At 45.4% G+C, this 144,179-nt stretch overlaps 1 protein-coding gene across 1 annotated transcript; it reads left to right on the forward strand.

The window, feature by feature from the left end:
- The first annotated feature begins 5,953 nt into the window (after window positions 1-5,953).
- On the forward strand, window positions 5,954-107,253 carry PRDM6 (PR/SET domain 6). The gene is made up of 8 exons (XM_064595583.1): window positions 5,954-6,482; window positions 6,976-7,570; window positions 16,584-16,891; window positions 74,363-74,490; window positions 78,017-78,141; window positions 89,972-90,314; window positions 99,011-99,187; window positions 106,080-107,253. Exons 2-8 carry the CDS (start codon window positions 6,991-6,993, stop codon window positions 106,192-106,194), a joined length of 1,776 nt encoding a protein of 591 aa, XP_064451653.1. The 5' UTR covers window positions 5,954-6,482; window positions 6,976-6,990; the 3' UTR covers window positions 106,195-107,253.
- Window positions 107,254-144,179: the final 36,926 nt, after the last annotated feature.

The following is a 144,179-nucleotide window of genomic DNA, read 5'->3' on the forward strand; positions in this document are numbered from 1 at the left end:
CCCCCGCTCACGCTCATGCTCTCTCTCTCAAATAAAAAAAATCTTTTAAAAATTAAAAAAAAAATCAAAGAATAAAAACACATTTCAGTGTCATCCTTGAGCCCCTAAGTCAGAGGAGGGTGAGAGCACGACTCCAGCTAGCAGAGCATATGATGAGGAGGCAGACGGGTTTCCCAGGGCTCCCACAAGCATATTGTAAGAGCGCCTGTGGGAGTGGGGGCCCTATTCCCGCGGGCTGCCCTGGGACGAAGCCCTCAGGGCCCCCTCATTCGTGGGGCTAACCAGAAGCCATGCCAGCTCCTAGACGGTGGCCAGGCATTCAGGAGAACCCACCATGCGCTAGGAACCAACACCCCTCAGGATGTGAATCAACTGTAGCGTATTTCCTAATTTCAAACAGATGCACTGCAATATGCATGCCTCATCCTGATTAGAACATAAGGCCTACAGGCTGCAACTAATTTAGGCAACAATCTAGTGACCCAAAGCAGACTGTGTTAGAACCAGGTAGCATTTGCTAGAAGAACGTCAGAGGAGATTGTCCCGGAGACGCCCGTCGGTAGTCTCTCGCACACAGTAGAGGTCCGTTACGTGTTAGGTATGACTTAACTGCCAACTCCACTCTATCTTGTCTCTTCTTACAGATTCTGGGGAAAATGGAAGAGCAATTTGGGGGAAATTGCGGGGGGAAGGGGTAGTAGCTAAGAAGGAGATCGTGAAGGAACTATATGAGTTTCTGAAGGGACAGTTGTCCATGTCTAATTATTTCTCTTTTCTTTTACTTGTCAAGACGAAAAAAGAGCAGCCGGTTTTCACTCCATGGCTATTCATGAAATCTTTACAGGACTGAACTTCCTCGATACGTTTCAAAGTCACGAGGCCTTTCCAAATCACGATAGCTGACTTCCCTGCACACGGAAGGGATGTATTTCAAGGCTTTCCTGGGAGAATGAACCAGCCCCAGGGATCGGCAATGGACGGGAGAGCCTTTCACCTCGAGGTCAGCAGGTCAAACCCAAAGCAGGCCTGGGGTGGCTGAGAGGCTTTGTTTGAGTGACAGGTGTTGGGGGACCCAGGAGAAAGGCGCTGGTGGGTTGGGCTGCGTTTCAAGTGAAGGGAACAGGTGCTGTCCTGGGTGATGCTGGCAGAGGATGAAAGAGGGCGGTCAGAAATAGGCCCAGCGTGGGCTCCCGGCCCCAGACGGCATCTCTGACCGGGTGAAGTGAGGCGCTTGCCTTCCCAATCCAGTCGTGACAGGAGGCAGGCAGAGGAGACGCCGGGTCTGAACTGCCAAGGCCTCAGAACAGAGAGCCTCCTGCTGCAGCCTCTGAGCAGAGAGCTAACTTCGTCATCGTGGGGAGCCTTCCAGCACCTTCCATCCCCTCCCACCCCAGCCCCAGGTCTTACCCCTCACCGGCTTTCTTTCCCACACCCTGCCTTCTGTTACTGAGTGAGGAGAAAGCAGGGAAGATGCCAAGGGGTAGTGGGAAGATGGCAGTGATTAGCATAAGTGGCCTGGGTTTCCTTGGTTTCAGTTTCGTAGTGCATTTTACACACCACATGTCTGAGACTCACTGAGGTAGGGCATAAAGTGGGTAGGAGAGAGGGAGGTCAGACTTTGGTAGCTCCTTCATAAAAACCTTAGGATGGAAAGCCACATTAGTCCCATCCTTCCGTTTGAAGGTTGAAGGAAACGGAGGCCCTGGGCCCTGAGTCGGAGGCAGGTCACTGGATAAGGCGCCAAGTCACCAGCAACAGAGGGGACTTCTGCTGATGTCAACAATGAGCAGATGTCTTTGCAAGGACCCGGAGGAGCTCCCAGCATCTTTCTGGAGCCAGGGGGACAGGCGGGAGTCGAGGGAGCCCAGTAGGGCCAGAAGCTGACAAGGCAGAATCCTTCCCAGGGCTTTGGGGCTTCTTCAGAGGAGGCCCCTTTTATTAAGGGAGCCCCGGGGCCAGGAGGGTAGGGCAGAGAAGGCCCCACACCAGGCACAAGTCTCTATTCCAGTTTCACCTGAGAAGAGGGGCCTTCCCTGACTGCGGTAATTCAAATACTAACATCCACCGCCCACAGCACCTTCTTTTCCCCTCGCCCTTTCTTCAGTGCTCTCCAGAGCATTATGAGCATCTGACAACTACTTATTCATTGTTTCGTTTTTTCCTCCACCCCCCACCCCTTCAGGGTAGACTTCTTTCGGATCTGGACTCGGTGGTTTGGTTTTGTTTGCATGCCCCCATAGTGCCTTCCTGAGGGGACAGTGGCCACCAGAACCCATCTGTGCCCTTTGGCATGCAATGTGGGGGCAAGTTGCAAAGCTCCTCCTTTGGGGACTTCGTGGAGGGGGGGTAGGATAGTCTCTTTCCAGAGATTTCCCCCTTTTGCCTGCATTCCAGGATCCTCAGATGGCTCTTCCAGATCTTAAAGCTGGAGGAACGGGGTTTTGTGAGTAAGGCTGAGTGAACCAATGTGGACAGATGCTGGAGGCCGGAGTCCCTGGGCTGTTTCGATGCCACGTTTTCTACCAAGTTTTTGTCAGCAGGCTAGAGGGACCAGTCCACGAATCTGGCTAAACAAAGATTCCTCCTAGCTGGGTCCAGCTCTCTCTTCATTTCCCTTTTTCTCTTTCTCCCTCCTTTCACCTGCCTCCCGAGACCCTCCCCCTTCCCCCCTCCCCTCCATTTCCCAGGAAAATAAATCTCTGGGAGGAGGCGGGAGAGCGGGTCTCAGAGAACCCTTCTGAATAAATGTCTATATTAATGAATTATTAACTCAGCCATCCATGACCTTAAACCTAGAAGCGAGAGCGCCGAGGGCAGACAGGAGAGCTGCTGAATCCTTTATTGGAGTCCTGTCAAAGGCAGCCGACCATTTGCTCCTCTACTCCATCAGGAAAAAAATAATTAATATGAAAGGCAAACTTTAAAATTGTATGTCAAACGAAATCAGATAGAGGGTCTCCCTGACCAAATCCTCTTCTTGTTTTCCTGCCCCTTCCTGCTCCTCCCGCCTGGCTCCGGCCTCCAGCTCCCTTCTTCCCCTCCCAGCTCAGGGTGCAATGGGCTTCCCAAGGATAATTTTCAGGGAAAAAAAAATTGCTCGAGAAAATGATGAATTTGGGTAGTTAATTTATCGATCCCGGCTCCTCTTCCCACTTGTTTTATTTTAGAGGTCATTAATCAATGAAGAAAAACACCACCGTGTCCCCCCGTTTGCATTTAATACACTCACCCTCCTTATTTATTCCTCTGGAACAAATTCCCAGCAAATATTCGCCCATCGATTTGGGAGCGATGGATTTTTATAAAGGTTTGATCGCTTCCTAAGTGGTGCAAGTGATTTGTTTCCGCGGTCTTCTTCTAAATAATGAAGAGGAGGGGAGCGGGTTTGAGGGGTGCCGGTGGGCTCGCTTTCTAAGACCCCGGAGACGAGACGCGCCCGGGAGGCGGCGAGCCCCGCGGGGCCCGGGGTCAGCTGGGTGGGTGGGCGGCGGCCTCCGCCGGCACTGAGCGCCCCGGGGGCCGCGGGTGGCGGGACCACGCGGACCTCGGCCCCAGCCCAGCCCCTCCGGCCCAGCGTCGTGGGCCCCCCGGGGAGGCGCTGGCGAACGCTCGGACTCCCGCCGCACTCCCCGCCAGACCTGGTCTTGCGCTCCTGCACTCCGGGGCCTTCTGAGCGCCGGCTCTTTTAACCACCTCCTTCACGCAAGTTCTCTAAGGCCTTTGGACCCTAGGGTCCGGTAGCCCAGAGAGCCGTGTCCGCCCGGGGCCGCTGTGGGGGGAGGAGGGGAGGAAGGGGCTCGAACCTGATGAGTCAGGGACACCACACTCTGGCATAGTGACGGACTGAGGCTCCGCTGCAGTCTCTGCTTCTCCCCCATGACCCCCCACGGCAAGGGGAGCCAAATCTCCCTCCAGGAACCCCGACACCCTTCTGGCATCAGTCTGGAAGGTGAGGGGAGAGGTTGGACTAGGGTGGGCAGGAGAGTACACGTGGCGCCTCCTTGCCTGGGTTTCTAGCACTCAACAACGGCGTGACCTTAGGCAACCTATTTTCTGAGCCTCAGTGTCCCCATCTGTAACGTGGGGTTAATGATAATGCTTTCTCCGCAGGGCTGCTGGGCGGAATAAACGTAGTGGAGGCGCCTAGCCGCGCCTGGCCAATCCGAAGCTCTCACGGACAGATCAGCTAATCTTACTGGGAAGGCAAATCCCCGGCTTCCCAGGGTGCGGGCGCCAGGAGGCCTTGGGAGCAGTTGCTGCAACCAGCGTCTGAAAATCTCGAGATTTTCGAGTGTGTTTGGGGGGGCGGTACGGGGAGGAGTCCTCTGAGAAGGCCAGTCCCGGGGACCAAAGGCTCGTGCGCAGCCGGCTTGGCCCTAAACAAGAAGGCGGTGGGGACGCTGCCCGCAGCGTCCGGGCTCCCTCCCCTCGTGCTCCCAGTCTCTCCCAGAGAACCAGCAAGGAACCAGGAGAGTGTGAGAAAGAGAGCTTGCCCCTTCTGCCGAGGCCCGACCGCGCCTCTTCGGCAGTTCTTCCAGCAAATTAACTGAAACGGGCCTGGAACTTCCTACTCTCCTGCCGATGGAATTGTTCAAAGCCCGCGCAGACTGCTCGGTTAGCCTCGGGGCCCACAACACGTGGGTTTTCCCTCGTGGTGTTGGCCTTAAACTTGGGTACTATCAATCTATCCAAGAATGACGGATGACCTTGTCACAACGACGCCAGTCAAAACATTGTCGGTCCAACTCTTTTCCAACCAGCGTCGAGGCAATCCTGCGTGAGACCCGGACAAAGTCTAAACAGCGCGGTTCCCAGGCTCAGACGAAACGAGCGGTGGGAAGACAAAAAGAAACAAGCAGAAATCAGGAGAGAGTGGCTATCAATTGTTCGGAGTGGCGGGTGCTAAATAAGTTGGCTTGTTCGGGGAAAGACCAACGTCATTTCTTCTGAGTGTGGACAGAACTCCGGCGTTGGGAAAGCGCCTGAGCCGGGCAATTTCACACCCCCGGTCCGTGCCGCACCCCCACCGAGCTCGGCCAGTGTCTTGGAGGAGCTGGGGGCCGGGGCCCAATGCGTGGATGTGAGACCGCGCAGGGAAGGGCAGCCGCGCGGCCCAAGGCACCTGGAGCGGGCAAGGTGGAGGTGGGGCTGCTCTCGCAGCCTGCACCTCGGACGCCTGGCTTGGGGCAAGAGCCTCCTACACGACCCCCCGGGGCAGCCCCTCGCAGTCCAAGGCACACAAGCTTCGCCAGCGTTCGGGAGCAGTTTCACACAGCGTTACAGAGCTCGGGATACTTGCCTCCGGTGCCCACAAGGAGAAGGAGCGAGGCCCCCAGGGAGACAACTCCAGAGTGGGTGGGCTTAGCGCTCGGCCGCGTGAGACTCCGCTGCGGCCGCCTCCCCAGCTCCGCGGCCAGACTTGAGTCCCGCCGGGACTGGGCGCCCTTTAGAGACCCTCGGTCTCACGCCTCGCAGCTCACCAAAGCCTGCCTCCTCCGCTGCAGACTGAGGCTTTCCTCCCCGTGCGCAACCCGCCCCGCGCCCGCCTCCCCACGCCAGGATTGCTGTGGGAAGCTGCGTGGCGGGCTAGCGGACTCTGGCACCCAGCAGTACTCCCGGAAAAAACTGAGCCGGGCAAAAGCGCAAACCCGGTACTGGGACTTGGTCCGCTGGCCGGTTGGGCGCGCCGGCTCCGATGCGGGCCCCCGAGCGCGTGCGGAGATGCATTCCGGTTTCCGCGTTTCCACCGCTTTCAGGATCAGGGCCGTGAGCTGGCACCTAGAAAAGACTTATCATGGGCAGAAAGAGACAACAGGCGAGCGGGAGACGTCACGCCAAAAACGGGCGGGGGGCGGGGTGGGGGGGGAGGGCCGAGGAAGTATCTGTGCGGGCGAGGCGCACCAGCCGGGTGTGGACCCAGCCGAGTTAGAACTTCCTTCTTCCCCTCTCCCCTCCCCTTCGTTCTTCTGGCCTGCCTCCCGCCTCCCCCCACTCCCCACCTCTCTCTCTCTCTCCCCCTCTTCCTCTCTCTTTCTGTCTCTCGCCCTTCTCCTCCCTTCCCTCCCTTTTTCCCTCTCTCCCTCTGTCTCTGTGTCTCTCTCTCTCTCTCACACACACACACGCACACACACTTGTATTTTGTGCTGTCGTAAAACCCACGTGTCCAGCCGGGAGGCTGCCAGAGCGTGGAGCTGAGGAAGCGGGACGCGGCGGCGGCCGAGCGCAGCAACCCACCGCGGCTCCGATCCGCGCCCGGGCCGGCCCGCGCTCCCGCGCGCTCGGCCGGACTGCTCTAGCGCGCTCCGCCGGCCTCGGCGCCCAGCGCTCGCGGCCCCGAGGGTTCCGGGCGGCCCGACCACCTCTAGGGCTTTCCCCCCCCGCCGCGCAGGGGCATGTAGCGCACCCGGGACGCACACTCTCCCGCACGCTCACCGACACGCACGCACGCACGCACGCACCCGCCGGCGGCTCTGAGTTTCCAGGTAGGGCGAGGCTCGTCTAGGGCTGGGGGTCCGGGGCCCCGGGGACGGGAGGCTGGAGGTCCCGGGCTGGGGGCGGGGGGCCGAGACTGTCCCGCCTCCTGGCGCCGGAGGCCAGCGCGGCTCGGGCGCTGCGCCACTCCGGCTCGGGTCGGCTCCGGGCTCCGGCTGAGGGCGGGGGCTGCCTCCTGCCGCCGAGTTCTGCGGGCGGGCGCCCTCGCGCCGGGCTTCGACTGTGCGGGGCGGGAGCTGGGGCGCCCCGGGCTGGAGGCAAAGCGGGGTGCACAGAGCTCCCTTCGCGCGGCGCCGCGGCTTCAGAGTAAACTTTGCGCCCCAGCGGAGTTGGAAAGAGGGAGCCGCGGCACCGGGCTGCCACAGGCGGAGCCCGGGGCTCAGCTCTGGCTCCGGGGTCGGGGCGGCCAGCCTCCCCGCCCCTCTCGCACCCGGCCCTGGGGCCCGGCTCACGCGCCCCCTCCTCTCTGCCCTCTGCCCCCAGCTTGAGAGGTCGGACATGCTGAAGCCCGGAGAGCCCGGCGGCTCGGCCTTCCTCAAAGTGGACCCAGCCTATCTGCAGCACTGGCAGCAACTCTTCCCGCACGGCGGCAGCGGCGGCCCGCTCAAGGGCGGCGGCGCCGCGGGTCCCCTGGGCGCGCCGCAGCCTCTCCAGCCGCCGCCGCCGCCGCCGCCGCCGCAGCGCGCAGAGCCTCCGCCGGACAGCTTGCGCCCGCGGCCCGCCTCGCTCTCCTCCGCCTCCTCCACGCCGGCGTCCTCCTCCACCTCGGCCTCCTCTGCCTCCTCCTGCGCCGCCGCGGCCGCCGCCGCCGCCGCGCTGGCGGGTCTCTCGGCCCTGCCCGTGGCGCAGCTGCCGGTGTTCGCGCCTCTGGCCGTCGCCGCGGAGCCGCTGCCTCCCAAGGACCTGTGCCTCGGCGCCGCGTCGGGCCCGGGGCCTTCCAAGTGCGGCGGCAGCGGCGGGGACGTGCGGGGCGGCCCGCGCTTCCGCTGCAGCGCGGAGGAGCTGGACTATTACCTGTACGGCCAGCAGCGCATGGAGATCATCCCGCTCAACCAGCACACCAGCGACCCCAACAACCGTACGTAGCCGCGGCCCGCGCGCGCTCTCCAGGGGCGCTGGCGCCGTCGAGCGCGGGCGCCCAGCCGGCAAGCGGGGCGGGTGAGCGGGACTCCGGGTGATGGGCTGGTCCAGGCCGCGGCTCCGCACCTCCCCGACCATTGTGGCACAATTTTGCCAACGCTAGAGAAGGCGAGAGAACGGAGGGGAGGCCGGGTGGCACCTCACGGTTTCCTTTTTCTACTCCCCTCGGTCCCTGCTTCGCAGCCCGGAGTGTTTAGAACCGCGCTGCTCGAGGACCGGGCACACAGATCTCCGCCCTCCCGCGCGACTGCGCCCCGAGGCCGGGCGGGTACTAGCCGCGCACGCTGGGGGCTTGGCCTGGCCTCAGTGGACTCGGGAGGGACCCTCAGCGTTTCTGGGGAGCGTGAGTTCCAGGGCTTGTGTCTCCTTCTCCCTACCTGATCTCTGGAGTTAACTACATAGGCTCCTTTTCGGGCCGCGCGGTTGTCGGGACCGGCCGAGAGCTGCGGGCTGGCCGGGCCTCGCTGGAGTAGGAATTTTGGATGACACTGGGTCTGTCTCTCCCTGCAGGCAGGCGTTATTCTTAGGTCTTCTATTTATTTAGAAAAGGAGGAAAAGGAAAATTGCCAACTGCTTAATGAGAAAACGTTTCCCACTGCAGGGTAGGGTCGTTCCCTGCGGATCCCGCGTTCTCCGTGCACCCTTGATCGAGTAAAACGTTCGCAGTCCTACCGTAGGCACGCTTGTTGCTTTACTTATTTGTTTTTTAATGATTGTGACAGTAGTTTTTTAAGTATTAGCAGGGTACTCTCCTTGTTGCCGAGTAAATGGCAAATACCTAATTTAAAAATTAGGCAAATGCCTACTTAGAGCTAGAAGGTCTCTTCTAGCTTCGATTCCTCTATTCAGAGTTTCAAACGCTTCTCACAAGTACAAGCTTCGTTTTGAGGTCTTGCAACAAAAGGCTAAATGAAGACCAAGAAAGTGTATTGCTGTGTACCCAGTTCTTTTGGGTAGTATCAGAAGTTATGATATGTTTACACCTAAGGCATTGGTGTAAGTGCTCCATATACTTCCAGAGATCTCTGGAGAGAATATTAAAGGTGAAGAGAGTCAGGTTGAAAGCAATAGAGGATCTGAAAGATCAGCGCTCACTTGGCTCTTTTCGTCTCATTCCTTCGTTTAGTTTCTGCAGGAGTCAAAGTTGATGATAAACATGTATAATCATTCTATTTTGAATAAGCCCCTTCTTGCAGAATGTCTACCGCTCCATGAACTTCTTAATTCGTTGTAAAAGCAAAATAACTACAGGTTTTAGCTAAAGGACTCCCAGTGTCATTACTTTGACACAAGCCTAATGATGGCGGTATTTCAGTCTTTTCGTAAGGGATGGGGATCATTTTTCTGATGGAGATAATTATTACTAACAAAAAAAGAGCAGTTGTATTTACTTTTTTCCTCTCCAGAATTTGAGGGTAAAGTACTGGTTTAAAATGAGGGTTTCACCTCGAATTTGCCCTGCTGTTAAGAAGAGGCTTGTATTTTGGAGTTTTAGAAAATTTGATAAAATTATATTGTCCTAATGGATTTTTAAAAAAAATACTTCTCTTCCTCCTGAATTTCTTGCATGTGTTGTTTTCAAAACAGTTCTTTAAAAAATGTGAATTAAAAAGGCAAGAAATGCTTTGGAAAAGACAGTTCTCACTGCTAAGTGATATATAGTCGTTGTGGGCTGAGAGTGCCTCATCAAACTTGCAGTTTCTCTTCTGAATTAAATGAGTGTTGGAAAAGTTGCCAGCAGCAGCACCCCAAAGCCCTGGCTGTGGCCTGAGCTCCTGTATTGTTCACAATGCAATCTTGAGGTTCAGTGCATTTTCACCAGAGGAAAACCTAGATTAATCTGAGAAAGAATTGGGATAGATTGCTAATTAATATGTGGCTCTCGAGCCAGTTTATCATCCAGGTAACATTTTCCTCTGGCCGGAGGAAATGAATTATGATTTATTTAAATTATTCCCATTGTGTTAATCTTCTGGTATCTCCTTTTGAGTCAACTGGACTGCTTCCCTGTGCAAAGTGCAGGGGAAACCACAGAAGGCAAAGAAAGGCAGATTGTCTTATTAGAGGTTGCACTTCACGTCGTTGCCTAATTAAAGGGCCTTTGAGAAAGAAAATGGAAAGCTGAGGTAGCTTTGTGTAATGCTGGCCAGCCGGGCCTGCCATCCTTCCAGAAACTTCTCTGGGCCAGAGCACACACTCATTGGAAACCTTGGGATGTGTTTTGCAACGATGGAGTGAGATGTGATTGGGTTTAATCTAACGAGGGGGTCAAAACAAAACAAATGCAAAGGGTGGGAAACTTTTGGTCCCCCCTTGGTGGGGGAAGTCGGTCTGTTACTTGAAAGGTGGTGGACACCAGAGCTGCTCCCCATTCCCAGGTTGTCTGCCAGTAGGGGTGACGTGGGGTGGGGTGGGAGGCTGCCCAGAAGGGAGCATCTATTAATCCTCCCCCCACCCCCGTACACATTTTCCTACTTTTTCCTTTTAGATTCTTGCCACCTCCCTGTAAAAGCATTCTGTGAAGTGACCACTCAGCATTGCTTCATTTTATTACTTTGTATTTAAAAGGGTGTTGAGTCATTTTCTCTTTCTCTTACAAGGCAAAGAAAGGGATCCCCTTACTTGTCTTCCCTTTAGAAGAGTCCCTCTTTGCTTGGGAGCAACAACCCAATAACACGTGTGAATCATTAACACTCGCTTCACCTTGAAACTTTTTCGGCACCCTTTGGCAAAGGCCACACTGAAGGCCTAGCGGAGGGTCCTGTAGCTTTCTTTCACACCTAGAAGACTTAAAAACAGCAAACGCTGTATAAGCAGGGCAGGGTGACCCTTCCAATATATTTCTCTTATCTGTGTGGGTTAATTTCTTCCACCATTGAAGTACACTTTCCTCTGACTCTCTGAATGCTTATTTGCCTCTTCTCACCTCCCTAACACCGGTGGGAGGTTTGTAACAGAAACGGAGGATGGGGCTTTTCTTCCGCGTCTTGTATTACTGCCCGCACGCATTTGCTGCTGGTTGCCTGAAGCCATAGATTACGTCAGGCTCCTCCGCGGTGGCCTCTTCTCGGCCTCTGGGAGCTGGTGCCTTGCTTGAGACCCTGTCACTCTTCTTGGAAGGTAGCGAAAGGCGGCCACAGGGCGCCCCTGGTGTTTGTACGAATGATACCAGGCAGTGTCTCGGGGCCGGCTGGATTACCTTTTAAGACCTTTCAGGGAAGGTGTTCGTTTTGCACATCTGGGAGGGGGTTGGCAGCTAAGTCCTCGTGGGGGGGGGGGGGTCTCTCCACGTGGAATCCGGACGCTTTGCAACTTCCCCTGCGGGAGGTCTCTGCCTCCTTCCATTTTGGGGGAACCCTGCCGTGCAAGGAACAGTGCTGGGAACAGCACTGGCAGGTGCTCAGGTGTGGGAGTAGGGCGCGGGGCTTTTCTTTTGGTAGCGCCACCCTTTTGAAGACTGGGGAGAAGGACTGTGGGAGAGCAGGAGATCTGGGGTTTGTCCAGTTGAGCAGTTAGAGCGAGCGCTAAAAAGAGGGTGAGTGTTTTCTGACCTTCCCCAATCTCTTCCCACCCCGTTGGGAAACGCACGTCCTGTTTGGGGGAGCTCCCGAGCCCAGTAACCCGGCAGTGGGGTCTTCCTGCCACCAAGGCCCAGGCTCCGCTGCTCCCGCCCAGCGTCCCCGCTGTCAGCCGCCAGCGACTTAGATTTCAGACCTGGTCCCTGGTGGGAGGGAGGCTCTCGGAGTCAGTGTGTGGGCTTTTGTGTTGTTCTATTTTTCTTTTTCTCTTTTCTCTCTTTGTGTGTGCAGGCCCAGCCCCATCCCGTAACACACATGATTTAGCTATTTTACATCATTCGTTATCTAGCGCCCTGAAACTGAACATAGAGCCATATATTAGATTGAGGTTAGAAGAGGTGGCGACTGTTTATTTAAGGTGATAAAATGGTCCATCAGCAGTAATCTCCATCGATATGTGCCACCAGGAGATGAAGGATGAGGGGACAAGCCACAATTAATTGCCCTATAGTTTTGTATGAGAGAGTGGAGCCAGCCCAGGCCCGCTTCGATCTCCTCGCCCCCCTATTCATCATCTCCGCATTGTATATGGCGGCCTCGCAGGGGCAGGGGCCGGCCAGGTTGATCTCGGCGCAATATTCTCTCGCCCGCACACCCTGGCGCTCCCATTTAATTTATTAATACAGTCATCGGAAGACAAATAAAATCCACATTGCGCCCCCCCCCTTCTTTCCCTCCCCTTTTGTCTCCCGCTCCTGGTCCCTGGGCCAAGCCGGCAGCCGGGAGGAGCGGGGGAAGCCCAGCGCGTGTGCGATTCGCAGGGAGCTTTGAACTCCCCTAAGAGCGCGTCCTCCAGAAGGTTCCGCGCGCCCACGGTCGGCTCCCCTTCCCGGTGGCCGGGCCAGCCTTCCTCGCCTTCTGGACGTGCCTCCGGGGCCTCTCCGGGGAGCCTGAAAGACCCCGGCGGCGGGGGGGGGGGGGGGGGGGGCGGGGGGGGGGAGGCCGTGCAGCGGTAGGGGCGGTGGCGCGGCCACTTTTGGGGAGCCCTCGGCCGGCAGGCGGGGACTTGGGTGCGGGGCCTCCGGTGGGCCCGGGCCTGGGCCTGGCGGTCCGCCCCGTGCCGTCTAGCGGCTGGCTCGCGAGGGCTGAGTGTCGGCTGGAGGCCGGGAGGCGTGCACCCCGGTGTGGGAGGCTCGGGCCGCGGCGCTCTGCCTGCTCCCCCCACCCCGACCCCGTCTCGGGACCCCGGCGACCCCGCGCCCGGAACGCGCACGCCGTTGCCAGCAGGCGGCACTCCCGGGGCGCCTCGCCGGCCGGGATCGATGGGCGCCCGCCCCGCCGGGCTCGGCCTGCGGGACTGGGGGCCGCGACCTCCTGGCGGTCGGGGAGGATTTATAGCTTAGCTGTTACTGCCGCCCCGGCGGAGAGGCGGGCTTCTCAGCTGCTCCTCGGGTTCCCTTCCAGAGGATGAGTGAGGGCGGGCGGAGGAGGCCGCGAGGCGTCGGGGAGCCCAGGCCTAGTGTGCTGGGGGGCTTCCCGCGGGCCCTGGCTCCGCCGGGGGCCACACGCGTCCGTCAGCCTCCCCAGACAGCAAAAAAGGCCTGAAACGTTTTAAATTTCACCTTTCCTAGAAGGCGAAATGCAACACCAGAAAAGAAAACCATGGCCTGCTTTGCCCCCCTTTACCTTCAAATAGGTCCGTTTTCAATTGCAAACGTAGCGCATGTACTTGGAAAAATATTCAATCAGCACACAAGGATATGACACGAAGAGTGAAAATCTGCTCTTCGTTACACTTGGCCTGGCCTTCGGAAGTCAGTAGGTGAATAAGTCTGTAACCTAGTGATACCTCCTTCTCTTAGTCAGGGACGCATAAACGGGAGCACGGACAGATCTACTCAGGATAGAGGAGGGACCAGGATCTCTCATACTGCCTCATGCTAAAATGGCATTCCAGAGTATCTGACTTGGAGAATCTGATGATATTTCTCACAGATACAGAAAACACTTTACAAATAGTAATCATGGATTTAGAGAAAATTACCCGGATTTTAGGATAACCTAAGAATATTTATTTGCTTACTCTTTATGCATACAAATAGACTTGTGTTATGTACTGCTTGGCATGGAATGCTGTATGTAATTTTTGTGTTAAATACATTTTGGAGGGGTGCAGTTCGGGCATCTAGCCAGCTGCTCCCTTGGACCTTCTCTTGGAGGTGTTTATGGCCCCTCTCTAGAAAACACTCTGTTAGGATGTTTGTCTAACTGTGCCACTTCTCTCAACCCCTAAGTAATAACTTATTTGTTATAAGCATCTTCAAGCTCCTCTGGGACCCTGAGACATACAGTCAGAGGCCAGTTATTTTCAATGGCAGAGGTTTCATGTGTTAAAAAACATCAAGATAGAACATGGATTTGGATGTAATTGGTCAACTTCTCCAGCAGAATATTTTGCTGGAGGCACGAGGTGGTTTATCAGTTAAGACTCATGTAATTAAAGAGTACCTGTACCAGGCACAGGTACTCTTCTACATTGTGGGAGAAATTCAGCTTTTTCTTCGGCAAAATGCCACTATTCAGTTTTTCAACACTGCTGGAGACAACTGAAACTTAGCAGGCAGGGGAGAGTTTTAGAGGACTTCTTAGAGAAAGTGCTAGCCATAGTTTCATCCAGCGAACAAATATGGTTTGCTGTCTGGGGGGGGGTGGGGGCGGTGGCTGGAGTTGGTACTTTTCCTCCTTATTTTATTACTGATGTAGTTGGGCTGATAGTACATGGTGTGGAGATGTGGCAAGTTGACAGGATCTCTGGTGTGGACGGGTAGGGAGTGAATACCCAAGGCTCTTGCTTCTTGCCCTAGGCCTCGTGGAGCCAACCAGAAAGGGAAAGTGGGTTAAGCAGCTCCTTGGAGTGATGTGATTTTTATTTTTACAGGGCATATTGCCTTTGCTTACTGTCGTTTGTTTTAAGCTGTTTTTGCTAAGGTGCCCTGAAAGGTCATCTCTGAGGTCAGACGCTAACATTCAGAATTACGGACATCATCTGTTCACTTTCCAATACATTTAACGGCCCCAAACTCAAGATTATGGGGGAGAGATACAGGAAGCTCTGTAATTCACTGACGCTAGAGCAATTTTTGTGGCCCCTGAATAGTGCTTTCAGTGAAATACTGCAATGCTGTTGATTATGAGTGTGGGTATAAAACTCTCCCAGCTTTCATTAGTCTCCCTAGATCTTTAGATTTGGAGGCTTTGAAGTCAGGCAAACCTGACTGTGAATCTTTCTCTACCACTTTATAGTTTCTGATCCTTGGGCTAGTTACATTGCCCGTGAAGCCTCAAATTGCCTCATCTGCAAAATGGGGATCATGATGTGGTGATTATTTGATTCAGGAGAGGTGTCTGGAACAGTGGAGGCACTGGGTGACTGTGAGTTTCTATCATCTTTCTTTCCCTTCCCCCTTTGTCTTGAACTTGTCATTTTCACAGTCAGAAGCTTGAGAGGATGTGTGAAGCGGATCCAGAAGGGGTGACATACGGTAAGGGTAGGAATACTTTCCATCTAGGCCCTACAGTCAAAAGCAGAGCCTGACACAGTATTTACATTAGTTGGTGTTACTGGGAGAGAGGGCTTTTTTTGTGTGATGGAGGTCCAGAGACTTGGGCACTTCCCCACCTGTAGAAACAGGTTGTCGCTTTTAACTAGGGGGGCCTGGGGACCCCTCCAAGAAGCTGCAGTCAGAGGGTCCTGTCATTTCCTGGGCTCTCTTGGGAGGAGTGCGGGGAGTAGCAGACTGAGGGGAAGGCACGGCCAGCTGGAGCCCTCCTCCACTGAGCTAGGATGAAACAAATGGTGAAACCATGGTTCCCCCACCAGGGCTGGGTTGCCCTTAGGAGTTCCTTCCTTGAAGATTCCTCGGTGACTCCCTTTGCCAAAAGTTACCTGGACTTTCCTCTGTCTTAGCAAGGATGGGGCACCCTTAGAGTGAGCCCCCAGGCCTGGCAGCAACCAAAGCCAGGCGCAGGTGCTAGGAGGGTCCGAGGGCTGCCCAGCGCTGGCGCATCCACCGGTACCCCAGCTCCTGCCGTCCGTCCGTCCGTAGCTGCCTGCCGTCACACTCGGTGCCACAGGGCTCCATTGCGTTGGCGTGGGGAGCGTCTGCTGCGGCTCCCCTGGGAGGCTGGGCCGGGGAAGCCGGGTTGTGCGGGCGGGCGGGCGCCGAGGCTGCCTCCCTGAGGCAGGTCGGCAGGGCTGGGGCGCAGACACCGCGGCTCCGCCAGGCCCATTAATAACCCGGAGGGCGCTGCGATCCGACAGCGCGGTCGCCGCAGACCCTGCTTCCCGCGGCCGCCTGGCCTTTTCCCATCCAGTTCGAGGCGAGGGACCCGGGTCGTCCACAGCCACCCGACCCAGAGGGAGGGTGAGGATCCCCTTGCGCTGCGGGCTGCTCTGGGGAACGTCGGAGCGGGAGCCTTGTTCGAGACACTTCTCCGAGAATCGCATGCAATCTTGGGGATCACCGTCTGGGCAGGAGTTGGGGCCTCTCCACTGAAGCATTACCCCATCCTTAAATTGGCGATTTATTCCCTTTCGGCTTCTGGGAAGAGCTTGCAGTCCAGCACAGGCACTCCACACCTGCCAGAACAGTCCCCCTTTCTCCACCTGAACCCCTCTGGCTGGAGTGGCCAGAGCAGGCGCCGTCAGGGACCCCAGCACCAGGGCGCCCTCAGAGGCCGGTGTCTGGGGTTCCGGTGCCACGGGGTGGGGGGGCAGGGGGGCAAGGCCGGCGCCGCGCTCTGGTCTGGGCATCGGGGGTCGGTGGGTCCGTCCCTGCGGGTAGGGAGGGCTCTCTGTGCTGGACGGGTCGCCCGCCTGCCCCGGTGATTTTTGAAGGATCTTCTAGAATTGCAGAAACAGGTAAACCAAGTATACCCAGGCGACCAAAGTAGAATCTCTTGAGACAGCAGGTGGAGCAAGAGCTGGGGCCTCTTTTCCCGGCACAGTGAACAACACACCTGCAAACAGCTGGTAGCTGAGGACTCCTGGGAACAGGGGAGAGTGGCAGAGGGAACTAGAGAAAGAAGGGAAGAGGGAGAGAGAGACGCACACCTCGAGGAGTGGAAGCCAGGCGGGGCTTCTTCAGAGACAGCCACGCCGGCCACCCCCAGCGCGCCAGGCTTGTGGGGCGCCCGGGGCTCGACCCTTCTGGGCCGATTTGGGTGCGGCGATTTCCAAGGGAGAGGCGCAGATTTGCCTCTCCCCGCTATTCCCAGTGGCCTCGGTGGCCTGAAGGTGTCCCCTCCCCGGCAGGTGGCTTACGCGGGAGGGGACGGGGTTGTCTCGGGGCTTTTCCGTACCGAGGATGGGCCGCCCTGGGCGGCACGTTAACCGTCTTCCTTCCTTCCCTCCCTCCCGCCTGTCTCCGGCAGGTTGCGACATGTGCGCGGACAACCGCAACGGCGAGTGTCCCATGCACGGGCCCCTGCACTCACTGCGCCGGCTCGTGGGCACCAGCAGCACCGCGGCCGCCGCGCCCCCGCCCGAGCTGCCCGAGTGGCTCCGGGACCTGCCGCGGGAGGTGTGCCTGTGCACCAGCACTGTGCCCGGCCTGGCCTATGGCATCTGTGCGGCGCAGAGGATCCAGCAGGGCACCTGGATCGGGCCCTTCCAGGGCGTCCTCCTGCCCCCGGAGAAGGTGCAGGCCGGCGCCGTGAGGAACACGCAGCATCTCTGGGAGGTAAGTCCCTCGCGGCCCAGCACCTTGCCAACCATTTGGAGCTTTGGCCGGCAAAGAGCCTGGCCCTTGGTGGGGTGGGGGGTCAGCTCTGGGGAGAGGCTCCCTTGTTCTCCGGAGGGGAGTGGAGGAGAGATTTCTCTGGTCATGCAAATGCCAGGTGTCTGCAGCACCTGCAGTAAAGAGGTGCAGGCTTTGGCGGGGCCCAGCAGCAACCCAGCTGGGCAGACAGGCCCTACAGGTTTCTGAAGATGGGATGCCCTTAGCAAGCCTCTGTTCCAGCCGGGATGGATTTGACTGTTGGTCTCCCTGGGTCTTGAAGAAAGAAAAGCCAGCCGAGGTGATAGAGCCGAGGAGGCCGGGGCATTGGGGTGTAAGCTAGATGAATTTTGTGTCCCATTCTGAGCTCTTCCAGGATGGTTTTGGGCACTGGGCAAGAAGGAACATAAGCGTAAACTGGAGGAAGAGAGTCAGGCCCCTTTTCTCAGATGAAAACAATTTTCTTAACGCTGAACTTGAGAGACTGGGGCATGTTTCTTAACTTTCAAAGTGTCCCAAGTAAGCAGATTACATCGTGAATCAAAAATCACAAATTCTGCTTCTTCTCTGACAAAGTACAATCATGCAGTCTTCCCCAAGACAGAAAATCAAAACATAGGAAAACTCGGAGCACTTTGATATCACCCAGTCAATGATATTACTTTAGTGGTACAATCTTACCTCATGCAGTGATTTAAAAATAAGCCATGTATTTGAAAAATATTAATCTGAGATTTCTCCCAAAGCTTTATGGTTGATGATTGAGATCCAGTTCTGAAGAGGCAGATTCTTAGCCATAGGTAATCCACCCCCCCCCACCAGCTTTAGGCACCTCTCACCCTTGGAGTGATTTCTGAAATACAAGGTGGTAGAAGTCTTACCCTTAGGGCCATATATAAATCTCACTGAGGCCAGGCAATACAATGGAGTGGAAGTAGCCAGAAAAGAAGGTCTCTGAAGAGCCAGCAGCCAAGTTGGCATGGACCTTAAGGCTCCACTAATGGGTCGTTCCTACAGTACCTTGTCGCATACACTTGGTTCCGTGGCCTGTCAGGATGGGCGTGCGCGCCGTGAGCTGCCTCCTAGCCACTAACTAAAACTCGTGGGACTCAGTAATCCACTCAGATTTTTGCTGAGCACTCTGGCCAGCACTGTCTTAGGCCCTGGAGACATAGTGTGAAAAACAAACCTGGTCTCCACAGCGTTCCATGAGGGTTGGCATGGGGCGCTGGGGCCTCTGCCCATAAAACCTCCTTTGATGGGGGAGGAGCTAAGCGAATGAGCTTACAGCCCTCGAGCCCAAGATGGCCACATGGCAGCCATGGGCTACGCACCCCACAGTTATCTGCTGGGGCACTGTGCCCAGGCTCCCAGGTTCCATTTCGCTCCTAAATTGGAAAAGTAGTGACACATTTTTAATCATTCAGGATAGGATTCTCGAGCGAGGAAGAAAACGTTGAGTGTATTTATGTCACCTTTTTTTCTTAAACAGAATTTTTTATAGGAAAACAAGACAGGAGAAAATGGCTCCGTACATAGAGCCAGGTTAGAAGTTAGAGCTTTTTGGATTGGAAAAACTGACAAGTGGGAAATAATCAAAGCATCTGGTTTTGAAATATTTCCCAGTTGGTTTTTGTTTCTGACTAATTAGTTGTAACCTCCAGTGTGGTTTAAAGTTTATAAAACACTTCCAGGCACTTCTCATGTTCCAGTAGTGTTATTAGGAACTCTAATACACTGCAGTTAAAGGTCTGCCAGGACTTTTCGGAGGAGATGGTAAAGCAGTCGTTCAATGGTACAGATTTGCTCCATCTGCAAATGTTAAAATTGAACACTGTCCTCTTACCCTCTGATGCCACAGGTTTGGAGTTCATCTATTTTTAGAGTGCCAGGGGACAAAGCCATAAACATGAAAAAAAAAAAAAACAACCCCAAACCCATAGTTCATTGTTTTGTTTTGTTTTGTTTTGTTTTGTTTTAAAGGATTTGGATATGATTGGGATGTTGGTCGGCGATCACTACACATATAGACTATAATGATACATATTAATACTGAAAACTATGGAGCCTTCCTTTTGTGCCTTTCCTTGTACTTGATTAAATTAAAATTCTGTTGAAATAAGAAGCGTGGGAATTGAGCGATGTTGATACCTCAGTGGATAGGAAGTGCATCTTACCTGTTGTTTTAGGTACGTGAGTTGGTTCTGTGTTAGAAAGAAGACTTGCTGGGTATATGCCTGCTTGAATGATCTCCAGATCCCTCCTTCTAAATTCAGAACGTGATCTATTTATTTTTATCATCTGTAAGAATAGTTAGAATAAGCAAACATTTCGGGGATTGAAGGGATATTAAAACTGCAGCTGTGCAAAATGTATCAGTCTCCGGGGAGATCCTATAAAATGTGACAGAGTGGGGCCAGGTAACTTAGTGCCAATGTCCCTTTGTAAGATAAAACACTTACTCTAATAGGTTTCAGGTTTTTATTATGATTATTCTTAAGCTATGATATTTTTAAGTTTAAGCATTATGATTTTTTTTTAATGAAACATGACGATTAGAATTTAGTTCACTTTATAACAGGAGATTCTAAGTGTCAGATTGTTCCTTAACTGTTAGTCTTCGCTTTCAAACCTGAATTCTCTTGTGAAAAAATTGTCATCATCATATTCTTCCTATTAGGAAAGATTCCGTGATTGGAATACACACTAGATCTATAGGAAACTTTTGGCACTAATTGTTTAATGACTCACGTAATAATTACCCATTTAAAAAACACATTATTTTAGACATCTTCCAGAATATCAGGTCGACATAAAGCAGATCTTTAAAAACTTAAAAGCGGTTGAATCATTACCATTGTCTCTCTTCCTCACGTTTTTTCAAGTCACTTGCTGATGAAGAAATGTCTTTATATTTAGAGTTCAATACTCAGGGCCTGATGGATCTTACTGGGGTTACTTATCTTTATTTCAGTACAATAAATGGATTGCTAATCTTTTCCCGTCACTGTTTCCAAGTAGATGATGGATTTTTGTTTCAGTTTACAGTTCATTGTTTTTAGTATGGCTGTGCTTTATTATACACATGAAGGCTTATTACAGAAGCAATCAGATTCACCTTAGTTCCTGCTTTTGTTTAATCATTAAAAGCTCTATTTTCTTTTGTAGAAAAATGACTTTTTAATATTTAACATAGATCAGCCATGGAGAGCTTATTTGTTTTGTCAGTGTGCTGTCATCTTTTAGTTAATATTTTCTTTGTACTAATCCTGGTTCTTAAAACTATAGCAATTTAAAGAAAGTTCAATATCATTCCATTACCTTCAATATATTTTGGCTCTCTGGGGGTATCCGTGGGAAATTCTAAGAGTTTTTCTTTTTCTTTTTTCTCTTTTTTTTAAAGCCAGAAGCCCAGGTGATTTTTTTTTTTTTGTAATTTAAGGAGATTAACAAACTAAAAGCCAAATCACTCGTCTTTTTTTTTTTTTTTTTTTTTGGTCAGTTTCTTTTAGAATCTGATTTTAATGTGTTTTACAAAAAATAATTCACAGAGCTTAAGACAAAAACATGACAGGATGGATTAAACAATCACTCGCTTTGCTTATATACATTTATTCCAGCAAGACTTGGATGCATGGTATATTTCTAGCTATTTGGCCATAATGAGAAAAATCTTTCTGAATGTTTTGCAAAGAAAACATAGTCTTTCTCAGCAATTAGGTCTTATTGATGAGAGTGAGATAATTTTGTTCTAATGTGTTTTCTAATAAAGACGTGAAAAGGCACGTTTGATTTCAACATTTATGAAAACATTATCTCAATTATTAATGTGCCCTTTTTCCCTTGAGATAAATTAATCTAGTTGCACATGGTTTCCCCTTTCTGCTTAACATCAGAATTTAATATGACTGGACCTGAGGAATGTACATCGTGTAAACTTAAAAATTCTATTGGATATAAAATACGGAAGTTTAAAATAAAGTTACAGTTTAAGATAGGCCAGAATTACCCAGGCCTTTCAAATCAGAGTCTGATTTGACAGGAAATTTTAGTGACAATGACAAAATAAATCGCACTTGTTTTCACCCTAGAAAAATTATGCTGCTAATTGAAATAATGTAGTGACTTGTTAGGATTACAGTCAAGGTACTAGGAAGGGCTTTAATTTCATAGAATCTGTCTTTGCCTCAGTAAATTTGAGTGTCTCGTTTTCATTTACACTACATGAAAACCTTCATTATTTTTCTTCAGAAAACCAAGGGGGATAACATAATGTGGGGTGGGTTTTTTTTGTGTGTGTGTGGTTTGATTTTATGCCATAATATTTTAGATTTAATAAGAGATTTGCTTTTAAGCAAATGGCCGATTTTTCATCATTACCATTTAGCTTAGGTCAAAAGACATTGATGAAACCAATATTAAAAATATATTACACGTTGCTAAATGTTTATATTTCAAAACCATCATTGGCAATTGGTACTTGAAGGAAATGAATTGGCTTCATATTTTAAATGCATTACGTATGTTTTTTACCATCACCTAATTCCTCGTATAGTACTGTACTCATTTGTATCTATATTTCGATGTTGAAAAAATTTAAAATTAATCATTTAAAATGAAATTAAAATCACTTAAAAATTTGATGGAAATCACTTTAAAATTGTTCCAGTGATAGTATTATAATTACATAGTCCATAGTTTTGCTTTGTAGACTTCGGCTCGTTGGGCCTGATTCACCAAAGCACAAAGGGATGGAATTAAGTGGCTGTTCCCAGTTATATTGAAGTAGAAATTGTTCTTCCTAGTAATTTATCATTTCATATAATAGACTGCTTGTCAGCGTGGTTTTGAGTATGTCCATTTCATGAACTCCAAATGATTTCTCCTTAAGAATCAGCCGTAGTCCTGCTCCTATGATGTCTTCAGTTTGCAGAGTAACAACTGGTGTATCTCTTCGGCTTTGCCTCATTTTGTCTGAAGATGTCTGTGATAGAGATGCCCACTTGATAGAGTGTGAACATCTTGTAGTTTTACATAAACGGCTAAACCATCTGCCGCCTCTTGGAATGATTTCCAGCATTGTGTTAAAAATCAAAACTTAGCGCTTCAAGTTGGCTTTGCAGAGGCCCGTGAACAGGTTTATGTCTCACCCTGCCCAGGGCCACCCATGGTTTTCCAAGTCCAAAAGTGATACTGCTTTGAAAACAAAACAAAACAAAAAACACCGATAGCAACCATTTGGAAATTCTCACACTAGTGAGGTTTAATCCAAGCATGCATGTGACAGGACAGACCTTCAGTTACAAATACTTTATGAAGAGTGATGTGTTCTGTGTCTGCAGGACTATTTTTCTCATTAGTCAGTTCATTTTATCTGTTGTTTACAGATCGCTTCTCTTATTGATAGCATTTTGTCCATGCAAAGGAAATAAGTATGTCTTGTCACAACTGCATATTCCCTGACATCATATGATTCCCCCCCGCTTTTTCCCACACTGATTTAAACATAGGGTCAAGAAATTAAAATCAGAAGCTCAGCCCTCCCCCCTGGTAGCCAGCGAGCCTACGAAAATGTGTTTATGGTAACCTTGGGCCCCGAGGAGCCTGCAGGGGAGCCTCTTTATTTTATTATTTTACTGTGTCACTTAAAGCACTTTGAATTATTCGAGGAACTCTCTTTTGTTACCCAGAGATCACGTATAATATGACGGGTTTTTGCCAATTTGATGGAATATTAAAAAAGGGCCTGTTCCTTAGCTGAGAAATCAGGTCCACAATATCCAGATCCCCTCGTGCCGCCGATCGGAAGAATGCGTGCCAAGAACCACTGCGGGACTGCCTTGCTCTGTCTCTTCCTCGCTTTCTTTTTTCTTTTTATTCCGAATCTTCTAGGCTCCAAGATTTCATGAGTTCAGACATTCCATGTGTATTTACACAAGAAATACAGACTCCGGGATAGCTACTTAGCATAAAAGCCAGAGAAGCTGGAGCCGAATATACTTTTCCTTGTTGTAAGCATTTGCCACCTCGCTCAGATAAGTTGCAGAATTCCATTATCCAAATTGTTACACATGTGTGACAGAGGTTGACCTTTTGTCATGTCAATCCTTTTTGTGTAGGCCCCAGGCTCCAGCCTAATGGCTCAAACCCTGATTTACTCACTGTAATAAGGGCAGGAGGTCGAGCAATTGTCAGGCTGTCCTCTTCTTGGAGCCTGGTTGAAGGCTGTTAACACAAAGCTTTTCAAAGTGAATTTACAACCAGCACCACTGACAGAGGCCAATCAGCGCACCATAAATGTCAGGTTAGTGAGATTGAGCAGTAAGTAAAGGAGTGACAGCACGCTATTGGCTGGAATCAGTTGGCCAGGGTTTAACTGAGAAGAGCAATCTAGGGGTGTCGAGCTCAGGTAGGGCACTCAGTGTGCAGCCTGGGCTTCCAGGTGGGAGCGCGGAGAGGTACCTGTTGGGGGGGGAGCGGTGCTTAGCAGGCGCCGGACTGTCGCGGCGTCCCCTGCCCCCCTCCGAGGCTTGGTGGCAAAGAAGGGTCCAGCGTTAGACAGAAAGGAGAGGGAGCAAAACTGTGAACAGGGTTGGGGCTTTCAAAACCAGGGGACGCAAGGCGGCGCCTCCCTGTTCAGCCAAAAGGTAATTGCTGTTGTTCAAACTCCAAAACTCCAACAGGGATTTCCACCGAGGCGCGGACGCAAGGAAGCCCCCCTCTCCAGCTCTTCTTGGGGCTGAGCAATGTGAAACTTTTCGTGGAAGTCACTAATGAGTGATTATGGGTTGCGGGCCTGAATATCCGTGAGGTGTGGTTTCTCTCCCCCGCCCCCACTCCCCCCCCCCCCGAAATGTTTTTATCATTTTGTGTAATGACAGCCTGGACAACAATTCATTTAGCTCTGAAGGCATCAGCATTAAAATGGAGGAATCCATTAAAATGCTGTATGCAAGGATTTATAAATTAGGCAATTTCCTTGATTATTGCAATCATTTACAAAATTGATTGTTCCGGTGTGGTATAGACAGATTTCAGCAACTTTCATTGACAGCAAGCACAGTCTCTGGTATCTGTAGCTACTGGTCACTAAACCAGGTCACTGGACCTCCCTGCCCCTCCCCTGTTGTGTTTGGTCTCAAGGTCAGGCAGACTTTCAGAGAACCTTAAAAATTAGGAAGTTTCCGTGGTGTTCAGAGGAGACCTACCTAGGCTCTGAGGGTAGGTGCAGGTTCTTTTAAAGGTTTGTAGCCATGTTTGCACAGGTGAGTTCTCGTTTTGGAGGAGGGTGCTGATGATCCACGTGTTTCAGATCAGAAGCGCAGATTTTGAAATGATGCCAACTTAAAAGGAGATAATTTTTGCAAATCGCAGCCGTAAATATTTGTTTGATTGAAGATCTGAAAGTCAATAATGTGTTTTATCTGTTGGTCCTTAGAGTTCTAATTATCCAATAGATATATTGTAGAGTCACTGGATTTTAGGTCAGTTAATTCTGGAAGGCATAATAAAGATATTGTTACAAGTGTGAGGCGCTCAAAATGCTGCAGATTTTCCTATACGAGAACACACACAAGTCCACTTGGTGCTTAATCACTAACCACAAACCACAGAGTTGCCTTTATTCCTGAAATATCAGAGAGGGGCATGCCAAATGTGTCTGCAAAACTCTGTCCCATGAAAGCTGGCCATGCGGTTTATGCTTAGCACAAAATAACTGACTTGAGACATTTGTTTTTAATCATCATTTTGTTTTTAATCACAGTTTTTCCCTTTTGGAACTCTAAAACAAAATGGGGCTTGTAAAATAATAACACTTGGGAAAATCGTTTAACACTGTTAGGGAGACAAAGACATTTTTTAGCTTGTCCTCCTTTGAATACAAAAATATTTGATCTCAGGGTAGTCCTTTGTTTAAAAGGGTAAACGTTGTGTTTTAGGAAGTCCTATAGCTTGGTGTTTGGGTATTGTTGCTTCAGAAGCCATGGGTTTCTTTTCATTTTTATTTTATTTATTTATTTTTTTAAAAGATTTTATTTATTTATTTGAGACAGAATGAGAGAGAGAGAGAGAGAGCACATGAGAGGGGGGAGGGTCCGAGGGAGAAGCAGACTCCCCGCTGAGCAGGGAGCCCGATGCGGGACTTGATCCCGGGACTCCAGGACCGTGACCTGAGCCGAAGGCAGTCGCTTAACCAACTGAGCCACCCAGGCGCCCCTTCTTTTCATTTTTAATGAGTTGTAATATTCATGGCTTAAAAATTCAGTAGAAAGGCAGTATTTTCATTTCAGTGTCTTGATATTGTCGCCTTATTTTTATTTAAATGTTCCTTTCCACAGGTATGTCTGGTTTCTGTTAAGACTTAAAAGCCATGGGACCAGATCTGTCTCGGGTGAACTGTGGCACATTTATTTAATAAACTGAAATCTACAGCATGCCGCTCTGAAATAAGGATACGGGGCTAAGCCCATTTTATTAAAATGAACAGTGTTTTTCGCTCTCTGTGATCACTTTAAACTAAAGCTGCCTCAGATAATGAAGTGTCTTCTATAGAAACATTCAGTGTAATCTCATTCAGCAGAAACTTAAGTGCTTTTTAATTGGAATCAAATTAAATGTAATCAAGTCATGTTTTCAGGGTCTTGTAAAGCACCGAGACCTAAGTGTTCTTAGCATGCTTGGGAATATTAATGTTGATCACAAATTTAGTACAATGGTGCTAAATTCTCGGATGTCCATGCAGACTTCAAAATGGTAGATAATCCATAAATAAATTTTTGGTTAGAGGACAATGCTTTCAGAATCTGTTTCGTTTGTCCCCAAACTAATGTTGAAATTCATTTGTAAGATGTGTGTGTGTGTGTGTGTGTGTATATACATACATGTATATGTATATATAACGCATGTATCATTCCTGGGGGGAGAGAGTTCTGAAAAATGTTGGACTAGTGAGAAAAGCACTTAATTTCAGTTTGTTGCAAATTAATGGCAATTTACAATTTGACCTGGATAATCTACAAAGTGGAAAATCTAATAATTAAGCTTTAAGTAATGGAAATGAGCTTTTCTGTGGAACATAGTTAATGCTCATCCTAAGAAATTCAAACTGTATAGAAGTATAAACCAGTGGTAACTGTAGTGGATGATTTTTTTTTTTTTTTTTAAAGTAATCTCTACACCCAGCACAGGGCTCGAACCCACAACCCTGGGACCAAAAGTCGCACGCTCCACCGACCGAGCCAGCCAGGCACCAAACCCTGCCCCCCCCCACCTCGTTGTTGATGATTTTCATAACTACAAAACAGATTTTGAAGGTGGCAACCAATGGCACCATTTTCATAGGACTTTCTGCAAATGGTTAAATTTGGCTCAGCCATGAGTAGGTTTTGATTTGGGGTCTAGTTCCATCCTCCCCTCTCTATTTCTCGTGGTGGGGAATTTCATTAGCAGTCTGCAGGCCCTGCTGTGTTATAGAAACACTTCTAATAGTTTTGTATGTTTTTCGTGTGTGTCTTTAATATGACCAGAGGCTTTCTGGGGTCTATAGGGAGATTTTAGTGGCCCTCAGAGAGGAAGAAATTCCCGTTTTTCTTTTTATACATGAAGGTGTTAACAAAAAAGGATCAGATCTAAGTAGGAAGACTCATTAATTTACCTACTTGCATGTTAGACTTTAAGGAAACTGCTAAATTTCTTTGTGCCATTATTTCTCCTTGTATAAAAGAGAGTCCACTGTACTATTGTGCAAGCTAGACAGTATTTATGACTTCTGTATAACAAGAGAGATTTTCCCTTTTTTCAACTGGCATTTTAATAATAATTTTTAAGTCTCTAGTGTACTCTGCACATAGAATGTCATTATTTGTCAGATAAAACAAAGATTGTGCAGAGTAGACCATGGTACACACTTTGAATGGATTTGATTACTTACTCTAAAATCAGGCTTAAATAATACTTAAATGCAAACTTATTTAGTGCTGCTTACATGTAAGAAAGGATTATATATTAAAGAGATCCCAGAGACGCTTGGGTGGCTCAATTGGTCAAGTGTCTGACTTCGGCTCAGGTCATGATGCCAGGGTCCTGGGATTGAACCCCACATCGGGCTCCCTGCTGAGTAGGGAGCCTGCTTCTCCCTTTCCCTCTGCAGCTCCCCCTGCTTGTGCTCTCTTTCTCTCTGAGAAACAAATAAAATAAAATAAAAAAGGAAATCCCATACAACATGGGTGTAAAAAAATCATTGGATGGCTTTAATTTTTTTCTTAAGTTTATTATTTTTTTTAGTAATTTCTACACCCAACATGGGGCTTGAACTCCTGACCCATCAAGAGTTGCATGCTCTTTCTGAGGCAGCCAGGTGCCCCTGGATGGCTTTAATTTTTAACACTACATTTCTAATGGGGGGCAACAAGGATAACTAAATATTGGACACATAAATAAAAGTTTCTAGGTATATGATTTTAGTAAGTGAACTGATGGCTCTTCATCCTCATGACAGAGAATGGACTTGCAATGTGAAATGTAAGGGGAATGACTGAGAAACATCTAGAAAAATCACAAGGAAGCCCCCAAACCTGAAGGTCCTTTGACCATGGACCTCAGACCAGGAGCCATTCATTAGGTGTGACACTGGATATTGAATTCTGAATAGAACAACATCTCAATGCCTAGCATACTGTGGCTTGTCAATATATATTCAGTGACAACAAATCAACATTGTGGCGCCTTTACCACTGTCCATAAAAACGTGTGGGCTGCTATACCTGTGCTGGCGAATACTGACATAATGGTACACCATACAAATTCTAAATATGTCAGTGTTGACCTTAAGAAAAGCAACAATTCTAACCTTGGGTTTCTTTTTTTTAATTAAAGATTTATGTATTTGAGAGAGAGAGAAGATGTGCACAAGTGGGCAGGGGGCAGAGGGAGAGGGAGAAGCGGGCTCCCCGCTAAGTAGGGAGCCCGGTGCGGGGCTCGATCCCCAGGACCCTGAGATCATGACCTGAGCCAAAATCGAGAGTCAGATGCTTAACGGACTGAGCCACCCAGGCGCCCCAAAAAGGAAGAATTCTAAGTGACAGTTGGCAATTAGAACATTTTAGATGAAAAAGTCAAAAGAAAGCCGAAACATGTCCTAAAGAACAAAAATTTAGGTTGAAATTAATATATCTTTTAAGATTTTATTTATTTACAGAGAGAGAGAGCAGAGGCATGGGGAGTGGGAGAAGGAGAAGCGGATTCCGTGCTGAGCAGGGAGCCCGATGCGGGGCTCGATCCCAGTACCTCGGGATCATGACCTGAGCTGACGGTAGCCGCTTAACAGACTGAGCTACCCAGGTGCCCCTGAAATTAATATTTTTAAAAATATATGTTTATTTCATATTAATGGTTTCTTTACTTAGATGGCAATCTAAGCAGGGGTGATACTCAAAATATTTGATAACCAATTCAGCTCAGGCTTTGCCCGGTGAACCAGGATGCCTACCATTGGATCTGTGTCCCACGGGGTTGTGTATCAGCTCTGAATCTAGGAAAGTTAGCTGAGCATTAGCATAACTATTGAATAAAGAATCAGGAAGAATAATAAATCTATAATAGATATAGGGGTTTGGCTTTATAAGGTAAAAAGTTCTGGAGATTGGTTGCAACCACGTGAATATACCTTACATGACTAAGCTGTACACTGAAGAATAGTTAAAATGGTCAATTGTGTGTATTTTACCCTAATTAAAAAAATAAGCTACATTTTCAGCGACTTTTCTTCTAATTCTCAAACTCTAGCATACAAAAGAATTTCCCGGTTGCAGGGAGCCAAGCGAAATTCAATCTGGGCTCCTGCCGCTAAAAGATTCTGGTTCAGTCATCCTGCACTGGGGCCCATCAGTCTGTTTTCTTAACACATATCTCACGTGGTCCTCCAACTGCACTTTAAGAAAATGAAAATGCCAGACTCCACCTTTTTCCACCTTACTCCTGTGGTTGTCGGCTTCCCTTCCTGCTTCTTCCCTTGTTTTGGCCCCTCTGGAGCCAACCTGGCCTCTCTCCTGCTTCGTTTCAACCCTTGGTCTAGTCTCTTCTGTTCCTGTGTTAATTCTAGTCTTGCCTTCATTCCTGCTTCACCTTAGCTAATGTCCGGGTATTTCCCATCTCCTCCCTTACCACCTTCCTCCAGATAGATAGATGGATAAATAGACAGACAGACAGATAGAGATGAAGATAGAAATATTGATAGGGCTAACAGGCAGCAGGATGTACTACCATGATTTTCATCTTTGATATATTTTGGAAGTCTACCTGGCCAGGTGTCAGGAAGTGGCCAGAAAAGCAGAAAGCTTTACACTCTGTGTAACCTGCAGTGTGTCCTTAGCCCCTAGGTAATCAAGGTGTGTTCAGAAGGGGGGGCCTTCTGGACGGCATTTGGTGATGTTCACAAGGCCTGAGCCCCAGCTCTGTCTCGGTCTGAGCTACGTGGCTGCCAGCAGATGCCGTAAGTCCCTCCGCTCTTCCCAAGCACGACTTACCTCCCCGTACCACCTGCCAGCCCGCCGCCGTGGAGAGAGGCCACATGTACCACGCATGCCGTTTGCAGTGAGGGGTCTGTAAATTTTCCATATGCCAACTCGATCTGCACATTTGCTGATCTTTTCCTGTCTTTCTCCTTGGCTTCCCAGTTTCTGCCCTTTGATGGAGGTAGTCTGCGGGCATGCAGCCTGGTTCTGGGTCTCCCCTTCTCACACCCAGCTCACCTGTTCTTACTGTTTCAGTTGCTCTCTTGGATGGGTGGCTCCCACATTCCAGTGTCCACAGAGGTCTTTCTTACATCCTGGATTTTCAGTTGTCTTTGAGACATCACTGTTCAGAGATGTTTCATATTGAATTCACTACCTGCCCCCGCCCCCTCCTCTCCCCCCCAGTAGATGGCTCTTTATCCTTAACTTACAGGGCTGTCATAGTCCTTTTTTGGCCTGTGAGCCCAACATTTTGGATTACTCTAATGGTTTTTAAAAATATTTGGATTCCTGGAATCTATCTAACACACAAAAGGCACTTAACTCAACATTGTTGATCTGATAGCAGTGATAAGAGCCAACACAGTTAATCTGAGACTGAGTGCTAAAGAGCTTCCCAGGGCTTGTCTTAATTCATGCTCAGAATAACCCAATGAGGTAAGGACTACTGTGGCTCATTTTTCCGATGAAGAAACTTTGCAGATGAAGGCAAAAGAAGTTAAATAACTTGCCCGAGGTTGTATGTAGTGAAGGTAGGATTTCCACCGAGCTGGTGTGGGCCGTAGAGTCCTTGCTCTAAACCAGTCTGTTGCTACATTGCCTGCCCCGGTCCACTCTCACCCCTGAGCTCCCATTATTTTATGGGGCTCCAGTGTCTGCTACAGACTTCTCCATGCCCCTGGCCCTAGCCTCTGGGCCTTGGTGTGAGCTTTCCCTCCTTGGGAGACACTGCTTTGGTTTCTCAGACACAGCCCAGCTCCAGCTTCATAGAGACCTGGTACTTAGTCCCTTGACATGATTAGTCCACCTTGTCTTCTAAGACCATGGGCGCCATATTTGTTATGCTAGAGAATTCAGACTTGCCAGCATTCAGAGAAATCCATTTATCGAGAGTCTACATACATGAGGTGTTGTGCAGGTCACAGAGATGGGCATGACCAACTCTGCCCTCAGGGACCATAGAATGGTAGGGCTGTGAGTAATTCCATGTGGAAACAGGTGCAGAAAATGCTATTTCAGTGCACAGAGGTGACTTCCTGCTGGGAAGTTAGGGAAGGAGGAGGTATTTGACCCAGGGACATAAATGATTAATACTCAGGGAGTTGGGGATTGGGAAGGAGGTGCTCCTGGGGGAAGATCAGCCCCCATCAGTGGATCCACAGTCTTCCCAGTCCCACCTCTGTTGCCTTGTCTGTCCTTCCTCTCAGTGAATGGCTTCCTGTTCTTCGGTCTACCAAAGGCTTGCTAGTTTCCAGTGCTGGGATGTTGCGTGAGCAGTTTGTGTACCCAGATGGCTCACCCTTCTTACTCTGGTCAGCCTGCACCTTTGACTTTAGTAAGAGCCCCAACTCCGAAGAATTCATTTTAGGCTCATCTGGGTCTCCACCACCCTGTCCACGTTCTCGTCTTCTACCATCTCCTTGATGCTTGTTGAAGTTGTGCTTTATCCCCTGATGTTACAGTTGTAGCCTCAGTTGGTAAGCTCATATTTGGGACATACTTATACTAGAAAATAACTGGTTGTTTACCTGTATTTCAGCTCTGACCGGGTGTCCTGTATTTTTATTTGCTTAATTTGGCAATCCTATTAAGAGGCTCATTGAGGAGAGATGTCACCGAAAAAGGGATGACCCCTGAGACTTTCAGGAAGGCCGGTGTGCCAGAAACCAAGGGGGTTCCAAGAGACATGGTGGGAGACAAAGTCAGAGGGACTCAGGGAAGGACTGTGCATTTTCTTGTGGGTGAAGTAGACCTTGAGCCAGAAGTCGCATGACCTGACTTTACGAGACAGAAGGGTCACTCTGGGCGCTGTGTGGAGGAGTCCATGGTGGGCCAGGGCTGGTTGCTGGTAGCAGGAACTCCCAGGACAGGGTAGATTGGGAGTTACAAGAACATGTGGTTATTTCAGTCCGAAGGCCTCCTTGAGCTCGGCTGGGGCGTGTGGGAAGGCAGCGCTTTGACTAGAGGAAGGCCACCAGGTCTCTGGTTCTGTTCACCTCCGTGAGTTGGATCTGTTAGTCACACGTGACTAACATTGCAACAGATGTAGGCACAGTCACAGACGCCTCATCTCCTGTCCCTCTTCTGCCGGCAGTGGGACCCGTCTTCACCTCTGCCTCTCCAGTTGGCGTGGGGGAGACGCACTTGTACGTGCCGCCTCTCCTAAACACAGTGGAGTCTGCCAACCACGAGGCCATTACCTGCTCCGGTTGAGGTGGATCCAGGAACCCTCCCCCACGGAGAGGAGGCTTCATCTGACTCACCTCAGCCTCCTGCCCAAACTCTCATTTATCTCCCCTGCTCACAGGGAGGCAAGCTGCACGGGTCCACGTGAACGGGTCCACGTGAACACATGGGTCCATGCACGGGTCCACGTGAATGCACACCCTCGTGCTCAGGGCTCTTCTCTTGCACTTTTTTTTTTTTTCCCCCATGGTGCTTCTTGTGAAGTCTTTCTTTTTCTGATTACAAAGGGTAAATGAGCAGGAACCTGGAAAATGCAGAAACATGATTTTGAAAATAAGAGAAAAATGATCTGGGCCTCTAATTTGGTGTCATTCTTATTGCACTTAGGATTTTCTTGTAACATATAGATAACAACACTCTCTTTGCCCGTAGCATAAAATCGTGATTGAATATTCATCGTGTATACACATGGTGATTTTTATGGCCGTCTACCCTGATTGTGGTGGAAGCTGGTGCTTGAACATTGGTGTCGGTCCTTCCTCCCTTTCTGCCTCCATCCCTTTCTTCCTCCCTCCCTCCCTCTCTCCTGACTTTGAAAATATTACTAACCATTTGCTCTCCTGAGTGCCTCAGATCAAGCTTGCCAAAATACCTGCGGGAAAAACACGCACACAGATCAACCATCTTTATACAAATAAGAAGGATTCTAAGAACGACAGCAAATATTTATCCATCGCTTTGTAAAAGAGATTTCATAATGGGCTTGCTGATTCTATAGCCGTGGCCTCCAAACGCAGGGTGCGCTCTGTCCTACCTGGCACTGGGGAGATGGGGAGGCTGGGTCCGCGAGCCCCAGCTGAGCTGGCTCCTTTGACCCGAGTGTTCCAGCGGAGGTCTCCATCTGTCCAAATGTTAGGCTGGAACTAAACGCCTCCACACAGTGATGAAATCCCTAACAAATGTAGTGACAACACTGAACATAAGGCCTTAATTTTTTTCAAACTGCTTGCATTTACAGTTAATTCAATTTGAATGATAAGTCACTTCCATGCGAATGACTCACGCACTTACTGTTGGGAGCTTTGTTTTCTAGAGACATGGGAGAAGATGTTGGTTTGCAAAGCGCAGGGCAAAGGCCAAGGTAACAGTGCCTGGCTTCCAGCTGAGAAAAAGTTGTTTCGTATCTTTACTCCAGGTCTGGAGTCACATGAGAAAGCGGAAATCTCTTTTAAAGGCACATTTGGACCCCTGTCCTCGGTGGCAGTTGGAGGAGATAAATATGCAGATCAAACTTCCTTAGGTAGCAAAGTGAGAAACAGGTTTTTTTTTTTTTTTTTTTTTTTTCTGCTACAGGGCATTTTGCTTCAGATCTGCTGAAACCCCTTTCCCAAGTCCAAACCTTTGGGGACCTAGAGGGGCAGATAGATGAGGCCTTGCAGATTGTGACACAAGGAAGGAAATGATTTCAAAAGCAAATCACATCCACGCTGTAAAAAAAGACCGGAGAGAAACAGTAAGGAAATGTCCAGAAAACAACCATATAAATAGATGATTGCTGAAATATTTGGATAATTTTGAGAATAAATGCAGGCTAACATTTTTGGACAGTGAAATCAGCTTTTCGTAATAACTCTGTCTCCCAGCCCGTAATTTCCTTGTTCTCCCTAATTTACTTCACTTCTCTGTAGCTGGCAAATTCCCGCGTTCCATACCTCAAATAAACCGGCTTTCCAGCTACCAAGTTCTGTTGTGAGACTCTTACCTCCTCGCTCCCCTGCTTTTAATGCACTAACTGGTTCTCATCCCCAGGCCAGGGGCTTTGGAACCCTGGAGGGGCTTTGGGCTTTCTGATGACTCGACCCCGCAGCCTCCAGGGATGCCCAATATCCCAACACATCATTTAATTTTGGACCCGGGCCAGAGTAACTCCTGAGTTATGCAACTTACAGCTCCAGGTGAGGGCAAGACAGACTAGGAGAGGGCAGTAAATATGTCTAGGCGGTCTCTGCTAGGGGCTTATGGCACAGGTGGTCACTGCCAAGGTTGGACTGCCCTGGAAGGCAGTGGGTCATTCAAGGTACCTTTGGGTTTTGGCATTTTGTTTTTTTCCTGGCCAAGGGAGAGGAGCAGCTAATGACCTCTGCTTTTGAAAACATTGTTCAGTGGCCGGGTATGGTGGAAAGTTTCATGCTCTTGACTTTGGATTGCAGCAAGTTTGTGCCTGGGAAGTTTAAAATGGGGAGTTTAGGGACACATGAGAAAGGACGAGATCACCAGGAGAAAATTAAGGTGGGTTACATTTTTTTTTCTCTTTTTTTTTTTTTTAATTTAAAGATTTTATTTATTTATTTGACAGAGAGATAGAGAGAGAGCACAAGTAGGCAGAGAGGCAGGCAGAGGGAGAGGGAGAAGCAGACTCTCCACTGAGCAGGGAGCCCGACGTGGGGCTCGATCCCAGGACCCTGGGATCATGACCTGAGCCGAAGGCAGCCGCTTAACCGACTGAGCCACCCAGGTGCCCCAAGGTGGGTTACATTTTGCTGTCCCATCCCCTTTCTTGCTGGGCTGGAGTCACCGATGGATTTTTCTGTAAGATCGCTAATGATGGACGTTCTAAGTCTTGCTCAAGTTGCTAGAGAAGGAGAGCATGTTGCACAGGGTTGAGTGTGAAGCCCAAGCATTGCTTTGCATTGAGAACTGCAAGAAATTGTGGAGTTGTTTTAAATGTTAACAGAGGCTGTTCCAATTCTGGAAGACTAAGGAGAGCCATTCATCAAGTCATATATTTGATAAGCTTTTCCTATGTGCTAGGCACTGCATGGGGTCGATGGGGGATGGTGTTGTGTTTGAAAGACATAATTCGTGGGTCGCTTGGGTGGCTCAGTCAGTGGAGAGTCCAACTCTTGATCTCAACTCAGGTCTTGAATCTCAGGGTCGTGAGTTCAGGCCCCATGTTGGACTCCACGCTGGGCCCATGTGGAGACTACTTAAAAAAAAAAAAAGAAGCAAAGACATAGTTTGTTTGTGCCTGGGAGGAGCTTACAGCCTATGAGGAAGACATCAAATATCCGAGAAAGATATTGAAGTGAAATAAACAAGTCAAAGTGAGTGTAAGTGGGCACGTGATTGTGAACATCCACAAGGAGAACCGAGGAGGTGAATGAAGGGCTCGTTGGAGAGTAGAGTCCTCTGATGCCTCTGGAGGCCATTTTGCTGGCGGGTTTTTCAGGGATGGGTATATGTGGAAGACTAACCAAGAAGAGAGATAGAAGTAAGATGGGAAGAAGGGCAAGTGCAGAGCCCAGAGGAGGAGGAAAGAAGCTGTTAAGTGAAATAAGTCAAGCAGAGAAAGACAATTATCATATGGTTTCACTCATATGTGGAACATAAGGAATAGTGCGGAGGACCACAGGGGAAGGGAGGGAAAACTGAACAGGAAGAAATCAGAGAGGGAGACAAACCATGAGAGACTCTGGACTCCAGGAACCAAACTGAGGGTTGCAGAAGGGAAGGGGGTGGGGGGATGGGGTAACAAGATGACAGCATGTGTGGTGATGAGTATTGGGTGTTATATGCAACTAATGAATCATCGAACACTACATCAAAAACTAATGATGTACTATATGTTGGCTAGCTGAACATAATAAAAAAAATAAAAATAAATAAAATTTAAAAAGAAGAAGAAGTTGTTTTTGTCTGAAAGGCTGACTCGGTCCATGGTCTCTCTCCGAGAGGTGATGAAGTCAGGCTGCAGACGCAGGAAGGCGCATCAGCGAGCTTCTTGAAACCTAATTAGAGAGTTGAGATTGGCGGGGTGCAGAGGAAACCACGACGTGCTCTTTGGGAAGGGGACTCGAGGCAGGCCGGTGGCAGGTGAATGGGATGTGGGTTTGACTCAGTGGGTCATGTTTCAGCTATAGGTGACAGAAGTTTCCTGGATGTCTGAGATCGCCCCTCCATTCAGACTGAGCAAGACGGCGGTAAAGCTAGGGCCAGCCCTGGACGAAGGCACAGGGGACCTTACACGTGAGCTGCCCATCACAGCATGCAGGAGTCTTAGATTTGGTCCGAAATTCCAAATAGCATCTAATGAGATGGACAGGGAGTGCAGGGGGGCAAATGTGAGTAGAACGGGACTCCATGGGGGGTGACGAGCCTCTCTAAGGCAGAGAGCAGTTCTCTGGGGTGGAAGCTTTTTTTTCCCCCCCCTTTACGGATGGTGACTGTGGTAGGGTCACTCACAGGTGTCCGATCTTCTGTTGGAACAAAGGAGGGTGTCTTATGCTTTGTGCCAAATGAATGCATCTTGTTAGATTCAGGATCTAGTTGTGCGAGTAGCCCTGACTGAGCTGTGCACAGTTAGAGGAAGAAAACAAGCAGAAACCTAGCAAACTCAGCTGCCTCAGAGCACAGAGTAGAAAGATGGGTGTGTGTGTGTTTGAGGGGGTGGGCTGTTCACATGACACTTTCAGGAAAATGTGGATAATGGGCCACGTGACTAATGTGTCGCGGGTAGCGTGCACCTTTAGTATTTCCTGCACAGCAAAAATGAAAAAGAGAAACCAACAAACTAAAAGCAACACTCAGGAATGCAAAATTTTGAGTGAGTAGCCATCCTAGGAGGGAAGACCCACGATGAGATTTAAACAACTGAAAGACTGAGAACAAAATGGGTGATAAAGGTTAGGCGTTGAGAAGGATAGGACCTCAGCAAGGGGATGATCATCCCTGAGAAGATGGAGAAAGGGCTGCAGGGGTGGGGAGGACCCAGTGACCCAGTGAGAACAGCTGGGGTGCAGGTGCCCGGTATGTTTGGGCTCCGCCGTCCTGCCACCTTCCGGGCCATCATGCCGTTTCCTCAGCTGCAACCTCTCCACTCCTGCTCCAGTGACCAGAAGCTTCCGTGGTGATGCCTGGCCCTGCCCCCGCTCCCCCCCCCCTTGGAATTAGAGGAATGCATCTGTTTTCGGGCTGGAGATTAGAGTTTCGGGCTGGGGGAACTACAAGGAAAGCTGTCTTTTTGGGTGGCCCCATAAGACATGCTTCAGACCCCAAGCTGATACTTCAAAACTTCCTTCTCTGATAATCTATAATATTCTGTTTTTAGAACTACACTGTCAGCGGGGTCAGAGAGACCCTTCTCAGATGATTCATCCATTTAAGACTAGCAGTAATATCTCTTGTTTGGAAATTAAGCAACAGAAAGGAATTCAAGGGGGCAAGCTAAATAAGGACATTTTAAATGAAAATGTATCTGTGGTTATACTACCAAGTTAAGTCAGATTGGTTTTATTCCAGAGTTTATACAAGGTTAAAAGATTATATTTTAGTAGCTGTTTTCATTTTTTTTTTTTTTTAAATTTGAGAAGCTTAGGTTGAGTTAAAAATTATTTTTAAAGGTCCTTCCCTTACTGTGTCGACACCCATTCGGTATCTTGTAAAGAGTTTTTGGTTAGTTTTGAATATCTTTCGTTTTATGAGAGGCCTTCATTGCTTCTCAATTGACCTTGTTCCAGAAATGATTAGAAATGGTTCTGAGAAAGCCTGAGTTTGGTGATGGATACGTGTTTCAGATGAAACTGGGAAATTCTAAGTAGAAACAAATGTGCATAATTTAAAAATATTCTAGAAACATTTTGATGCTGGGATGTGGTCTACGCATACGGTATTGTCTTGGCCGGGTTGCTTGATGAAAACCTTCTCTAGGACTTCTTTTGTTTGTTTGTGTGTAGAATGGATGTTGTTGCCATGATGTGATGTTTTGCTCCATCATCTGGAGACCAATGTCACACAACAATAGAGTGAGATGTGGAGTCTCAGTCTGAGATCTCCTTCTGTGGGCTCTAGCTGACAAGTTGTGCAGTGCCGGATTTCTTTCTTCATTTTTTTTTTTTTTTGTCTTATTAAACAAGTAATTGGTGTTTATGATAAAAAATGGAGAAAATACAGAAATTTTAAATTCTCATAATCCACTCCCTAGAGACAAACTCTAAATTTTACATGTATTTTTTTCTAGAAAAGTAGATATCCAATCATAGGTGTGTATTCTGCCAAAAACTTTTTTTTTTACTTGAAGTTACTAGCTAACCACGTCCTGCTATAATTAATATTCTCTATAATCATTCTCTTTGACATGTTGTCCGTCGAATGAAGGAGTCGGAATTTGCTTAACTGTTTCCTTGTCATCAGATACTTAGCATTATGTTGCTTACCGTTTTTCATTCTTTTAGTTGAACATATTTAGAAATGGTACTTTATCTGTCGGAGCCATAATTTGGACTGCTGTCTCTTGGGAATTATTTTTCTCTTTTAGGGGTTATAGTAATAATGAATAAGGTAATATATGATAAACATTGCTTATGAAATATGGGTCCCATTTTTAACTTAATAGGGCTGTCTTTAGTATGTGGAGTTGACGTTTATAAACATTAACTCCCTGATGTTTTGCAAATGGTAATTCCAAAAATGTGAAATTTCTTACTTTATGCAAGAGCGGGGTCCTGAAAAATGGCTTTAGGTCCCATGTTGCAAACTGAATGTCTTTAATCCACGAAGGTGTGGTGTCCAGGCTGCTGGGCTGCCTTTTTCCCCTGAATTTTTATAGAATTTTAAATGTAAGCAGTAGAGAAAAGTAAGTACAGAGAAATAGTATACTACATTCTCTTGTAGCCAGGATGCATTTTGAATAATTTTCTTAACATTTTTGTTTCTTCTGTTCTCTCCCACTTTTAAAAAAAAAATTTGTCATTTTTGTTGTTGTTGTTGGAATATTTTAAAGTCAATCTCAGATACTATAATGATTAACCAACAAACTCTTTGTATCTATCTCTAAAAGATACAGATTAAAAAAAATACTGTATAACCACAATACCAACATGTACTCAGCAATGTTAACACATTTGTTAATATCATCTAATTTCCATATTCCATCATTTCTGGCCCCCTCATCTTTCTTACAATTGGTTTGTTTGAATAACAATCAAAACAAGATCTTCACATTGCATTTTGTTGAAGTATGTCTTAAGTCTCTTTTCATTTCTAACAGTTCAGTAGTTGGGGAGCTTTTTTTTTTTTTTGAATGAGAATTCTTGAGTCTCACCTCTTAGCAAGAAATCAGAATCATCAGGAATGTGGTCTGATGGTCTGCATTTTATAAAAGCTCTAGTGGTGATTCTGACCGACAAATAGCTTTGAGAACCTCTGCACAAAGGAACATACTTTAAGACACCTTAGGAATGAATATTTTAGTAAAGAAGTAAACTTTTGCAAATGTAAGTAATCACCCTCCCTATTTCTTAGTTTATTTATTTTATAAATGTGAACCCTTTCTTTATTGGATTTCCCCCAAATGGGACTCACCTGTATGGATGAAGGTTGAGATGCCTTGTGGCTTTTTTCTATGATTGCTGCTTTTTCTCCTGTTGGTATTCCTTGCTGTGGGTGTTTTCACTGCCTTCTGTGGAGAACTCTGTGATAAATTTCTCAGTCTGTTTGTGTCATATCTGTAGTTACCTGTCTTCCCTTGGCAAGAAATTTTAGAACTGAAAATATGCAGGGAAGTAGAAAGAAAGAAAAATTACCTACAATCTCTCTGCTTAGAGGTAACCACTGTTAGTATTTTCACTGTGTTTCATTCTAATCTTTTCCTATGACAATAAAAAACATACGGCACCTGGGTGGCTCATTCGGTTAAGCGTCTCACTCTTGATTTCAGCTCAGGTCATGATCTCAGGGTCATGAGATCGAGCCCCACGTCAGGCTCTGTGCTGGACGTGGAGCCTGTTTGAGACTCTCTCTCTCCTCCCTCTGTCCCTCACCCCACAAAAAATTAAAAAAATTAAAACATTAAAAAAACCAAAGTCTAAGTTCTTTGAAAATTTTTGTAACTTTCACAAATAATATATTGCAAATGTGTTTTCAGTGACTGAATATTTGTTACTGTACGTTTAATGGCTGCCCAGTATTCCAGCATAAAGGTGTGGTCTAATTTTGGATATTTGTCTTGCTTGAATTTTTTCTATTGTATGGATAACACTCTTTTAGAATCCATATGGTTTTTTTGTTTTGTTTTGTTTTTGGCACGTCTGTGATTATATTCCTGATCTAAATTTCTATTCTTCTAAGTTAAAATGTCGATACATTTTAACAGCTTTTAATTTTGCATAATTTGCCTTCGAACGGGTTGAGTTTCCATTCATCTGAAAGGCTGATGGGGTATTTATTTCCTTGATTTCTTGTCTACACTGTGCTCCTTCTCACTGTGCAATCTTCGCGTGTCCTTCCCACTTTCACATTAGTAGTTTTTAATATAGCCTTCAGTGATGCTTTCTGAGGCACATCTTTCTGATGATGCATATTTGGCCCCTTTGGCCATTTGAGTGTTAGGAAAACACACTTTGGAGGTCTGGGAAACCACCCGTGGTCAGTTCAAAAGCCCTCAGCTCTCATTACAGGGAATAAAGGATGATCGGAACTATGTAGCTGGCTAGTAAGGTTTTTTTTTTTTTTCCCCCATCGACTTTGAATATTTTGGATACTGCATTATTGGCGGAGATCATGAAATGTCCAGGTTCTGCAGGTGGCTGCATTTCGTGGGTCAGCAAAATGAATCCAAAATAAATAAATCCTGTCAATTACCTTTAGGATCCTTGGGGTCCAAGTTTTTAGAAAAAAAACCTTTTCAGTTCGTTGTATTATTTTCATTTTTGTTGCCCTTTGTTGTCTTCCTACATTTACACTGATGCTGTAGTGAGTGTATGATCTCTCTCTCTCCTCCCACGCAAACTCTCATACCACTCTGATAAAGTTTGAACCTTTGGCCCCATTTAATGCAGACCCTTAGATGTGCCTCCTGATTTCTTGTCTCATTTTTCTGGCTGCCTCCGGTCCAGTCTGTTGTCTGAGACAGGAGCTCTGTGGGCTTTCATTACAGGGTGACTAAAAAAAAAAAGGGAGTAATGTAGAGAAGAAAAGGACAGACAGCCAAAGTCTGGGTGAGGAAAGGCAGAGCCAGAATATTAGAATAATAGGAAAAATGGAAGAAATCCCTGGTTTTGTGTGGATGGTAGCCACTAAACAAAGCTCACCAGGGTGGAATGGGCAAGGTCAGGGAAGACAGGATCCCTGGCAGATTTCGACCTAGCCCACGGTGAGCCAGCCGTGGAGACTGACCTGCCTCGCTGGGCAGCCGCTCCTTCTGTGTGGCGGGCAAGTCGAGGGTGTATGTCCCTGTTTTGTGCTGCCATCGTCCTGAGCAGCCATACCAGAATGCTCCACATTTGTGACTATTTATGCAGCACAACAGGAAAAGCCAATCTGGTGGTTTTCTAAATAATTATTTCAGGGTAGATGGCCAGCAGGATAATTTAGACGCCAGTGGAAATGATTTTATCTTCAGTGATCCACTTGAGGCACTCACATTGGTAGAATGAATGTTGCCAAGTTGTAGTTTACTTTTGTGCTGTTTAGACACACTTCATATGGTGCTTTGTTTAAAAGACCTCAAAGTATTTTTATGGAAGTATTTACAGGAAGTTTGGTTCTCAAGGGCTCAGGCAAAAATATCATTACCTCATTGGTAAATGTATTTATCCACATCTGCTTTTTAAGACAATAGCCCGACTTTGACTTTGGCATTAAGGGGAATGGCTCAGGTCTTTCCCAGATACAGTGCCTAATTCAGAAACTTTGCTGTTTTTGGCAATCACACTGTCTTGATTTAGGTGGGACAGAGATCAGGGATTAAAATGGCTCTACCCAGGAGGAAAGGAGACAAGTTTGACAGCAATGAAAGCCAAGACATTGCTGTATCCAAAAAATTTATGGTTAAGACCAGGGATGTCTGGAAAGTTAGACAACTCTGTCATTTATTAAATTATCAGCCTACACAACATGTTTTACTTTAGAAGACTGATCTATGACCTCTGAAAGGATATGTCTTCAAGCTCAGGGTTTTTTTTTTTCTTCTTCTTACAAAATAAGGATATTCTGCATATAGTTTTCAAAACAGAAAGGTAAAGGAAAAAGAGGGCTGTGCTTTTTTTTATCCAGATCTGTGAAAAAAATACTTTTCCTCTGTATTCACATTTCATGTACCCCAAAGGTTTGATGACAACCCCAACATTACAAATATTTCCCTGCAGATGGAGTGTGGGTGACTTGCAAAACCTTTTTCTTTAAACCCTATGTTGCATTTTCCTGAAAACTCTTCCTGTCTCCTGCCCAATCCATGTAACTACACACATACACACACACACACACACACACACGTGTGCATGCACTTGTGCCCAGAGACTCTTCAGCCCTGGGTGCCTTTTGCGCTGCTCACACAGCTGGGCTTGTACGTTTTAGATCTGAGTGACTCACACTCTATTTGTTTTGATGCCTCATTTACATTGCGGTACCATAAATCACTCCATTTTTTAATCATTTGAGCAGCAAACACCCCAAAGTATTAAAGTTAAACAATGTTAATGGGGATTTACTTTGGATGCCATTGTTTTAATATGACAAATGGCCATGCATCATGCTGCGTAGCACGGTTTATTTATGCAGACATAATTAGGCCTTTGAAATGAAATATACAGTGAGCCATTTGCCAGAAATTCAAAGCCTACTTGACATGGTCCCTCCTGCGATCTTCCTTCTCCCCTGTGCTTCATGGGTCTCAAGTGGAATGGTAACTAGATGAATACTCTTGGTTGGGAGAAAGTGTAATTTGGCTCAAGAGAGAAATCACCTGGTCTTCACACGATGAAATGCTTCCTCCTCCCTGTCTTTGGCCTTTTTTGGTGACTTCCAGTGGGAGAGACTCGAAAGTTAAGAGGAAAAAAAATGTTTTGGGTTCAGACATCTAAAAAAAGAGGCATTTTCCAAGAGTGGTCTCATGGAAGAGAAGGGAAGTTCCAGGCTCTGGAGGACACAGAGCTGCACCACGCATGTTCTAGAAAGAAACTGCGGGATGCGCATTCTCAGAGATCTTGAACAGCGCGCCTGTGCTCATTTTCAGGTCTCAGTCAAGATTCTAAAGGGTCCTCGTGGGCCCCACAACTGTACCTTTATTCTGCTGAGCTTCTGTGTGGGTGAGGAGGGATAGGAGATGCAGTAGGGCATTCAGTGCTGGGTAGATGTTACTCTATGTTCCTAATTATTTACACTTTAATAGCCAGCAAGTAGGGATGGAGTTGGCACAGTGGACACATCCTGGGAGTGGGGAACCAGCCTGCAGGGTCTTCTCACCAGTTCATGTCAGGTCTCAGTCCTGTTGGTGTGTAACTAGGGCTCATCTTCCTCGGTCTGAGAGGCCGTTGGTGGAAAGAGGGACCATGATTCCATGCGCTGCGTCTCATTGGTGGCAATTACCTTATCTCTTGCTTGGCATGGAATGTCGAGGAGGTGGGCAACGGCTTCAAAGTCTGAAAGCAGGCAGTTGCTGGCCCTAATTGATCATGATTTTTCTGGTCAATGTTCGAAGGTAGTATCTCTCTAGTACCGGAGGGCTGAGAACCAGCACTCTTTGGGACGATCATATTTCTAGCTTATTAGTTGTGGAAATGGCCTCATGTCAGCCTCCAGCATTTAGTGGGAAATTTCACTGAAAAGATGGACTCCCCAAATGTCAGCCACGCCAGTGTTTCGGATTCCATTTTAACTAAGTTTTGGCTGCTTGAGCAGGATGTATTCCCCAGACAACAGATGATACATGTTCTTACATGTTGGTAGGTTGTAAGAAATAAGATTAATGTTAAGGAGAATGTTCCTAGCCATAACAAGAACTTCCAAAGGTTTTACACCTGTCCCCACCTTGGTTTCCAAGAAAGAAATGTTCCTGACACTTCCCTGATTCTAGCCTCCAGACACTCATCACAGTCATAATTGCTAATAAGCCTTTTGTGTTTTATAATGTGGCACATAGTGTCATAAGGAAAGTCGGTGAATGTTTATCGTTTTTGTTGTTTTGGTACAGATGACTTAGTGGTCACTTTAGGTGAAAAGCCAGACTCCCCAAATTTAGGGAAAGACCCCAACCCACTCTCAGCACGTACTTTCTCTTACTCCTATTTACTAGAATCCCTGAGAAAATCTGGCGGTTGAGGTGGCAGAAAAAAAAATCAAGAGGTTGGGAAAATTTCCCATTTCCAAGCCTTAGAACTGTAAATTTGAGGGGAAGAGATCTGGTCTCTCTTATGCTCATGAAAAGATGGTGCGTGAGGCCTCACTTAGAGAAGAAAATGGAGAAGTGACTTTTTGGAATTGAAAAAACTGAAAACACTCTGAGTTATGAGACTTGACCCTTTTTAAGATGTGTTAACTTCTAAATCCATGCCTGGAAAAAAATTTATGAATGAAACTAAAGGCAAGGATTTTGACCCTAAAACCTAACTTGTAGAGAAATGATTTTCTAAGGGATTTCTCAGATAATCTATTAGGATGAAGCCATTTAGCATCACATGGGATCCAGGACTTGGTATATGGATTAGTATTGACAAAACAGCATCTTCAAATGCAGGAAGAACCTCCCGGGGTATTCCCTAAACCTCCTGAATCAGGGTCTCTGGATGACACCTTGTGTTGTAAACAAGCAGGACAGTGTTTGAGGGCATTAAAAAAGGTTGTTGTGGGTCTTCCGGGCATCTCTCTTCCTTCCCTTGCTGCCCGCGGAATGAGGCTTCTTGTGACGGGAGCTCGGTGGGATAGTACAGTGACTAAGGCCTAAGGCCTTAGTGCTCATACAGCTTGGCTCGAACCCTGACTGTGCTTCGTGTGACTTTGGACAAGTCACCTTTTATTTTTTTTTTTAAGTTCAATTAGCCAACACATAGTACATCATTAGTTTTTGATGTAGTGTTCAACGATTCATTAGTTGCTTGTAACACCCAATGTCACTTTTAACTTAGTTTCATTTTTTTTTTTCATTTGTAAGATGAAGAACACCAGTCTTACCTTACTCTGATGAGGATTTAATGAAACTAAGTTTAAATGAATTTCACAGCATGTTGTTGGTCACAGAGTGTCTTCTCTGTATATGTTTCCTTTTCTTTATTGCATTAAAAAAAATCTGGAGTATGAAGTTCTGTTCCATGTAGGATCTAAGCCAGAGAGAATCAGAAAATCCAGTGTTTCCAACTAAGCGGTTCCAATTTATAAAACAGCACCTGAATGAATTGCCTGCCTGCATGTCTTCCTTCCTTCCCTCCCTCCTCCTCTCTTCTCTCTTTAGTTGCCCTCCCTCCTTCCTCCCTCCCTCCCTCCTTTCCCTCCCTCCTTCCTTCTTCCTTTCCTTCCTTCCTTCCTTCCTTCCTTCCCTCCCTCCCTTCCTTCCTTCCTCCCTCCCTCCTTTCCCTCCCTCCCTCCCTCCTTCCTTCTTCCCTTCCTTCCTTCCCTCCCTCCCTCCCTCCCTTCCTTCCCTCCCTCCCTCCCTCCCTCCCTTCCTTCCTTCCCTCCCCTCCCTTCCTCCTCTCTTCTTTCTTGAGTTGTTTCCCCATACCAGTTGGCCCTGGCACATATTTTGAAGTGTTAGGAAATCCTCAAGCCTGGGGCATAACTAATTTCCTCATACATAGCAGTGGTGCTTGTATGTTTTTGGATTAGAATCAGACCCACAGGATCTCTTTGTGTAATGGCTTTATTTAAATTCTTTCATTTATTTTGGGATTTTTTTTTTAAACAATAAAGGCCATGTGTTCCATTCATGTGTTTATAGTATTAAGAGATTAAAAATTACATTTGAGCCAAATGACAGTCGATAAGCAGTTATTAATTCTCCCAAGAAACGGTCTGAAAGGTTGGTACAGCTGCAGTTCCATCCATATTTACTCTTAATAGCACATAATATCTCCTGCTACTCTGTTCATTATGTTAAAAATGATCCTTATTAATGTTAACAACATTTACTGTGTGCTGGGCATTGTTCTGTGCACTTTGCACACCTCATCCATCTTAATCCTTGAATCCTCCCTTTGAGGGTGGTTTGATTATTCCCATTTTCTGCATCCAAAACTGAGACCTTGAGAGGCCGTACCTGTCATGACTCTGTGATGCATTTTAGTGATAAATTTGTCTTTCTCAGGAGACCGGATAAAAGCAACTTGAGGGGGCGCCTGGGTGGCTCAGTTGGTTAAGCAACTGCCTTCAGCTCAGGTCATGATCCTGGAGTCCCGGGATCGAGTCCTGCATCGGGCTCCCTGCTCGGCAGGGAGTCTGCTTCTCCCTCTGACCCTCCCCCCTCTCATGTGCTCTCTCTCATTCTCTCTCTCTCAAATAAATAAATAAAATCTTTAAAAAAAAAAAAAGCAACTTGAGATCAAGGGTCATGTCTGACTCAAATGCATATCCTCACGTTGTGATAAATATTTGTTGAATGAACACTGTTAATGAGAGTGATTTCTCGATATCAAGTGCTTGTTACGTGCCTGGGACAGTTTCAGATGTTTTGCACTCAGAATGACGGAGCTTTGGGTCTCAGTTTTGTTCCCTGGTAGGGATGTGTCCTGGGGTGCGTTGCTCAGGCTTCCTGTGTCTCAGGTCCCTCAGAAGCAGAATGGCATCATGATAGTATCTTTCCCATAGGGCAGTGTGGGGATTAAGTGAGTTAATACATGAAGCACTTAGAACAAGCCAGGCACAGAGCGAGCAGCCTACAGCTTTTACCGGTCATTATTATTTCCATCTTGGGCATGTCTCATTCCAAAGTATGTGCTCCTTCTAGAAGAACACCTTTCTTTTAAAAAGGGTATATAATACGTAAGGAGGACAGCATGGTGATTCGGTATGCATAGAGAGAGTAAAGTGAAGCTTACAGGCCAGTCCGTACCTCACCACCTCACACACTTAGATTGTTTGTACGTGTGACAAGCATGCTTGAAGTCTGATCTCTTCACATGTTTCCGCTGTGATTAAGTATACGCACCATGCCCATTCATTCACTTTCTTGATGTCCTAATTAATAATGTTGATACAGAGAGATCCTAACTTCCTTTGTCTTATTCCTCCAGCTAAATTCCTACATTGTGGTCTTTTTATTACTAAGAATCCCATCCATTAACACATGGGGTGCCCAAGTGTGGAAAAACACCTCAGGCCTTTCAAAATTAGAGTTCTTGCTGGCTCAGTCTTCACATAAGCAGGATAAACACCGTCCCCTGTCCAAGTAACAACGAGTTGTGTGGCTTTTCTTGTTTGTTTCCCCCTCCTAACTTATCAAAGAGAAGTTTCCAGATCCTGAATGCTCTGTAAGTACTTTCTAATGGGTTTCCTTGTTTAGTTTTTCACAAGAGGAGGTATATCATCCCCGTATCTTTGGTGGAGCGCTCTCAAAGTGTGTTGACATTTCAGGAAGCTTTGAATGTTTCTAAATGCATCAGTGTTTGGGGCTGAGTGGTTGGACCAGACTCCTGGAAATGCGTCTACACACGATCGGTCCCAAGTCTGATCTCTGACACTATGCGGTTGTGGTTGTGAGCCGATCTGTGTGTATCCCGGTGGGTAGCTCTTACAGACCCCCCCTCTTAACATCATTATGGTAGCAGTTTTAATTATTTATTAAAAATATTCTCTCCCAGCTATATTAGCTTTTTGTTAGTGTTTTTCTATTTTCCCCAGGATGTAAGTTTTATAACTTTACGTTTGTTGAAGTTGGAAAGACTCTTACAGTATTGTCTTTAAACCAGTATTACCTAGAGGACTGCTTTCCTCTAGGGCATTTTGTCCCTTGACTTCTTCTAGCCCATGAAGTGTACAATAGTCCTATAATTATCTCCCCACTAAGGGGCCTTGTAAGGAGAAAAACACACTGATACTGATAACACAATTCATGTTCTGGAAAAAAAGAAAGTCAGCATCACTGAGTATGGGAAGGCTGTGGACATGGAAGTAAAAAGAAAATAGGACATGGTCACAGAAATCGTGTGAATGGCCTTTGTCATAATCTCTTTTTCCATTTAAAACAAAGGAGTCTTACTATCATGGGTTATGTGTTTTTACCAAATTAAAGAGAGTAGTAGGAATCTCATCAATTCTTCCTGTAGAAATGTGTGTTTTGCCTGTAAGTGAGAGAAATAACCCTTGTTGGTAGCCCTAGTAGTCTTCTCCTTTTGAAATGGAATCAGAGTGAGAACTTCATCCTAGAAAAGGGGGAAAAAATAGTTATGGTATCTTATTACACTTTCTTTGGAAAAAAAAAAAGAAAAAGAAAAAAAGCTAAAAAACAGAACACAACCAAACTATTCTTTTTCATTAAAAGTCAGAATTAGCATTGCAAATACAATCCAGAACTTCAGAGCTGTCACTTAGGGTGAACCTTTTGATAAATTGGATCTTGATATTTACAAAATCTATTAAAATACAACCAATAGTGTGTTTGTTTATATGTTGACAAGATGATATACACCCTGAAGGTCAAGGGTGATGTGAACTGTTATGGTGTTCTTGTCAAAGGAGCTAAAAAAGGGGGGGGGCTGTTTAAAGAGTTTTGATGGAATAATGGCTTCACCAGGAGGGTGACAGCAAATGCAAGGATCCTCGTGAAAAAGTTCGATTGATTTGAAACAAAATCTGTGATGTTTATCAATCAAAAAAAAAAGAGAGAAAGTTTCTCTTCCTTCTGTAGCATGTTGAAAAATTGGCAGCTCAAATGGAAAAACAAATAGTGAAATTAAACAGAAAAGCATTGATTTAACTTCTTGGGTGGTTTATCAAAATGCCACAACGAACTTTTCATTCTGTCTTGTCATTTATTAATTACCGTCTTTTAATCAAACCAGTGAAGGATCACTTTACACATTTTTGGGCTACTTCTGTATAAATAGTTCCCAAACTGAGAGTCACTTTGTCTTTTTTTTTTTTTTTTTTTTTTTTACCAAATATCTTGCTTTAATTATCAGCCAAGTTGTAGTTCTTTTTCCCTTGTAAAAACTCAAAACTTATCTGAGAAATAAATTCAAGGTTTACATAATATTTTTCCTAGCATGATTTTACCACTGCATTTGAATTCCTTTGTTCTCTTTTCCTTAACAATTGTAATGGCCTGAATTATTGGAGACTTTAGTTCTAAAATGTCACACCAGAAAGAACGTAGATGCATTCAAAGTCAGTTAAGTTTTTCAGCAGAGATCTTTAGTACTTCAAAAGGTAAGAAACAGTAAAAATTGTTCATGTTAACTTCAAGGGAATAGATTAAGCTTTAATGAAGGGTGTTTGTTAACAGGCTGTTAACAAAATATGAACTGGTAAAAGGAGGTAGATTGAGATGTTATATCCCCTCCTTTCTATTTAGAAAGCATTTTAATTTTTATGTGTTTTGGGTTATGGTAGCACACACAGAAAGCTATTTAATGGGAACATTTGAATTTGTTTTTGAAAGGAGCTGAACTTCTCCATGTGTCTGCCATAAAATGGATTAATTCAATGAAATGAAGCCAGAGTAACCGTAAACAGACGTAAAAATTATTAACCTCATATCTCCACCATTCTCACTATAAGATTTCTGCTAAACAGTATATGATTTTACCCCCAAGAATTAATTCTTTGAGTACTTTTCAGTAAGCTGGTTCATCTCGAGTTATGGCTCTCAGCATGTGGAGACGTGTAATAGGATGTTATATAAGGCCTCAGTGTTTTAAGTAGCGAATCATAGTGCAATGCTCTGGGCAATAAGGACAAACAGATCTCAGCAAAATAAATGCAAAAAAAAAAAAAAAAAAGCAAAAATCGGCTTTAAGAAATACTGATCTGTGTTCTCCTAAAGTTAATTAAAAACTTTTGCTGAAAACAAATCTCTCTGGTTGTCTTGATTTAAAAGATCATGGTCAAGCCAGAATTAGCGATTGTTAGATGGTTTATACAGTTTGCAAGCCATAATGAGGTCCACTGTATGCAGTTATTTTGAAAGTAACAGAGTCCTACATGAGTGTTATCCTTTGAACACAAGCGAAGCTACCTTTGCCTGTGCATGTTCAAAACCTATTACTCATCCTATCAGATGAAGTTTTAGAAATCAGTGACTCAGATGAAATTGTCAGTGAAAAATCTTTAAGGCAGTGTAGGATTGTGAAAGTCACATGCTGAAAAAGATAAGGTCGTTCCTCAGAAGAAAAACAAAACAAAACAAAACAAAACAGAAAGACATCATGGGCGGCAGGAGTGAATGTGGGAAGTCTCCCCCCCCCATCCCCCCCCCCCCGGGCCTCCACTAGTATTAAAGACCTGTGGATTTAATAAAACTTTATAGTGTGTCCATTAATGGTTGCTATAGATGGGATGTTGGTAATTCAACGTTACCCCAAACTACCCTCAGTTCCCTGGCCCAGAGCCCCAGGAACTATATCTAAGCCACTAAACTATTACTAAAGCCGATTAATCACCCCTGACTGCTTCGAAATGAAACAAATGATTTAAGAATTAAAAGTTTCTGCATCCCATTATCAAACTCATTAAGTCATCTCAGACTGCTGAATTTTGGATGAATTTCTAAATTCCTAAGAATATATTCATGCACATTCATCACCCCCTAAACACACACACACACACATTCTCTCTCTCTCTCTCTCTCTCACACACACACACACACACACACACACACACACACACATCCATGTTGCATAAATACTAAAATAACCAAACCAATCCATTTGGACACCACAGTTCAACAATTATTTTAGAGTTTCATTAGTTTGTTTTGTTAACCGTCCCATTGCTTTGGGATATTAAAAAAAATGTTTGTAATACATTTTCACTCTAAGTAAAGGAAATTAAAGTATTAAAATTACGTTTGCAGAGGGTCTCAGTTCCAACCAAAAAAAAAGGAAAGTGTCTTGTTCGGCCAAGCCTCACCGTTGTGCGGGTCTGCCTGGGTTTTGCAAAGGTCTCTGTGAAGTGGAAGTGACCAGGTTTTTTTGTGAGTGTTTCAAGGACGATGTAAATGAAAAGACCATCTTTTCGAAAAGCCCCGTCCCACTCAGAAGTCAGGCCTTTATCTCCTTTTGGAAATCATTCCGCTTGTACATTTCAAGACTATGATCCTGTGGCTCCATCTTTGAATGTATTTCTTGGCCATGGTGTAACATGAACCACACCACTCCTATTTTATTTCTGCCCTGACCATTTTACTGTTGGCCGAGAACAGTGGTGTTCATGTTGGCCGAGAACAGTGGTGAGATATAGAAGGTTGTCCACCCAACACAGTAGACTTTTTTATAAAGTCGATACCCAGGAGGGCCAAGTGTTTCTGATTGTTCTTATTTGCTGTTCTTTGGTAGGAAGAATGAAAGTGTGAAAAGAACAAAAATAACCTAATTAGAAATTACTTAAATAGCCAGTACTTCTGAAAGCTTACAAATAGATTTTGGTACCTTCGACTCCATTTGGGAACATTTTGGCCACAATTTTTTTGAAATGTAATCTTCTTTTTGGGGGGACAAGCCTGGGGATATAATGTGATTTGGATTGTTTTGGTTTCGGTTGTTTGTAGTGCTGTTGAAAGGTTGAATAGGGCTGATGTTATATATGCAAATTTATGCAAAGGAAGAGGCCTTGTATTGGAATTTTTCTTTCTAGTTTCCTTCTCATTTTCCAGCTGTAGTTCACTTCCCATATTATTTTTGGGTGCTCTCTCTCTGTACCTCCAACTGCTCTACTCACATCCTCAGAGTTCTCCCAGCAAAGTGGACATGGGAACCTCAGCAGCCGAGGGGCACCCCAAATTCATAGTGTGGGGTGGGGACAAAAGCCCACACTCTACGGCCAGGACCCCGGGGCCCCGATTCCCAGCTACGTCGCTTCCGAAACAACCCTATCATCTTGTGCAAGTTACTTCTCTTTGTGCCTCAGTTTCCTATCTGTGAAGTAGGTTCAGAGATCGTTGTGAAGATTCAGCGAGGTAATAAATGGTGTGTCTTTGTAAACATCCTTGGTGCAGGGCACGCGCTAGATATGTGTTTGCTGTCTCTCGCCAGTGTGCTCATTTCCGAATCACTTGCACATTTGTGCGCACAGTAGGATCGGAACAAAAGAGCACCAAATCGGGAGTCTAGAAACCCGAGAGTTGGATCTGGTTCTGCTCTGCTTTACTGTGCAAGGTGCCGGTCACTAGAAGTTTTGGGATCCTCACATTTTCGAATGTAGAAGACTTCCCAGGTTACCCTGACATTCGACTTATGAATGCGCGGAGCACGTCAGCGGGGCGTGAAATGACTCGCCCCATGTCACACACACCTAGGGCAAGGCTGGTCGCGGACGCCCACGTTGTATTCTTATTTCTTAACCCAGCCTCTCCCAAAGTGGAGCATGTTGTTGTATTCAGAATAATTTTAGGTCGTCTGCAGAAAAGTGGTTTTAATGCATCTAGTACCTCAGACCCACAATTTTATAAATATTCTTGCTTTTGAGGACGCCAGTGTGGACAGATCGATTTAAAATCATTTAAAGAAGAATATTAAGTATGTGATGGTATGGGTTACGTAAAGATACAGCAAAACTCGTTAATGCTGATGCTGAACTATGGGAAAGCCTCCTCGGGGGGCAACCTTGTCCCTTTCACATAGCAATAGAGGCCAGAACTCTGGGACAGAGGATTTTCTGTGATGTAAGATTTCTTTTTTTTTTTTTTTTCAGTCATGAGTCTGTGTCCAGAGATAAAAACCTTTTAGGCTTTGAGGAGTTTTTCCTTTTCTTCTAAGTTTTGGTTTTGTTTTGTTTTAAAGAAGAGCCTTAGCGTGGTGAACTGTAGGACATCGTGTTCTGGAATCCTAAGTGCAAAGGGAAGCGGTAGTTTTTGGCAATTGCACCGAGCTGAGGGAAGTGTGAAACGCACTTTAGAAGGAAAAGGCAGATATGAAAACCAAAATGTCAGGAACGGTTCTGATAGCGGGTTATCTTATCACGCGCATATGAACATGGACCCATTCACTTTCAGCAAAGATGGTTCAGCACCTCTGTGGGCTCGTCTCCTTATCTGTGGGCACACACAGGTAGACCGCGTTTCCCACGGTAGCTGTATTTTGGAAATGTTGTAAATACGTTGAGTTGTTTTTATTCGAGTCCTCCTTGAGGGCTCTCGGGAGGGTGGATGTTCTCAGTGAAGCCTTTTGACAGGCAGAGTCACCCCTTTATCTCCTGTACATGTGGATTTTGATATATCACATTTTCTGCGATCAAAGCAGGCATCATCAGAATGCTCGAAGTTTGGGGCATATTAGATGACAAGTGTCTGGTTCTGTTTCAGTTGTTTGTGCTGTTTGTTGTATTATTTTTGGAGGCCGGGAGGGAAGGCATTGGGAATGTCAGCTGGTCTGGGGCAAAGGAGAGGCGTGGCTCTTTGGGTCTCTTCTTAAGCACCGTGCTCCCTCCCACCCCCCACCTCCACCTTTCAAGTGCACTTCAAGGTCATTTTTTAAATGAATGAAAGTTCTAATATTAAATTGCAGTTCTTTGACAAATAAGAAAAAGAAGAGCCTTCTTTTTTCTTTTTTAAAGATTTTATTTATTTGAGAGAGAGAGACCAATCATGAGCGGTAGGGGAGGGGCAAAGGGAGAAGCAGGCTTCCTGCTAAGCAGGGAGCCCGATGTGGGACTCGATCCCAGGACCCTGGGATCATGACCTGAGCTGAAGGCAGACCCTTAACGACTGAGCCACCCAGGCACCCAGAGAAGAGGTTTCTTTTGTCTCAAGCTAGAGATCTAGCCTGGCTGAATGAGCTTTAAAGGATGCCATGGAATCTCGTGGTAGATGCTGAGTGCCATTCCTTTTTAAGGGGGTCTGTGCGCTGATCTCATGCAGACAGTTCAGAAGGAGCAGAGCCCCTAATTACAGTGAAGGTTTGGTCTCGCTGTCATGTTACTAAATTAGCATCCATTCTGTGTGTGCCTGGCTTGCCATGCTGAGCTTCAGAGAGAGGAGGATGTGGACAGTGGGGCCATGGGATCTAGGTAGATCTTTTGCTGTTCTTGAAAAGTTCTTTGGAGAATTTTTTCCTCCCTGGCATATGCTGAACCTGTCCTTGGCACACAGGCTTCACTCAGTGTGGGCAGGCTGTGCCGGACCCTAGAGGCTTATTTCTATAAAAATCCACCACATCGGGGTGCCTGGGTGGCTCAGTCGGTCAGGCGTCTGCCTTCAGCTCAGTTCATGATCTCAGGGTCCTGGGAGCAAGTCCTGCTTCAGGCTCCCTGCTCTGCAAGGAGCCTGCTTCTCCCTCTGCCCCCTGCTCATGCTTTCTCTCTCTCTCTTTCTCTCTCAAATGAATGAACAAAATCTTAGGGGAAAAAAAAAAAAGAAATCCACCACATCTAGTATTTTGATTCCATTGACTGATCCAACTAGTGCTTAAAATGTGCAGGTTTGGACTTTCGGTGCAGGGTTTGAATTGAAAGAAGGCGGGGATTCTGGAATCCACTTGAGTTGAACTGAATAGAGGAGTGTGCGGAATGGGCTGGGTGACAGAAGAGGGGGAAGGACCCGTGGCCACAGGGATGCGGCAGGAATGGCTTCCATTTGACAGAAATCCTTTTATAATTTGTTTGTGAAAAGATGCTGACATACCTGGAGCCCTTATTTCAAACTGCGGTAAGCCCTGCATTTGATTTTTTTTTTTTTTAAAGAAAGGAACTGTGGCATTGCTTGTCACAGTTTTTATTAAGCCATTAAAAGATATTCTAAGCACTATTGCAAGCTCCTAAGACTTTCTAAGTGACATTGTAATGTCAGATCATAATTATATCATAGTTACTGTGATTGATGAAAAAAAGGGGACTGAGTTCTAAGGTACTGTAACATCTTTAATCTGAAATTATCTGTGCTGGCCAAATTGGCTTGCCTGTATTTTCTTTCCCAAAACATTTGGTCTCAATTGTAGTTTTCTTTCTTTTAAAAAAAAAAAAAGGTCAGAAAAAGTTCAAAATGACATGATGGAATATATATTTGTTTGGAAAAATGATCTGGTTATTACCATGGCAGCTATATTAAATTTTTAGGGTTATGTGATATAGTTTTTATATTAATACCATCTTTGAAATTTATTTACATGATGTCACAGCTCTGATGGTTACATTACATCCTTGAAAGCAAAAATGTACAAACTAGCCAAGATTTATGCAGCTTCTTAGTAGGAGACAATTATTCCATTTTAAGGGGGGAAAAAAAGGTATTCGTTGGGTTTTAATTATACCATTTAGAAGATGACATGTATTTAATTTATGGCGAAAGAAATGCAAAGATGGTTTATAGAAAAAAATGCTTACCTAATAAAAAGTGTCTTAGTAAAGCTCTGTAATTTTGCTTTGTAATGAAAGTAGTGGTCTGAGAAATGGGTTTCACGAATGAGACTGTCCTTGTATTCATTCTTCCCTGTCATGCGTGGAATTGTTACACATGTTTACTCCTGCTGGAACTTTGGTTTGTAAAGAGCTTACTGATCAAGAGAAGCTAAGTTGTTAATTTCTTAAATAGATTCTAATTATAGATATCATTGTTTTTTTTTTTTTTAAAGATTTTATTTATTTATTTGAGACAGAGAGAATGAGAGAATGAGAGAGAGAGAGCACATGAGAAGGGGGAGGGTCAGAGGGAGAAGCAGGCTCCCTGCCGAGCAGGGAGCCCGATGCGGGACTCAATCCAGGGACTCCAGGATCATGACCTGAGCCGAAGGCAGTCGCTTAACCAGGCGCCCTAGGTATCATTGTTTTTAAAGTTATTTATGGGCCTCTTCTTTCAACAGACAGGTCTCCCCTTTTAAATTGAACTTCAGATTCTGAGTTTAAAACATTTTTTAAAAAATGAAGTCTTTTAATTTTTAGGGTTAATTCTGATAGTTGTTACAAGGGTGATGATAGAAAACTATTACTGAAATAGAGAAAAGTATACTTTTTCTGAGGCTCCTCATTATTCTAGTTCTTTGGTTTTATACCCCAAGAGCAGAATTTTTCTGTAAAATAAATATATCCAATCCTGATTGTTTTGAGGATATCGAAGTAATGTTATTTTCCCCCTTTAAGCTATTATTTTAACTTAAGAGGAAATACAGTATGATCCACTGAACTAAAACTGAGATGATCTGGAAATTCAGGTTCAAGTTGGAATGTGCCTCAGTTAATATTGTAAACATTATTGAATGCCTTGGCATTTATGTTTTTAATTAATAACTTTTTAAATTAAACAGTTGCATAGAGGTTTTTCAAAATTTGTTATGATCTGGCACTTTTAATATTTAAGGTAATGGGGTCACTGAGCTACAGGAAAAAACCATCATTTTTATTTTTCTAGAAATTCTCTTTGTAGCTGCCTGTGAGGCACAGTCCTAAGCCCCTTATTGCCTTATTTTCCTTAATCCTTACACACCCTGTGGGGTGGTTATTCTCTTTTTACACCTGAGAAAACAGAAATTAAGTCATGTGTCCGAACTCACACAGCTGAGGTTCCTGATGCCTGCTCTGCCCAATTCCACTTAACACACAACACCTGAGGGTTGAACATTCTGTACTTAGTTTTTCAGAGCTATTGAAGTGGGTGGACATTTGTTTTGGAAAGGAAAACCCAAACCCACTAGTCAAAATCAATGAAAATGGTGTGGTTTATTGACCGCTTACTATGTTTCAGGCACTTATACGGATTTTCTCATTTCATCCTCATGGAAACCCTTGGAAGTTGCCTGAACATCTTCCCCATCTTACAGATGAGATAAATGTTTTGCTCAGGATGGCGTAGGTCATAATTGCTGAATCCAAGATTCATACCCATACTGGCTGATTCCACTCTTACCATGTCTCCTTTTCCCTAAAATCTAAGTGTATCCATTACACACTTGTGTAATTGAATTCACTTTCAATTACACGGAACTTAAAAGAATATAACTGTTTAAAAGCTTATTCTTAACTTGCTTATATTCTACCACATGGGAAGTATAAATTGTAACTAAATTTGCACTGGTATAATAAAAAAGCATGTGACTTATGGTTATATTATTCTGTCCCCCCCCCATTGGCATAAAAATATTTTTATATATGCTTAAAATGGTTGTGTTATGGCTTTTATCCTTCTGGATTCCGGCTGCCAAGTATTTATATTTAAGATACATTTTTGCATAGTTGTCATTTCCCAGGATCATAGAATTTGGGCTGGAGCATCCCGAAGATCATCTAATTTAATGTCCATGCCTCTCACTGGAGAACATGCAGAGTCAGGTTAAGTGATTTACCCAGGTCGCAAAGTTAGTACTGCCCAGGTTAGAATTAGAGCCCAGGATTCCTAATCTGTAGGTCATCTACTGATGAATCTATTAGGAAATATAAACGCATAAGCCAAAGGAAGATCAACAGTGCTTTCATTTAGAAAAATTTTACAGCTTCCAAAGCAAGTGGTTCTACTGGGTGGACTGATTCAATGTGAGTATATACTTTCTTTTTAGTAGGAAAAAATGGCGGCATCAAAGGGTTTGATCCAGGCTGGAAGGGAATGCTTTGGAGTATTAATAACCATTAACTCACTAAATCCAGCAACAGGCAGTGCTTAATGTTCAGAAGGCTGAAACACTTAGCTGCCTGATGTAATCTAGTCCACTCACATGATCTCTACCCTAAAAATATCTGTCTTAGGAACTAAGTCAACCTAAGGACTGGATTCCAGTTTACTTTTCTAGTGCTCCTGAAAATGTGGTCGAGGATTTAAGCAAAACCAGTACATCAAAACACATCTGCTGTCAAATATAAAATGAAAGGGCCATAAAAGGAACATAGGAAGCCCAGAGTTTGTAGATCTGGAAAGAAAGAGATGAGAGTGAGATCTGGTGCTTTGGAGACCAAGAAGTCTGTCAGACTCTGAAGAGAACCTGCTCAAAAGTACGAAACACACGCTAAGAATTGTAGCTCATTTACTGGTGTTCTCCTCTCTGTTGCTCCATTCAGTACTGTCCTAGCTGAATGTGTGGAATTTGGCATTAGTTGTGTGTGTGTGTGTGTGTGTGTGTGTGTGTGTAAACATACCCTTTTAAGAATCCCCTGACAGTTCTGAGCCTTCTTCCCATAGATGATCCGTATACACATACACCGAGTATTCACAGCCTCGCCTGGAGCCCCTCCACGGATCCCATTGTGAGACTTCTCTCCACATTCTTTCCTCCGGGCCTACAGAAGGGAATCCTAAGTCTTGTCTAAAAATGAGGAAGCATACAGATCATCACAAGGTGGTAATTAGGTGGTTGCTTTCTTTGGGTGTTGACGTTAGTCATACCTCTGCTCACCAGAGGATTTGCACACCTCGTGGCCCAGACATTGGGGTTCACTGGCTCCCTGGGTTGGATTTCTGGGGAATCATGCCTCGTGGACTTGACTGCCTATCCAGGAACACAGGGCCGCCTCTCTGTGAGAACACCCTGCGCCCCGTCCCCGGCTGCAGGCTGGCCGGCCGTCTGGACCAACGCTGTGAAAGGGGGCTTTCTTCACAAACCCACACCGGGGCTCTTTTGCGGCTGGGCCACTTCCACTCTTGAGGCCCTTGACATACCGAAAGATGAAAAAAATGCCAAAACAGGGTTACAAAAACAGTGGTACACTTTACATGTTTACCTGTGACAGCTTAATGCTTTTAATACCAGAAACATAGAATTACGCTTTTCATGAGTTAATGACAGGATTTATAAAAATGTTAAACTTAGGGCTGGCTGCAGGCGTGTGGTCCTGTCAGAGGACCTGGTTTAAAGTGGGCAGGGAAGGTCTCTCAGTCTGTCCGTCTGTCTCTGCGATTGTGTGCATAGCCTCACTTGGAGAGGACGTCAGAGGTCTAAATGGGAGGCTCTTTAGGAACGTGAGGCCCAGTGGCCCCGCCAGAACGCCCTGGGGAGGATCCCCAGCAGCCTGTCGTGCGAGAGGCACTGGGTGGCCCCTGTCACCAGAGTCCCTTACCTCCACTGAGCTGCTTAAGGCACCTGCGCTCCTGTCCTCAAACCATGGCCGTGCAGTCAACAGCCTCCCCCTGCATCTCGACGAGGACCCACGGTACAGTAGGAAGGGTGTCGGGAATGGCCATCTGTCCTCCCCACGGGGACTTCAGCCCTGGCTATGATAATTTGAAATTCCTTTAACAGGGTGCACCCACTTTCAAGGCTGGCTTGGAGATAAAGCTCAAAATGCAGCTCTTCTTCCCGGAATAACATCTTGACCTAGGTTCCCAGCCCCCAGGAGCCTGAAGAGGGAAGCACTGGGCCTGGAAAAGAGGGATGGAAACCTGATGGGGGGAGAACAAGAGTTACCTAAAGGGAAGACTGAGAAGAGTGACAGCCATCAGCAGGGGGCAGGTTTCGGGGATGGCGTGGCCAGAGGAACCAACATTTGCAGGGAGCTGTGTGTTCCAGGCTCGGGGAGCCTTCGGCCTTGCCATTGGCTGAAGTCTCCATCCAGCTCCTCTGCAGCTGCCTTCTCTCTGCAGAGGCTCTTGGGCATTTTTAAAGGAAGTGGTAATTTTAGCCAGGGAGGCAAAACACAACTTTTTCAGGCAACAGTGCATCTTTTAAAATATTCGCAGTTGGGTTCAGCTCTGCTTTTGCTGGGTGGGTCTTCCGAAAGAATAGATGGCCGTGGTGCAGCACTTAATGCTTAGCTACCTAGAAGGCATCCTATTCTTTCCTCTATATCCTTCTAACTGCCTATGCATTCATCTTACCTGCCATCTGCACCTCCATCCACACTTCATCTACACATGTGTCCACACTTCTACCGCACCTCCATCCACACTTCCATCCACACATGCATCTACACATGCATCCACACTTCCATCTACACCTCCATCCACACCTCCATCTACACATGCATCCATGCCTCCAATCACACATACATCCACACCTCCATCCACATAAGCATCCACACTTCCATCCACACATGCATTCACACATGCATCCACACCTCCATCCACACATGCATCCATACCTCCATCTACACCTCCATCCATCCATCCAACCAACCAGCTAGCCAGACAGCCAACCAACAGACATGTCTTGAACACCAGGCACTACAGCATGCTAAGCTCTGTGTTGATCACTAGGATTAGTATGACAAATATGACAGACTTTATCTTTGTCTTCCTTGAGGTTTTGGTCTGGCAGATTTTAATCCAGTGTTTGTTTAATGCTGCCTTCACTGTCCAGAATTTCATTAAATAACTTGTTTTAATTCTCTAAGTCCTGTTATCCTTTTCTGCAAAATAGTAAATGGATTACCCTTCCTACACCTAGGAACACCATTATGGACATAAAATATCCTCATATCGTATGGGAAAATCCGCAGATTGTGTTGCCAGGATAAATGTCTTCTGATTTGCTTCTGTATGTACGTCTCCTGTGGAACTATAGTCTTTGAACTATAGTCTTTGAGGGTGGGGACTGGGTCTTAAGTTTTTAATGCCCTGCACCACACATAGTCACTGGCCCACAGTAGCTGCTTACTAAATGTTTGTTTAGGGGCGCCTGGGTGGCTCAGTCGGTTATGCGTCTGCCTTCGGCTCAGGTCATGATCTCAGGGTCCGGGATTGAGCCCCGCATCGGGCTCCCTGCTCAGCGGGGAGTCTGCTTCTCCCTCTCCCTCTGCCCCTCCCTCTCGCCCTTTCTCTTTCAAGTAAATAAAATCTTAAAAAAAGAAAGAAAGAAAGAAAAATGGTTCTAAGAAGCCAAAATCCATCCCTTTCCCATGTCTCTTGCTCCAGGACAGACTTAGATTTCATGAGATATTTTTCCCTGTGAGCAGTTATCTTTAGAAGGTGGCTGTCTAAGTGTCCCAGCCTGGGGGCCATGCTTGGTTTAGGCCAGTTGTGGTCTTTCTGCTCCCACACTTTACACACTCGAGTGGCTTGAATCGGAGGGTTCACTTAGTCTCTGCCATCATCCCGTAATCCAGGGCAAGATGGTACAAATTGAGTGCTTGCTCAGCACTGTCTTGACTTGATGTAAGGAATGTCTCCTAAATTATCTAAGATCTGAAAATATGTTTTGTTTTGTTTTGTTTTACTCTGGACAGATGGTCATTTTCCCTTTAATAAAGTGTGTCTGACAATCACACTTTATTGGTGTGGTTAGGAAAAGAATGTCATAGACTTGGGAAAACATAGTAATTTAAGGAGTGACACATTTCAGTGAAGAAATAAAGCTGTATACCATAGGAAACCCATTACTTCATTGGGACAAATGTTCAGTGTCTTCAGAAAGTTCTTACTAAAAAAAGCAGGTGAGCTCTAGGGCATGGTGTGTGTTTGACTACACATACATGGAAGTAGGCTCTCTCTCAGGGACATTGTCTTTACAAACATTCCCTACTTAGTACCTTGTAAGTATTTAATATGATTGCTAACATCACTGTTTGTACCTAGGCTCGGGTCCAAGCTGCTTCTTGGAAATCGTATTCTTCAGTAGCTACCCTGCTGAGCTGTAAAATTAGTAATAGTTTTCAGCAAGCCCTATATGGTGTCAGACCCACTAGAATTTATAAACCAGAAATTTCTACTATAGTAAGGGTTAAGTAGTAGTACTCCGTAAGATATATTGCATGAACCATATGGAGAATTCATGTGTATACCGCAGTGTAATAACTTTAATGTGTTATTTTATGGTCCTCAAGTGTCGAACTATTCAGTATATTATTATAGATCGTGTGCAAATCCTTCAGTTCATCCTGGTCGTATTTATGGGATTATTTTAACAGCATAATGGTCCTCTTTCCTGTTTGGTGGAAAATGAAGGCTTTGTTTTTCCATGTGGAGGAGCATGTTAATTCATATTTCCCTGTAATTTCTTTTCTTTTTTTTTTTAAACTGAGACTTTCTTGCATAAAGCACGTCGTTGTTGTTGTTTATATATTTTTTCGAAACCCCCCTTTCCATGATAGGAGAAAGGATGGTGAGTAGCTGAGCCTGTGTGCCAGCCAGGGTCTGAGATCAGTCCCACGGCAGGGTTCTCTGAGGCGGGGCAGAGCGGAATCAGTTCTGCTGATCCCAGTCCACCTCCGCGGAAGTGCAAACGAGAGAGCAGGGCAGGAAAGGGAGGGAAGCTGGAAACCGTGGTGTTTTACTCATTCGTTGCAGTATACGGAGAAAACCATGGTAGTAATGTGTGTAGTCCTTTGTTGATGGTACACACAATTCATGACGGTGGCCTTTATAACCCCCTCCCCCCCCCCAGCATGGAGTAACTCTGAGAAGATGCAGGTTTTCTTGATTACTTCGATCTAAATGTTTATTCAAGCTTTCATGAGAGTTTTTCTTCATTTACACAAGGGATCTCTCCGCTGAACGAATATCCATTTTAAAATGTGGGCTCTGTGCAGATGAAACAAGTTTTCCCAGGATCCAGAGTCACTTCATTTGTAAATCTGTTTCGTGGAGGTCAGGACTTCTTGTCGGTGGCCTTGATTAAAACTGGATCTTTTAAAAAGCCGAACTGAAGCAGTTTTTAAGTGGGTAGGTTTACGGTTTGTGGAAGACATTCGTGCTGATACTTAAAAAAAAAAAGAAAAGGAAGAACAAATTGCTGCCTGCAACTATTTCCAGGGCTGTTCTGAGCCCTGGAGGATGAGCAGTATTTTCCTTTCTCGTGTGGATGTTGTATGGGGTGCCGGAGATGGTTGTACACCGTGGATATTAGTCCTGTGACGGAGGACGGGGTGAAAGATAGGATTGCAGCAGAGCCTGCGGATGGCACCCGGCCAGTGCCCTGAAAAATGGCAAACGTGTCACGGCTAACAGCTGGATGCAGAAATATTTCTCTTTAATTTGGATGGATAAAATTTTTTTCACAGCGGGGCACTCTCAAAAGAGTACAACATCAAAGAGGGTGGGTCTCACCAGTGAGACATCAGCTGGCTCCAGGATAGAGCGAAATGAATGAACTGTTGGGACTTTTCCAGCGTCTCTGCTTCTGCCAAGTGAAAAGTTAAAGGTTCAATGGCTTGTTCAGATCACAGACAAAGTCCTGATAATGGAAGCCTGATGCCCGCGCACCACCCCCCACCCCAAAGTCTTCCTCTGATCAACAGACAGAGGATGTCTGAAGAAGACTCCAGATTGATGGATGACAGGCTTCCTATCGATGGCCGCCCCCCCGTCCTCGGAGATAAGTGGGATGCACCAAGCGCTCTACCAGCTCCCAGGAGTTCTTGGGGGCTCTGGGCGGGAATCCTCCCAGCCCCTCATTGTCCTCTGCTAGCCTGACACTTAGCAGCAGCTGACCCCCAGTGTGACCAAAATATCTGTTCCTGTTTCTTCACGTGGCCGGCGCTCTGAGGCAGGCTTCGCAGACCCCACCCCGGGTGTTTTACAGTTTATTGACACTTTTCAGCTGTTTTTCTGATTACCATATTTCAGTCTTGACTTATATGTTAGTATTATCTGCAAGCTCAACATAAACCTCTAATGATTTTCTAATATTTCTGGGACTTGATGAATGTGAATTGACAGAGTACAGTATATAGCTTTATATCAGCATCACTGAAAATACAACAACGGGCTATATAACCATTACTCATTTATTTTATGGGGGCATTTATGGCTTGACCTTTGAAGCCTCATCTGGAGATCTTGGCATTCCAGACATTCCAAAATATGCCAAACCAAAGGGAGAGGAAAGAGTTTTCCTGTTACAAATAACAACAGAGTCCGTTAATCCTAATGGAGGGAGGAAGGAGAAATTATTGAGAAGAGACAACCTGTGGTTGTGTATCTGAGATAAAAGTTGAAAAACTGAACACAAATAAATATGGGCACACGTAGCTGGTAAGTGCTTTAATGAAGCTTTTGTTGTAAAATATGCTTCTTCCTCCATAGACTTAATGTCTCCCCAGGTTTTCATGTCCTGGGCCATCATTGGCAGGAGGAGGAGAGTGATTTTTTGCAGAGTTGGGGCTTCTTACCTTTCTTCAGTTGCATGCTTGCTTTGTGTCAATGTTACTAACAGATTAAGTAATTCTCACTAACTGGGCATGTGCTCTGAACATAGGAGTTTGTTTCATGCATGACGTTATTAATCATTATGAACATTTTTATGACCCTCGCTTGGAGAATTTCAGATGCTTTTAAAGAAAAAGCTCTGCATTTCTCCCTGATGGGACAAATGGGGTATGATGAAAAAAGCAATAACGAGGTGGCCTATGATGGAGGTGGGGGTCGTCCTTGTCTCTCACGTATCAACCCTGTGACTTCGGGCAAGTCATTTAACCCTTTTTAGCCCAAGGTTTTTGTCTGTACAACGGAGTAACATTCTAGCCTACCTTACAGGTCAGTCATGAGGATCCAGTGAGCTTGTGAAAGCATGTGACCTAGTTGTTCGTGGCTGTTCCTTCCTGTGTTAAGGTGGAGGCAGATGCTCTCCTCAGTTTTAAAATACTGCTCCGTGGCCTCTTTTCCCAAGCTCTGATTTCACTCGATTTGAAAGTTCATGAGCAAGGAGGTTAGGAGACCACCGTGGCGTGGTTCTTGCTGTCTTCCTCTCTAGACTGGGAGGCGGGGTGCTCCCTGGCTGACAGTGCTCCCAGGCGATGGAATGGTCCAGGCGACCATCCACAGATGTCCCCTCCTCCTCAGCCAGTACATCTGAGCGCTCCAACAGCTCACCTACCTTGAACACGTTCAGTGTTCATAGAGACGTGAGGCACTCTAAGTCGAGGCCTCCTCTGGCCAAATAATGTCACTGACTTCAGAGGTCAAGCAGTGCAACATGGTAGCGATGTTCACTGAAGGGCTTTTGGGGTCCTGAAGGCACAGTTAATTAAAACGCATGTAATGACTGCCTGTTCCTTATAAATATGCCCCAGGTATATTCTTACAGGTGTGGTGGGTACCTGTCTTTTGGATGACATTTTTTTAAAGAGATTTTATTTATTTATTTGAGAGAGAGAGCCTGTGTGCACACGAGAAGGGGAGAGGGGCAGAGGGAGAGGGAGAAGCAGATTCCCCGCTGAGCAGGGAGCCCGACGTGGGGCTCGATCCCAGGACCCTGGGATCATGACCTGAGCCGAAGGCAGAGGCTTAACCACCGACTGTGCCACCCAGGCGCCCGTTGGACGGCATTTTTATAACACTGCCTGAAACCGAAGACTGAGTGAGTTTCGGAAGTGGGAAATGTAGGCTCTTTCTCACTGTTTTCTAGATGGTGTTCACATCCATGCAGCGTTTTAAAATATTTTGTTTTCTCCTATAATAGGCTCATCTGGGGGATAAAAACACCAACTAGAATGATTGTTTTACTCGTACATCTCGCTTGTGTCACTTCGCATCCTTTTCTTTTCTCTTTTTCTCTTTTCAACCAGAGTTGATTTCCTGGTCTGTACAAAGGCTTGTGTAAGGTGCCTGTGGGTCAATTTACAAAGTGGTTACAGTGTCGTCCTGCCCTCAGTGAGCTTGCGGTCTGGTAACCTTAGTAGTAATGAGTTTGCTTAGATTACACCTAGAACCCTGTGGCGAGCGTCCCCCAGGAGGTTGGTTGGTTATGTTTGGGCTGATGTTTCCTATCTGATTATGGTGATGGCCTCAGGGTAGCTAATGTTCTTTGGACTTTTACTGTGTGCCCAGCTCTGATTTCAGAACTTCACATATACCAGCCCATTTGATTTTTATATTAGCCCTTTGATGTAGGGATTATCGTTAGCATCACTTTTTCAAAGAAGATCTCAGCTTCTTCTAGAGGATCAGTGACTGTCCAGAGTTCCTTGGCCACCCAAGGTGGAGCCACGCTTTGGAGCTGACACTCACATGCCCTCCGTAGGTGCTCCTGACTGGGGTGGTTCCGTGGCATGTTTTCATTGGTACTACGTAAGGAAGTCTCCTGAACAACCGTACTGTTAAAAGTGAAAGCTTTTTTTTTTTTTTTAAGATTTTATTTATTTGAGAGAGAATGAGAGAGACAGAGAGCACATGAGAGGGGGAGGGTCAGAGGGAGAAGCAGGCTCCCCGCCGAGCAGGGAGCCCGATGCGGGACTCGATCCCGGGACTCCAGGATCATGACCTGAGCCGAAGGCAGTTGCTTAACCAACTGAGCCACCCAGGCGCCCCGCAGACCAGTTTTTAATAGTACTGTATTACTGTCTGTGTAAGAAACAGAGGCTGGAAATGTGTAAGATACACATACAACACGGGGGTGTTGATTCACACACACACATTTGTACGTGTCCATGTATACATATATACGTGCGTATACATACATATTATTTTTTTTTTAAGATTTATTTATTTATTTATTTGAGACAGAGAGAATGAAAGAGACAGAGAGCACATGAGAGGGGGGAGGGTCAGAGGGAGAAGCAGACTCCCTGCCGAGCAGGGAGCCCGATGCGGGACTCGATCCCGGGACTCCAGGATCATGACCTGAGCCGAAGGCAGTCGCTTAACCAACTGAGCCACCCAGGCGCCCAAAAGTGAAAGCTTTTATTTAGCACCAGAGGTATGCTGGTTTTTAAGTGTTCCCAGTTCAGAACAGTCAAGAATGACTCTCTTGAGGCTATAGCTGTGTAGCTCGCCATGGGCCACAAAATATCTGCACCCTCTCCCTCCTGACACCGAGGAATCCCACAGTGAAACATGATTATCCATCTTGGCAAACGGCATATTTTTTCAACTGAATTCCTAATACACTTGATTGTCGAGACCCTGCTTTTCTGAATTTTCCAGAAAGATGCGGACTGTATGGAGGCGCTGTGGAGAAGAGGTAGAGGACGTAGGAGAAACCATCTTGGTTTCTGTTCTTCCCTGGCTCTTGACTCCTCCAGCTGCTGTAGAAGGACTTCAAACGGTGCTGGGTTTTCAGGTCTAAATCAGAAAACTCCCAAAGACCATTTCTTGGCCCTTTGCTGTGGGAATTGTTTATTACATTTTAATCATCACGTGAAATTCATCTTTGCATTTCATACAATTGAAAGAAGTAAGATTCAAGGAGGATGTCATATTTTCTTTTACAAGCCCGGATTGAGGGGCGTCTGGGTGGCTCAGTCGGTTAAGCATCTGCCCTCGGCTCAGGTCATGATCCCAGGGTCCTGGGATCGAACTCCACTCAGCGGGGAGTCTGCTTCTCCCTCTCCCCTGTTCATGCTCTCTCGCACACACACTCTCTCTCTCTCAAATAAATAAATAAAATCTAAAAAAAAAAAATGTTTCCATTAAAAAAATAATAATAAAAAATAAAAACCCTGGTGGATAGTGCTTAGAATGGAGTTTTAATTATTGTGAGGATTCATTTCAATTCACTGCCGTGTGTTTTGAGGTCCTCCTGTGTGCCAGGCCCTGTGTTAGATGTTTGGGCCTGAAATTGTCTCCCTCACGTGAGCTGCCCAGCGAAAACCGAAGGCAGCATGTATTTCAGCTCGCCACCGAATGCTGGTGTCCAGGGCCTCAGCACAGGGACAGGCCAAGGTGTGGCAGTGAAGGAGAGGGGGCCAGCGATGTCTCCCTGCTCACTGCAAATCGGCGAATCCTTTTCATATAAAACCCTTGGATCTTTTCTTTTTTCTTTCCATGCCGAAATTCAAGGACCCATGTTCTGGAAGGGAACAGATTAGTGTTTAAGCTCTAAGGCAAGTTCCTTTTGTGTGTAGCCAGGCCTCAGCACACTCCCAGTGGGGAGGCAGGGGGATGGCGGGTGGGAGGGGGCCTGGCAATGAGCCTCCAGGCTGCCACTGACTCGTAGCCTCTCTTTGTCCAAATCACCCACTTGTGGAGCCCCCATTTCCTTATGGACAAACCGATCTGGTTGGAACCGATGGTCTCTGAGGTCCCTTCCAAATCTGATTTTCCTGGGCTCCAGATATAGCCAAGGGACTCAGCATTCTAGCAGAAGAATGGGTGACTGAAATCTTCACGGAGGCCTGTGGGTTTTCAAACAGGGTCCCCCAGTTCATGGCCAGCCCTTGGTGATGTCCCAGCAGCCACCTCCAAGAGGAAGGGTGAGGTGAGGTGAGCTGGCTGGGTGCTTTCTGGTGGACTTGCTTTTTATCTGTTTTTGTAGTGGAATATTTTGTCAACTTCTTTGCATTAAAGGGGATCCTTTGCTTAAAAAGATCATTGAAAGCCTCTGCTGGTAAAAAATGAAAGAAATGAACTCTGCTCTCTGACTCCTTGGAAAACTGCAGCACAGAAAGCTTGGATCTCAGCCAGATGGTGGCTTCTGGGCAACCCAGGAGGAATGAATGTTTGCAGTGTTTCCACGTTATCAGTTCACATGGTTTTCCTTGAAAGCGCCCCCAGCTATCACAGACTGAGTTATAGCGGTAGCAATAACTCCCTTATGGCTGGGATTACAAACTTAAATGCTTAATGAGGCCAAGCAGGTAAGTAAATTAAGGAAGTAGGGAGCCTGGAAGACAATAGGGCGGAGTAGAGACTGTGGAGAACTGGAAAAGCACATGGCTGATCTAAAGGCGGTGACCTTTTCTCTGCTCCATTGGATTATTGCCAGAGATTGGGGACTCACCTTTTGACTTTTTTTTTTTTTTTGAGAACAATTATAAATGAGGTACAATTTCCAAATTTTTAAAACATTGTAGAGGAAAAACAAAGTTGGTCAGTTGCCTGAGTTCAACCTGAGAGCCCCTGGTTTGCAGATCTAGCTTCGGAGAAAGAGCGTGCTCAGAGCTGCCAATATATGCAAATTACTATCATTCAGAAGAGGGTTTTCTTGCTATATGTGAAAATGAGCCCCACTTAGTTGCTGGCTTACATAGTTCCTGTGATTATTATCATTAACATAAATTGGCAGCATTTATAAATGATAAAGCCACGGACCAGCCACTTAGGATTAGTGTTTATAACACAATACGGTTGTATTCTTTACTCATCCTGTTCTCATTTAAAATAGATTCATGTTCTAGGAAAGTAAGGTCATAGGAGAAAGTGGTGCTCCCTGATATCCAGGATTGTGATAAGTGTACGGCTTTCCCATGGTGGTTTTCAGTTAATGCCATGTACCATCCGTAATAAGCAAGAATGTGTGATCATTATTTGAACCACATGTGTGGTGTCCTAATAAATATTATTGCATTGAAAACTGCAAAAATCCCCTTAAAAAGGTAAGAATTAGCTTTCCCCCTTATCTCTCCAGTCCCATTGATAAAAGAGAAAAGAGAAAGTACAGACCAAAAACAGTGGTTTTAAAACAGCAACAACAACATCACAAAAGAAATCAGTGGCTGATAAAGTAGTGATACATATTACAAATATTTTCCTAGGAGGATAACACAGAGTTTTTAACCTTGGGTAAGATAGTGTGCTTCTCTATTTTAACAACACATGCAAAGACCAAACTACAAAGAAATAAATGCCTAGGATTTAATTTATTTTTCTCTTTGATTTTTTGAAAAAACAATCTGAGAAGCACAAAGTATAAGGTGTAAGTGTCAATATACAGGCCAGCAAAAAAGTGAGTGTTAAGATTTTGCTGTATTTGCTTCAGATTTTTTTTTTTAAGAAAAACAAAGCTTTATAGATAAAGCTTCAGATAAATTCTCTTTATTTTGCTCCCATTCCTTTTTTCCCAAGGTCAGAGCTCTCATAAAGTTATCAGGAACCTTTTCAGTGTCTTCAGAATTTTACTGTATGTATAGTTAGTTACATATATATTGCAATATACACTGTTACAAAATACACTGTTGTTATTTTTTATATATTGAAATGTTAACAAATGGTATCATATGTATCAGTCTGCACCCTCTTTTTCTTAATCCACTGCTCTCTGTTCTTGAAGTTTATCAGTATCAACAAATCAACCGGATCTGAATACAAACAGATCTAGTTCATTTTCTTTAAGTGTCTTATACTATTGTATTGGATAATTAAAGCACAATTTATTTATTCTTATGATGCCGGATAGTTCCATTATTTCTCATTATTCACTATTACAAACAATGCTCCGGTGAATGCCCTTGGACTTGTCTCCTTGGGCACACATAGGGGGGTTTCAGTGGAAAAATTTCCTAGAAGTGATATTGCTGAGTCCTAGGATTTATGCATCATCAGCTTCATTTTGATGTCTCCAAAGTGTTTTCCAACGTGACTGTGCTTTCTTATACTCCTTTTCAGCAAAGCTGGAGCTTGCTTGCTTTCCTCCCTTTTCCTTCCTTCCTTTTCTTTTCTTTTCTTTTCTTTTCTTTTCTCTTCTCTTGTCTTTCTTTCTTTCTTTCTTTCTTTCTTTCTTTCTTTCTTTCTTTCTTTCTTTCTTTCTTTCTTTTCTTTCTTTCCTTCCTCCCTCCCTCCCTCCCTCCCTCCTTCCCTCCCTTCCTTTTCTTTCTTTCTTTCTTTCTTTCTTTCTTTCTTTCTTTCTTTCTTTCTTTCTTTCTTCCTTCCTTCCTTCCTTCCTTCCTTCCTTCCTTCCTTCCTTCCTCCCTCCCTCCCTCCCTCCCTCCCTCCTTTCCTCTCCTCTCCTCTCCTCTCCTCTCCTCTCCTCTCGCCTCTCCCCTCTCCCCTCTCCCCCCTCTCCCCTCCCCCCTCCCCCCTCTCCCCCCTCCCCTCTCCCCTCTCTCCCCTCCCCCCTCTCCCCCCTCCCCTCTCCCCTCTCTCCCCTCCCCCCTCCCCTCTCCCTTCTCTCCCCTCTCCCCTCCCCCCTCCCCCCTCTCCCCTCCCCCTCCCTCCTCCCCCCTCTCCCCCTCCCCTCTCCCCTCTCCCCTCTCTCCCCTTTCCCCTCTCCTCTCCTTTTTTTTTTCTTTTGGAGCTACCTTCCTAAAACCAATGTGCCAGATACGCTGCTATGGTTTTGAGAGTTTTCTACTGCAAAATTTTACCTTTTTCCCACCAAGTATCCTGTGTGTTTCTTTACGTGTATTTCCCACACTTTCACCGGGTCTTTTTTTTTGGCTGCTTTAGAAAGAATAGAGCAAATACTAAAACTCTGGTTGTTTCATGTTCATTCAGGACAGAGTACAAAGTCTAAAGCAAAACTGTGCTTTATTCAAGTGTTCTTCCAGAATGAATCTTTCCCTTAGTATAAATTCCACTCTCTTACCTTCATCCTCATTATTTGAATGAATGAAATTTCTGACCTCTTTGACATTTTCGTAGATTCTGAGAGGATTGTCTCAGCACCTTGTGCACGGGTTTCGGTGTTTTTCTGCTTATTTCAAATCTTTTGAAAGGAAATGAAAACAAAATGAATGTTGGTGTCAGCATTAATTCATCTCCTTAAATTCCTTGAGTTTTTTTTTAGACCTCCTAGGTATCTAATTTAAAATTTCATTTTAGTGTCACACAAATGTAGCTGTTAACACAACCTCCAAAAACACTTTCCTGAACTTGAAATTGTTGCTCTCACCTGAAACTTGTTGAAGCATTTCTTCCCTTATACAGGCACCAGTGCCCTTGTATAGTTCAGTTACACAGGGAATTTTACACATACCCCCTTTTTATTTTTTATTTTATTTTATTTTTTTAGAGCAGGAGAGAGGCGGGGAGGAGCTGAGGGAGAGGGAGAGAGAGAATCTTAAAGCAGGCTCCATGCTCAGCATGCAGCCTGATGTAACACTCTATCTCACAACCCTGAGATCATGACCTGAGCTGAAATCAGTAGTCGGATGCTTAACTGACTGAGCCACCCAGGCGCACCCACATACCCCCTTTTCCAATACACTGAACTCTTAAATGGAAACAAAGTTGAACTGATGATGGAGAATAATGATAGGGCCCAAACGAGTCCCTAGAGCTTTTCTGGGGAGATCATCCTTAGTTCCTGTTTAGGCTTACATTTGGGCATCCTGGTTTTCCCACTTTTATTATTATTATTGTGACTTGACATTTTATGACATTTATGAAGCTTTTATTTGAGGGGGGACTTGGGTGAGATGGATGTAATCAGATTTGTGTTTTGAAAGCTCAGTCTGGCTGTGGTATAGAGACTAGGTTGGAGGGGCCTGGGGAAGGTGCAGGGAGGTCAGTGGGGAGCCGGATGAAGGCCCGCAGGTGCACGAGGAAGCCGCCCCCGGCTGGGATGGTGACAGTGGATGGGGCGAGATGGATTCACTGGAAAAACATTTAGGAGGCAAATTTACCTGGATTTGGTGATGGCCAGGCGCTGGGGGCCGAGGGAGAAAACCACATCACGGTCCAGTGAGTTTCCTCGACCCTGACTGGGTGCGCAGCTATGGGATCTAAGAAGGTGCCTGAGATTTTCGTCCCGGTTCTGTGTGAAATAGTGTAAAGTCAGGGAGGCCTCATGCCCTGCGCTACGCTGTGTGATGCTTGGAAAAAGCCTGACAAATAGTCACCTGCTCTCCTCAAGGCAGGTAGGAGGCAGGCAAAAGTGGTAGGATTCCTGTAGTTACAGTCTACGCAGCTTGAGGAGTGTAGGAAGAAGCCCCTTTATACTCATTTTCAAGACTGGCTAGACATGGTGTTCAGATGAGCCATCATTCAAGGTAGCAACCCACTACAGGTAAAGGTTAGAGAAGTTTTTTGTTTTTTTTTATTTACTTATTTGAGATAGAGGGAGAGAGAGAGAGAATGCGCACATGCAAGAGCAGGGAGAGGGAGGAGCAGGCTCCCCATGAGCAGGGAGCCCGACACGGGGGCTCGATCCCAGGATCCTGGGATCATGACCTGAGCCGAAGGCAGACGCTTAACTGACTGAGCCACCCGGGTGCCCCAAATGTTGGGGAGTTTCACGTGCTGTTGATGACATTGGCTAGAAGCACAAAGGAGAATGGTATTTCTCAAAATGCTTCGTAATTATTTTCACCAACAGCTCTCAAGGAAAGTCTGTTCATCGGGGAAGGATAGGGCAGAGGGCTGGGTCATCAACATTTTTGGCTCCATTTTAGATAAACATTGGTGTCTGAGAAACTGATGGCTTTTGTTCAGTGTCGCATCGGCTGTCAACAGCAGACTCAGGGTTGAGACTTTGAATCTTTGAGCTTCCTAAAAAGGACACACCAACAGTAAGAACAACAGAGTCACTACAGTGTGATCTAACCTAAAGGCAAAGTCTGTCATTCGTTTGCTCAGGTAGCAGATGTGTCCACCACGTGAAATGATTCTGTTCTCTGCCATGATCCTCAAACTAGGAATTTAAAGAAGTCATTAATCTTAAATATAATATAATCCAGGAATGTCTTTATTCTTCTCAGGCAACCTTGATTATCAGCTGTGATCACGCTCGCAGGCTACCCAGTCAAAGCTTCTCCAGCAATTGCCTTCATTAGATTGATGTCTTTCTTTTATTTGGGGGCAGGGGGTTAGTGGAAAGGTTGGGAGTGGAGACAAATGAGTTGAAGAAAAGCAAGAAAAAAAAAAAAGTCAGCTGTTTAAAATGACTGGAGATAATAAAAGAAACTGTCATCACTAAGCCCTCTGGTCCCCAGAACAGAAATACTGAGCTAAATTAATATGAATGACGATACTAATTTTAGGGTCTAATGTAACCAGTGAGTCTCTCTGTAGGACGTACTCTCCTTGTCCATTTGGAAGAGACTGGAAAGGCTGATCAGAGGGTAAGAGACATAATTTGTCAGGATGCTCTGGGGAAAACCTCAGCAGTTACCAGGATCCCCTCGCTGATTTTATTTGGAAAGGACCAGCCCTACTGTGGTCCTTCCGAGAACCCCACCGCTTGCTTCCTGGATGCCCCAGGGCTGGGAGTCCCTTCTGAAGCTGCTGTTACGTAAGCCCTGATATCCCACTCATCGAGATACCACATCCGCCAAGGTGCCCAGGGCTCACCTGGTTTCTGGAAGTGGGAGCCTATTACCTCACTCGTCAGGGCTGACTCTGGGTGTGCTGGACTGATGTTATGCATGAGACTTTTTGTCCCATGCTCTTTGCCTGGTTTGAAGCGGATTTCATTTCCTTGAATATGATCTTGAAAGAAAATTTGCATAAGATGACTTAAAGCAGTCATTGTTAGACCCACCTCAGTTAAGACATTGAAAATCCATAGGAAGCAGTTAATTTTTTTTCTTTCTCTTTTTGAGGGTCTCTCTTTTTTGATGGTCCTCCTTATAGTTTCAGGTCCTGACAGCTGAAGTCCCACATCCTCTGCGACGTGAGAGTCCATTTATTTCATCCAAATTTTTTTTTTTTTTTTTTTTTACCAGTTCTGTGCATTTCCATAATGCTCCACCTGCCCTCTGCTGGGTATCACCGAGCTTGTCCAACCCATGGTTACTGCTTCCCAAAGGGTTACGTGTTTGAGCCTGGTGGGGGGGGGCCTCTGGTGTGGATGTTCCAGCCATGTCAGTGTGGCCTCTCCCTTCAGCTTGCTTTGTTTATCCAGCAGCTCATTATTTAAGAGTAGCCTGTCAAAATAGGTTTAAATATCCTTTGGGAAACATGGTCCCTCACATCTTTGAGATACCAGAAATATGTTGAATACAGGGAAGATTGGCTTGAGAAGAAAAACATGATCGACTTGCATCACCAAAAAATATTTTCCTGTCATTCCAGTTGCGTTTCCACAGGCATCAGTAAGCCCCCCGCAAACCTACAGGCCATACGTTTCTGCAGCCGACACATAAAGACACCAAGGGAAGCAGGGAAAAATGATTGCTGATGATTCGTTCTAACTACTTGACCTTCTGACCTCTTCTCTAGATATATGACCAAGATGGGACACTACAGCACTTTATTGATGGTGGGGAACCTAGTAAGTCGAGCTGGATGAGGTATATCCGGTGTGCAAGGCACTGCGGAGAGCAGAATCTAACAGTAGTTCAGTACAGGTAAAGTATATCTTGATTTACCCCCTATGGAGCTGAAGCCCTTCGGCTTGCATTTACAAAATTCAGGCTTGCTGCTAGTTGTGAAAAATCCTGCAGAGAGTCCTGCAGAACCCTGTGGGAACGGGCAGGAATTTCTTTTACTGGGTTTCTGGGATCTCCTTAGTTCTTGCAACAGTAATGTCGTGAGAATTCCAGAATATAGATGCTCGTGGAAGGCCTCTTTCCCTTGGGTGCACACGGTCAAGCTCCTTCCATATCACTGCCGGAACACCTACCACTGCCTGGGTGAGCCTGGAAACCCCGCTGGTGTGGGGTGCTTTCCGCCCCCCCCCCCCCCCCCCCCGCAGATGTGTACTCGCACAGAAATAGGAGCGTGCAGATTCAGCCTCGGATCCCTTGCAGCCCATCCTCTGCAGGCTTGCTGCCTCAGGAAACTGTCCTTCGTACAAAGGCGTGGGAAACCAGGCACTAACTCCCACCCCGCCCCAGGCTGCTCTTCTCAAACTGTTGGGCTCAGCAGCAGCAGCTGAGCCCAAATCACCTCTCCCGCTCCCTCGCTCCCTCGCAAGTTGCCAGAGCGTTTGGCTTTGGCTCTTCGACTGTTCAGACTGTGTTTCAGGTGATGAAGCAGCCCCAGAGCACGGAGAAACCCCCCCAGTTCCCTGCGAAGGTTGCACAAAGCCAAAAGGGTAGCAAAGAGGAGGCGGGGCCTCCCTCGGTTCCCAAAATCCCGTGGGCGGGGCGGAGGAGGGGGGATCCCCGCCTCCGCTCAGTGCACCTGTTGGTCAGGCATTTCCACTTGGTGCTAAAGAAGGCTGGAGAGGAGACGAGAGCACGAAAACAGATCACAGAGGCAAAAAAAAAAAAAAAAGCCCTTTTCTCAAAATCCCTCGAAAACATGTGCCGTATAAATATATGACCTCAGTTATAAACAGCCGTGTTCCCTTTAGAATCAGAAGCAACTGTTTAGCTTTAGTAGGCACCACAGACACATCAAAGCAGAAGGCCCTGTCCTCGGCAACTTGGAGTCCTGCCTATGGCTGTTTATTTCCTTACTTGCTTTTTTCTTTTTTTAGTTTTTAAACATGAAGCCTTGTAAAGGAAAAAAAAAAGAAAAGAAAGGGCTTCTCCCCCCTATAGGTTGAAGGCTGCACAAATCTGGCTGCCTCTCTGAAGGTCTCCAGTTCAAAAGGAACCTATTTGGGCAGCCTTGGTTTCTTGTGCAGTTATATTTCCTTAAATAATGGTTTCGGTGCATGCCAGTATCTGGTTACGCTGCCATGTGCAGGCTCTACTCACCTTTATAGCAGCCACATTTCTGTCGTGAAGCTTTTAGGAAACTCGGAGCTAGAAAATTAGTAAACATTGTGCTCGTCCACTCGGCGAGAGATCGTTTGGCTGGCTCTGTCATGAGCACCTGGGGAGCTCTTGAGGCAAACTCTGAATTGGGGGAAGCAAGACGCCCCTAAGGGGAAGGTGGGCAAGTCAGTAAGTCAGTCACCTATCTGTCAACCGTGAGTGGATTTTACAGCTCCCCTTTCATGCCGGCACTTAAACTTCCAGATCTCTCCGCCGATCTGTTTTTGATTACTTCGGATCTCTAAAATGAACTACAAAAACACAATTTAGAAAAACTGGCATCTATTACCAGTGACCACGTCCAAGAGTAAGAAAATAGAAAAGTTGGACCCTGAAGAGCCAGCCTCATTTTTATTGTACATGAATGTCCTCTTCACGAAGAGTCAGCTGGTTTAGATTCATTCTGTTATGATTTGTAATATCTAAATGGAATTTTCTTCAAAGCGCCCTTGATTGATTGACCCTTAGCTGAACGTTTTGTTTTTATTTTGAGGCTGACAATAATGTTTGTTGGCATGTGTTCTGCTTCGACTGCGTTGGGACGCCATGAAGCTATCTTTATGAGTCATCCAACCACAATACTAAATACATGTCAGCAAAGGAAATATTATCTGAAAAGGGAAAAATCCCTTTGATATGCTTCAACATGCAGAGATTTCTGCGAGTTTTGGAAGCTCTGCCTGCTTGTAAGGAACGGTGTATGCTTACACTTTTTTTTTTTTCCTTCTTTTTTTCCTCCTCTCGGCCTACTCTGTGCCTCAGAAGACCACCCATTGCTCGAAAACAGTTCTGCTCTTTCAGCGGCAAAGTGTGTCATTTGGTTTTAGCACATTCATTTGCCGGGCGCTGTGTTTATATTAAGGGAAGCCAAACCGAGAGATGAAATGTTACGAGGGTGAGGTACAAAGTCGACTCAATTTTTCTCAAGTTAGGAGATGCCAGTGATTTATAGCTCGGCTCCAGTTTTGATTTTTTTTATGTAGCAGTGGAAAGAATTAATAAAATGCACAGCTCTCAGAGTTGCGGGAGGGAGGAAGGGTAGTGAGGTCCGGACGACTGGCTGGAGTTTTTGTCAGATATTCATAGAATGTTGGGAAAAACATTCTGCTTAGCTAGCAGTGCCCTCGTGAGACAGAATGGCAGCAAGGAAGGAAAATAACAAGATAAATGAAATTTTTGCAGCTGCAAGTAAAATATTGAGAATCTGCACTTTTTTATTGATCTTTATGATCCTATTGCCAAGAGCCACTTTGCGGTGACGAAATATGTTGACAAGGGCATATCTCACTGCCATGAAAAATGTGGGGAAGGATTCGCCTTATGTCTGCAGTGTTATACAAGGAACAAATTGCCCTGCTACAGCCGATTCCTTACAGAAAGGCTAAATTTAAGGCCCAGCAACCCTAAACGCTTTTATCTTGAACCTGAGGCTCATATTTGTAGCCATTCTTCATGGAGGAAACCGGTCACGGTCTCCTCATTTTTTTTTTTTTTTTTTTTAATCTGTAGGTTTTTCCTTCCAGCACCGGAGCTGTTATAAAAAATGTTTATTTCTTGGTGCGTTCACTCTGTCATTTCAGAGGGTAATCTTTCAGCCGGAGTCAAGTGTGCCTCCTGTATTATTGAATTTCCACTCATTCCCCGTAAGAGGGGTTTTCTCTTCTCTCGTATCAAACTTTAGAAGACAGGCAACGGGGAAGTTTTTTTGTGGTTTTTTTTTTTTCTTTTTACTTCCCTCAGTCCTTCGATCCCAAAGCTGCTTCATTTTACTGCAAATCTGGGGACTCCCAATGCCGAGTCGTGGGAATACGCGTCATGCTTTTCCTTCACATCAGAAATCGATAGTATTAATTTATATGTGAGGGTGAGACGCCAGTGTCTGCAATTTGCCAAGAGACAGAATTTTCTCATTAGTGTGAGATAGGATTTTTTTTTTTTTTTTCTTTAAAGGAGCCCTGGCTCTCTGCTATCTCCTGGGCCCCGTATCTGTCTCTTCAGCCACGATGTTCTGTGGAGGGTCATTGTAGAGATAAATTGTAAGGTGTTTATCACTCTGGGGTGCAGGCTCTCATTGGTTGCTGGGAATGATAAGGGGGGTGCAGAACTTTTTTCGGGGGCAATAACAATGTACCTCTGACTAAGCTGGGTTTTCTTTTGTTTTGAATAGGTCGAATATATTCTACCGAGCCTGTATAGATATTCCCAGGGGTACCGAGCTTCTCGTGTGGTACAATGACAGCTATACGTCTTTCTTTGGGATCCCCTTACAATGCATTGCCCAGGATGAAAACTGTAAGAATTTATTTTAGCTCTGAATTCACCTCTCACAATACCTCTTTTTGAAAGCTAACATTTTAAGAGTGTTGCTTGAGACTCCTGAAATACGGTTCGCTCTGATGCGTGATGCAAATGTGCACGAGCCTGTTCCCTCGGTTTCTTTTCCCTCTGTTGTCCTTTGCTTTTTCACAGGGCGTCTCGACTTAACACGGGCCCGTCCTTTCTTCACCCGTTGACGATTTCACAACCATTGTCAGAGTTTTAAAAGATCTCTGGCAGCCATGTGAAGGCAGCTGGCGTTCATTGAGCACCTACTGTGTGTCTGGTTCCCTGCTTGCCGCCTGGTGGGGTTACTGGGGCAGCACGAGGGACAGCACGTGTGCTTGAGTGATGCACGGTCTTGCAAGAGGCACACTGCAGGCAAAAATGGAATGAATGAGAACACGAGGCTCTGTCATTAGGAGTAAAAGCCCTCTGGTTAATTGGGTGTGCCCCCTCCTACGTAGTCCTCGGAGGGAGAAACTAGCAAAAATCGTAGACCTTTGACTGCGGAATTTGTCTCCCTAAATGTCTTAGTCTAAAACGAACCACGTCACGTTCTTCCATCTCCACGACCGTGGCCATCGTTATCTCTAAAAAAAATAATCTACCACCTAGGCGAGTGCAAAACTTGAAGCCACTTTTACTCAAACGTGTAGTTATGTTTTATCATTTCTTGGGACAATATTTGAAGGTGATTTCCAGGATTTGGAACAGAATGAGGTCATGCTGAGGAGTTTCAGTGAGAAACGCTGGTTTCGGTGATGTCATTTTTTTCCCTTGGCACCAAACTGCCAACGGATAATTGGGAGGAGCTAATGATTTGGGTTTATGTAATAGAAAAAGACACAGAGAGAACAGATCTCTTGAGGAAACTTCATTTTGAAAAAGAAGTGTTATTTTTCCTTTTCCACTAACTTTCTCTCTCTCTCTCACACACACACACACACACACAATCTAAAAATTAAAAATGTTCATGTTACTCCTGAGGAAAATGCCAACGATCAGACATTTCTTTTCCATGTTGTCCTTACATTCTTTGTGAAAAAACAGAATTCTCAAAAAAGCATATTCCTGCCAACTTTCCCTTTCTTCTTTACCCTGACCCCAAACCAATCTCAAATCAAAAAATGAGTCTTCAGACATTCAGCACCTTCATCTTGCTTCTCAAGTTTCTACCGGAAAGTCCTTTACTGCAGTCATGCTCATGTCTGAGGGAGTGTCTGTTCATGGGAGCAGATCTCAGTGTGGGACACGAGTGTGCGGCGTGTGTTAGGAGACAGATGTGCACAGGGGGTCAATACCTGACGTCTTCCCACGAGGGTTCCAGGCCCTTGCTCTCCTCACACTAGACCGCAGTCCCTGTATGGAAAGACAACAGCATCCAGCCCCCCGACCTGCTGACATGGGCCCGTCTCCTGAACCTTGACGTACCCTTCTGGAGTATGGAATTGATCCCAAGGCCTGTCTGAAATCCTGTAAGGTCTTCTGTTTCCTCTAACAAAACTTGCTCCAGATCTGAAGACGTTACTGTGGTGTGTGTGTCCAGAAATGTCAGGATAAGCCTATCAAAGCCTAGAGTTCTGATGGACATTGAGTTGTCCAAGGATGTATTCATTCATTGCTCAGATATTTATCAAAAGCCTGCAGTGGGCCGTGTGTCTTTGTAGGTTCTGCAACTACAGCAGCCGAGAATTCCTGCCCTCATGCAGCTTACATTCTAGTGGAGGGAGACAGATTAATGCATGAATAAAGAAGCGAATAAATACATGGTTTGTCAGGTGGTAATGTTTTGTAGAGAGATGGAAACAGAGAAGGGATGAGGCGTGCCGGGAGTTGGGAGTTGCAGTTTTTGAGAGTGATCAGGGTAGGCCCACTGGGAATGTGGCCTTGGGGCTGAGATTTGGGGAGGGGAAGGATCAGCCACATGTTTGTTGTTTGGGAGACGGGTGTTCCACGTGGCGAGGTATAAAGGGTGGAGGCCCCACGATGGGGATGTTCCCGGCCTGTTGGGAGAGTATCCCCGGGGTCAGCATGGGGTTTTGGAGTGAGATGAGAAGTTCACTTAGACGTCAGGTGGGGCATGAGCAAGGAGCTCGTGGGGCCCAGAAGGCCCCCATCGGAAGCCTGGTGTTTCCTCAGCATGGGCCTCGCAAAGGGCGCTTACAGCAGAGTTTCGAGCAGAAGGGTGATATGTTCTGGCTGCCATTGTAAGAGGATGACTCTGGCCACTGAGTGGAGACCAGAGAGCAAGGCCTGAGGGTGGAGCAGGGAATCCAGTTCAGGCCCTTGCAGGAATCCAGGGGGAGAGATGATGGTAGTTTGGGCCAGTGTAGACATGGTGGAGGTGATGAGACGTGGTTGGATTCTGGATGCATTTTGAAAGTAAAGCCAACAGCATTTGCTGACACCTTTGGTGGTGAGTGAGACAGAAAGAAGTCAAGGATCACTCTAGGGCTTTGGTCTGAGGAACCAGAGGATGGAACAGCCATTTACTGAGTTATGAGTCAGAAATGGAAACCACCGTGGAAGTGACTTCTTAGGGAGTGCGTTTCTTACCCTTGATGCGATCTCTGAGGTGGAAGTCCTACATTTGCAACATTGCTTTCACTTTCTGATGCTGTTATATGGACGAGATGGACTTAAGGATCGGGCTGGAGGATTTGGGGGTCTTATGTGCCATCCACAGCCACCTGACAATAGGTATCTGAGAGTGTACCATCTGGTCCTCGGAGTGCCGAAGTGTCATCAGAAGGGTGCTTTCTGGAAGCACCAGATGCTTTGCTTTTTAATCCTTCTCTTTCCTAGACTCCAGCTGTGTAAAGCACTCTTTAGATTGCTGATTAGAGTATTCCATTAACTCTCTCAGAGTTTATGTTGTATCATTTAGCACCTGAAATTCTTGGAAGAAAATGTGAAAAACTAGAGGAGCTTAAAGTATTATGGATTCAGTAGATAGACTAAGCAGCTCTTTTGCGTTGAGTTCCAAGCTCAAAGTGAGGGTGGAGGGAAGTTTAAAGAAAATTAAGTCATTGACGGAAATGCTCCACAATGACAATCCCCCCTTCCCCCTAACGGTATTATAGGAATTTTATTTCAGTTCCTGTCTCAAAGTCATATATCTGTCATGTGATTGGCCACCCAAGAAACCAGCAGAAGGCTTCATCAGATAGTGTAGAGGAGATATATGACTTTAACTCTAAGATGGATTCTCATTCCACATGATTCACTGAGAGAGCTGGGAATGCTTTATAATGAGGGTTCCTTATTCTGTACAGAGAAAATACTCTGTGTGATTTAAAAGCACAAATGTGTGAAAGGGCATGGACAGATAATTTAACAGATAGCCTTCCACAGCCCTTAGTAATTTAAATCATCTCAACTGGATTAGCAATTCTAAGATATTTTTTATCCCACTGAGCTAGCCACAGAATAAATCGGGTACCTTAAAAAAGGGGCTGCTTGAAGATACCGGAGACTTACGTGACAAAATGCCTCCACAGAGCCTCCTTATAGGGCTATGGACACACCAATTACTAAAACGCTCCCTGGATGAATCTTGAGACTTTTGTTGCCATTATTTGAAGGGATTAAACATTTCAGCCCGTAGTTTCCTTTGTTAACAAAACGGATATGTGGCCCAAGACATTCAAGGGCAATGTGATTTTATTTTTTTTTTTAAGATTTTATTTTATTTATTTGACAGAGACACAGCGAGAGAGGGAACACAAGCAGGGGGTGTGGGAGAGGGAGAAGCAGGCTCCCCGCCGAGCAGGGAGCCCGATGCGGGGCTCGATCCCAGGACCCTGGGATCATGACCTGAGCCGAAGGCAGACGCTTAACCACTGAGCCACCCAGGCGCCCCTGGCAATGTGATTTTACTTAGCGAATAATACTTATTAAGCAGTTTCATGTATTAAAAGATCATTTTCCTCCCCTGGTTCTTTCATCCACACAAGTACACGTTTCCTCCTGAGCGTGTGCGGTGGGCTGAGGCTTGAGTGGAAGGAGACCTGGGAATCTATCAACTTGGGGGGCGCCCGTAAAACGGTGGGTGCCCCCAAGGGCCCAAACAAGCCATAGAAAGCCGCCAGGCCTCGAAGAGAGGGCAGGGTTTCCCACAGGCACTGGGGCTCTGGAAGCAACTCCTCTGTTATTTTCTTTTTAAGAAACCGGGGTTATAAATGTAATAGAGCTCCGAGGAGAGAGCCGCTCCATCCACCGTGGGCCTTTCAGAAGAGCCCGAAGCAAAGCCTTTGTCGACAGATTGCATCCGTAAGAAGGAACGAGGCTCCCCCAAAGCCTCCGCAGGTGGGGATTAGCTCCTGCCGAGTGTAAAGACCATAGTGCATTCGTATTCATTTCAGAGGAAATTAAAAAAAAAAAAAATAGGGAATAAATGTTCAACAGGTCTTCCTGCTGCTCAAGCCTCGGCCTGGGATGCCAAGTTGCCAGAACGTGGACCTCTTTGGCCCCGCAGCATTCCCATGCCGACATGAACGCCACCCCTGTCCGGCCTGCCTCCTCCTCTTGACTGTACAGAGCAGGAAACAAAAAGGGGCACCTCTGCGTAGGGCCCCTCACCCCTGCCGTCCCACCGACAGGGAGGGGCTAGGCCCAGGCTCAGGCCTTCCCTCTGGGAAGGAGGAGAAGCTTGCAGTATCATTGGGTCGAGCACCGTGACGAGGAACAGGGACTCAGGCCCTGTTCTCAAGCCTAGAAGAAGGCACATGAGCACGCAGCAGAAACCAGACACGGCACAGGAACCAAGTCACATGGCCGTGGCCATGAGCCTGAGCTGAAGGGGATTGGGCTGAGCACTGATACAGTTGGGAGGAGTCAAGGCTCCAGGCCCCTCGTGTACCGTAGGGAGCTGGGACTGGACTCCTTACATAAGTCCAGGAACTGTCCCTGACTGAGGACTAGAAAAATGCTACCTACCGCCCAGTGAGCCAAGGAGCTGTCCATTTCAGGCCACTGGGAAAAACACAGTGCCACTGTCTAAAAACCAGCCCCTGCCTTTGGGATGTTGTGGGGCTGGATTTTGCACTACCTGCCAGGTATAGAAACCTTGGGCCAAAGAACAAAGATTGGTCCAGAACTGCGGAAACCTGTCACGTGCTAGAAGAAGCAAAGAGAAGTCACCCCATAGGGATGCCTCCGTATCGGCATAGGACTCCCAACAGAAGGCAGCGCCCACTGGAAATGCGCCTGCAGCAAGAAATGACCCCCCCCAAAAAAACCCAAAAATCCCAGGGAAACCCACTGTTGTGAAAGATTCAATCTCTTTGGGTGCTTTGGGATGCAAGGGTATGCTGCCTAGATCCCAACCTTGCTATCAGCTTGAGGCACTCATTCCCCCAGTTTGTGGAGAAGAAGGGGCTGCCAGCTTTCAGATGAGTTTGTCTCCAGGAATTATCTTCCGCCTAAGAGAGCCTCTCTGCCCTCAGTCATTAGCCTGTGTCCAGTGGCTGGTCAACGTGGGGGCTGCTAAGGACTGCTCCCCCTGTCCCAAAGCAGGACAACTATGAAGGACCCCCCCGCTCCCCAGCTCCAGAGCTGTCCATCTCCTCCATGGACATGGTCCTCCTGCATGCAAAACTGCAAATCTCCATTTCAGTCTTTTTCCAGGGGACCTGACTTAGGTATTCCCAGATTTGCGTTTCCAATCCAGACCTCTCTACTGAGCCCCATACTCCCGTCCACTTGTCTACTCCACCTTTGCCTTTGGTATCTCACCTGAGTGTCCAGCTCAGCATGTACACCTGAAACCATTCTGCCTCTCCCTCAGTTCAGTAGCTCACCCCCATTCATCCAGTTGTTTTTTCTAGAAACCCAACACCTAACTCTCACCTTTCTATCCAGTCAGTTACAAAGCCCCGTTGATCGGATATTCTTAAGTGCCCTTCTTTTCACTTCTGCTACCCCTTGGTCAGTGTAAGCACCAGCTTTGGCACAGACCACTGTAGTCTCCAGTGTGTCACATTTTCCTCGGTGACTTCACAGCGGCCCAAGTGAAGTCTCACTGATGTGCTTATTTTACGGTTTCAGCTCATTTGCGTGTTTTGTGAATAGGTAATTTGGTTCCATAGACCAAAATCCGGAAAGGACTATGGACGTATAATTCCCCTTAGAAGTCAGTTGATAGATTCCCAGGTCTCCTTTCAGATGTCTTTTTTTTTTTTTTTGCCTACTCTATTCAAGCATGGTCTCCCTCTCTTTCTCTGGCTCTCACTCTGCCCCTCGCCCTTTTCTGCAGATAGTGGTAGCGTACTATACATATTGTTCTGCACCTCACTTTTTCATTTAACCGTATAGAATGATGGTGCATTTAGAGCATAAATCTCATCACCTCACACCCTAATTTAAAACCCTTTTTTGGCTTGCCGTTACTCTTATAATGAATCCCCAGTTCTTCAGTACGGTAGCCCACGGTCCGCATAGAGTCTCCAGAAGGTATTTTGTGTGGCTCACATCGTGCTTTACAGAATGAGAATTTGAGCATTGTTGGACTGGCCGTGCCCTGTTCGGTTTAGATTTTTAAAGATTTTATTTAATTATTTGACACAGAGAGAGCGCAAGCAGGGGGAGTAGCAGGTAGGCTCCCCGCTGAGCAAGGAGCCCCATTCAGGGCTCGATCCCGGGACTCTGGGATCATGACCTGACCAAAGGCAGACACTTAACTGATTGAGCCACCCAGGCTCCCCAAAGTATAGCTACTTAGAGCAGGACTTAAGCAACACAGAAAGCTGTTCTTCCTAAATTGCAGCCTCACTGGCTACGACAATCGAAAGTATTCACAAAACACAGGACATTATCAGAGAGGGGACAGCCCCTCTCTGTCCAGCCCCTGTCCAGCCCCAGTTTGTTGCAGACCCTACATCCTCTGTTGAGCTCCTTCCTCCCTTAGCATCTGCACAGACCCTATGGCCAAACTGCCCACGTTTCATCTTCTTGCATTGTCTTTTTTTCCCCCTTCACACCTGTCTGAGACCTGTGCAGCCTACGGGGTTCACATTCAAGGTCACTGCCTTAGGGAAGCTGCCCCTCCCACCCCAGCTGTAGCCATCCTGGTGATATGCTTTCCAGGCACCTCTTCATATCTCTCATAGCACATATCACACTTGCAGCAACACGCACATGTTGTTCACATTTTGTTCTTTCTGAACCTGGGAGATGCCTTGGCAATGAATGGTGATTGACAATTCACGGTACAACCTGCAAGTAAGGGCATTTTAGATTTGATGAAACAGAGTAAGTACTTCTTTGTAGAAACATCAGTTTGATACCTGTCTCTGTCACTGGAGTGTAAGTGGCATGAGACCAGGGGCTGGGGCTTACTTATCCCTCCACACCCCCCCACCCCAGCCCCAGTACCCACAGCACCAGCCACGTCAGGCACGGAGCAGAAGCTCACTAAGTATTTGGGGGCTGAATGAATGGACGAAAGGTTGTTTTAGGGATTCTGCATTTGCCACTCCCACTCTTTTGATTTTCCAGGATTTGATGAGTTCATGTTGTTCCTTGACTCTAGATCCTTTAGGGCTTTGAGAGTTTGCCCTCTACCCCTTCATCTTTGTCTGGTAGGTGGAAGAGATTTACCAGCTCAGTGTGTCTTCGTGTAGAAGGCACTTCATCGTCTAGGTCACTTTGGTTAGTCATCTCAGTCCTCTTGCACTTGTCTGTACGGGCTGTCCCCTCTCTGATAATGTCCTGTGTTTTGTGAATACTTTCGATTGTCGTAGCCAGTGAGGCTGCAGTTTAGGAAGAACAGCTTTCTGTGTTGCTTAAGTCCTGCTCTAAGAAGCTATACTTTGGGGAGCCTGGGTGGCTCAATCAGTTAAGTGTCTGCCTTTGGTCAGGTCATGATCCCAGAGTCCTGGGATCGAGCCCTGAATGGGGCTCCTTGCTCAGTGGGGAGCCTGCCTGCTACTCCCCCTGCTTGCGCTCTCTCTGTGTGTCAAATAATTAAATAAAATCTTTAAAAAAATAAATAAAAAATAAAAAGCTATGCTTCATAGATTTCTAGGGTCCTGTGGAAGTGTGTAGGAGCTCTGCAGGACAGGTTAGAGGTCAGATATCATTGCTTTTGTGATAATTATTTCTTCCCATCCTTACTTTTTCTTCTCTCTGCATTACATGCTCATTTCATTCAGCAAGATTGAATTCAATCACACTTAAAGTAAAGGAGCATATACCAAAAGGAGAGTAGCATGTCACTGTTGCTACTTATTGCTTGAAAGCTCTGAGGTGTTCCAGAGAAGGAAATAATGAGACAGAGCATAATTTTATTCCAGCCATCTGCACTGTTAATTGCCCTGTATTATTACTACCTCAAATCCCATATATCCCAGATTATTATACAAACTGGTATAAATTTTTCTTTATTACCATGTTGACATTGATCATTACAGTTAAGTTCATTTGCCCACCAATTCTCGTGCTTCGTATAAAGGTGATGTGACCTTATGGTTTTTGAAAAGTAATTTACTAGGTTATTTTTCAGGAGAGGTGAGAAAGTCAGAATTTGTAATCTCTACGTAAAGTCTCCTTTGCGTTAATTTCTCCCAAAGGCATTATATTCCTCTTCCATCGTGAAGCTTGGGGCTGGTGATCCTGCTCTCATGCATGCTGACGACATCTTCATTTGATGATCTTTCCGCCATGCCTTCCTGTTGGTCTGGCATTTCCCGCCCCGCAAGAGCTTCGTGTTGCCTGAAAACGTGCGGGTTCCCCTGTGATTTGTCTCTTCTGGATTAGTTATAAACAGGCTACACAAAATGGGTTCTGCCCTGATCTCTGACAATGCTGCTGTTATTTTTTGCTAAAAAGGTGCTAAACCCTGTGTAAAATCCTCCTCCTTACCTTTCAACGCCGATTTCAAGAGTAAACAGTCTGTGTGCAATGATTTTTGGGGGGGGGAAGCCTAAAATGTATGGACAAATTTCATATTGATTATACACTTTTGCCTCAGAAGTCGAAATTACATGTGAATATTTATATATAAAATAAAGGTAGACACATAAACATGCACATGGGTGTGTATAGGTGTATATATATATACATATATGTATATATGACATATATGTTTATAGGATATATTTATACACACACACGAAACACTGTGCTAGCTATAAAATGTTCCTTTTATTTTTGAAACACCGCTGGTGAGCAGTGACAAGATAGGAGTGTGGCCAGAAAAAAAAAATGCCTTGGAAGTTAGAAGGCTAAAGCTTACAGCTCAGCTGTGTCCTTAACTGCCTGTGACCCTGGGCAGGTTCCAGTATTGGACCTTCTGGGGCTTCAGCTTTTTTTATTTGTAATAAGAGAGAGTTTTGGTTTAGATCAGTGATTCTCACACCTGAGGGTCCATGAGAAGCACTTGGGAGAGCGTCTGAAAGTGCAGACGCCCAGGTTCTATCAAGAGAGTCTGATTTAATTTTTTAAAAGCCTCTCCTGCGAGTATAAATGTGCATTCAGCTGCATAGACCCTAGAGTCTTCCCAGGTCTGCGAATCTCTTCTTTCTTTTCCCTTCCCAAGACAGGATGGGCCATGCTGCCAGAGCCCCATAGACAGAGCTGTTCCTTTTGGTGGATTTGTGTCATAGCTGTGATTATACAGAACAGTCTCTGGGTTGGACAGTCCTTAATGGCAACACACTATCCACTTTGTGTCTCCACCACGCATGGTGTCTCCATGTCCAACTCAAGCACGGAGGCTCCTGGCGGTCACGGTCCACCACCGTTCGCTCTTTGCAGTTGAACACGCTTGAGGTTGCACGCTACATCGGCATCTCAGCGATGGTCTGTGGCAGGAAGGACGAGAGCCCCCAGATCATGTGTGTCCTTCCATGTGACCTTGAACCAGTGGCCAAGAGCTGTGGTTTACTTCCCATCCCCTGTCTTTTTGCCCCTCAACCTCTTCCAATTTTTTGGTCTCTGATTTTCTTCTCTCGCCCGCCCTGTGACCTTTAATCCCTTTGACCCCTGAAATAACCAATAAATACATTTTATTGATGCAGTAGTTACTTAAAACAAGAATGGCAGTTTTAAAGCATATTAGCTTCTAGGGGCGCCTGGGTGGCTCAGTCATTAAGCATCTGCCTTCGGCTCAGGTCATGATCCCAGGATCCTGGGATCGAGCCCCGCATCGGGCTCCCTGCTCGGCGGGAAGCCTGCTTCTCCCTCTCCCACTCCCCCTGCTTGTGTTCCCCCTCGCTGTGCCTCTCTCTGTCAAATAAATAAATAAAAATCTTAAAAAAAACAAACCAAAAGATAAAGCATATTAGCTTCTAATCACTTCTGCCCCTGTGAGTTGACCAGTGAGTGCACGAGATAGGTTATTAGCACCATAACAACTTAAAAAAAGAAAACGATTTCACATCTGTTAGGCTCCCTTCCTCAGAAATGTTTCTTACTTCTAGTTCTTTCCCCACCATTGCCGTTCACATCCGTCTTCGCTCATTCCAGTCTCTTCTCTATAATAGCAGGAGTGATGGCTGTTGTTGATGGGAGGCCGTATGGTGGATACTTTCATTGTCTCGTTTACATGTCCTAACGGGGTTTCAAGATGAGGCCAGTGCTCCTAGGGCTTCACATCTGGGGAGTGGCAGCCATGGCATTTTCTGAAAGCTATCTATGTATGGACTTAATCCTTAGGGTGACCATTTTACATTTCACCAAGGACAAAATTGGGGATTTCGACTTTCGGACTTACCAGGCGTCCCAAGGCTAATATAGATAGTGGAGGTAAGACGGAGGCCATCTCAACCACTTAGCCATGCTGCTGTTACTTTTAGGATTCTTGCTCTCACTGGCCTCCTTTTACAGATGGGGAAACTGAGGCACAGACATATTTTTACATATATATATATATATATATATATTTCTTTCTTTTTCTTTTTTTAATAACTTGCCTAAGATCACCAAGGTAATAGAAGGCAGAATCAGGATGTGAATCTTGGTCTTTCTGATTCTCAAACCCACGTTGCCAGCACCCTACTCTGTTACCCTCATCTTACCTTATTCGCTGCACCCTATCTGTAAATCACCTGAACACTTTTCTCTTGCCATTTTCTTCCTTTTCTTTCTTGCTGTTTCTATACAGAGACACTCTGTGTCTATTTCCTGGGCCTGACATCTTTTATTTCTTTCTTTATTTGGACTTTAAAGAGCCTCTGAGGTCTGCCCCCCTCTTGCACCCCTTATTTCCATGGTGTTGAGAACCCATGCCCTGCTTGGTCATCCTCTCCCCGTCGCCATCCCACCAAGCTGCCAGACTTCTGTCTCCAGGTGTCTACCACATTGCTTGCTTCATCTTTCAGCCACTTTTTCTGGAATGTCCTGTGCTGGCAAGGTCTAGTGGAAGGCCTGAAATCCTGAGGGCCTGGATCTCTACCTTCTCGCCATTGCTCAGGGTTACCCTCTGTGGGCAGCCACCCTTTCTCTCCCCCTCCTTTGCTGGTTGTCCCTTCTGAACTCCCTCTGAACCTCGGGTGCAGTGTGGAGCCTCATTCTGGAGTCTTTCTCTCTCAACTCGGAAGTGAACTCTGTGAGGCAAAGACAGCATGCCAACAATCCTGAGCGTATAGTATCTGCTAAATAAATAGGCACTGAGCGAGCTAGTAATTGGCAGCATTCTTGCTTCCCCCCCCTACCGTTAAGTAGTCCGTTACCATGTGACTTTGGAGTCCAGAAACATTTTTTTAAATCTTGATCTAAAGGAGTTTTTTTTAAACTGTGTGGTACTGTGCTTCTTTTAAAGGCCAGCAAAACTAATCCCCGCACCCTCTTGCTGTTTTCCCAGTAAATGTCCCCTCGACGGTCATGGAGGCCATGTGCAGACAGGACGCCCTGCAACCCTTCAGCAAGAGCAGCAAGCTGCCCCCCGCCGCCCCGCAGCGCTCTGTGGTCTTCCCGCAGACTCCCTGCACCAGGAACTTCTCTCTCCTGGACAAGTCTGGGCCCATGGAATCAGGATTTAACCAGATCAACGTGAAAAACCAGCGAGTGCTCGCGAGCCCAACTTCCACCAGTCAGCTGCACCCGGAGTTCAGTGACTGGCATCTCTGGAAATGCGGCCAGTGCTTTAAGACTTTCACGCAGCGGATCCTCTTACAGATGCACGTGTGCACGCAGAACCCCGACAGGTAACCCTGACTCTCACTGAGGGAGACCCACTGCTTGCCTTCCGCCCGCCAGGCTCCAGGTGCCTCCTCCACCCGCACCACGCCTGGGGATCGGGGGGCGGGGGGGGACCCTGTGATGGAAGGTGTGTGTGTTCTAGAAGGGCAGAGATGAATGGTGGGGCCCCTGCTCGACTTTATTGTTGGGACAGGCTACGGGAACGACAGGGGTTGCAGGGAGGGTTCTGCTCTTGCTTCCCACGTGGTTCTGTCCACGTCCGACGGGGAGCAAAGTAGACGGCACATGTCTGAATATCAGAGATGGAAAAATGAGGTCCAGATCATCAGAATCCTCTCTGTCTTCCTAAGATAATATAGCTGGATGCTCTGCTTGCTGTCGCGGGCATTTCAGGGTTCACCTCCAGTGTGCCGTGGGTATGAACTTAATTAAGTACTAAGAGGTAATGAATTGGAATTTTTTGCTTAGTACTATTTTTCTTCAGTGCATGCAAAGCCATAAATCCTGCAAAGCTGTCAAAAGGAAATACCTACTCTGCTAGTGATGTGGAGGAAAACAGATGCCACTTATTCAATAAACTAATATCCACACAGAAGAAAAATGTTGACTAGATACCTCAGAGTCAAAGTTGGTTTGAAAGTTTGTCAATAAAGAATTTTATGGCCATGAACTGAGGATGAAATTTAGCTGAACAAGTGAATTAAAATTTCAGGTGCTCTGACGAGTGGCACAGTAGATATAATGGAACTATTATTTATGAATCAAAACTGGTTTATTCGACAGTCTTGGTAGCTGGGAGCGCAAAAGACAAAAATCAAAATAATTCAATAAGAAAGGAGTGTGTTCTCACTCTCTCCTTCACATCCTGTGAAAATTTGATTAAACCCCAAATGTCTAAGAATAGCCTTGAAAACGCACTTTGAATAGAAACGCAGAAAAGGATTTTTGGAAGGAGGATAGGAGACTTGGAGGCAAGTCTTCTGAATTATTTTCTTAATTTGGCCACCGATTCACTTAAGCCACTCAAGCCCTCTTTGCCTTATTTTCTACACCCGGCTGTCCCCTCCCAGCTGTGCAGAGTATGACAGCATCGTAGAAAACCCAGCAGGGACACAGAGAGAGGAGTTGTGCTGGAGAGGGGTTGGACGTCTTCTAAAATAATAAAAAGGATCCCTCTTAGTGTACATACGCACATACACTTCTATGTGTATATGTTTTTATTTGTGCCATTCTAGAAACCACTTGCTTAAGCATCAAAGCATTGCTGTAATTAATGTTGAAATGGTTGCATTAGGGATCTTAAGGCAGCGGTTTTTTTGTTTTTTTTTTTTTAAGATTTTATTTATTTGACGAAGCGAGCACAAGCAAGGGGAATGGCAGGCAGAGGGACAGGGAGAAGCAGGCTCACCACTGAGCAGAGAGCCCAATCCGGGGCTCAAACCAGGACCCTGAGATCATGACCTGAGCCCAAGGCAGACACATAACCAGCTGAGCTACCCAGGCGCCCCAAGAGCTGGGTCTTTATAATCTTTTACTTTCGACAGGAGAGGCCCTAGTAAAAAGATCACCAGACCTCTGAACATCTTAGTACTTTTTGGCTTTACAGGAGTTACAAAAGTTTTGAAAATATTTTCCTCACTCAGAAAGGGTTTTTTGGGGCGCCTGGGGGGTTCAGTCTTTAAGCGTCTGCCTTCGGCTCAGGTCATGATCCCAGGGTCCTGGGATCAAGCCCCACATCGGGCTCCTTGCTCAGCGGGAAGCCTGCTTCTCCCTCTCCCACTCCCCCTGCTTGTGTTCTCTCTCTCGCTGTGTCTCTCTCTGTCAAATAAATAAAATATTAAAAAAATAAAAATAAAAAAAGAAAGGGTTTTTTCTGAAAGTTCCTCTCTCTTGCAAGTATACATAGAGCTTTAATATCTATCCAAAGTTTGCAATGCATTTTCATAGTTTTTTAAGTATAAAAGATGCACCAGTTTGTGTTATCGTCAACTTGCTTTTTAAATTGAGTGCATTCAGATGTATGGGTCTGTTATTTGCACAGGTGCATTGTTGTTATAAAGATTGAAGATGCAAAGTAAAATGAAATGATGGTTGGAAGTTTCTGGATACTGGAACACAAAGCTTAGCTTCGAGTATGATACGATTTCATGCTGAATATCACGTAAAGCAAAGAGAATAGGTCACAGTAAATAGATACTGAAACAGACTATTTTGTCTGACCCCAATTACACTTAGAAAACCATATGTGTATTATGGTTTAAGTCCCTAGGAAGTCTGTCCCATCAAATAATAGTGTCATAATTTGCAAAGCATCTGTGTAAACTGTCAGAAAAATACCTGACAGAGAAAACTTACGTATACAAAATGCATTTCCACGAGAGACTGTTGGGTCAGTGCTAATTCCAAGCTAATTTAGAGTTATTGGCACAGATCTGAACGGCATGAGATTTCCATCCTGGGCTAGACCCTGTTGGGCTTATTTGACTCAGATGCCCAGGTGTGGTGATCCCAGCCTTCCCAGATAAGGTATAGTGATGGGTGCTTTGATGTCCAGGTAGATAGCTAGAGTGGGATCAGATTATTCAAGCGGTGGGTTTGTACTTCTCCCTTCCCTGTGCTTTGTTGGTCAGCACTTGAGAGGTGGTCACCATCATTCATGGATCAGTTGAATTTAAGATTTATGACTTCAAAAAATTGGGCCCTCTATAGGCAAAGTAATAAGGTACATTGTTTCTTAGTCATGTTGGAGAGATGCCTGAATTACTCCATCAAAACCAACCTGATTATCGGAGGTAAGGGGCAAAATAGTGGAAGATACCCACTCACTTTGATGCACTTGTTTCTTTCTAGGTATCCAGTTTGCTTTTAGCATATAGGACTGGAATAGCTCTTTTCTGTTCTAGAACTTAGAATGCTATCTTGGAACTAGCAAGTTTGGAAGTAAAAGACACTCTCCATAATGCTTAACCACATGAGTGAATTGCTAAATGAGAGAAATATCCAGAACTGAATTGGAGCATCAGATTTCTCTATGGTGATCCTGAAATTTGGAGGCTTTTCTCTTATTATCTGTGGAGAATTACAAATGCTGAATGTACATATTTTCTTCAGTTATTGACTTCCTAAGTCAGCTGACTTTTGTGCGCGTTCAGCCATATGCAGTGACAAAGCTTAGAACCTGCCAGTCAGAAACCGTTTCCCCTCTATTTGAAAAACTCGAACGCTTTTATTTTGGTAGGAAAATCTTGCTAGAACCAGAGGTGAAAAAGGGAGACACCGAAGACAAAGTCAGGAGGCAAACAGGTTAGAGTTTCAAACAGGTCCAAATTTGAACCAGGCCCCTGAATCTGAGGTCCAACATTTTTCGCTCAACAGATGGGATATTTGGCCACAAAACCCAAGACATTTGAACCTTCATCAAAGAGACTGTTTTTGTGAGCTTTTCCATGTGAGAGACCGTCAAAAAGTCTCTGCCTTGATAGAAAAGAGAAAGCTCTGGGGACACCTAGGCTTGCCAGCATTATTACCATTTTTCATTACTACATTATTTACACTAAATGCAGAAAGAAATTCCAGTTGACCTGGTCAGGTAAGAATTAGCACTGAAGATAAAAAAACATATCCAGGAGGATCCAGGAGCCACAGAAATGTTTTTTTCTTGATTTTGTTCTGTTAATATTAAATAAGCAAACAAACCCCCAATTCTCTTATTCCTTTTTCCCAAGCTACTGGCTTTGTCTTTTCCTGAGTGAATTCAAAGGGAAGAAGCTGTTAGGCTCTAGATCCATCAAGATTTTATTTAGGGACTTCAAAAATACTTGGGTTTTTGCATTAGCTTATGACGTAGACTAGGACAGCTTAAATCCCTTTTGCTTGAACCAGAAGTTAGAAATCCCTTTTCTCTTCTGTTTTTCTGCTGCAGAAACTCTCAACAATCCCACTGGGGGGGCTCCAGAAAGGGGTAAGCAATCTCGGTGGATTATTTTCTGATGACCATGTCTTCTTTTTATTTTCTGCAGAAAGTGTCTTTATAATGCTTATCTTTATGTTGCGTCCTTTTCTTGTCTCCTTTTTGATTTTTGTGTGGCCCCTGTTTGCCTTTTAGCCTCCTGGGTGCCCCGTCAGCTATTCACATTTGTGCTGTGTTGAGTATCATCATCTGTGATTGGTTGTGGTGGTACCAGAGGGCAAGATGACCCTCGGAGGTGCTGTTTGGTGGGAGGAGCCTGGAGATAATCCATCACCATCACCGTAATCGTTTCTTTGCAGTGTGTCTGTGTTCTTGTGTTCCACTGTCTCCCCCATCCCTCCACACCCCCCCCCACCCGGTCCCCAAGCGTGAAGCTTCTCTTCTTTCTAGGGCTCCATGTTCTCCAGGTTCTTTGGCTCTGCCCTTTTGCCACTTCCCTGAAATCTTTCCTCCTTCCATAGAGCTGCATTCTTTTCTCCCTCCAGACAGCCCAGCAGTGACCAAGTAGTGCTCCCTTTGAAGTCTTGGAAGATTTGCACGTGGGCGGACTTGACACGGGGCAAGGAGAGAATGTGGGCCCAGCCGGAACAGCTTTTGTCCTGGAGGCTTCCATTGCCCCGAAAGAAAAATCAAAGGATTAATATTTTAAACCAGACCACACTTAATTTTGTTAAATGTTTCATCCTTTTTGCTCTGTGTACACCAAACCAATCACAGACTCCAAGCAAATGAATTGCACATTGTCCTGGAGAGGAATCTTGGGCCGGGTTACTGCCAGTCACGGAGGGCCAGGGGGTGTGCAAAATTGTCTCGCTGCTCTCTGTCTGCTTCAAAATGGACTCACGGTGATACACATTCACTAACTTGACCCAGGCTTTGTCGGTTTTTTAGTTTTTTTTTTTGTTTTTTTTTTTTTGAGTATGGAGCACCTTCTCGTTTTCCATGAAGCCTTGATATTTCTGTGTTGACAGTAGTCACACACAAGGCTAGGTAAATTTAAAATCATCAAAATAAAGTAAAATAGCACATCCATTTCTCATGCCATGAACCATGGAGCTCATGGCTTCCATAGTAGATAGTGTAGATAAAGAACATTTCCAGTGCTAGATGTCTCAGTAGTAAAAAAGCCATGAGCTTCTTCTGGTTTTGAGCTGCCATCCCTTTGTGAGGAATGCTGGTTGCGTTTGTTTTGAGAATAATGACATGTCGTCCGTGGATGAGGACTTGGGGAGAATCAGAGTGCTTAAGGAAGGAGATTCCCATTTAACTGTGAACCTGGAAAGAGGAGAGCTAAACACAGTGCTCCATGACATCATCCTCCCAAGCTCCTGCTGGTAGGACATGTCGAAGGGAGGAAGAACTTTGGAGTTGAAATGGATTGTATCTACAGGTTTAGTAACGTAAGCCTTGACTTTTGGCTAGACCCGGACAAGTTAATGAGAATGTTAGTCATCAGGATAAAAAGCTGAGTAATGGCAACGAATTTCATGCCCTCAAAGCCCTTCAGGTGTAAATCGTGAGTCTTAACCCCTGTGGCCAGTTGTTCCAAAGAAGATTCCACAGCGGTGATGGTGTTTTCTGAGACCTGCCTTCGGGCTTGGAGAATTCATTTTGTCTCAAACGTAGGCCTTTGTCCTCAGGTGAAACCTGATGATGCAGTCGGTGTTAAAATTACTTTTGAATTGTTTCCTTTTATTCATTTTTTAGGAAATAGTGAAAATCCAGGGAAAGAAAGAATCTTGTCTACTTGTTGTACGACTTCTGTAGTTTCTGAAGGCCGACTTTCTATAAATTTCTAGGCTGAGAGGGAGACAAGCTGTTATTATAGTGACAGGTAGAGTACATATTTTAGTTCTGAATTCTACATAAAGTCAGCTTTTGCCAAGGTGAATGTAACCATTTGGTGCAAGATCTTACTCTTCAAGGTACTTAAGAATGAAAGGACATCGAGTTGTTTCTTGAGATCAGTTAAAGTAAGGTTTAGCACTACCTTGTGGTACTAGATTTTCTTGTTGCCCTGAATTCTCAGCTGTTTACTAAGTTTAAATGGTTCATATTCTAATTAGCATGTACACACACACGCACACACACACACAACCTTACCAAAAACTTAATTCCTCCGGTGTCCAGGGAACTGGCTGGTAGACAGAATAGAAGATGGAGGTCATGTTGTTGATGCTGTGTCTTGTGGGGCCGTGTCTCGGACAGATCCTCAGGCAGCACGCATTTGTGGATCATCTGGAAGCAGGAACAGAGCAGGATGAGATGCAGGAGAATAGCTAGCTCAGTGTATCCCTCTCAGCAGAGAGATGAGACAGCAATCAGAAGTCGAGTTGACTTGTCCAAGTCCCACAGCTGCCTAACTGCCTAATGCTAGGGGCTGAAGCAGAACTCTGCTTTGCTGTCTTCCCTTTTGTCTAGACCCTTCCATTCAGTCCAGCTAAATTCTACGAAGTTTTTAAAGCTGTGCCTTTGGTCACTGGATACCTAGCAAGTACCTTTCCTGCTGGTAGTGGGCAAAGGGGGATGTGTTAGAATCCTCTTTGCCTTTCCTTGGGAGTTTCTTGATAGGAGAATTCAAGATAAGCCTCTCTGGGGTCATTTCTGTTCTTCTGTGTGCAAATCTTGGCCGCAGTGACGGTTAACATAAAAAGGATGGATTGACTTCTGACCATAGGAAATAAATCACCCCAACTTTTGACAGCGGACTTAGAAAAAAAGAAAAGATTAATTGGCTTTATTTTGTGGTTTATTGTTTATTGTGATAGCTATTAAAAATAGGTAACCAGAGGCTAATCACTGTTAATGGTCCCTTCACTATTAGAAAAATCAATTGTCAGTGGATATAGCATATATTAATAAATTATTTTGTTTATAATCTTCCATAACATTTTAAAAAGTTGACTCTTGAGGGAATTCTTTTTGAGGTACACTTTAAGGTTAATGGTTACTACAAAGAACAGCTTTGGCAGGAGGACCTTCCCGTGTGCGTAAAATTTTAATGGCTTTCAAAGCATTATTTAATAATTGCAATAACACGCACATGTAATTTATCAAGATTGATAAACTCCTTACCAAGGGTGCTTATATATATTTTTTGAAACTTGTTTGAGAGCAGTTAAACAGATTTCTAAATGTAAGTAATTAAAATTGTATAGTATTGAGTTATTGACCAATCCTGGACTATTAATCAAGCTAAAAAATTCTACAATCAGTGCTCAGTGCGCTGAAGCCTGGTAAAATAATAGTGTTTGTGTTCAGTGAGGCAAGTAGCCACAATTAAGCCCTTCGCTTGACAAATGAGCGGGTCCACTTTATTTTGCACTTAATTGAATCATTGTACATGCTTGCTCACCAGTGTCTCCTGGCCCTTCGTTTTGGTTTCTGGTCTTTGGCGCTTACGCATTTGTGGAAGGTGGAGCGATTAAGTCAGCTTCTGCCATGGGCTTTCTCAAACGCAGCCAGGAACGTCTGGGCCACAAACCAGGGCTTTGCTAGCGCTGTTCACATCCCTTGTGACAGATTCTTAATTTCCTTAACCAAAACTTTGATAAACAAATTAGAGCGCTGTCCAAGAACTACGTGAGGTAACTTCTAATGGGGAAAACTCCCCCAGGGTTTCCATCCCTCCCTAGATTCTGCTTCAGTCAGCAGCAGAACTTGTGTAGAGAAGACAGAATTTTAATTTTATGAAAACCCCAAATTGATTTCCTTCTCACGAGCTGGAAAGAATGTTCTCTGATAATCTTGCTAATTATCAGGTATTTGTCACAACTTCCTCCCACTTGCCTTCGCATCACCATCATTCCTCCTGCAAACATAGTGACATCCCGTCATTTTCTGTGCTGCTATGAATCATTGCTTGCCACCAAATTAAACTGGGGAGCTGATGTTTAAAGAAAAGACCCAGTGGTTAAGTGTGTGTGTATGTGTGTGTGTGTGTGTGTGTGTGTGAGAGAGAGAGAGAGAGAGAGAGAGAGAGAGAAAGAGAGAAGAGTAAGCCTAAGTCAGGATTGCTTTTATAAAGAGACAGATCTGGCTGGGTACACACCTGGGTCCATCCGTGAACTCTCAGATGACCCCAAGTTGAGGTTGTGTTTGCAGACCCCAAGGCAGTTGAGTATTTATTAAAACATGCAGGCTGCTTGCTGCCTTCTCTGCATGTTTACCTTAGGATCAAGTCCACACACCCTAGAGTAACCTTGGCCTCAAAAACTTAATTCCTACGAGGACGGTGTAGCCTCCGTTTTCTGAATTGACAGAGATAGTAACAGATGCTTTCCCTGCCACAGAGGATTAGGGTGAAGATGAAAGTAGGTAATTGACGTAGCGCTTTGAAGAGTTTCAAGTGCCACGGAATTAGGAGCAACAATTACATACCTTCTCTTGTAATGTTCTGCTTAATCGAGCCCATACTTCCAATGCTCCCAAAAGTGCGCTAATATTTGCCTCGGGTGGGGATAAAAACAAGAAGGCAAGGGTTCTTGAAATGGTATGGTTAATACCGGAAAAGAATACTCAGTTTGGGAATTAATGTGCCTCAGAAGCTCTGTGAATTTTGTTCCCATGGCAGCATGCACGGGTCTCGGGGACCCAGCAGCCAGAGCCCTGAGGTGCTGTTCGGAAAACTGAGAAAATACCACCGGAAAGTTCTGGCCCTTGCCTCATGATGCTGATTTGCCCTGACTGACACAGACAGTAGTGACCAGGCAGTCTCTTTATTTGTTTCAGACCTTATCAGTGCGGTCACTGCTCCCAGTCCTTTTCACAACCGTCCGAGCTGAGGAACCACGTGGTCACTCACTCCAGTGACCGGCCTTTCAAGTGTGGCTACTGTGGCCGTGCCTTTGCTGGGGCCACCACCCTCAACAACCACATCCGAACCCACACTGGAGAAAAGCCCTTCAAGTAAGTAGAGCCTACCCTAGAACCTTCTTTCCTCTCAAGCTGTGCGACTGTGGACACAGGATGATCTTTCTGGGTCTGTTTTCTCATCAGAAAAATAAGAAAGTGGGAGTAAGTCATTTGAAGATTCTTTCTAGTTCCCGAGGATCTATGCTTCTAGAATTGAAGCTGGAAGCCCCCACAAGGTGCCACCTTTGGGCCACCAGCAAGCCCAGGACCGTCAGTGAGGTGACCCCAATTTAGGACGTCTAAATAGTCATCCCTTGGGAAACTTGAATGTTTTAGGATTCTGGTGGACTCTTTCCTCCTCTTTCCTATCTGTTCAAGTGGTTTAAATCTGTGATAGCGACCAGCTTGTGGCTTTTCGAGTGCTCTTCGGATCTCAGAATTACTATGTTGGTGACACAAAATACAACCACATATAGGGCACATCCGAATGCTTGAGGATTCAGGGAATGTGGAAAAAGGCAGGATTGGACTCCAAGGACTTTGGCAAGGTAAGAGCCCCCCAGAGAGAGATTGTTTCTAGATCCGGCACAGCCATGAAAACAGTGGACATCTGAATCATGCACGATGGCCTGTTCCTTCAATCATTCATTTATTCATGTATGTGTCGTTCATTCAGCAAATATTTATTGAGCGTCTACTTTTGTACTGGGCACCCAGCTAGGTGCAAAAGATACAAAGGTGAATGAGACTCGCTCCCCCAGTCTTTGAAGACCACATAATTTATGGGGAAGCCCAATTAATAAGCAAGTATTACAACATAGGATGAAAAGTATAAAAGTGAAGAACAGTCAGCCATATTCATACAGTGCTGCAGGGTAGCCCAGAAATGGAGTTATCAGTGCTCTCTGGCGGACATGATGTTTAAGATGGGTTTTGAAGGATGAGTAGGAGTTTTCCAGGCATACAAAGGAAAGAGGCATTTCTGGCAGCCCAAGCAGTGTGTGGAAAGGCTTGGGAGCAAGAACCAGTACGTTTGACTTGGTTGTCTCGAAGCAACTTCTGCTCTCTGTGTGATGGACTCTTTTCTCTTCAACCCTCCATGTATCTCTTTACTCATTTGCCATCTTGGTTTTCCCTGGTTGGGAAGGAAAATTCAAAGGACAAAGATGTGTAGCCTATTTACTTTCTGTAGGACAAGATCAAGCAAGAAGAGAAATGATTCAGGCAGTGCGAGACGAATCCCCTTGCTCAGTCTCAGCCAACAAGTCTTTGTAGAGTCTTATTACCCATGATTTCCCTTTCAGACCTATTGGCGTGATCCATTGTTGCTCTGGCACTCGGCCTGAGGCTCGGCTTGTCTCGGAGTAGCAGAGTCTTGCTGGCCTGGCTCTTGCCTGCCTCGGTGTCTGCCATCAGAGGGAGGAACTCCTAAAAGGTTGTCATCTTCACTTACCTCCCCACAAATTAGTTATCTTTATTCATTATCCTTAACTAGTTTCACCATGGTTTAATTTATGATATTAATAATCAAAAGAGTTTTAATTGTTCTCTGCGTACATGGGTGCGGTTTGTGCACTGTGCAAAAGCATTGGGCTAAGGGGACAGGAAGAGGTCTGAAATCAAACCTGCACTACACCAGCCAAGCTGGACCTTCTGGGGGCTGTGATAGCCCAAAGGGGCCGCTTTTTTTCTAATCTACCCAAAGGGCCAGTGGTTAGGGCAGATACTGGAGTTCCTATCACAGGTGTGTGCGTCCCCTACAGTGGACTTTGTCATCGCCCTCAGGCCTGACCCTCAGGGGCTTCACAGATTCTGGCTTCGTCACTGCTCTGGATGTGGAAGAGGGCAGTCGCCCAAGTCCCATGCCTTGGAGCAAGAGAGCTTTTCAAAAGCAAAGATGCGGGAGGATTGACGATCCTTCTGGCCCCTTACATTAGAGAGGGCAACCTAACAGACACAGTGCCAGGAATCCGATTGATTTTTATCTTGTTGCTGTGTAAATAGATTTTAGTAATTAATTGAAGAGGTTTCAGGGTCAAAACGGGAAATAGATTTCTATTAATGTTAAGGTGTTACTTATGTGTAACCTCGTTGACTCCGCTCAATTTTTTTTTCTCTGACATCCTGTTTTTGTCATGTTTCCAATAGAGTTGCCATTTTAACTTTAATTCATCAGATTAATATTTGAGGGGCTTTAATAATTGCATCATTTTCCTTTCTTAAAGTATGTTTTTGTGACCATCACCTAATTTCATCTGGAAAACGAATTAAGAAAACCACAAGGGTTGGCTGAATTCGATTCTAGGTACATGCTTTAGTTCCTTCTGCTCTACTGTAATTCAGATAGCTACATGCTGTATGTAGGGTGGGGTGCATTTTTTTAATTTTGATTTATCAAATATATATTCCCAGGGGAGAACCGAGTGTATGCTCATTTAAATAGTGCAAGTTTTTAAACATCTTCTAGGAAATGGAAAGCTAAATCCTTTGGTGTATACAATCAGATTGTCCAGGATTGAACTATCCCAAGGGAGTTTTGGGAAGCTTCTCACCATAGCTCACAAATATCCATCCCAGGGACATTTGTAAATATTATGAAGATACCCTTTTACAAGCTCATAAAAGAAACATTCGAAAAAACTTTTGTTGCAGATTAGTCAATAAAACGGATTTCACCGCAACAGTTACTTTTACTACTTCAACTATTGGGCATTGGCTTAAACAATGTTACAAAGAAGGGGAAGGACCTCATAAAGATGCAGAACCCTAAACTGTACGCCTCGGGCAGGTTCCATGGAGATGCCCCAAATGGCTCAGCCCCCAAACTGTCCCACCCACCCAGGGCCCCGGAGGTTTTTGCAGAATTCTCGGGGGCCTGCTGCCACAGGGGAGGGCCCTTTCCAACATCTAAAATCTTCTGCTGGGATGTGGGTGTAGGCAGATCAAGATTATTGCCATCCAAGGAAGGCTGGAGAAGATTTGGCATTAGGAGATCGGAGTCTCTGTCCAGGCTCTGCCTCACGATCTGATTGGCTGAGATCCCACTGGACTACTGCACCCCCAAGCAGCAGGTAGATCATGGGCCTGTTGACAGGCAACTTGGCTGTAGACTTAGAACTTCTAAAGTAAAGGAGCACAGGGGTGCCTGGGTGGCTCAGTCATTAAGCGTCTTCCTTCGGCTCAGGTCATGGTCCCAGGGTTCTGGGATCGAGCCCCGCATCAGGCTCCCTGCTCGGCGGGGAGTCTGCTTCTCCTTCTGCCTGCCATTCCCCCTGCTTGTGTTCCCTCTTTTGCTGTGTCTCTATCAAATAAATAAATAATACCTTTTAAAAAAAATAAAGTAAATGAGCACATAGGAAAAATACCAACCAAAGGAGCATGATGGAGGTCATGGCTTTCAGTTTGTACTGTGGGACTGGAAGTAATCGAGAGCAAGGAACAAAAGCAAGACATTATTTCATTTAACAATTGCCAGCTCTTTACTGAAAAGAGGAAAGAAGGAAGGAAGTTAATTGGCATCGAAAACTTATTCTTTATAGTGAGGACTCCTTCCCCCCCCCCATTCCTAAATATAATCTCTGAAGATTTCAGAGAGGGGGGCCTGCTCTCCTCTGCTCTGCTCTGCCTGGATCCATGTGAACTGCTTGATGCCCAGCTTTGGAGCCTGGGAAGATTAGGACTTCCCAGAGGAAAGGCTTTTCTCCTCATGTTTGTTAGAAGCAGGGGAAAATACTCACCAGTATATCTTTGCCTTAAGTAAAGACAGATTGGCTCATTATTAAAAAAAAAAAAAAAATCCAAGGATATCCCGAAGAGCATCTAATATTTTTAACAAGATTTAGGCAATAGAGCAAATAAAAGGGGACATCAGTAACTAGGCATTGAGCACTTCGTATGCACAAGCCCTGCACAGTTTGGTTCAATCCAAGAAATATTTGGTGACTGGCTGCAGAGGCACGAAAGAAAGCTTCTTGCAGGTTTTCTGTGTAACGGAACTTGATGTCATTTTGGTCTCTCTCAGTTTCAGGTGGCAGTTGTTAGGCTTTCTGTACCGATAAGCCAGGCAACCATCACACGAAGTAAGGAGTGACTTCAAATCTAAAAGGAACCCAAATCTAACTAAGATACCCATACTCATAGACAGTTGGGGGCTTTTCTCTCTGCTGAAATATTCCGATGCCCTTCTGCTTCAGTGTCCCTGTGATGTCCCCTTCAAGGCTGTGACGTCAGCACGAAGAGGAAGACCCATGTGCAGGAGCCTTCCTTTGCTCCCGGCTCATTACCCCCATCTTTCTTTCCTTATTATTTGCTGCACCGCGTGAAGTCCGGGGTTAGAGGTACCAGGCTTTTGCATGGAGTCTGTCTTTCTGAGGAGTTTCATTCAGCTATAAAAATAACTCATGAAGGGAATTTTTCTCAAATTAAAGGTGATGAATGTAAAATGGAGGCTCTTCCCTTATTTAAAAGAATATTTTTTCAGGGGCACCTGGGTGGCTCAGATGGTTGAGCGTCTGCCTTTGGCTCAGGTCATGATCCCGGGGTCCTGGGATCGAGCCCCGCATTGGGCTCCCTGCTCAGCGGGAAGCCTGCTTCTCCCTCTCCCACTTCCCCTGCTTGTGTTCCCTCTCTCGCTCTGTCACTCTCTGTCAAATAAATAAATAAAATCTTCTAAAAAAAGGATATTTTTTCTATCTAGCTCTCTTCACTTCCTTGGCGGGTTGGTAAGGAACCCACCCAGGTACATGCATGTGCATGTGTTTTCATTCGCTCATGAGGCACATGGCACTGGAGATGGCATCTTGGGAGCCCGACAGAGTGGACTTGGTAGATTTCTGATTCCGGGAGCTTAAATATCTGTGCGGCCACTTAGGCAAACCGCTTGAGAAAAACGTAACTCACCTCCGAAGGTCTCGGTCCAATCTGGATATTTAATTATCACATAGAGACGTACACTTTGCCTCATATGAAGCACGGAACTTTCTGTGTCCGAATTCTTTATATTCAAACACCCAAGATGAGAGGTGCAGAAACGCAACCCGGGGAAAGGGTTTTTCCTCGTAAGTGTTCAAACCAGTCTCTTTGAAATAGATTCCAAAGCTTCAGAATTTTCTTTTTTTAAAAAAGGGAATATAATAATTTGAAAGTTTGTCAGGCAGTGAAAGGTAGTATATTTTGACACACTGATCCAGTAACTAATGAGTTTTCTAATAAACAATCAGCAATTCGCTAACATGTCATCAGCACCTCGGGAGCTCTGGAGAGAGGATGAGCTGCCCGTGGACGTTAATGAATACACTAAAAATCATTAGCTGATCAATACTTCTGAGTTATTTTCATTGAGCTGATAGGTCTGATACATTAAAGCTGACATTATACATTTGTCAAGATCACAGTGCAGTTTTTAACAGTGGAACAGGCTGCTAAAAATATTCCCGGGAAGATCATCAAAGAAACACATCTTCTTCATCCTGACACATTCAGCTGGCACGGGAACTCTGAAAAATCCCAGCGTGATGGTCAAGCCCCCAGACTCCCAACATTAAAAAACAGACAGGAACCCCCAAAGTGGATGGATGTGTTCTTTGTTTGTTTGTTTGTTTGCTTTAGGTAATTATCCCTCCCTGACAAGGCACTTTGTATGATGGACTAAAAAAAGCGGCGGGGGGAGGGAAGAGAGGACTGTCCCCCAGATAACGGGGCACGTGGTGGAGCCGTGAGGACTTTAAAGGTCTTGAGAGCTCTACCCCAACCCAGGAGCGCAGGGACCTGAGACCAAAGGTGGTGTTATTTCGAAGCGGGACGAGTGTCTGCAGCGCTCCTGAATATCTTTTCCTTCAAAGGATCGGGGAGAAGACATTACGGGGATGCTGTGGTGGTCGCTGTGCCCTACTGGGGGCACGGCCGGTGCTCCAGGCAGCCCAGACGTGCAGGGCGGGGACAGGCAAGTCACTGTACGTGTCCGCTTGCTGCCCCTGTTTGCGTGTGTGCGTAATCATAGACACCCAACCAGGAGTCACAACCAGCACAGCAAAGCTAGACACCACCATTGGGTGTGTGTGTGTGTGTGTGTGTGCACGTGCGCGTGCGTTAGTATTTCTGTAGCTTGGGTAGCCATCGAGCTAGTAAGGGTGTCGCATGGGAGATGGGTCGAGCTCAGGGTCTCTAGGTTACAATCTTTTTTTTTTTTTTAAAGTTGAAGACAGTAGATGTTCTGGAAGCGGGATGCCACTTTCCCTCATCAGACACACTGACCCCTAATTCTGGCCTCCAGGGACATTCTTGCCTGTACCGTCTCGCCCGGTGAATTTCTTGAGCCACGCAGACACTGGCTGATGGCGAATTCGTCTGTCTCCCACCCCACCGTGCAAACAGCTCTTTTAGCCCCGCGTTTTCGGCAGCGCTGCGTGAGACTTCTGCACCAAAGCAGCCCCCCACCCCCCCACCCCCCACAGTCGCGCAGACGGATGTTGCGCTTCCTGCGCCTTCCACATTCGGAGGAGGTGGCTCTTCAACCGCCGCGCTGAGCGGAGGACAAGTCCCTGATTTTAAATTAGCAGCAGGGGAAATCCTGTTTGTCACCCGTTCCTCTTTGGGGTTATGGAGCAGAAAACGCCAGACAAGCTGGGGCTTTGATGGCTCCCTCCTAAGAATCGCTTTTTGTTCTTTATCTATTTGAACTGACAGTGATCAGAGCTGCAGCAGGATAAGGCTCTCTGGAGAAATCACCTTCCCCCTGCCTATTGACAGATCCCTCTGTTCCGCACCAGACGGGCTTTGTCCCGTCCCAGGCCTCCAGGCCTGGGAAGGAGCCACCAATTAAACCTCTTGAGCCGGTAAAATCTGAAGCCACTTTGGAATGTCGGTTCTCATTAGGCAGGATGAGAGGAAGCCCATCACCCTGCAGGCCCCGCTCCCTGGTCTCAATTTTCTCTCTTGCCTCCACCAGGTGCGAGAGATGTGAGAGGAGCTTCACGCAGGCCACGCAGCTGAGTCGGCACCAACGGATGCCCAATGAGTGCAAGCCAATGACCGAGAGCCCAGAATCAATTGAAGTGGATTAACTGATTGACTGGTTGGAATTAAGCTGCAAGGAAAGTCATGATTAAATGTCATGGGCACTTAAGCAAAACCAAAGATTTCCTCTGAGCAACTTTCAATCAGTCCCAGAAAACCAAAAGCAGTAATAAAATAAGTAAGATGTTAAGAGAGATTGATCCTGGCGTGCAAGTCCGACCGGGGCAGAGATTATTTATTTATGACTAGGGGTGAGACTTGTTTCGGTGGACGACTAACCTGGGACGGCTTCCGTGTCCGGTCCCACCGTGTATTTGCTTTGTTTCTAAAAAGCTTTTTTAAACTGTTATTTAATACCAAAGGGAGGAATCCTGTGGGTTCTTCTGCCCACAACTTGTGACTGAGAATGCACAGGGACTTCTTTCTCATTGCACCTTTTTTTAGTAGCATGATTCAAGGGGACCCATTGTACAGCTCCCCCCCCCCCCCCCCTCAGCTTGGGTTTGGGTGGTCTGACGCGGCCACCCGGCGGGACCGGAAGCCAGAGCCTCCGCTAGGTCAATGCCACCGTGGGCCCCAAGGGTGGTCCCTTGCTCTGTTTTCCTACGCACTTTTTATGCCACTCCTTCCATCCGGCAGCCTGGCCTTGATGCAGAAAAGCCTGGAAGAGGCAGAAAACCGTTCGGTTTCAGAATTCAAGAAGAAGAAGTGGGGACCTGACTTTGGCCTGTCAAGATCTCAAAAACATTGAAAATGTACAGAGCTTCATAATACAGTATATTGTTCTGAAGCAGCTAGTTGAGAAGATTTTGTTTTCAGTACCATTTTAGCTTAAAAAAAACAAAACAAAAAAACAAAAAATAAAGTTCTTCGGTATGAAGCTGAAATAGAAGGTCTGAGACTTCAAGGAATTTTTTCGTTGTGTCTATGGTGGTGGTGAATATGTGAGCAGAAGGGTGCCCAGCCCATGGTCAGCACCCCGTGGAGGCACTTTCCTCTTCCTTCCTCCCGTAGGTGAAACCCGGAAGACCCCTTTACTCCCTCCCAAGTGTCAGGGGAGCTTTTCGGCAAAAATAAGTGACAGGAGCCCAGACCCAGAAACAGAGGAGGAGCCCAGAGAGGGTTGTGATGAGAACAGACTGCGGCAGGAACAGCTCATTTCATCCATTGGAATTACCTTTTCCTCTCCTCTGGCCCTTGACAAGGCTCTTCTTTCATCATTAATCTGTTGCAAGAGGAAGGATGGTGTCCATAATTGCACTGTTGTTTGAGTGCAAGGAAAGCGAGTGAACTTCAGCTAGTCTCTGGGCAGCTCAACAGCAGTGCCCAGTCATCCCGGGGCACATCCCACAGAACGATCCGTTCCCCGGGAGGAACCGGCGGTTCCTGCCGGCATCGTGGCGGAGGCCGAGTCCACCTTGTAGATGTCTTGATCACCCGATAGCAGGACACAGCATTTTAAGGAACTCCTTGTCTTTTAGCCCTCCCAGGGTCTTCCCGTAACAAATATATGAGACACAGAACTGGCTCCTGGAAGGCAAGGGTACTTGGTGGCTCACTTTACTTGGTCCTCATGGATTTGGCTCTCAGAACATCTTCCTTCCTTTCTGATTTTGCTTCTCCGCCCCTTAGCATCCAGCTGTCACGTTCAAAGTGGAGGAACACGGCCTTGTTAATTGTGTTTGTAATTTATTTATATATATGTTGTTAAAAAGCAAAACCGAATCGAGTCAGTTTGAAGGTCTGATTGGGTTTCTTAGAGGATTCATGAATTGGGCCACGTCCTATCTCACCAGCTTCCAGGAGGTGGACCAGCTAAGTAGGAGGTTTTTATAGGAAGGAGGGTAGGGCAAGGAAGGTATCAACAAAAGAAACGGAAGGATTCTTTCAGGCCAGGACATCATCTTTTGGGGGGGGGGGGGGGGAAGGGAATTGGCAGGATTTTTCTCATGCAGGTCACCTTGCTAGTGCCAGTCAGGAAATTCCAGATTGACTCTTAAACGGTTCGTGGGACAGGTTGAAACTGTAATTAAGTCTTGGTGGGCTCTTGTAGGGGGCAGATGACTCCGTTTCGGGCTTGTTATTTCTTTTCACAATATATTTATATCTCAAAATAATCTCTGGCATTGTGGTCTCCAAAGAGGAACTGGAACAATCCTGACCCCCGTTGTCCAAGATAACCTAGAATGTTCCCTCCCTCCGTTCTTCTTGGCTCTTTGTCACGGAACGTGTAAGCATTTCGTGCTCATATATCATTGTTGCTGATTCAAAGTGTTCTGTCTGGTAGATAGGAATGTCTTCCATTTTATAGTTCCTTGTCTTAAATGATGGAGACATTTGCCAAAAATGTGTGCCATTGGGAAGGGTGGAAAGAACATGGGGCCATATGAACCCGAAACCTGTAAGGAAGTGTCAGATCGGCTATACAGATGAGCAAGCTGTTCCATTGATTAAGGCAGAAGCATTTGGTTGTATATTTTGAACATGACAATAAGGGACTCACCTGTATGTCCCTAACACTTTTTTCCAGTGAGAAAAATCAGTTCTGCCATTTGCCACATTTCAATCTTAGAGACAAGTGTACTCCCCTTTGTTCCCATGAGCTCCGCATGCAGGAATGAGAAGACTTCACTCCTCCCTTGATGTCTGCCACGGGAACTTTCCATAACAGTGGTCTCTGTCACTCTTTATGGTCTTGTCAGCTGATCCCAAGGTCCCACTTAGTATGGCAGTAGCTTTTCTAAACCAGAAGATTCTTCTAGCTTCCTCCCTCCATTTAAGCTTATTTTCCCCCTTTCTTAGTAAAGGAGACTTTTGGCATGTATTTCCCACCAAACTTGGACAGCAATATGTTCTCTCTAACAGAAAATCAGGGACACTCCTAATGGTCACATTGCTGAGCCATTGCCCATGTCTAGCAGACTAGCCTCGGCTGTCTGTCTGTAAGACAGGTCTCCACCTGTGAACTGACCTGGAGCCCTGAAGTAGGTCCTGACATCACTTGGGTCCCAGAGGCTTTTAAGTGAAGTATGTGCTGAAATAGGGATTTCGCCTTAAAATCTCCCAACTGTTGCTTTAGTGTTTTTATTTAAAAATTGACAGATACTCACACGGGACCTGCAAGTGCGTGGCAGAAATTGTAGTCATCAAGATTTGCCCGTTTCCCTTATTAGCAACCTCCTAATTCATTACAGCATAAAGAGAGTAAAGGCTCTGAATCACTGAGACAGGGGGAGGCTATCTGCTGAATCCGTATTTGACTCCTGGAGCGTTCCCTGTTTGCCCTCTTCTCTCCATGGGCAACGTTTTTTTTTTTTTTTTTCCCCCCCGGAAAAAGATGTACTATCCTCACACATGCTCATTTGTCTAGTTAAGAGTCTGAGCCAAAGGGTCATGCCAGGTGGGGCTGCAAACATCACATTTCTAGAAAAATCTCAGTAACTTGAAGTAAAGCCAAATATTTTCCCCAGGAAATGTGCATGATTTTTTTTAAAAAAAGATAAGCTTTTTGTTTTGATGGTCTTTATCTTTAAAAGTGACTTTTTTTTTTTTTTAAAGGGGAGATATACTTTTACAGAGTTACTGTGTGGATAATTAAAGCTGTAAAACTAAATCTTGTATAATGTGTATAATTTGATTCAGTTAGTAAATATTTATTGAATTTTCGTGAAGTCCCAGAAATTGCTGCATTCAATAAATAGGGCAGTAAAAAGTGCAGCCTTTTGGTGGGGGGAAGAAAGATTTCCGGTGTAACATAACAGAAAAAGGTTATGTTACCACTTCTCAGAGGGCTTTATAGTTTATTGTATTGTATCTTGGAAAAACTTGTTTCTAGTCCAGATATACAAAGATAGTAAAACAGTTGCCAACTCACCAATTCTTTGCATCAGTTGCCTGGTTCCTGGTTTCATTCCTTTACCCAACAAATATTTAGTGAACTCTTCTTTGAGATAAAGACCCCATTTTAGGTGTTCGCTTTAGGTGGCATCATGTAAGCGACTGTTGGTGAGAAAATGTGATTCTCCTTCTAAGTGGCTGGCTAGTGGCATGGCGATTTTAGTTCTTTACACTGTTATTTTCGTGAAGTCCCAGAGATTGCTGCGTCTGAGAATCAGAGAGCTGTAAACACAGCTAGAGACCAGAAGGTAGCATATTTCGAGACCAGTGAAGATGCGCCACTGCATTTCTTTGGTTGACCCCCTGGACTAATGGTTCTTAGCATCCATATCAAGATACCAGGACTAGAGCCAGAGTCTTAGGGCTTTTATGACCCTCTTCTAGTGATAAAGGCAACAAATAGGGACACGGCTGGAGTTGCTCAGGGAAGGAACGGTGCAGACGCCATGTAGGTCCGCGAGGCCTTGTGGGTGGCAAGCCTTGGCAATGTAGCCCCTGTCCCCAGGGTGTGGCTGTGGGGCTCTCAGAGGTGGGGACCCCTCAGTTGTACTCAGGTGTTTCAGAGAGCACATCAGCGTGGATATTCACCTCTGGCTTATGGAGAGCAATTGTTTGGTTAAGTTTGTTCTTGAACCTCACTGTCCAGCTCTTAATGCACTACGGCCAGAGCATCTTCCTCTTCGATGGCACCACGTTCAAGGCCCCCAGTGTCTGGTGCATCATTGCAAAACTAATTGCTAGCTATTGGTTGTAAGAGCTGTACACGTAAGAAGCTAATATTTCATTGTTTTTCATGGTAGAAATAGCATCATTACTGTATGTGTTTGCACTGTTTTAAAAAACCAAACCCAAGTATCTGCTGAGTTGTTTAAAGTGGGAAACATGGCGCATCTCACAAAGCAGGACATTTCTGGAACAGCAAGCATGGGGTCCCTGGGTCACTCCGGGCAGGCCCAGCAGCCTCAGGTTTAGGAGCGAGTCTGTCATTCTCTTATTAAGGCCACATATGCCCACAGAAGTCAGGCACATTTTCAGAAATGTTAGTTTGTATTTTCCTTCCTTGATGTGAATTTAATTTTATTTCCCATAACCTTTACAAATTCCTGACATCAAATCTTGAAAGATCCTAGGAGCTATGCTTCTTTAAAGTGAGAAACGGCACATTCCAGAAATGTCATTCGTCAGGAGCCTTTCAAGGCAAAGAGGTTTGGAGACCTTTTACGAAGTGACGTGACGTTTGGGTACTTATCCACCCAAGAGTTTGAGGCTTCCCCATCACTAATACTTACCTGAAGTACCACAAAATAACAGAGTCCCGGGAAGACCCGCATTTCAGACCTTCTCAAGATTAGATTCTACAAACCCGACGATCAGCTGTCAGGGACAACTGGCTGGGGAGAGCCAGACTGAGAAGGATATTGCTTCCCCTGTGGAAGCCTTGCCACAGGTGTTTAGCCTGTAACTCGTGGTTGTGTTTAACGTCAAAAGTATTTATTTAGTTTCTTCTTTTAAGTAATGGATGTCAGATATTTCATCAGATCAATATCAAAAATGACAAGAAACAAAAATGTGTCCGAAAACAGGGCAAAGGCGTAAAACTAGTGAATTATCTTCCCTCTATATTGAGATGCTACTGTTGTATTTAAAAGAAATCTGTTGAGGGGCGCCTGGGTGGCTCAGTTGGTTAAGCGACTGCCTTCGGCTCAGGTCATGATCCTGGAGTCCCTGGATCGAGTCCCGCATCGGGCTCCCTGCTCGGCAAGGAACCTGCTTCTCCCTCTGACCCTCCCCGCTCTCATGTGCTCTCTCTCTCGTTCTCTCTGTCTCAAATAAATGTAAATAAATAAATAAATAAATAAATAAATAAATAAATAAATAAATAAATAAAAGAAATCTGTTGAGGGGAGCCTGGGTGGCTCCATCCGTCAAGCACCCGACTCTTGATTTCAGCTCAGGTCATGATCTCAGGGTGTGAGATCGAGCCCCGTGTGCGGCTCCGCGCTCAGCGTGGAGTCTGCTTAGGATTTTCTCTCTCCCTCTCCCTCGGCCCCTCCCCCCTTTAAAAAAAAAAGAACCTGTTGAGCAAATTTTAATAGAAAAATGAAGTGAGCTTATTCTCCAGATGTTGACAGGGATAATGATAGCAACAGACACTACAGTCACTGTCAGGCACTGTTAACTGCTCGATGTGGATTATCTGATTTAATCCTCAGTATCTCTATCACCAAGGTACTATCATTATCCCGTTCTCATAGATACTTAATCTTAGGAGCTTCTTTACCTTCCCGCCCGCCTGCCCCACAGCTCTAAATTTAACCACACGACAATTTTTTTACAAGGGAAAACCTTTTTATTCAAAGCTTCTTTTTGAGAACGAGAGCTTTGTCAAAGAAAAAGACACAAGCATCCCGTGTTTATAGAATGTGTTTCTGGAAGCAATGCTGAGAGACTCTTAAAATATATATACGTGGTAGTTGCTGGTTTTGTAATCACCAAATCTCTGCTGCTGGACAGCAGAATTTCAAATATCCCACCACTGGCCGGCATTGTTTTTGTTTTTTTCTAAACGTGCAACTAAAATTCTGCATTAAAAGAAAAGAAAAATCCTCTCAAGCATGCCATGCACTTGGGAGACAAATGGCCACAGGCAGGAAGGCAGATTATGTTGGGCACTGGCCAAAAGAGAGCTAGGCTAGAACGCTATTGACAGGCGAAAACACATCCTGAGCTGGGCTAAGTGAAATCTAGTTTTCTTCCTTTGTTCTGGCGAAATGCTAAGTGAGTTACTTTTCGGGCATCAATGGAGTAATTATGTAGTTGTGTCCATTAAGAATATGAGCTTATGTGGTTAGCCTGTTGGTTTAGAGCAGTGAGGTAGAAAGATTGGAGTCCTTACGGGTTTGGTTTGTCAAAGGCACAGACAACGGAGTTGTGTGCGTGAGGTACTCAGGAACCAGGTCACGTTCTTAGGCACAATCTAGAGACTATTCGTGAGGTGTGCTCAGAAAGTTGAAAGAATTTGTTCACGAACTGCCTTTATTACAAGGCGATTCTTTATCACAGTATTGAAACCACAGCGTATGCTACTTTTGTTCCAAATTCAGATTCTAACAGGCTTATTTGTTTGTCAAAAGGATGAACACGTTTTTCCCCATCAGTCAAACATGGCGGGTTCCAGTTGGTGTTTCCTTTCTTACAAAACCTCTCTGTTGGTGCCTTTCTTCCTCAAAGCTCGGCATATCACTCCTGACTGAAAACAATCTTGATAGAAACTTCAACCAACTGGAGGTATAGTCTCTACAGCAGAACTCTTCTTGTGTGTTTTGTGTGTGTTTGTATGTGTTTTAAATCACGTCATGGCAAGTGATCACCACATGTGAAGGAGAGCGGCCATTTAGACCGAATGTCTGCCTCCCCACACTGTTGACACCCTGTCAAGCCTTGTCTACTGCCAAAAACCAACCCTCGTAGACTCCCTTCCTCTGAACGATCCAGTACGCCTACTTGAGTTTTTCCCAACTTGGAGAGAATGAAGTAGCAAAACCAGAGGCAAAATTCTTACCCTGGGGAGTTCTAAGTACTCTGTGAAAGACGCAGCCTCTGGTATAAACGCAGAGGCCCAGGTGGTGACTCTGACATTGAGAATTTTGGCTCACATCGGCAAAATTATTTTGGAAACCAGATGTCCCCAAGTGAATTTATGTTGCTCTCTCCAGGGCAGGCGTCCAGCTTCGTAGCCTGCTAGTAGAAGTGTGATACTTAGGTGCTATGAGGGCACTGTGTCAGCTTCCTCGATATGCTAATTTTAAGTTTCTTGTGAAAAAAAAAATAAATAAATTTATTGGGAATGCTCCCCATTGGAATAGAAATATGACTCTCCTCTCTAACTTCCCACCAAATAAAGTGTTAGGGGTAGCGCTTCATTTCGGTTCTTTCTGAGGTTTGGAAAGTTTAAACAAGTCAGTAGTGAGAATGAGGAGAAGCTCGCTGTGGCGTTGAAGGCTTGCTGTAAGGGCCACTGAGAGGACAGCTCCGGCTGACTGACTTGCCCTTAGAATGGCCAACAATTTGTTTTTGCTTTTAAATCTTACTAAATTCACATCTTTAAAAAAAAGGAAACACTACAAAGGACCAATGAGATCATACGTGCAGCTGTCTTCTTATGATAGAATCTACTGGGATTACATTGTGTTTAAATGAAAAGCAGGCACACACTTAGAGATAATCGGCCAACGAATGTAAATATACTTGATTCATAAAGCATTCCTGCGCTGACTTGATCTGCCCGTGGGTTCTGCCTTTCCAGTCCCACATTGGCCATTTTTTCCCCAAGGGCAAGCTGTTCGATTCTAGAATCAGTCAACAAACGGATTTGGTAGTAGGTGTCAACAGATTCTTCTTGGGAAAGCATTAACTAGACAATGGAATGAGCAAGTTTGTGGAAGTCGTGAGCAGAAAGACTGTCATAATTCAGCCCTGTGCTTTATTTGGGTATTTTTGACATTGTTCTTTTCCTCACTCCTGAGCTTATGTGCTCATTTGCCTAACCAAGTTGGGTCCACTAGCAAGGAAATGTCTGTGTAGAGGCCCAGCCACATTTGTGTGGCAGGGTGGACTTGACTTTTTATCTCTGGCCTCCTTAGCCTTAGAGAAGAACAGAGAGCTCTTGTTCTGAGAGTGGCCCGGGTCTGTGATCCCTCTGAGTGTCCAGGGCCATGGGGCTTGTCAGTCAGAGAAGCCACAGTCCGCTGTTGGATTTACCTCTTGTTCTGTTAGGAAATGAAGTTCCACTTAACTCGGAAAAAGTACTTGAGCTTCGAGGAACATTAAGGAAAGCACCGAGGCTGGAGTGGAATGAGAGAGAGGGGGAGATGGTAGGGGTTAACGTCAGCAAGGCAAAGTGAGGTGGACCATGAGAGCCTTGAAGGCTGATTGGGAGAGAACTTGAAGGCTCTTTCTCAGGAGTGAGGTGGGGAAGCTGGCTTTGAGCAGAGATGAGGCAAGGTCCGCTTTGGAAAGGGCCCTTCTGGCTGCTCTATGGACAACAGACTGTAAAGAAATGGGCTGAAGATGGGAGTTGGCTAGGAGAGTGTCTCACTATAGGGGAGAGACGGTGGTGTCTGCCCACAAGGGGAGCTGTGGTAAAGGTGGCAGAAAGTGCTAGAATTCTGGGCACACCGTGATGATTGACAGGATTTGTGGATAGATTGGATGTGGGATGTTAGAGAGGTCTCAAGGATGACTCCAAGGTGTTTTGGCCTGAGCAACTGGAAGATTGAGTTTTTCGGTTTGGGGGCTTACGTGTCCGTTTTAGGTCATGCATCCTTTCCACAGGCATCAGGAACGTTCCTGTAGAATAAAGTGGAGATGATCACGCATGACAGGCAGCTATGCAGCGAGCTTGCTGAGTCTCCATGCGAGGCCAGGCTCAGCAGCCAGCCCCAACCTGGAAACAAGGGGGTTGAATAATATCCTGCTGCTCTGTCACACCATGTGGATATTCCACTGCTCAGGAATGACATGTGGATGTTTCTTGAGGAAAAGATTACATCAGAGGGAAGGGTCTACTTTCAAAATAGTAGTACCCTACCGCCAGAGGACGTCAGAGTCTCCTTCTGGAGATTCTTTAGGGCAAGTGTGCTCTGGGAATACGCATGGGGAGGCCGTGTGGAAACTGGCAGGGACAGATTTGAAGGAGAAGTCTGTTCTCTCTGGTGGAGGCATTCGGGCAAGTCTGAGGAGTTGCTTTGTGAGATGTGCCGAAATGAGGAGACAGGGGTTTGGGTTCCCTACTAAACAACTGCCACCAATACTTGATGTGGGCTCATGTGGAAGCTCTGTCACCTAGATTGACAGCTATGCAGTGTGCCTTTCCCTGGGACATTTGTGTCATATTTGAATCAAAGTTGTTTTCTTTTGTTGAATTTTTACCATTGTTGCCATCCCCTGTGCGGATAAGAGTTTTGCACCTGGAAACTAGATAGCTTGTCAGTAGTCAACAACAAACCAATGGTTCATAGCTCTGAGCTGACCTGTGGATCTTTCTTACCTTTTTGGGTCGGTGGATTTCTTTGAGAATGTGACTGCTTCACAGAAAAATGCACAAACACACTGAACTGTATGTTGAATTTCAGGGAGGGGGGCCTGGATCCCAGCTTAAGAACCGCCAACTCTAAGATCTTGCATTTGGAATGGCACCTTCCAGTCATGAATTGTATCTTCAAAAGATTGAGTGGAAATGAGAGCAAAAGACTCCTAGTTGATAATAAAGACATGTATTTCTTGATTCTCTACTTGAAGATTCTAGGTAACGAGGAAGAACAAGTGGGGTTGATTGGTTCACTCTTCTAGCAGGAGTTACAAGAAAGCCAGGCCAAACCAACAGGTTAAAGGGGTCATTTTGTTAACATTTAAAAGGGGATCTCACAGCCAGGCTGGGAATCTTCCCACCTGTTATCCCAGATTATTCCACTTTCCCTTTCCCAAATTAAAACCAAATCTGTGTATGTAGAAATTATGTACTACATGCATAGAATGGTAAGGGAATACTAGTTATTTGGAATCCTAGTCACAACCAAAGTCACTTAGTATCTATCAGAGCAGGTAAAAGAGAATTTTTAGTTTCTTTTCTTTTTTTTTAAGATTTTATTTATTTATTTGACAGAGAGAGAGAGAGCATGAGTGGGGTAAGGGGCAGAGGGAGAAGCAGGCTCCCCCCTGAGCAGGGAGCCCGACTTGGGGCTCGATCCCAGGACCCCGAGATCATGACCTGAGCCGAAGGCAGACACTTAACCAACTGAGCCACCCAGGTGCCCCCCAGAATTTTCAGTTTCAAACTAACCATAGAATAAAGTGGGGAGTGAACTTAAAGACCTTCCTGTCAGTTTTCCCTGCCTTCAGGTAGCCAGTGGGTGCGTGCGCGTGCACGCACACACACACGTCGTAAGAGAGAACAATCTATTTTATCTTTAACATCCTAAGTAAAAGAATTTCAAGCTTCCATATGCATTCTCTTCTGAGTTTCTACCATCCTCTTTCCCTTTTGTAAGGGGTTGAATGGAACATGTCCCCCAGCCCCTGACCAAAAAAAAAAAGAAAAAAAAAATGTCTACCCAGACCTATGAACGTGACCCTACCTTGGAAAAGCGTTTTTGCAGATGTAATTAAGGATCTCGAAATCATCCTGGCTTACCCAGGTGGGTCCTAAAGCCGAAGGTGCTCAGAGAAGGCCATGTGAAGACAGAGGCAGAGGTTGGAGAGATGCATCCACAAGCCAAGGAATGCCTGGAACCCCCAGAAACTGAAAGAGCCAAAGATTCTCACCTAGAGCCTTTGGCCGTGTTTACACCTTGATCTCAGACCCCTGGAGCCCCCAGATCTGTGAGAGGATAGATTTCTGTTTGTGCTTATTTTTTACTGCAGCCGCAGGAAACGAATACATGATGTAGTTCCTAACCCAGCTTCTTGCAAATAGTGAGCAATCAGAATTACCTTTGGGAAATTCTCTCACCAAGATAATTTCATTTGCTCATCTTCTCATCGGTCAAGAAGTCTTGTCACTTTTGCAATGCAGAATGACAACATTGTCTAATGATAACCATTCTTGAATTAATGAAGTACCTGCGTTTTTACAGAAATCTGTGTTCTGCTGACTGTCAGGACTGGCAAGCTCTTTCTCAGATTTTGGCTAACCATTCTTTGCTTTTCAAACTTTTATCGTTTACAGGGCATATAATGGCAAAGAACATACGTGTAGCCCACTGATTTTAGGTATATTTCAAAAGAGTTGTCATAAATTTGAAATAATGAAACATTTTAAAATTCAAAATAATTTTGTAAACTATGGGAATAATAGCATCTAAATAAAATCTTTCTCCACATTATCTTCCTGAAAAGTAATCTGATCATCTAGGTCCATGGTGAATAACTTGAGGCATAGGTCTGTTTCCATCCCTCATTGGTTTTGTCTCTTTTTCTTTCTTTTCATTTAGAAACACTTAATTCCAATTTTAAGTTATTGGCAATGATAGCAGGTATTCGATGGCTCTGTCAGAGTCGTCTACATTCAGGTTATGCACAATCCCGGGAATTAAGAATTTTTCCCTGAAAATTACCTTCGGAACTGTGTCAAAATCTAACCTGAAGAAAGTACACTGTTTCGAACTTTGAAATTTGAAATTTGAAATTCCAACTCAAGAGTTAAAAGCAAATGGTTTCCTAATCGATTAAAGCTGCAGAAAGTATTTCTTCCTGTTCTGTTGTAGTATCTGTTTATGCTCTTAAAATGTGTCCAATAATACATCATTAGTTTTTTTTTCTCCAACAAATGATAAAAATGATCGAATATCAGAAAAGCTCTCAGCCATTAGACGTTTGCATTCCAGTTTTGTCCTCTTAAGAAATTATGGTTTTGACCTAAGAATCACAGTATCTTAGGACTTCTTGCAGAATTAGAGTGTTCTCAAATTGCAGGGCATGTTATGAGCAGTTCATAAAAATACAGCCCACCAATTTTTTTTTTCTTTTCAGTTTTTTAGTATATTGAATTACACTCACTGATTTTTTTTATGGCAAACCAACCCTGCATTCCTGAGACAAAACACAGTTGGTCATATTTTACTATCATTTTTATATATTGTTGGATTTTTTTTTTTTACTTTTTTTTTTTATTCTTATGTTAATCCCCATACATTACATCATTAGTTTTAGATGAAGTGTTCCATGATTCATTGTTTGTGCACAACACCCAGTGCTCCATGCAGAATGTGCCCTCCTCAGTACCCACCACCAGGCTAACCCATCCTCCCACCCCCCTCCCCTCTAGAACCCTGTTTGTTTTTCAGAGTCCATCGTCTCTCATGGTTCGTCTACCCCTCCGATTTCCCCCGCTTCATTCTTCCCCTCCCGCTACCTTCTTCTTCTTCTTCTTCTTTTTTTTTTTTTTAACATATATTGCATTATTTGTTTCAGAGGTACAGATCTGAGATTCAACAGTCTTGCACAATTCACAGCGCTTACCAGAGCACATACCCTCCCCAGTGTCTATCACCCAGTCACCCCATCCCTCCCACCCACCCCCCACTCCAACAACCCTCAGTTTGATTCCTGCGATTAAGAATTCCTCATATCAGTGAGATCATATGATACATGTCTTTCTCTTTTTGACTTATTTCACTCAACATAATACCCTCCAGTTCCATCCACGTCGTTGCAAATGGCAAGATCTCATTCCTTTTGATGGCTGCATAATATTCCATTGTATATATATACCACATCTTCTTTATCCATTCATCTGTCGATGGACATCTTGGCTCTTTCCACAGTTTGGCTATTGTGGACATTGCTGCTATAAACATCGGGGTGCACGTACCCCTTCGGATCCCTACTTTTGTATCTTTGGGGTAAATACCCAGTAGTGCAATTGCTGGATCATATGGTAGCTCTATTTTCAACTTTTTGAGGAACCTCCATACAGTTTTCCAGAGTGGCTGCACCAGCTTGCATTCCCACCAACAGTGTAGGAGGGTTCCCCTTTCTCCGCACAGCCCACCAATTTTTAAGCACGTTTAAAAAATACATTCCTTGGAGAATAAGTCCTGGGGGGAAAGCATGTTTAGTCACCAGAATGGTCTTTTCCTTTGCCTGTCTTTGCGTTCATTCCCTTTGCCCTGTGAGTTTAGAGTTGTGGCCACTACAGAGGTGAGTGTAGAGTGTAGTCCCCATCTCCAGTGTGGATCAGTTTGTACCATGTTGTCAATGGCGGGTGGTAGGAGGGAGCGTGTGTTAGTTCTGAACCTCGCCCTCGAGAGGTTTTGTGTGCATCTGCCTGCCAAATTCAACAGAGCTGCCAAGCTAATCCCCAGATGATTTCAGCTGCTCGAGCAAAACATGTATTGTAGCAGGTCACAAAGGTTTTGTGATTCTTTGTGACGTGGACTAACGTGGCCACACATAATCAGTATGAGACTCAACACAGCTCAGTGAGGACCATCAGAGGGCTTGCATTCACCTCTTTCATACCGAATGTCAAAAACACATTCAGTGGCTGTGAGTTGATGATATTTGCAATTTTCATTATTGCCTTCAGCATTTAATTGAGATTGAGAGGCATGTTTTTTGGCCACCCGCTGTTCTTGGGGAATAACACTGGGTATGGGTCAACACTTATTAATAATTGCCTATTGTTTTACCCTTTTATTCTTGGCCCACACATAGGTTAGCGCCCCACCAATACTCCAATGAGTGTGCATTTTCTACTGATGTCATAACTCATCAAATGATTATTAACCAAAAACATCTCTTCGTCTGTAGTATTTGCTTTCAAGTGTGAATTCGAACAAAAGTCCTCATACATTTCTCCCTCATTTTATGTATGTATATGGATTACATTGTACATCAGCATCTTTGACTGTAAGGTGAACTATCTTAGCACACGGCATGTCTACTGATTTAACAAACATTTATTTTATAGCAAGTATCCTGCACCAGGCCCTGCCTCGAGTGCTTTACCTTACTGGTTTACTTAATCCTTTTAGCAGCTCTGAGGTGGTTCTTGTATGATCCCTGTTTTACACATGAAGAAACTGAGGCAGGGGAGGGTGAGCGCCTTCCCCAAGGTCACGCTTCTAGCACAGGGCAGAACCGGGAGGTGATTAGGTGTTCTGGCTCTGGGGTTGGTGTTCCCGATCATGACCCATGCTGCTAATTATTCCTCCACACTTCATGTCATGGTTAATATGTGATACCCATGGGGCCATTTGAGAAGGCAGCTTCCAAGGGCTTGTTCTGCTTTCTCGCCAAACACGATTATCAGTCAGGAATAGATAGCTGGCTTTACAAACTTATTGGCGATGGTGTGCCTTGTTTTGCTGTTAAAGGCGCCCCTTTCAATGATGCCTCGGTACTTTTGGTCTCCCCTAGGCCTCAGTAGCATGACTGGTAATCTCTTACTGTACAGAATTATTCTGTACTTGTTCTAGAAAAATCCTCGTGGTTTTCCGGAAAGGTGGTTGTGCTGTGTTTACGAGTAAGGGGAAGGTTTAAGATGCTTCCTAACCCCATATGACAAAATTTCATGACATAATGTACTCAAGACGGGTAGATGGATAGATGATCATACAAAATCTAACTTTCAGATATTACATCCTGGGATTCACTCATCCCGGCCCATATAGACACATATTTCACATTGGTACTTGAGTCCTGGTGTCATTTACGTTAGATCATACAAAATCTAACTTTCAGATATTATATCCTGGGATTCACTCATCCCGGCCCATATAGATACATATTTCACATTGGTACTTGAGTCCTGGTGTCATTTACGTTCATGACGTTACCCTGGCAAAGCAAATGGTTTCCTAATCCACTAATCCAGATTTTTATTACTTCTTCTGCACTTTAGCATATATCCCACTGTGGAGTTTGTGTGTGTGTGTGTGTGTGTGTCTCTGTGTGTGTGGTGTGTGTGTGTCTATGAATTGGTAGTAAAATGAGGCATAATTGAGAAGCAGTAGAGAGGTCAGAGCCCACAGTCTCAAGCCAGCTTGCCTGAGGTCTGATTCCAGATCCAACACTTAAGAATTAGGTGACCATGAGCTAGATACTTAGTTAATCTCTGACTCCGTTTTCTCACTTCTAAAATGGGGATAGTAATAATACCTGCCTGCTGGGATCAGTCTGAAGAGTAAATGTATTCGCTCGAAACAGTGTCTGGCATAAACTAAGTGCTTTGTAAATATTTGCCATCTAACCAATAAAAATGTATGTATAACCAAAACGAAAAATACAAATTTAGCTTTTGTAACTATGAACATGCAAATATCATGAAAGACTCTCCCCGTCACCTGAAAAGTATTCACGACAAATTAGCTCCCTGTAATCCTAATGGTGCGTGTGTAACATTTAAAAATATAATGGTTACTGAGGACAGAAAGGGATTTTCGCAAAAACCGTCAACAATGTTACATTGCACATTTGTGCCCTGATTATCAACAAAGCTGTCTCCTCACCTTTTGCACTGAAACCACCAAACTACCAAGGGACCGCACTCTAGCTACTCTTGCTGGATAATCACTTCTCCCAGAACTCAGTGACTTAAAAGGATCTTTAAATTGTGCTCACGATTTTGTGGATGAGGAATTCGGGAAGGGCTCTGCTGGGCAGTTCTTGTTTGGAATCTGTCAAGCAGTTGCAACCAGTAGGCGCATGGGGCTGGGTCATCTGAAGCTCCACGGGGCTGCTGGTCCAGCATGTTCTGTGGTGTGGCTGACACTTGATGCTGGCTGTCAGTTGGGAGCTCAGCGGAGGCTGTGGACCAGAGTCCCTGGACATGGCCTCCCTAGCATGGCAGTCTTCGGGGAGTTTGACATGTTACTCCGGCTTCCTGCAGAGTGAGCCTCCCAAGAGGGCCAGCACTGGAATTCTTTTTTTTTTTTTTTTTAAGATTTTATTTATTTATTCGAGAGAGAGAATGAGAAAGAGAGCATGAGAGAGGGGAGGGTCAGAGGGAGAAGCAGACTCCCTGCCGAGCAGGGAGCCCGATGCGGGACTTGATCCCAGGACCCCCGGATCATGACCTGAGCCGAAGGCAGTCGCTTAACCGACTGAGCCACCCAGGCGCCCCAATTGGTTACCATTTTAAAAAAAGATTATTATTTGAATGAGAGAAAGTGTGGGGTGTGGGAGGCAGAGGGAGAGGGAGAAGCTCAAGCAGACCCCCCCGCCCCCCCCACGAGTGGGGAGCCTGACATGGGGCTCGATCCCATGACCCTGAGACCATGACCTGAGCTGCAAACAAGAGTGGGACACTTAACGACTGAGCCACCCAGGCGCCCCTGGAATTCTTTTGACTGAAGCTCTTACAAACCTGCCCAGATTCAGGGGAGGGGACACTGACCCCCACTTCTCAGTGGGAGGGATGTCCAAGAATTGGGGCACCATGTTTTTAAGTGCCACACACCACTTGCTTGAATTCCAGCAACTCCAGAAACCTGCAGAAACATTCCTCTGTGATGTGTATGTCTAGATTATTCAATCCCAGTTTCTTTAATTTTTCTTCAAGGACTCCTGTTTAAACTTTGAGCCATTCACAGAGATTTATTCTGGGCCTTTCATAATAGAAATAGCCCAGGGGACCAAACAAAGAGACCTTGGCAATCAGCTAAAACTTGGAAAGTATGAGGAGAGTCCAGTAGAATTTCTTGAAAGTCATTGATAGTGTGTTCTTCTCTCTCAGAGCTAGGAGCTCTCACTGGTCCTTAAACCACAGGGCATTGAAATAGCTCCCTATATGGCCTGCATAGGATTGACTGAGCATGTCAATTCTGCTTCTCCCAAGTAAATTTTGCACATGACTCTGGAAAATTAATTCCTTCTTCACAGCACACTCCATGTTGTTTCTCCTCATGTACTGCCCACCCCTCCCTGGGCACTCCTATGTGAGGGCTCTGAGTCTCAAAGGGCCTCTTGGCTGAGCCTTCCTTTTTTAGGAGCAGAGAGAGACTTGACCTAGTGAGTTCCAAGTATGAGGGCACCACCCACATAAAACAGGCCAGAAAGCAACTGGCCTAAGAGAAATTATTCTTAGATGAATCCATATGGAAATGGGCCAAAGCCTACAGCTGGACGAATTCTGTTTTCAGGTTTAGAAATAGTTTGCTCTCTGAAAGTTGACGTTGTCCAGGGGACAAATATATTTGGTCTCTCCCTTTGCTGTTGACTGGAAGCAACTTGGATAAATTTGCTTTGGGCCTAGTAAAAAAGGCCACTCATCCCTCAACTGAGGAAAATAAACTGGAATTCTGTGTAGAGGTTCCTTGGGTCTCACAAAGGAAGGTTAGAAGAATCATGGATAGGTTTGGTTCGTTTTCTTTGAGAAGACCATTTCCCATAGCTAAGAGCTTACCTCCAGCATCCCAGTCTGCCTCCCCCTTTCTAGCTTGTTTTCCATTTAAGATAACTTTCCTGGATGGAGTGGGGCATGTTACCCTTCCATGGGCTGTGTCTCTCTGAACATGAGCCAGGCAACCAAGAGGCCAGGCCCAAATCTGGCCCCCTGCCCTCCCCTGCTTTTGGAAGGAGAAACCTTAAGGAGTTAGAGCTCATCCCAGCTAAGTTTCAAGGACCTGGAAAATCTCCGACTTTCGAATGAAATTCAAAAATTCTACAGCATTTTCTTACAGCCCTTTTCCTTTGAGCCAAGTTTCGAAAGTGCTCAAACTCCACGGGCCTGAGCCTGGGATGTGAACTTGAGTCTTCCTGGCTCTGTGGTCTTCTGGCCAATCACAAAGCCTCCTTCCATTAAAAACAAAGGAGATAAGAAGAGGCTAAGAGTGTCTTGCCCATCAACAAGAACATCAAGGCAACATTTCAGAGAGTGCTAATGTCTCAGACCAGATGGAGTTCATGTCCCTGAAAGAGACAAGAAAATCTGAAAACGCAGGAAGTGAGGCTCATGCAGACCAGTGTCTTTGGGTTTTCCAGACTGTAGCCTCACTGCACACATCATCAGGCTTCATTCTGCCCTCTCCCCTCACCTTGTTGACTTGAACTGACACCACCCTCAGCCTCTCTTCAGAGTAACTCAACTTAACCCAGATGAAGGCTTCAAACCTGGGGGGACATTCTTAACCTCTTTCCATTACCAACATGCACTTAATTCAAAGTAAATCTTTTATTTTATTTTCTTGTGTTTTTTTTTTCTTTTTTTTTTTTTTAAGATTTTATTTATTTATTCATGAGAGACAGAGAGAGAGAGAGAGAGAGAGAGAGAGGCAGAGGGAGAAGCAGGCTCCCAAGGAGCAGGGAGCCCGATGCGGGACTCGATCCCAGGACCCTGGGACCATGACCTGAGCCGAAGGCAGACGCTTAACCATCGGAGCCACCCAGGCGCCCTCATGTGTTTTTTTGACTGTGGTAGAACATATATAAGATCTACCATCTGAATCAACTTTAGGCGTACGATTCAAAAGTGTGAAGCACATTCATATTGCCATGAAACCATCACCACCATCCATCTCCAGAACTTTTTTATCCCAGACTGAAACTCTGTGCCCAACAAACGCGAACTCCCCGCTCCTTTCTCTTCCTAGCCCCCAGCAACCACCGGTTCACTCTGCCTCTCTGTGAATTGGACTCCTCTCAGTTCCTCAAACAAGTGAAGTCGTGTCGTATTTTGTCCTTTTGTGACTGGAGGATTTCACTCAGAATCATGTCTTCAAGTTTCATTCATGTCATAGCATGTGTTAGAACGTCCTTCCTTTTTGAGGCTAATCAGATTCCGTTGTACATACATGTACATGTACATGTTAATTTTTTTTTTTTTTACCCATTCATCCATTGATGGACATCTGGGTTTTTTCTACCTTTTGGCCATTGTAAATGATGCTGGTGGGTGTGCAGATATCTCCTGAAGATTCTGGTTCAAATTCCTTTGGGTATATACCCAGAAGTGGAACGCTAGATCATGTGGCGATTCGGTCTTTAATTTTTGATGGATTATCATGGTGTTTCCCATTGTGATGGCACCATTTTATACTGCCACCAGCAGTGCCTATGGGTTACAGACTGTCACATCCTCTCCGATGCTTGTTCTCTTCTGCTTTTTTGATAATAGCCATCCTGCTGGTGTGACGTGGTATCTCGTGATAATTCTGATGTGCATTTATTTCCCTACTGGTTAGTGATGTCCTTTGCATGTGCTTATTGGCCATGTGTGGTATCTTCTTTGGAGACACGTCTATGCAAGTCATTTGTCCATTTTTAAACCAGGTTTTCTTCTTGTTGTGGAGTTGTTAGAGTTTGGGATATTCTGGATATTAACCCCTTATCAGATATATGATTGACACGTATTTTCTCTCATTGCTTGGGTTGCCTTTTCACTCTTTTGATGCTTCCTGTGATTTACAAATTTTAAAAATTTTTATAAGGTCCAATTTATCTATTCTTTCCTTTTGTTCCCTGTGTCTTTGGTGTCACATCGAGGAAATCATTGCGAAATGCAATGTCTTAAAGCTTTCCCCTATGTTTTCTTCTGAGAGTTTCATAGTGTTAGCTCTTATGTTTAGGTCTTTGATCCATTTTTTTTTTAAGATTATTTTTAGAGAGAGAGAGAGCACGAGCAGGAGGGGCAGAGGGAGGAGGAGAGAGAATCCCAAGCAGACTCTGTGCTTAGTGCAGAGCCCGACTCGGGGCTGGATCTCACAACCCTGAGATCATGACCTGAGCTGAAAGCAAGAGTCGGAGGCTTACCTGCCTGTGCCACCCAGGCGCCCTTGTCTTTGATCCATTTTGAGTTAATGTTTGTATATGGTATCAGGTAAGGGTCCAAGTTCACTCTTTTGCACGTGGATACCCAGTTTCCTCAGCACCATTTGTCAAAAAGAGTGTCCTTTCCACATGGAATGGCTTTGGCACCTTTGCTAAAAATCACTTGACTATATATATGAGGGTTTATTTGGTAATCTTGAGGTAATTCTTGAGTCATGGGTTGTGTTGATGATCACAGAATTCCTTCCTCCTCCTTTGGACCAGAGGTCAGACACGGAGGCCCCCAGGATGCCCTAGAATACTTGATTCAGTATGATCAGTCCCTCCCCCATGGGCAGCTTTGGGGGCATAGCACTTCCTCCTGTATGAAAGGTGTATACTGCATTTTCTAAGTGAATAAATGAACCCAGCCCTGGAAACGCTAGTGGACTGAAGTAGGAGGGAGTGTAACGGACAAGCCATCATCTCTGTGACGAGTGTTAGAAAGTGGGAAACAACAGATGCCTTCATGGTAGGTAATGGCACGGAGTTTGGAGAAGCTCCCCTGACCAGGTGAAGTCCCGTCTGAAAGCTGAAGGATAATCGGAATTACTTGTCTGAAGAGTCGGAAGAAAATATTTTGGGCAAGGGAACAATGCATTATTGAGTCTTCTCTGGCCTTCTGAATATGCTTCGATAATACCAAGAGCCCCACAGAATTAAAATGATGTTTTCTTAATGTGCCTCCCTCCCTTGACCTGAATTCCCTGAGGCAGGACTGTATGCTATTAGCCTTTGCACCTTCAGCGCCTAACATGGAAATCTTGCCCATAGGGAGGGGGTGGGACATGCTTATGCATCGGTCAATAGTGAGCGTATGTCTTTGGTATCTGACAGCTTTTAAGCCAGACATCACCCTCAAATGAAACATAGACTTTTGTTGAGTCTCTGATTTTGTCCTCAGAGCTACCTTCTGAGGTAGGCCTTGTTGTCTAGTTTAAATATTTTTTTTAAAGATTTTATTTATTTATTTGAGAGCGAGAGCGAGAGAATGAGAGAGAGAACACGAGAGGGGGTAGGGTCAGAGGGAGAAGCAGACTCCCTGCTGAGCAGGGAGCCCAATGCGGGACTTGATCCCGGGACTCCAGGATCATGACCTGAGCTGAAGGCAGTCGCTTAACCAACTGAGCCACCCAGGCGCCCCTGAACGGACATTTTTCTTTTTTTCTTTTTTCTTTTTTTTAAAGATTTTATTTATTTATTTGAGAGAAAGACTGAGATAGAGCATGAGAGGGGGGAGGGTCAGAGGGAGAAGCAGACTCCCCGCCGAGCAGGGAGCCCGATGCGGGACTCGATCCCGGGACTCCAGGATCATGACCTGAGCTGAAGGCAGTCACTTAACCAACTGAGCCACCCAGGCGCCCTGTTGTCTAGTTTAGAGATAAGAAAACCAAGGCTCTAGAAAGTACTTTGTCTAAGGTGACATGGTCGTAAGTGGAGAAAGCAGGATTTGGACCCAGGTCTGACTGGCATCAAAAGTCGTGTTCTTATAATTAAATTTCATGCGTCTTCACTTGGTATCTGCCCAGGTGATTCAGAATTGTGGGCAGGGAAAGTAGCTTTCATTGAGAGCCTAGCTATCATGCAAGGAGCTTGATGGGTGTCATGATCATCATTAACTTTTACTGAGCACTTAGTATATCCTCGGCTCTTCCCAACACATGCATGTCTTTTCTCACTGAGTTCTCAGAACATTCCTGTAAGGTAGGGACTTGAATGATCAGTCTTTATCAGTCAGAGAAACTGAGGCCCAAGAGCTGGGGCATCACACACCACCCTGGGTTGCTGCCCCCTGGGTCGTCTCAGCGATGCTAGGAGGTGGTTATTACTATCTTTATTGTAAAGAAGGGTTGATATTGACCATCTTTGCTCTTGGTTTTAAGTCATTTGTATTATATGGATCCCCCACCCCCACCCCCACCCCCGTCCATCCCTTATCTGCCTCCAAATAATCAGAAAAATCACTCAGGATGGGGCAGAATCTCTAAGAAAGTCCGTCTCTCAAGCAGAGGCTGAGTCATTTAAACCAGCAGTCCCTCTTTGGGGCCTCAGTTGTTTGATGTTCATTCAGTCTTTGGAGGGCTGATGAAGAAGAGCCCTTCAGAAAGAGAAGCTTTGGAGTGTCTATGCTCCAGAAGGGTCCCTTGACCCCAGGGCAGATACAGTGACCATGATTTATAGATTAATAAAGAGAGCTCTTCCAAACCATCGTTCCTCTCCTTCAAGGGAGTGAGCCATCACCTGTCTGCTGTAAAACTTTTTTTTTTGTGGGTGGGGGGGGTAGTGTTTTTGTTTGTTATTGAGAAAAGCCTTCATACTGGGCGTGGGAGTGGAGGCTGGTGGTCGTGAGCCCCAAGGATGACGGGAAGAATTTTGACCAGAAAGAGAGACTGGGGACCCTCACAGGCACAGACCCTACACATTTGGACGCAGGGGGCTATACCCATCAGACACGGTTGGTGTTCATTTGGTTCCCTTGCAAACAGACAGGGGCTGTTGCTTCATGGAGCAGAATGACACGTGTAGGAAATGAGACTCTCCTCCCTGCCCCCTCCGATGCTATCTCCACCCCTGCCTCCCCGCCTCGGAAAAGCCACCATGCTTTTTTTTGAGCTCTATGATGCAATGTGATTTTTTTTTTTTTTTTTCTGGACAGAGAAGCAGCTGTTTTTTCTTTCTTGACTACTTTTTGTTCCAAGACCTCACAAGGCGTGAGGAGAGTAACTTCCTGAGGGAAAAAAGCATTTGAGTGTCTGCATCTAAAGATACACAGATCCAAGAACTTAATGGGTGTAGGGTAGAGACAAGAGTGAATGAAAACAAAAGAAAGTCATTCCTGCTACAGGGAAATTAGAAACCAAAACCATTGTTTTGTTTTGTTTGCTTTCTTTCTTTCTTTTTCTTTTCTTCCTTCCCTCCTTCCTTCCTTCTTTCCTTCCCTCCTTCCTTCCTCTTTCTTTCTTTCTTTCTTTCTTTCTTTCTTTCTTTCTTTCTTTCTTTCTTTCTTCCTTCCTTCCTTCCTTCCTTCCTTCCTTCCTTCCTTCCTTTCTTTCTTTCTCTTTCTCTTCTTTCTTTCTTTCTTTCTTTCTTTCTTTTCTTTTCTTTTCTTTTCTTTTCTTTCTTTCTTTTTCCCCTCCCTCCCCTCCTTCCTTCCTTTCTTTCACGATTCCCTACATCTATAAATAACTCTATACACTTTACATAAGTTCAGCTTTCTTCAGCCTGAAAAACATTCCAAGGCATTCTTTTCTTTTTCTTTTAAAGATCTGGGTCACTGATTATGGAAGTTGGGATATGGAAGATTCTTAGGATATGTTATTCTAATAAATTCTAGCCTGACTTGTTGTTAAATTATAAATTCTTTCAAGGCAGATTTTCCTCCAGTTTCAACTCCGGCGAGTTTTCCCAGTCTGAAATGCTCAGATTACACACAAGTGAGCACTAAAGTGGAGACGGCGGGAGGAGGGTAGATAAGGGGTAGGCGTCACATCCAGAAAATTCCTATAGCCACGAACCTTAGGGGTGCACAATTAGCAGCCTTCCCGGGAAGGTTATACATCATGTCTAGGACTTTACATTAAAATGACTTTTTACTTGAGTCATTTGTTAGTCCATTACCAGCCCTCATATCAGATTGCATTTCATCTTGTATTAAGTCAAGGTAATCTGGCATGTGAAAATGGACTCCTTCACTGCACTTTCCAGCCCAGGCAAGGTGGAGATTCCCACAGCCGTGTGCTTCCTGTCCTTCCAGGAGACCCGCAGAATCACAGCCTTTTGCAGAAAAGTAGTCACTATTGAATGAATCCCAGAGTCTCCCACAAAGACATGCGATGGGCAAATTGAGGCCGAATCCTGTGCTAAATGCCGATTTTTCTCTTTAGGGTTCAGCTCATTCTCCTCCAACTCCAGTCCTAAAAGGATCTGAAATTGCATGACTCCTCTTGCACATCCTTCAATCATTACAAACACAAAGAGCCGAAGAGAGACCCCAAACTCATGACGGAGGAGGAGAAGAAACAAGCGTTTAAAAAAAAAAAAAAAAACAAAACACCTCACTCCCTTATGCTTCGAGGCCACGTGGCTCTTCCTTATAAGATGACTTAGCTCCTGGGCGCCTGGGTGGCTCAGTTGGTTAAGCGACTGCCTTCGGCTCAGGTCATGATCCTGGAGTCCCTGGATCGAGTCCCGCATCAGGCTCCCTGCTCGGCAGGGGGTCTGCTTCTCCCTCTGCCCTCTTCCCTCTCGTGCTCTCTGTCTCTCATTCTCTCTCTCAAATAAATAAATAAAATCTTAAAAAAAAAAAAAAGATGACTTAGCTCCCTTTCCAAGCAGTGTGTCCTTTTATGGGGGTACAGGGGAGGGCTGGTTAATTACCAGGACTTCCCTGGTAGGAAAACTGAGCCTCCATATAATTCAGTTTATTTATTGCACGAAGGTACTGTTAGGTTTTTGTCCCACCCTGGGACACGAATGGCCACAGTGTTGGAGTGAAATCTTGCCCTCCACAGGCTGGGACCCCATGTGCCACATCAATTATGTTCCTAATGCTCTTCCCTGGTACCCCTGTTTCCAGAGGCTTAATGCACCTATGAGTAAATGATTTCTTTCCACGACTGCGTAAAGTGCCAGAAGGCAAAAGAAATTTAAACAGACCTAAGATCAACATTGTGAGTTTACTTGGCCTCCCCATCTAGCAACACTGCCATAAATTTCTCCGGCTTCTTAGTTGGGAATTTAAAAGACCTATAGACTTGGCAAGGTTTATATAACAATGTTGCTTCTATATGGATTACAAACTTACAAAATCCCAAGCCGTGGTGGGGTATCCTATTTGGTCAGTGGGTCAACCTGAAAAGGCAACAGACAAACTCAGCACCACGTCCAGCCAAACTCTTTTTTCTGGCTTGGGCCTGGTTGGTGGAAACACCTTAGTTGGCGTCCTCTCTGAAAGGGTCAGGAGCCTGGGTCTCACAGGCCATTTTTTTTTTCCTTCAGGTTTGCTACCCTAGAGCCCTGTCTCGTGTGGCCCTGGCAGAGCCGGGGGCCCTCAGCAATGCCGTAGGTGGGAGAGCCCAGGAGGAATGCTTCACTGGGATGTTATACCCTCCAGTGTTGTGAGGCTCTGTCCGAGAACCAGTCGTCCGCATGCAGGGAGGTTTGAGAACAGGAACGGTGCTGGTTTGTGCTGAGGCTGGCCCCGGGAGGCGTGGGGGTCATCAACCAGGCAAGTGTGCTTGATTCTATCAAAGGGGCCTTTGTGATAAGAAGGCGCCCCTCCTTCTCTGCCTGACCACATTTTCCTCTTCAGATTGACCTACTGTGGGAGTTAGATATGGCTCTTTTCCCAGGTGAGCGGTAATTGGCAAGGAACATTCTTACGCAGGACTAGTGGGTGGACCTTGTAAGTGACTTAGCTCTAAGGCGAATGCCAAAGAGCCTTTCCTTCTGGAGAAATGATCTTTTTCAAATGAAGCTCTGCCCTCAAAACACGTGTCCCATTTTCTGCCTCCTATGGGGGATGCTCAGTAGAACAGTCAGTCTCAACCTTGAACCTGAGTCCTCAGCTACGTGTTAGGGGCTGGAGGCCAAAAGCGTAAAAACTGACCAGCAAGTGACGAGCTTCAGTATCCAAGTACCAGGGTGATGTGTGTACCTACGGAAGACCTTTGTCTTCCCCTGCTGCTGGAGAAAATACACAACCATGAGACTTGACTGACTTCGGAGGGACGTTTGAGTTTTATCCTCTTAGCTAGAAAAATTGTGAAGAGTGATCTCCCGTCTCTCCTTGGTCATCCAGAATGGGCTGCAGAGGAAGTTTCCACCAGCCAGTCTGACAAGCAAGAAGGGGAGGGAAGGCCGGGAAGTGTTTGGGTTGAAGAAAAGAAGGCGGCGAACTTCGCCTCGTACCAGGATTTACCTTCTCGGAAGGACCCCAAAATATAAAGATAGGACAGTGATGCAGACATCCAATAGGAAGTCCTTGGTTTACAGGATTTGGCCAGAGTGAGACGTGTCAGCAGAGAAATGACAGACACTGAAGGATGCCTGCTCGCCCAGGTGTTTCTGGTTTGTTCACTCGTAATTCCAGGCTCCCACAGTATGCAATTAAGTCAAAGGCTTCCATTGGGGTTGATTCAAGGTTATCCCCTTTAAGCATATGCATCATCCACCTGGGAAACTCATCGCCTGGGGTTATTATTTAGGTCCAGGTGAGGAAGGAAAAAAAAAAGAAGAATTGGGTCTGCAGTTTAGATCACTAATTTTTAAACTTAAAAAAAAAAAAAAACCACTTGAACTGTTTAAAAACGGAAATCTTAAACAAAATCCTAATATATAAAGCAGATAGAAGTGGAAATGTTTTGGTTGGAGGGGCACCCACTGGTCTCCTCTTTGGCCCTTGAAACACCTGTGGCTCCGTAGAGACGAATACAGGAACTGGTGTTTTAGATCATTATTTTTAAAACTTCATCAGGTTGGAAGCACTGAGCACATAACCTCAGTAAACCAATTCCCCGGGGGCCATAGCTAGCAAAGCTTATATAGCCTCAGCATTGCTGGAGATGAAGCTTCTGGGCTTGGTTTTGCCGTGCATGATGGTGTCATGAGTAAACAGAATCAACACCACCAGCCACGTACTATGTACTATGAAGGTTACTCTGTGTACCAATATGCCAACACAATGAAAACTGTGTAGGATCTTTTCTCCTGAGTCTCACCCACGCTGGGAATGCCTGTCAGGTCACTCTCCGATTCCTGACTTTGCCAGTGTTTAGTAGTAACCAGTCTGAAAGGTACCAGAAACAGAATTTATCACTATGTTACCTATTGGAAATGGCAATAATAATGTCATCTCATTGCACCTGGAATTCTTCTCGGCAGAAATTCATTCAGGTCTGTGGAGACCAGTAGCCAAAGCAAAAGAGGCCATTTAGGATTATTTTCTGACTTCCTGCATGCATGATCCCTTCCTGAGGATGGCATGTCTATCTCCCTAATTTGGGGTGTGATTAAAATGGATTGATTTTCGGGGCACCTGGGTGGTTCAGTTGGTTAAGTGTCTGCCTTTGGCTCAGCTCATGATCCCAGAGTCCTGGGATCGAGTCCCAAATTGGGCTCCCTGCTCAGTAGGGGGGTCTGCTTCTCCCTCTCCCTCTGCTGCTCCCCCTGCTTGTGCTCTCTCGCTCTCTCTCGCAAATAAATAAATAAAATCCTTGAAATGGGTTGATTTTCAAATCAAATACGTCTGCCCTGTGTCAGCCCTCAGTTGTACATGTGACACCTTACTCACCTTACCTTCTGTTCCACCTGTGAAGCCAGGGCCTCTGGAAGCCAAGTTCCTGTGGGTTTGGAAAATACAGAGTTAGCCCTGGAATTGGGTCAGCTGGACGTGAAATAAACAGGTTAGCCAAGGAGGTACAAATCTTATGTAAGCATCGATAAATCTAGTGTGGATTTTCACTTCCAAATAAAATTGGAATCAACTTATCTCGCCAAAGGTAGGTAAATATAGATGACTCCGCTTTAGAGAACTACGTGATTCTTTCAGAGTTAAGGTTTTGTTCAGTTTCATGAGGGCTGACTATTAAAATATGTAATGAAGTTCCATTTTATGTGGAGATCTGACTCCAAAGTCAGTATTGAAGGCAAGAAATGTATGTAGTGTAATCCTTGACAACCCCTTATAATATGCCTATAAAGTACAGTAATATGTATAGATAAAAGTTTCATTAAATAGTAATACACAAGAATCTATGATAAAAATTGCAAATGCAAGGGCGCCTGGGTGGCTCAGTTGGTTAAGCGACTGCCTTCGGCTCAGGTCATGATCCTGGAGTCCCGGGATCGAGTCCCGCATCAGGCTCCCTGCTCAGCAGGGAGTCTGCTTCTCCCTCTGATCCTCCCCCATCTCATGCTCTCTCTCTCTGTCTCATTCTCTCTCTCAAATAAATAAATAAAAATCTTTAAAAAAATTGCAAATACAAGAAATAATTTTATGATGTTTCTAATTGCACGAGCGGACAGACTCCGTCTGAGCACATTCACTGAGCTGTTGTAAGTTCAACAACATGCTCTCACAGGCATGTGTTGGGGGCCCTCCCGGGTGTTGGGACCAGTGCTGAATAATCCCTCTGTTTTCACATACTGCCGTTCCCAGACTTTGTTTATCCATCATCCGGTCCTGCTTTTATAGTCCCATTTCTTTGCAGTATCTCGTAGCGTTTTGGTGTCTTGATTTACTTTCCTTGAGATGAAGCACAAGAGGATAGGATCGTCTATTTACATGAGTTGTCAGGTGTTCAAGGCATTCTTCTGATATGGAGAACTCATTTGGTAGAGAGAGTCAGAAATCAGCCTCATAAAAGAAAGGTGAGCCCATGTTTGGACCAAATACAAAGAGGTTGATACTGATTTTAAGGGCAGCGGTTTGCAGCCTGAAATGCACATTCACATGCTTTTTCTTATTTGACCTTCCCCGTGACCCTGCGCAAGTCCCACAGGATAGAGTTGCTATCCCCACTTTACAGATGAGAAAACGGAGTCTTGGAAAGACCAGATGGCTCCCCCAGTTTCCACAGCTAGTGAATGGTGGAGCTGAGGCTGGAACCCCAGCCCTCCTCGGGCGACTTCCCACTCACCAGGCAAACTTCTAATTTATGACCTTGGGAAGTCTGCCTCTCTTTTTTGTGTGCGCTGTGTTGTTTATGTGCATGCAGACAACCAGGAGAAATTTGTTTCACCCTGCGCTCACGGAGAAGGTGTCTTTCTCAGGCTCCAAACTTGCAGGAATTACGGCTCCACTCCTTGGATTTCATTTCTCTATTCATCTGACAGCCAGAACACAAGTCTAGTCAATTCTGACATTTGATTAGGAATTTTAAGGTGAGAGTCAGTCGCTTAAGGGTTGTATTGACATCGTCTGGCTTCTGCTAGGATGTGCCACGGTCCTTGGGTCTTAGCTGGCTTACCCCTCTCCAAGCTGCAATGAGTGATGCCTCCCCAGGGCCCTGGCTAGAAGCCCCAGGCCGTTGTCCTTCTGCATGGACTCAAGACCTCCTGAACATGTATTTCTCTTCCCTCTCTCATTCCCACTGACTGCTGTACGGGCATCTAGCTTGCTTTCCAGAGGCACAGAGACAAAAGGAATTCTGTGGGGCTTGGCCCCCTCCCAGTACTCACGATGGGAAACAGGCCCAGTTCTCTGCACTCAGTTGCCCATCCCCCAGCCTGGGCAAAGTATCCACCCCCCTCTTATAGCCACTCATGAATTTCTTAGCGCTCTCTCTCTCCCTTTCAGCAGCTCTAAGGATCACTATTTTGGGTGGGGGTGAGAGATTAGTTTGGTTTGATTCCCATCACTTCTTCTGTCATACTCAAGGATAAACGGCTTTTGAATTTTTGAAAACTCATCTTTTGCCCCTTGGTTTCCCCAATCTCTGAAATTGCTCCCCAGTGGAGGCCATATGGCTAATGGTCCTAATGGGAGATGCTCACAGGGTCATAGCACTAAACACATACATACACACACACACACACAAAGGAAAAACCTAACGTTGCTTAATATATCAAATTATTATCCCACCACAGTAAGAAGTGCATAGAGATTTGATACATGGCTATTAAATAGAAAACATATATGATCACATAACTTTGGTTCCCTTCTCCAAAAGCCAAAGACAAATGGGCCATCAAAAGGTCTATAAAGTTACAGCTGAAACAGTCTTGCACAGAGTGTGTGCCCAAGGAATCATTAAAACATGCATCATTTCAAAGGGCAATGTGCACAGTGGAACCCTCAGAAGTGAATTTCACATTTGGTGCATCCTCCGTCTCTCTCGTAAGTTGAAAAGCGGGGTAACTCCAAATTGTCAAGCTTCAGCACTAATTGCTTTTTCAACAGCAGTGTTTAAAAACTGTTAGTAGCTTGTCAACCCTCAGAGTGGATTTTTAATGTTGGGGAAGAGATTTCCCAACACGTAGAGACGAAATTTATGATATATCACTAAATAAATGCAGGATGTCATTTTTGAGGCATACTGGTTGGTTCAAAATTGACTCGGATAAATGCAGTTTATGGCTATCTTCCAGCAAGTGCTTTCAATGCTAAAGAGTTCCATACAATAGATTTCCATTTTCAAAATCACATCATTTTTACTCAGAGCATTTCTGAAAAAAAAAAACAGGTACAGCCACTTCCAATCAGCTGCTTGGTGATAATTTAAGATTCTCTTTCCATTAAGTTGTGAAAGTTTGACCGACGCATGGTAGAACTTCGTTGCTTTGGTGTCTTGATCTAGAAATCACTGTTTTCAAGGCTGCCAAGGATTGTGCCGTCAGTTGCCATGGGATGAAGGGAAAAAAAAAAAACCCACCCCGAACTTTTCCTGGAATTTGGAGTCATGTCATTTGGAAAAGAGAGAGAGGTCTTGGGCCAAGTTCCCTTCCACGACTACACGTTTGGAATAGGAAGCTTCTCTATGGCTGGAGAATTGACTGATTGCTTGATGTTGATTGAGGACCCGTGGTGGGTTTGGTTCTCAATGAATATGAACACGTCAGTAGGTTTCTTTCTCACCCAGAAACATGACGCCTCAAGATGCTGCCTTAAGGACTTTCCAAACTATTCTACCTGGAGTCCTTCCTATCAGAATGCATGTAAACAACAAATTAAGTAAATATAGTTTTATCAGAAGTCTTCTGTCCTTCACATACTGACCCCAAACATGCCTCAGTCCTGAGTTCAACCTCTGACCAGGAGGTTGAATTGCCTTTTGTCATCAGTCAGGTCCGTGGGAGCAAATCCCTCCCTGAGCTCTGAGACAACCATTGGTATATTTCAGAGCAAATGTCTTCTGGAATCCAGAGGAGTCCTACCATTTCTACCATCGGCAGGAACACAAGTCCCAGGCTTGGCAACCTTAGTGGATGGTCTGTGCTTCCAAAATGACTGCCCATGAGGATTGCTCTCCTCTGGGCTAGATGATTTCATTAATTGGTGTCTAACTCATAAGTCTGAGTTATTTATTATAAAACCAAATAGGGACCATATGACTTTGAAGATCTGATCAGACTGGGCTGTGTGGGCCAGATACTGAGCAGAGCAAGCCATCCAACATTAATCTGTCATAGCCCATTTTTCACTTGCTAAATCAGTTTTATGCAAATATTACCCTAGCCGGGGTGGGGGTGAGGGGTAGGGGGGTGGGGTCACCCATTCAGGGACTCCTCTCCCTCACCTCCAACATCTGTGGATGTTTTGAGATATGGGCACATAAACTTCAGTCTTCAGATGTGCACTTAGAATTCTAGAGTGGAGAGAAATATTAGCAGTCATCTTGTTTAAGCCCTGATTTCACATATGGTGAAACTGATGGGAAGTGACTTGCCCAAGATCACAGGGCCAGAATGACACCAACAGGAGAAGATTGTTATTGTGCAAGTTACGCACGCGCAGTGTGAGAAAGAGCCCCAATGCCTTATCTACCCTTTGGAAAACACCCTTCTCCCAGACACTTGCCACTTCCCCCTCCCCCCAACCAACTCACCTTATGGGGTAGGTTATTAAAGGAAAACATAATGTCAAGAAACCAGCAAGCAAAAAGTAATAGACATCTTGGAAAATTCTGAGTCTTCTACTCAGAAATAATTACTGTTAATAGTTGATGCATTTACTTCCACTCTCTTCTTAACTGAGGCATAGAAGGCATTTTTATTTTTTTTTAAAGACTTTATTTATTTGACAGAGAGAGGGAGAGAGAGCACAAGTAGGGGAAGCAGCAGAGGGAGAGGGAGAAGCAGACTCCACGCTGAGCAGGGAGCCTGATGTGGGGCTCGATCCCAGGACGCTGGGATCATGACCTGAGCTGAAGGCAGATGCTTAACGGTCTGAGCCAGCCAGGTTCCCCTTGATTTTTTACAAAACTTTGATTGCATGATAATTGGTGAAAGTAATAGAATTAGTTACGAGATTTCTTGAGTTCTTTCAACAAATACCATTGCGATTTTGCACTTGTTAAATAAACCCCAGGGCGGTTTAGGACACTGTCCTGACTCTGGCATACATAAGCATGGAGTTCTTATTTGGGTCCTGATTCTTTTATAATGAACTCAGGTCTCTGGATTGAGGAATAGTATCTTTCGGTCGCAAATCTTCTCCTGTGGATATCTGCTCTACTGGGGTGATGACTTCTCACACCAACTACCCAGAGTTAGACTTTTCAGCTTGAGGGCACCATCCTTCACAAGACCTCTCTCCCTTTAGACACTAGCCACAAACTTGGGGTCCCCAGGCCACCTGTACTTTTGACCAACTGGCTACAAGTTTGAGTGTTTCCCCTACCCCCTCGTGTTTGGTAATTTGCTGGAATGACTCACAGAACTCAGGAAAGTGCTTTACTCGTGATTATAGTTTTATTTAGCAAAAGGAGATGAATCAGAACCAGCCAAAAGGAGGGGTGCCTGGGTGGTTAAGCGACTGCCTTCGGCTCAGGTCATGATCCTGGAGTCCCGGGATTGAGTCCCACATCGGGCTCCCTGCTCAGCGGGGAGTCTGCTTCTCCCTCTGACCCTCCTCCCTCTCATGCTCTCTGTCTCTCATTCTCTCTCTCTCAAATAAATAAATAAAATCTTTAAAAAAAAAAAAAAAAAAAAGAACCAGCCAAAAGGAAAGATACATGGCGTGAGGTCTGGGAGGTTCCCACAGGTTTCTGTGTTCTCTGACACATGGATATGTGACAACCAGGGAAATTTGCCTCAGCTTTGATATCCAGAGTTTTTATGGGGGTTCCATTACACAGGCATGACTGAGTGAATCATTGTTCACTCCGCTCAATGTCAAGTCCCTTTCCCCATAGATGGGGATGATATCACAGGCTTCAAAGCCTCACCCTTTAATCACATGGTCTTTCTGGCGTCGCCAGCCCCATCCTAAGGCCCATCATCAGCGTAAACCAGAATGTACTGGAGTGCGGGCACGCACCACAGATAGCGTGGACACTCATCCCTCAGAACATCCCAAGGGTTTAGAGGCTTCCTCCCAGGAACCAGGAGGGACAGAGGTCAGCCAAATTCCTTATTACTGGGACCTGCATAAGCATCGCCCCTTCCCTTCCCCGTGCCCACACCTCCAAAGTATACTTTTAACACTGGATTAAGAAATGGGTTTAACTGACAGGACATATGAGTGGGTGTAGGTAGACATCATGTCTTTGGATTATATGAGAAGTCAGAGATCTTGAACTTTAAGTGTCCAGCCGCATTATTGCTCATCTCTGGGGAGGGTACGCAGGGTTCGTTCTTCCAGCTCATTTGAGACCTCTGATATACTGAGTATGGCTAGTGATTGGGGATCCATACCCCTGAGCTTCTAGGTTGCCTGGAATGCCTGAAGCCTCAGTGGGGGTCTCATTTAAGATCTGTACTTCTCTTCCTCACTGGTGAGCTTGATCATTACATTTTCTCCATTGGGCACTAGGCAAGCCCTTGGGCTGAGCATGTGGTAGGGAGAAAACTCTTGCAGCCTCATTCCTGAGCTGCTGAATTTTCTTTTCCTTTCCAGATGGGTATCTCCCCCTCCCCCTTCCAAAATGCTCAGGGGGAAGAAGTGTGTTTTAGGAAAGGGTGGTACCGAGCAGTTGCTGGACTGGGGTGGGGGCATGAGGAGCACCAGGAAACAAACTTCTCCCTCTGGGATCAAAGTTACCAGCAGGTCCTGGAACTTTCCATTCGTTTTGTCTAGCACTCCCTCTAGCGACACCAGAATTCTCTCAGGTTACAATTGGACACATGGTAGAAAGTGACAGCCATCTTTAAGGAGGCATAATATGCTACAGGGTTAGAGAAAAGAGTGACTGCTTTCATTTGGAAGTAACACATGACATGGGATCGGAAGGCTCAAAGTGAAAGAGAAAGGGTCACATTCGCTGGGACCTGGAAGGAAAGAGAATTAGGTGAAGAAAGAGTTAACCAGTACAATGGAGACTTGGAGTTTATAAAGAGGAATCATGAGGGATAAGTGTGAAAAGGTCCCAAATTTCAGGGTCCATGGAAGGCCAGGTCAAGGATATTGGGAAGACAATAATCTGTGTTCTATTCGGAGATTTACTGCTTTGTCCTTTCACTTCCAAAGATTGCGGGCCCAACCCTGTTCATCCCCCATCCACCAGGCAGGAACATATGCAAGTTGTCCTAGGCAGATGCATGTTTATCCAGTGATTTCAAGGTTTTTTAGGAGGGAAAGGACCATTGGCTCATGGGCTGCCTCTGAATCCGCACTTTGGGTCTGTATCTGAGCTTTCTTCATCTGTGCATGGGAAAAAGTCGTATAAAATAGGGCACTGATAACATTTGGCCATGCCCATAGGCTGACTTGAACATGAAAAACAAGGTTGCACAGACTTGACTCAAAATGCCCCTCGTGTCTATGTGAAGAAAAAGTGGCCAACCTAATTCTGTTTTGATTTTCCCTGATGTGTGACTTGATCTGTGGGCTGGATTTCCAGAGCCACGGTTGTGCCAAACCCCATTAGTGTTTAAGGCATACTCATGCCCAAATATGGATCTCTCGTGTTCTGTGTTGACCATGTGCCTGGGTCCAACTGTCCAATCCAGGACAGACTCCTCACCAGGGCTCTAACAGACACAACATAGACTAGCATTATGTGATGGATAAACAATTTTGCCTGAGATGACAGCATGTGAATAGCTCAGCAGGTCGATGTGGGAGCAGGGAGTATGATGTAGCCTGTGAATGGCCTCTCCTAAAATCGCATTCTAATTGTTCCCTGCGAGCTTGAATCTCAGCCTCCGCAGCAAGGATAAGGAGGTGCTTTACTTCTCTTTGGAGCTTCTAAATGCCATCATCTTCAAGAGAGAAACCAATACGGAATAATATGATAGAAAGGACACTAGAGATGAAAAAAGAAGATACAGAAAAGGATAGAAGGAAGGAGGGAGGGAGGGAAAGACAGGAGGGAGGAAGGAAGGACAGAAGGAGAGAAGAGGAAGGAAGGAGAAACAGAGACTCAGGGTGAAGGAAATAGAATAGAAGTAGGAGAGAAGGGAAGGAGAACTGGAGAGGAACAAAGGAGGACTTAGGTGGGAGCAGAAATGAGGAAGACCCGTAGGACTTAGGAGAGTTAAACAGGGCTCACCACCTGGTGTACATGACATCCATTACCTTGTGTCGGTATCAGGAGAACTTTGGAGAGCCCACAAATTCCATTGCATTGAGAAAGGCTGGCTGGCTGGTCTTCCTTCACACCCCTCCCATATGGTTATGTGTAAACCATTCCAGTCCAACAGAACATCTGCCAGTGTTGACTTAAGAGGATCAACACCCAACACTGTGCTAAGTCTGGATATTTGTATTGGGTTTAAATGTCAGGGCTTCGAGAACTGCGGTCTGGATATCTACTTCATGATGTTGCTGGCCTGGGTATAGCTCAGCTCTGCAATACCCAAGGAAATCAGTCAGGGATAGTCAATACCTATGTACTGTGTGTGTGTGTGTGTGTGTGCGCACGCGTGCGCACATGCACACGTATGTTTATTTGGATTATTTCTCCTTTCCCTAAGCCATGCCCCCCCCCCCACCCTGGAAATGTCTCGTAATAGCTGCCTGATACATACATGGGTGAAACTTTGTCTCCTGTAGAGTTTTATATCTGCCTACTAAGTCCACCTTCATTTACTCAAACAAACAGTACTGTGCACTGAGTATTTATTTCTCTATACTGGACAGTGTTCACAGGGGAAAAGCTCTCTGTTTTCATAGACTTGCCGGCTAGTTAGCTTGGGCTCAAGGTATCTAGTTGGTAACTTCCTTCTACTGCCATTACTTAGTTGTATGGACTCTTTTACTACATAGAGACTCTCCCCAAATAATTCTATTTCATGTTTAAAATCTCTTAAAATTATTCCAAGTTTCACCATGCAATATTCATTCTCTTCCAGTGTAAGGGGGAAAAAATGGTCATAAGATATTCACTCAGTGATTAGGGCTAATGATGGGCACTACTCACTAACTGGGCAGTCTTACCCTGTCCAAAACTCATCTGTAAAGTGGGCATGAGGAAAAGATTAAATGAAATAAGCACAGAAGGTCCTTTGTACAGTGACTGGTCATAGTAAGAATCCAAAGATACAGCTCCCCACACGGGGCTGATTCTGTCCCAGTGCGGGTTACTCCCAGAAGGGCATAGTCATCTGAACGCTTCAAGAAAAATGTGGACAGGCTAGAACTTACCTTGGCTGAAATTACCAAGAAAAAAATTGAGTAGGATTGATTATAAAGTCTCCTCTTGGATGGAAAATAATTATTTAAATTCTAATTGTGGAAAGGGACTTGGCAGTGCTGACAAGGTCTAGGGGCACTGTTTGATTAAAGTCAACAATCCTAGGAGAAGCCTTGGCCACTAATATAACTGGAGAGCTCCTGGGTGCCTTTCATAGATGATGCTTCTAGAAAAGAGGAGTAATTTAGGTTATGGTACCCCTAAATTATGGCATAAACTATTGTGCTGAGGTCTGACAAAATGTGGACAAACTCAAAACATCCAGAGGAGGGAGAACCAGGGGGTACAGAAGCTAGAAGTCTGCTCTTCTGGAAAACAGTATAGCACATTGATTAAAAGCATGGACTTTGAAACCAGATAGACCAAGGTTTTAGCATTAGAGGCCCCTCTTACTAAATGAGTCGGCTAGAATAAGTCATTTAACTTCTCTAATTTCTTTATCTATAAACTGGAGATGAAGTGAGACAATATATTGTATTTATTAAGGTTAGATCGACTGCTACTAAAATAGGTCTACTAAGGTAAGATCTACTAACAGAATAAAAAAAAGCAATTAAAATTTATTTCTTGCTTCCATCACGGTCAAATGTGGGTCCTGCCCTCCATGAGGTCATTCAGGCACCTAGGATCCTTCCACTTTATAGCTATATCTGCAGCTGAGGAGAGAGACTACTTTCTTTTTAACCCCTTCAGTAGGGAAGTGACATAAATCATTTCCAGAAATATTCCATTGTCAAGAATTCAATCCTGTAGCCACACCTAAATGCAAGGGATTCTGGGAAGCACATCAACTCTGTGCCCAGGAGGAAAGAGAATGAATTTTAGTGAGCACATAGCAGTGTCTGCCACAGTCCAGCCTTTGGTCACCTGTCCCCCACCTCCTTCTTCTTCCATGCTCTTTCCGAAAGGAGACAACTCCAAATCTTATCCCCTAACAGCATCTGTCTCAGAGTCCAGGATTTCTGGGATGTTTAATCCTTTCTATCCATTCTGGAAGAGGCTCCTCAGGGTCTCAGGCTCTGTGAAAAACCCTCCGTCCGTTGTTCTCCATCTGAGCACTCTGGCTTCACCCTCTGAGAATTTTCCTTGCCCAGTATCCTCCATGAGCACCCCTAAACTGGGCCTGGACAAGTATCCCTTGCAGGGGGTTCAGCTTCCTGGTGGTGTAAGTTCTGGTGCCTCAAGCATATTTAACATTTAAACAATCAAAAGAGTTTTTACTTCTGTTTTCTGGCCCAGGCTCAGAGTTTCTTTGGCAATAGAACGATCTCAGAAACGTAGGAGGCTTCTGATCTGTTTGCTTCAGTCAATTCCTCATGCTGGTAAACACACACACAATTCTTTCTTACACATTATTCTTAAACTTTCATAGTTCTTCACTTTCTTCTTTCCATCCCTCTCTCTTAATTAAATGGCAGCTTCACTGAGGTCACAATAGAAGTGAATACCTTTAATATAGAATACCTTTAATCTGGGTTTTGCTCCAGGACCGAGTTACCTTGTTCAACTGGGAAGTCTTGCTGGGGCATCAT

Source organism: Mirounga angustirostris, unplaced genomic scaffold (assembly GCF_029215605.1).
Source record: "Mirounga angustirostris isolate CCGP_5_RB_7025 unplaced genomic scaffold, mMirAng1.0.hap1 SCAF_7, whole genome shotgun sequence".
Taxonomy (NCBI): domain Eukaryota; kingdom Metazoa; phylum Chordata; class Mammalia; order Carnivora; family Phocidae; genus Mirounga; species Mirounga angustirostris.

Excerpts from the sequence above, each read along its gene's own strand:
- PRDM6 (XM_064595583.1), top strand. The coding sequence starts at position 6,991 with ATGCTGAAGCCCGGAGAGCCCGGCGGCTCGGCCTTCCTCAAAGTGGAC. Across the intron at positions 74,491-78,016 it reads CTAACAGTAGTTCAGTACAG|GTCGAATATATTCTACCGAG; the intron begins GTAAAGTATATC and ends TGTTTTGAATAG. Across the intron at positions 99,188-106,079 it reads ACTGGAGAAAAGCCCTTCAA|GTGCGAGAGATGTGAGAGGA; the intron begins GTAAGTAGAGCC and ends TGCCTCCACCAG.